General features: G+C 44.7%; 5 protein-coding genes across 5 annotated transcripts; 3 read left to right on the forward strand and 2 right to left on the reverse strand.

Annotated features, from left to right (window-relative positions):
- Window positions 1-9409: 9409 nt before the first annotated feature.
- On the reverse strand, window positions 9410-27323 carry SUPT7L (SPT7 like, STAGA complex subunit gamma). Its single transcript, XM_066595377.1, has 5 exons — window positions 27241-27323; window positions 22841-23379; window positions 19947-20271; window positions 15037-15274; window positions 9410-9845 (listed from the first exon to the last, which is right to left on the reverse strand). The coding sequence occupies exons 2-5, from the start codon at window positions 23257-23259 to the stop codon at window positions 9583-9585; spliced, it is 1245 nt and encodes a 414-aa protein (XP_066451474.1). The 5' UTR covers window positions 23260-23379; window positions 27241-27323; the 3' UTR covers window positions 9410-9582.
- Window positions 27324-31637: 4314 nt separating this feature from the next.
- Window positions 31638-35928, forward strand: LOC136620106 (gastrula zinc finger protein XlCGF66.1-like). The gene is made up of 6 exons (XM_066594830.1): window positions 31638-31745; window positions 31857-32024; window positions 32108-32231; window positions 32342-32439; window positions 33066-33114; window positions 35442-35928. Exons 1-6 carry the CDS (start codon window positions 31638-31640, stop codon window positions 35849-35851), a joined length of 957 nt encoding a protein of 318 aa, XP_066450927.1. The 3' UTR covers window positions 35852-35928.
- A 290-nt stretch (window positions 35929-36218) lies between these two features.
- On the forward strand, window positions 36219-39384 carry LOC136620107 (oocyte zinc finger protein XlCOF7.1-like). Its single transcript, XM_066594831.1, has 5 exons — window positions 36219-36338; window positions 36397-37219; window positions 37313-37439; window positions 38210-38288; window positions 39316-39384. Exons 1-5 carry the CDS (start codon window positions 36219-36221, stop codon window positions 39382-39384), a joined length of 1218 nt encoding a protein of 405 aa, XP_066450928.1.
- Window positions 39385-54262: 14878 nt separating this feature from the next.
- On the reverse strand, window positions 54263-74904 carry LOC136620547 (gastrula zinc finger protein XlCGF57.1-like). The gene is made up of 7 exons (XM_066595395.1): window positions 74867-74904; window positions 60828-60970; window positions 60549-60716; window positions 60343-60466; window positions 60132-60229; window positions 58268-58319; window positions 54263-56218 (listed from the first exon to the last, which is right to left on the reverse strand). Exons 2-7 carry the CDS (start codon window positions 60903-60905, stop codon window positions 55158-55160), a joined length of 1581 nt encoding a protein of 526 aa, XP_066451492.1. The 5' UTR covers window positions 60906-60970; window positions 74867-74904; the 3' UTR covers window positions 54263-55157.
- Window positions 74905-89103: 14199 nt separating this feature from the next.
- On the forward strand, window positions 89104-119364 carry LOC136620532 (zinc finger protein 84-like). The gene is made up of 14 exons (XM_066595380.1): window positions 89104-89256; window positions 90822-90913; window positions 91291-91433; window positions 91545-91712; window positions 92065-92188; window positions 92302-92457; window positions 92571-92668; window positions 97975-98032; window positions 101747-101920; window positions 108362-108504; window positions 108616-108783; window positions 108868-109200; window positions 112433-112490; window positions 115521-119364. The coding sequence occupies exons 2-14, from the start codon at window positions 90826-90828 to the stop codon at window positions 117575-117577; spliced, it is 3768 nt and encodes a 1255-aa protein (XP_066451477.1). The 5' UTR covers window positions 89104-89256; window positions 90822-90825; the 3' UTR covers window positions 117578-119364.
- The last annotated feature ends 24815 nt before the right edge of the window (window positions 119365-144179 follow it).

Here is a 144179-nt window from a genome sequence, read left to right on the forward strand (position 1 = left end):
GGGAAAACTTTTGGAAGAAAACCGGAAACAGTCAGTAATGTCCGTTTACTGAAACTTGGCAACGTTCAAAGTACATCAACAGTGCTGGTGTTAGGGCCCAGAGTTAACGGGGCCCCTCCATAATGTTAAGTCTTTGTCTTGTGCATTTGTATTGTCAGTGTTTTCTATGTATGTGCATTTGTGATGTGTATTGCACATCTGCAGCACTGAAGGTCTGGGTTATGTCTGGGAAATGTATCTTATTGTGTGTAATGTGATCATGTTTTATATATATGTATGCAAGTTGTAGTGCAACGTTCCTCTTGCAAAAGTCAGTCTGTGAATCAGTCTATGCAAGAGAGTCGTGGACAGAACTTCTGCTGAGTAGGAAAAAACTGCCTTGTTTTGTGAGGAGCCCCAGAATGGAGAGGCTGAACGGTGGCCTGATGTGTGCCCTGGGCCCAATCCACCCAGGCCTCCTTGCTGTTAATTTGGAGGACTGAGAGAGAGTGAAAGGAATCGCCGGGCAGCGCTGAGTGCTACTTCCAAATAGTAGTGCTAACCGGTAGAGAGCTGGAGAGCGAGAGAGTGGCCGGGAGCAGAACCCACAGATAACTGGCACTGTGGACTCGTCTGTCACCCTGTGAATCCTCCCTCTCACACCACTATCCTGTGTACACAACTGTCCTGCTGGCTAATGTAAAGTTTGGACTGTAACAGTTTATCAAAGTAAATGAGGTCTACCAACTAGGGTTGCTACCCGACCAGTAATCCACTGGCCTTGCCGGTATTTTTTCTGCCAGGCCGGTAACGGTATTTTTTTTTTTACTGGCCCTATTACAGGACGGTATTTTCAGAGCCTGCACTGCCCACTAGTGCCGGTTAACCCTCCTCCGGCAGTCCTGAAATCAGGGGAAACACAGACCTGAAAGTTGGCAGCTTTCAGGACCTTCACTGACGTCACGTCATGCGATACCCTGTGTGGGAGGAGTCAAGGATCACATGACCACAGGGAGCGCTCAGTAAATGTAAGACTGCAGGGTGTGTGTGTGTCTGTCTTGGAGCTGTGGGGTTCTGGATGGATGGAGGGAGGGAGGGAGGGAGTGAAGCTGTGTGTGGGGGTCAGGATGATGTAGCAGAGCTGTGTGTGTGATGTCTGTGGGTCAGGATGGATGTAGTAGAGCTATGTGTGTGATGTGTGGGGGTCAAGTTGGATGTAGCTGAGCTGTGTGTGTGTGATGTGTGGGGATCAGGATCGATATAGAGGTGTCATGTGTGTAATGTGTGGGGATCATGATGGATGTAGTAGAGCTGTGTGTGTGATGTCTGGGGATCAGGAAGGATATAGTGGAGCTGTGTGTGTAATGTGTCTGGGGATCAGGATGGTTGTAGTAGAGTTGTGTGTGTGTGGGTCAGGATGGATGTCTGGCCGGCCCTGCAGTGACAGTGTCAGGACCTGAGGAGGAGAGCGGAGGAGCAGTACATGCGGTACGAGGTATGTACCATGTACTTTATGTAATCTTGTATGTTTAGGTGGTATATGTTATACCAGCTGTACATATAATTATGGACAGGATATATCCAGGTTACATCAGCATCACTATATACAGGGGAGGTATATCTCCTGTATATAGTGATATGGACCATGCTGGGGTTACCTGGGTATCTCATGTATATAATTATATATGTGTAGATTGTATGCAATACGAGCGTCTGCAGGGTGTTCTCGCGAGTAGATGGCGTGTGAATCACACTAAACGTCATCTACTAGCGAGAACACGCTGGACGGGATCCAGGAGATAAAGGAGGGGGAAAAATGCAGTGATAAGCCACGCCCCCTTTTTTTAACAATGGCCGGTATTTTTTCGTGACAAAGGTGGCAACCCTACTACCAACTGTTCCGTGTGTGGACTATTTATTTTCCAACTTCTGGATTCACCGCAGAGGATGGAACAGTGGCATCACGAGTCACAAGGACTTAAGGTAAACCGCGAACTAGGTTTTCCCTGTAAAACTCCACCAGTAGTAACTTTGACAGGTCGCATGCTACCCCCATGGTAGGAGATGGTAGAGTCCCGTGACAAGGCCTCAATCTACTCCACTATCTCGGCTGTGGGCCTGCTCCTCGAACGCTGCATTGGCACAGATACAAAGTGGTGCAACAGGGAGAATACTTGGGGTATTCTGGCCTATCCACAGTCTAAGTTATCTGTGTGATCATGCTCCTGGCAACTCTCTCTCTTTCACGCTCTACGGGCCACACTTGTGCCTTTCTGTAGCCATGCAGCAGTCCTTCTCTCTCAGTGCTTAGTGGTAGCACTGGCATATTCTGGGTAGACTGGGCCCAGGCCAAGCAGAAGGGAATCGCTCGGCTTCCTCCATTCTCTCCTCACACAGACTAATCAGTGTCTGTGTGGCTCACTCAGCAGAACATCTCTCTGTCTTGCAGACTCCTTCTACAACTCTAGACTGACTCTTGCAAGAATGCAGAAGACTCACTGCTACCACTACTACTATTGTACTGCAAAAACTTATAACAAGCAACATCACGTGACTCACAAGTACGATACATTTCCAGACATTAACCCATTCAACCCTGCAGAGGTACAATACACATACCCCAAATGCACTTATATACTACACGCAAGACACTGACGAGACAATGATACGGGACCGACATATAACAATATGGAGGGGCCCCACTAACTCTGGGTCACTACACAACTGCTTCACCATTGAAGTCCATTTCATGAAGCTGCCGATGCAGCATTCTTCTGCTGATGTCACTTCCGTTGGCCCAGGAGTGTCAAGATATACCGATGAAAGGCTCTTTTAAAGGGGGTTGCCTAATTAGCGGCAATCTCAATCATGTTGGAGTTGCGTCCATCGACTGATCATCATGGATCCTGCACCTAGCACCCCTGGGAAATAGCTAATCAGTCATTTCCACTGCAGCAGAAAAGTAGTAATTCATGGCGGCTATACAGATGTTCCTAGAGAATGGGCCGGAGCAAGAATGCTTGGATGTATAGTTATGCAACAGGTTAGAGCTCATAGTATAATGACATAAGTATACTGTACTGGGTACAAGTTTTAAGCAGGAGTTTGTTCCAAACATCTTAGAGAATTCAGCACAGATCTTCTGTGGATGTTGGCTCGCTCAAATCCTTCTGTCTCAATACCAGCCTGACTCAATGATGTTGAGATCATGGAAAAAACAGAAGGCGTCTTGTTGCCTCCAGTATATATTCTGCAGCAGGACAACAGCCCACAACATCCAGCCAATATCATTAAGAACTGTCTTCAGCATAAAGAAGAACAAGGAGTCCTGGAAGTCATGATATAGTCCTACAGAGCCCTGATCTCTTCATTATCCAGTCTGTCTGGGATTACACGAAGAGACAGAAGGATTGGAGCGAGCCGACATCCACAGAAGATCTGTACTTAGTTCTCCAAGATAGTTGGAACAACCTCCCTGCAGTGTTCCTTCAAAAACTGTGTGCAAGTGCAACTAGAACTGATGATGTTGTGAAGGTAAAGAGCGTCACAGCAAATATGATTTAGATTTCTCTTTTGTTTAGTCTCTCTGCATTTTGTTAACAGACAAAAATAAACTATAAACCCTTCTAGTTCTTATAACATTCGTACTTTGCAGCATTTTTTTTCTACATCTTCCTAAAACTTTTGCCCAGTACGGTCTGTAGAGATGCCATCTGTTAATTATCTGATCCACATTTCTGGTCCGGTCATCCCCACCGTATGTTAGTCCCTATATATAGAATAGACTGTGGCTGGGATGCAGTATAATATGGGAGGTTGGAGAGTCATCCACAAGTCTGATATGCCAACAGCTCACAAAGAGGTGTGAATGAGATTGGGAGCCACGTTTAGTCCAGGCCGGGGAATACTAATTACTGGAGCTTTGTCAGTGGAGGCGGCTGGACAAAGGGAAGAAGCAAAGCCTCTCCTTGCATGTGAGCCACTATAGTGCTTACACTGAGGGCTAATTTACATCAGCGAGAAGCCCACCGCTTCTAAGATCAGGGGTCCCGAGTCACCCTCCCCCACTGTGGGCTCGGCCGTCAGACCTCCACCAATCACACTTATATCATCTATCCTGTGGGAAGGTGATAATAAGTTTTACTGCAACCTCTTTAACCCCTTAAGGACCAACGTAGTATATATACGGCACTCGGTCCTGGGCTTTAATCCCAACCGATCGCAGAAATACAGCGCGGGATTAAAGCCTCTGCTCCTGCAATCAAGCAGGAGCTTGTCAGGTTTCTACTGTTAGTTACAGCTGATAACCCGCAGGAGAAGGGAGAAGCGTTTTTTAACTATTTCTGCCTCCTCCTTTCCCGGGTAAATAGTGCTCAATGAGTGCTATGTACTAGAAAATGAAAGTTGAAGTGTTTCTTGCACTATGCGAGCCGGCGGTCACATGACCGCCGGGATCCCCCTGGCACAGCAGAGCTGCAGGGTCCTAGCAGACCCTGATCAGCTCTTCCAGTAACTACTGTCACTACATGGGGATGTTTTTTTCTTCTGTAACTGGGACTCCTGTGGATACCCCAGCTAAAGTGGAAAATTGTGTAATTAAAAAAAAAAACATGTGAATGTCCCTAGAGGTCTTACATGACGTCATGGAGGACATAGATGGTATTGGAAATGGTTACATAAATAAGTAAGAAAAAATTAGACTAAAATTTAAAAATATACATAAAAAAAGAAAATGACCCAAAGCAGACGCCAACCAAAACCGTTGCTGTATGCGCCCTGTAATCCGAAACCATATTATAGATCAAAATGTTCGAAACAAAATGAGGAACCCGTTCCTTTACTATATTTTAGCGTACGTATACTTAAAAAAAACAAACTAAACATGTAAAAAAATCATTTTTGTTAGCTTTTTACCCCCCCCCCCCTCCCCCAATAAAATAAGGTCAAAAATGGGGGGAAAAAAGTCAGTGAAAAAGATATTATAAAAATAGCCCCGAATGTCATAGAAAAAGGAAAACACAGCAAAAAAAAATTTGGCAGCTGAAGGAAGACAAAAAAAAGGGGGGGGGGGGCAGTAAAACCCCCACATGGGTAAAATCCCCAAAAAGGGTCTGGTCTAGAGATGAGCGAGCGTACTCGGTTCGGGTGTTTTTGCACTCGAGCACCGCGTTTTCCGAGTAACTGACTACTCGGACGAAAAGATTAGGGAGGTGAGTGGGGGGTTGCAGAGGGGAGTGGGGAGAGAGAGAGCTCCCCCATGTTCCCCACTGCTACCCCCCGCTCCACCATGCCGGCGCCTCCCGAATCTTTTCGTACGAGTAGTCAGTTACTCGGAAAAAGCGGTGCTCGAGTGCAAAAACACCCGAACCGAGTACGCTCGCTCATCTCTAGTCTGGTCCTTTAGGTACAAAACAGCCTGGTCCTTAAGGGGTTAAGGGCACATTCACACGGGGCAGATTTGCTATGGAATGATCCGCAGCTGAAAGCCTGAATCAAAACCCGCACCGTTTACTCTGTAATTCATCGGCTCGTTGATTCCACAAGCGTAAATAGCGCTAAAATTGACACGCTGCAGATTTAGGTTCCGCTCCTCATGGCAGTTTCCGCACGTGTTTTGTGCGGATTTTCTCTGCAGCGTTTCATCCGTTTTGCCGTTACTGTAAATGCCACGGACTTTCCATGCGGGAAGTCAGCACGGGAAAATCCCCGCCACGTTCGCCCTGCGTGAACATGATCTAAGGCTTCCTTCATAGATCGCAGGTTTTCCGCTTTTTTTCTAGCTTTTTAAAGCACAAGAGCGGAGCGCAATTTGCAGACAACGCCATAAACCCGAAAAAATACACCAAAAAGGAGGGGGAAAGAAAAGTACCACAGAAAATTCACAATATATAAAAATACCCCATTCCCACAGGATGATTGCGCAAAATTCGTTCAAATGAAAATGCACGATAATTGGCGTGTCTAAATTGAAAGCCATCACAAACTATTCATTTACTTTCAACCAACATAGAACCCATCGCCGGCTCGCTCACTTCTCGCTCCGCTCAGGGTTTCTCGTAGCATGCTTTCTGGATCTTCATCTGTACTGTGGATGGTCCACACGGCTCACCAGACATGTGTAGTACAGATTTTTTTTATATATATTTTAACCCCTGCTTTTCCCACGGAATCCGCAATGTTAATTACGGACGGGCTGCGGGTCCATTGACTTCAATGGAAGCTGTCCGTGCAGACATCACAGGAAAATGGACCACGTTGCAATTGGTTTCCACTCGTGTGCATGAAGAATCACTTTTGCATTGCGTGCTATGGAGGGTATTTGCTGTTGAAATCTGGAGGTGGTCCCCCACTCCGGATTCCGTAATGCATATCCACCCATGTGCATGCACCTTTAATGGGGCGTAACCTAGCAGTTGTTTCAGCACATTATCCCCACATTTCACTTGACCTCTGGATATTATCCCCCAAGGGTTAATAGAGTTCACTTAAAAAAGAAAGTGAACCAAAAGCAGTGCCGGCTGCTAGAAGAAGTTTGTAGCAGGTATGTGAAATTAAAGGGGTTGTCCCGCGCCGAAACGGGTTTTTTTTTTTATTCAATAGGCCCCCCGTTCGACGCGAGACAAACCCGATGCATGTGTTAAAAAAAAAAAACAAAACGGATAGTACTTACCCGAATCCCCGCGCTGCGGCGACTTCTTCCTTACCTTGCTAAGATGGCCGCCGGGATCTTCACCCACAGTGGACCGCAGGTCTTCTCCCATGGTGCACCGTGGGCTCTGTGCGTTCCATTGCCGATTCCAGCCTCCTGATTGGCTGGAATCGGCACACGTGACGGGGCAGAGCTACGAGGAGCAGCTCTCCAGCACGAGCGGCCCCATTGAGAAAAGCAGAAGACCTGGACTGCGCAAGCGCGTCTAATCGGGCGATTAGACGCTGAAATTAGACGGCACCATGGAGACGAGGACGCCAGCAACGGAGCAGGTAAGTGAATAACTTCTGTATGGCTCATAATTAATGCACAATGTACATTACAAAGTGCATTAATATGGCCATACAGAAGTGTATACCCCCACTTGCTTTCGCGGGACAACCCCTTTAACTAAAATAGGCAAGTGTCATTGAGGAGGTTTGCGATTTGCAACAAGAAAACCGCGGCACTTCTGTTACTTCCGATAGCTGGGCGATATTATCACTGCGTTGTACTACTCTATATAATAAAGATGATCTTGGAAACCTCACCTGAGTGTTTCTCATATTCTTCTCCGATGCATCGACTAATGACACTGCTCAGCAGCATTTTTGCATCTGGTGGGCAATACATCAATTCTTATGGATTTTTGGGTGTAGACTCCAAACTTACCTTTAGAAATGATGCATCACGTAAGGTTTTTATGTATTTAGTTTTTTTTTCAATTTTTATTAAAAGGTTTTTGTGTTCATTTTCTGGTGATTTATATAAAATTAAATCAGTGACTAAGCCAAACTCTTCATTTGAATGTTATACACGGTGGATGAAGTTCTAAAAATGGTCACTAGATGGCAGAACAATGTAGTTGAGCAGGAAGGTTACCAACATGAGCCTATCTGTACTGCTGTGTAGTGTTCTGCATGAAGCACTTCTCTTCATTCTTACCTCAGCATATCAGTATTTTTGGAGTTTCATTCACGAATACATCACCAGAAAAACATTATTGAGTCCTGAGTGTTATTTTTTTGTATTTACAACCAGACAATATTTGGCCATACCGTATTATTGCCTATGGAATAGTGCCGTGTATCTCAGAAATGTGACGTGATAGACAGAATCTGATTCTTCCACTGAATTTACCACCCCAAAATTAGTTGAATCAACCCGTTTCCAAAACAGATACAGAATTTTATTTTTTATTTTTATTCGTCGACCAGGGTAATTAGGCATACCTGTTGGATAAAGCTACTGTACACCTGAGTATCACCTAAACTAAGGGATTACTCCGACACCCATTAATCTACAGCTGGATGTGGCGTTTTATGCTGCAAATCTGCAAATCCCTCGTCTCAAAAGGCATAAAATACAAGCTGTTCTGATATTAAAGGACACCAAAGTGCAACAGTCTAGCCGTATGAACGCACCGATGTGGAATTTCTGCGCAGTGTTACATCCATGTACATGTCGTTATAAATGGGAATTGATCCAGAGCACAGAAAAAAAAAAACCTATTCTGCTCTGGTGGGATCCACACTCCAAGGCGATGCACCAAAATTGCAAGAACTTGCTGGTCTTTCTGCTTGGTCACCGCCAGTCTCAAGAACGGGGTCCCATATCCCTCTCCTCCTCATTGCAGTGTTACTGCACCCCCTCCACAGTCAGATGCAGATTCAATGGAGCGTTGATTGCACCTCCCTTCACTGTCAGTGGGTCTGTGGAGATATCAGAGAGCAGCACCCATACAATCGCCAATCTTTCCATTCACCGTGACTTCACCGCAGGGGAAGAGGCGACTCCCTCATCGACAGAGTGGAACACAGGAGTCCAGTTCTGGAAAAAAATGGGGGGTGGGGGGGGGGGGGAATCTCTGCTGTGAGGCACCCACTGATTAACAAGTTATCTTCTATCCTGTAGATGGGGTATAACTTTTTGATGCAACCCCTTTGAATCAACCTGACCCTTCTGTACTGCAAATCTGTTGAATTACTCAACTTTCCAATATTTCTGTTCCCTTACTGCTGCGGAACTGGAAAGGTTTGTTCTTCATGAGCTCAGAAAGATGGGTGGTAACTGGGGATGTGACAACTAAGTCGAGCAATTGCTCGCTGACTGCACCCAGCAATAGGAGAGATGAAGAGACACCAGGCACACAGAGGAAAATCACCCAGGTAGGTTAGAAGCAGGTGATAACGGCACGCAAGGACCACCCGGGAGGAGGCGGAAGAGGCGGCACGCAGGCACCGCCCGGGAGGAGGCGGAAGAGGCGGCACACAGGCACCGCCCGGGAGGAGGCGGAAGAGGCGGCACACAGGCACCGCCCGGGAGGAGGCGGAAGAGGCGGCACACAGGCACCGCCCGGGAGGAGGGGATGGCACATTGAGGTTGGAAGGAAGGAATTTAAGATTAATGCCCCTCTACGCTGAACAGATTCTCATTTGAACAAGCAAGGGACATCACCGCTAACTCGTTTGCATTCGTTAAGCCCGTTTCGGCAGGCAGATCATCATTGAGAATCGTTCACTTCCCGTTCTGTCTCTCACACTCCTATGTGAGCCGGGTGTTTAAACACGACAAGTGAACGAGCCAAGGATATTTTTTATCCCAGCTGAAAATTGAATGATTCTCGTTCGCCGTTGGCTCGTGTATAAACCGAATGATTATTCACTTTTGCTCAAACAATTTTTATGAATAATCGTTTTGCCTAAACACAGCATTAGCCACAAAAAGGTTTTGAACTTGTAATTAACAGCTGAAGATATTTATTCATGTGCTAACAGGCTCCACAACCAAACAGTCAACATTTATTCTGTTCTTGATACTTTTTCACTACATTCCACGTCTCTTCATCAGAAGACCACACAACATGTTCACAGACCACCAATTCTGGGACTACAGGTTGTCTTAGTCTATTCCAATTACATCTTCCTCATCTTTTTCTTCGGTCTTTGATTAAACACCGGGGAGGACCCCATGAGACTGTCTGGAGACTGGGATCCATAGCTGCCCTCAGACCCGTTCGGGCTCCCTGGCATGGCAGAGTCGCTCATCCCTGACATGGGCTCCTCAAAAACATCATTTCCCAGAACGCTGTGCCCATGAACTGCCCCTTCCTCGTTGTCTTGAGGTTCCATTTTCACCTGCGTCAGGCTCCACAGGGGGGAGGTATTGACGTCTGATCCTGTAAAAGATAACATATGGTGAAGAAGCGGCCATCATAGAAGAGAAACCACAGGGCTTTACTAGCAACACAACAACTTAAAGACTTCGTAACTGGTCATTTTGCGGCGCTGTAATGGGGTTGTGCCAAGAGCGGCACACCACCTGTTAATGTGTCCTATGAGCGCATATGAATGTCATGGAGGAGGGTCCTCTACACAAGACCACCTCTCAGTAAGAGCGGCTCCCATCCAGGCGAACATTGTACCTCCTGGTATTATAGGACGGTCATTCCCTCCAGCAACAACGTGAAGCTTACCGCCAGCCGCACCGGCAAAGTCAACTGTTAGGGGACCCAAAGTGATCAGCTGTTCACCCCAGACCCCCATTATTGGGGGATGGCAGAACCCCTTTAGGCCAGTGACAGCAGAAGCTACAACCGTATCAAATCATATTAGGAGACAGAACTTTAACCGCAATCAGCGGAGCGCCGCAGAGAGCTCTTTATTCTGTTTACTGGCGCTCCTTCATTAGCAGGTTGGAAATATCTCAAAAAACACAAAATAAAATGCAAAAAAAAAAAAAAAAAGATGATTCAAAAAGCAAATTGATTCCAACCACAATCCACTTTAGCAGCAAATAAGTGGGTCTGCATAGTAATTTTGCCGAAGCATCCTTTCAGCTTAATAGAACGCTTCACGCTGATGGCGCTCGTACGGCGGTTCCACTTCATATTTAATAATAGTCTCTGAGAGAAGAGGAAAAAAATACTACTACGAGTACGACGGGCCTCTAGACTTATTAAAGGCGTTAAATTACAGATAAAACCTCTATTGCTGCTGCTAACAGATGGCGAATTATTATTCTATGGCTTCCAATGATTTGTGAAACAAGTATATAGACACCCCAGGCTCCGGGCAGCGCCACTCCGCCAACGCCAAACTTCAGTGCCTCTCAAAATTAAAAATAAAGTAAATTTGCAGTGTTCACTAATGTCCTACCGTTTTGAGCCTACAGCTACTACACAGACTAGTGTTACCATGGTAACAGACAACAAACACACCACATGTAGTCTGGTGAATAGAAGACTTAAGTGGGTTTTTGGGACATGAACAAAAAATAAAAAACAAAGAAAAGACAAAAAGAAAAATTGAGTGCTGGCCTATCCCAGGGGCTCCCTGTCCAGTGCTGGAGGCCTGGTGCCCACTGCACGGAGCCCAAAAGAAGAGACGGGTGATCATGTGCCGTTCACTGTGCACATGACTGCTCTGCCGCTCACAGATTTCAGAATCACCGCTGAAGCCTGCGAGAGGCTGGGCGGTCACATGAACAAGGAAGGACACGCGACTACCAGTTGCATCTTCCAGGTTCCGTGCGGTGGGCACCAGTGCTACGGTGCTCGACAGGGCGCCACCAGGATAGGCAAGTATTTAATTATTCTTTATTTTAACATTTTTTTCTTGCAAAATAAAAGCCCATTTTTAAAAATAGAATTACCGTATATACTCGAGTACAAGCCTAGTCTTTCAGTACATTTTTTTTTGTGCTGAAAAAGCCCCCCTCGGCTTATACTCAAGTCAGGTAAGGGGTAAAAAAACAAAAAAAAACAACATACCTCACCTCCCAGACGGCGTCTGGGTTCCCTGCGGTGGTGCAGCAAGCAGCTTAAATTCCTGTGTTCTTGGCGGCAATGCGGCAAGCTGCTTGAATTCTCTCCGCTGTCATTTCCCAGCATCCTCTCTGCTCTGTCATCTCCTGCCATCAACACTGTGATTGGATCGAGCGCCAGCCAATCACAGCCGACGCTCAATCATTCACAGCCAATCAATGAATGACATTCACCTATTGGCTGTGAATGATCGAGGCCTGGCTGTGACTGGCTGGTGCTCGATCCAATCACAGCGCTTACTTACACAGCGCTGACGGCGGGAAATTTGAAAGTCGAGCAGGAAGATGACAGCGGGGAGAATTCTAAAGCAGTTTGCCGCATGCAAGCTGCTTTAGAATTCTGCCCGCTGTCATCTCCATGCTGGGCTTTCAAATCCCCCGCTGTCCGCGCTGTGTAATTAAGCGCTGTGATTGGATCGAGTGCCGGCTGTGATTGGCTGGTGCTTAATCCAATCACAGCACTTACTTACACAGCACTGACAAAGCCAAGCAGAGAGGACGGAGGGGATGACAGGGGGAGAATTCAAGCAGCTTGTCGCACAGACACAGACGCCGGCTGGGAGGTGAGCATGAAGGTTTGGTTTTTTTACCCAGTATATACTCGAGCATGGCTCGGCTTATACTCGAGTCAATAAGTTTTCCCATTTTTTTGTGGTAAAACTTGTTGACTCGGCTCATACTCAGGTCGACTAATACTCAAGCATATAAGGTACATTTTTATTTGAATTAAACTTGTACTTAATTTAAAAAAAAACTTTAAAAAAAAAAAAAAAACACATTTTATTTCCCTTTTTCCAAATGTAACTTCTAAAATCTTCATACATGTAATTTCCCATTGATTTACCTCGATGCATCATATTCACTTTGTGCTTAATAACTCTATTACTGATTAGTGAGCCGTTTTCTTGAGCACGTGACGTCCCCATTTTTATGATTTTTGCAAATAGAGGAAATATATTGGAGCTCCTGAATGTTTCTCCTCCATCATAGAGCTAGAACGGTCCAGGAACACTATAAAGCACCCCCTCCCCCCCTCAGCGGGGGAAGACACCTGACAGAGCGGCGCGGGCAGCCGACGTCTTTCATGCGGTATTTTTAGAACATTTTCTGCTTTATTTTATATTCCTTTTATCAGAGTATAAGATGGAATTCACCACGATCGCATTGTGTGACAGTAAAGCTTTAAACCAGAGAGCCGCCGCCGAAAATTCTGTTCTCTGTTGTGTAAAATGACTGTAGACCTGCGAGCGCGAGAACCGTGATAAAACTTCAGTTTAACCCCTTGAAGACCTGACAATTTTCACGCCAGAGTTGAACATGTACACAGGGGAGCAGTATTATAGCAGGTCTATTCTTGCATATATGGGGCAGTATTATAGCAGTTCTATTCTTGTACATAGGGGGCAGTATTATAGTAGTTATATTCTTGTACATAGGGGGCAGTATTATAGGAGTTATATTCTTGTACATAGGGGGCAGTATTATAGGAGTTATATTCTTGTACATAGGGGGCAGTATTATAGTAGTTATATTCTTGCATATAGGGGACAGTATTATAGTAGTTATATTCTTGTACATAGGGGACAGTATTATAGTAGTTATATTCTTGTACATAGCGGGCAGTATTATAGTAGTTATATTCTTGTACATAGCGGGCAGTATTATAGTAGTTATATTCTTGTACATAGCGGGCAGTATTATAGTAGTTATATTCTTGTACATAGGGGGCAGTATTATAGTAGTTATATTCTTGTACATAGGGGGCAGTATTATAGTAGTTATATTCTTGTACATAGGGGGCAGTATTATAGTAGTCATATTCTTGTACATAGGGGGCAGTATTATAGTAGTTATATTCTTGTACATAGGGGGCAGTATTATAGTAGTTATATTCTTGTACATAGAGGGCAGTATTATAGTAGTTATATTCTTGTACATGGGGGGCAGTATTATAGTAGTTATATTCTTGTACATGGGGGGCAGTATTATAGTAGTTACATTCTTGTACATAGGGGGCAGTATTATAGTAGTCATATTCTTGTACATAGGGGGCAGTATTATAGTAGTTATATTCTTGTACATAGGGGGCAGTATTATAGTAGTTATATTCTTGTACATAGAGGGCAGTATTATAGTAGTTATATTCTTGTACATGGGGGGCAGTATTATAGTAGTTATATTCTTGTACATAGGGGGCAGTATTATAGTAGTTACATTCTTGTACATAGGGGGCAGTATTATAGTAGTTATATTCTTGTCATAGGAGCAGTATTATAGTAGTTATATTCTTGTACATAGGGGGCAGTATTATAGTAGTTATATTCTTATACATAGGGGGCAGTATTATAGTAGTTATATTCTTGTACATAGGGGACAGTATTATAGTAGGTATATTCTTGTACATAGGGGGCAGTATTATAGTAGTTATATTCTTGTACATAGAGGGCAGTATTATAGTAGTTATATTCTTGTACATGGGGGGCAGTATTATAGTAGTTACATTCTTGTACATGGGGGGCAGTATTATAGTAGTTATATTCTTGTACATAGGGGGCAGTATTATAGTAGTTATATTCTTGTACATAGGGGGCAGTATTATAGTAGTTATATTCTTGTACATAGGGGGCAGTATTATAGTAGTTATATTCTTGTACATAGAGGGCAGTATTATAGTAGTTATATTCTTGTACATGGGGGGCAGTATTATAGTAGTTACATTCTTGTACATAGGGGGCAGTATTATAGTAGTTATATTCTTGTACATAGGGGGCAGTATTATAGTAGTTATATTCTTGTACATAGGGGGCAGTATTATAGTAGTTATATTCTTGTACATAGGGGGCAGTATTATAGTAGTTATATTCTTGTACATAGGGGGCAGTATTATAGTAGTTATATTCTTGTACATAGGGAGCAGTATTATAGTAGTTATATTCTTGTACATAGGGGCAGTATTATAGTAGTTATATTCTTGTACATAGGGTGCAGTATTACAGTAGTTATATTCTTGTACACAGGGGGCAGTATTATAGTAGTTATATTCTTGTACATAGGAGGCAGTATTATAGTAGTTATATTCTTGTAGATAGGAGGCAGTATTATAGTAGTTATATTCTTGTACATAGGGAGCAGTATTATAGTAGTTATATTCTTGTAGATAGGAGGCAGTATTATAGTAGTTATATTCTTGTACATAGGAGGCAGTATTATAGTAGTTATATTCTTGTACATAGGGGGCAGTATTATAGTAGTTATATTCTTGTACATAGGAGCAGTATTATAGTAGTTATATTCTTGTACATAGGAGCAGTATTATAGTAGTTATATTCTTGTACATAGGGGGCAGTATTATAGTAGTTATATTCTTGTACATAGGAGCAGTATTATAGTAGTTATATTCTTGTACATAGGAGCAGTATTATAGTAGTTGTATTCTTGTACATAGGGGGCAGTATTATAGTAGTTATATTCTTGTACATAGGGGGCAATAAAGGAATGTCTGCACCCTGGCATCGTTAGCTGCTATAGGGATTTCTTTATCTTACCTGAGGGTTGGGGTGAAGAATCGACCTCCATGTGAGAAGAAAACCTTTCACTTTGGGCGCCTAGAACCCCTACTGGCAGCGACTGGTCCCCAGGAGCCAAGTCTCCTTCCAACTCCTCATTGATGGGGAAAGTAATATCTGTGACTGGCTCTTCCTTAATCTTCACTGGCTTTGCGTCTTCAGATACCCGCTCAGGATGAACAATCTTTTCATACTCCTCAGACAGCTGCTTACTGACCTGTAAAAAGACAGAAGCTTAATCTGCGGTGTCAATCACTGCAGAGCTGCGCTCCTCAATCCCTGACTCTAGTATTACAGTTCATCAGATAATCTCCAAAGTAATCACTGTAGAACAAGATAGAGACAGTGAATGGAGACCGTTACACCCACATCTGCATTTGCATCATATTAATACATCACTCACGTAAAGGGGTTCTCTTCGCACGTGAGAAGTGATGATTGATCGCTGGGGTTTGACCCCCTGGGATCAGGAGAACAGCGTAACCAGAGGTCATCTAGTGAAGGAAGCAGCAGCTCCATGGATTGGTGGTCTTGCATGCAGACCGCTGCTCCAATCACCCGGTGGGCTCAGGGAACACCTGAGGGCTCTAGTGCTCAGACCCCCAACAGTCAATCTTATCACAATCCTGTGAAAATATGCTAAATGGTTACCGGCCCCACTGCTTATGTGCAGTTTGCATTTTAATTGTTAGTTTTTTTTCTTCCATTTTCACGCTAATTGGTAGTTTAGTAAAGGTGCTTTTCCAAATGAGCTCCACAGGAAAAGATCCGATTGTGATTTTGACGGAACTCGCACATGAAGAAAAAAAAACTAAATTTTTTTTTTAATGGGTTAATACAGGCGAGCAATTTTTTTGAGATTAAATGTCCTATTTTTAGTCAATTCTTGCTTAAGAATTATCCAATATTTCCAATGGGAGTCAGAAGAAAAAAAAAAAAAATCACATTGCATTCCCCTATAAATGCGAGTTTCAGGATTTTTAGGTGCCATGCACACGGCCGTTACAGCTGCACCCAAGGATCCTCGGCTCAATTTGGATTGGACAGAACACCTTGTTTTTTGCGTAGCGAGCCATCGTTTTTATTGGTAGTTTACATCATTAATCATGCAGCAGAAATGACGGAAGGATTACAAAACCAAAATCATGTATATTTTCTTCTACGTTTTCCCCTTTTTGCACCCCCCCCCCCCCTTTATTTTTTTGGAATCGCTGCACTCAAAGTCCCATAACTTTTTTAAATTTTTCCATTGAGCAGCGCTCTGTGAGGGCTTGTTTTCTGAGTGACGAGCTGTATATATATTTTTAATCACTTTGGGGGGGTACATATGTCGCTTTTTGTCACCTTTAGGCTGGGGTCACACCAGACGGAAATCTCGCGGAATGACCACACGGAAATACCGCAAGATTCCCACAGGAGAAATACAGCTTCAAAACCCGCAGCCCTTCATCGCGGATTTTGCAGCAGCTTCGCCGCTTGCATTCCGCTGCAGCCATCTCTCCCCCGTGAAAATAGGGAAAGAATGGACAAGCTGCGTCTTTGAATTCCGCACGGCATGTCGATTGCAGCGCGGCGTGGCAGCAACGGATCCTCCGCAGTGTGTGAATGAGATTTTTGCAAATCTCGTCCACTTTGCTGGTTAATCCCTGGGATAAAAAGCCATGGGCGGAATTTCCTTGCAGAAAGTCTGCACGGCATGTCCGCGCCAATTATGCACATTGTGAACCCAGCCGTATTGCTTTTTTTGAAAGGTGAAATGAATAAAAACAGCATTTTGGCTTTTACAAAAAAAAACAAAAAAAAAACCTAAAAACCATTGCCGTGCAGGATAGAAAGTGTGTTCAGTTCATTCTACATATCATTACAAGTGTTGATATTTAAAAAAATAAATAAATTTTAAAAAGTTTAAGATTTAAAAAAAAACACTCAAGAGGGGAATGCATGAAAAAAATGTTTTTTGGGTTTACTTTTTCTTACCATTTTTAATATTTTTTTCTTTTGTCCCTGTAGGGGACTTGAACCTACGTTCCTATGATCGCACTGATAATACACTACATTACTTTTGTACTGCAATGCATTATCACTAATCCTAGTAATCACAGGCCATAGCAAACCCAGATGCCATGGCAACCCAACAGCCCTCCTTCTGTGATTGTGACAAGTAAGGAGTTAAGCACAGGAGGCCGGCTGTCAGTCACAGCTGATTCCCCGAGGATGGTAAAGGCTACCATTCCCAGGGCATAAATGTACGTTTATTGGCAGGAGCTGCTTCCCCATTGAGGGCTTATATATATGCCTTAAGGCGGGAAGGGGTTAAAAAAAAACTTTTGACATGTAAGAGCAACAAAGTTTTGATCAGTGGGGAGGTCTGGATGCAAAGTGCACCCCACTTTAAAAAAAGACAGACAAACTGGAGCAAGTTCAGAGAAGAATTACCAGGATGGTGAGCGGTCTGCAGATCATGTCCTATGAGGAACGGTTAACCCCCTAGTGACGGAGCTTTTTTGCTTTTTTCCATTTTTGTTTTTTCCTACTCCCTTTTAAAAAAATCGTAGCTCCTTTATTTATCCATCGGCGTCGCTGTGTGAGGGCTTGTTGTTTTTTGTGGGATGAGTTGTATTTTTCAATGGCACTATTTATTGTACCATATAATTTACTGAAAAACCTTTAAAAAATTCTTAGCGGAGAGAAATGGAAAAAAAAAATGACATTCCACCATCTTTCGGTGCGTCCTGTTTCTACGGCGCACAAACTGCAACAAAAAAAAACTAATATTTTTATTCTATGGGTCGGTACGATTACTACGATACCAAACTAATATAGTATTGTTTTTGCTGTTCTTGAAAAAAATTAAATATCTTTAAAAAAAATACAATTATTTTCTGCGGTCATTTTGTGCGCGATAACTTTTTTATTTTTCCGTCGACGTAGTTGAGCAAGGGCTCATTTTTTGCGGGATGTCCTGTAGTTTCCGATAGTATCAATTTGAAATACATACGACTTTTTGATCGCTTTTTATTGCATTTTTTCTGGAAGACAGGGTAACTAAAAAAGTGTATTTCTGGCATTCTTTTTTTTTTTTTTCAGATGACGTTCACCGTGCAAAAAAAATAATGCACTACTTTGATAGATCGGACTTTTACGGACGCGGCGATACAAAATACTTATTTTTATTTTATGATTTAGATTTTTTAGTAATTGATATGATTTTTTTTTTTTTTACAATTTAAAAAACTTTATTGATCTTTTTTCTTACTTTACTTTGAAGTCCCCCCTGGGGGACTTTAACATGCGATGCTTTGATCGCTCCTGCAGTATGACGTAATGCTATAGCATTACATCATACTGCTTTTTTACAGGCAGTCTTTCAAGCCACCCTGTGTGGATGGCTTGATAGGCAGTCTGCTAAGGCAGCCCTGGGGTCATTCATGGGGCCCTGGCTGCCATGACACCTGCACGGCTTCCCCGATCTCACCACGAGGGGGGGGGGGGGCGGCGTGCGGGACCCCCAAACAGCGTTCAGGGGATTTAAATGCCGCTGTCGGAATTGACAGCGGCATTTAAAGGGTTAATAGCCGCAAACGGCCGAGCGCGTAATAAACAGCTGACACCCGCGCTGTATGGAGGGAGATAGTGGCGCTACCTCCCTCCATACACGTCCTGCAACAGCAGGACATAGTTTTACGATAGCGCCGTCACTAAGGGGTTAAAGGATCCGGGAATGTTTAGCTTGCAGAAGAGAAGGCTGAGAGGAGACTTAATAGCGGTATACAAATATCTGAAGGGCTGTCACAGTGCAGAGGGATCAGCCCTATTCTCATTTGTACAAGGAAAGACTAGAAGCAGTGGGATGAAACTGAAAGGGAGGAAACACAGATCAGATATTAGACAGTGAGGGGGATTAATGAGTGGAACAGGTTGCCACGGGAGGTGGTGAGTTCTTCAATAGAAGTGTTCAAACAAAGGCTGGACAGACATCTGTCTGGGATGATTTAGTGAATCCTGTGTTGAGCAGGGGGTTGGACCCGATGACCCTGGAGGTCCCTTCCAACTCTATCATTCAATGATTCTATGAAAGGGCAAACACGCCCACCCAAGCGCCGTAACACTTTAGCGTTCCTTGTTGGTTCTTCTCAGCAGCCGAAGGCAAATGCATAGACTTCTGTGAGTCAGGAATGTTATTGGCTAGGTTAGAAAATTACATCTTGTCGTCTGAAACAAGATCGATCGCACCGATGATTGATTGGCCGCACTTGGCCAGTCGTAAAAGGGTTAATCAGGTTTAGAAAAACATGGCTGCTCTATTCAAAAAAACAGCACCACATCTGTCCACAGGTTATGCCTAGTATTCCAGCTTTGTCAAATTCAATACAAAAAAAAAGTGGAACTGCAATACCAGATAAAACCCAAAGACAGATGCGGCGCTGTTTCGGGAAGGAAGTAGTCATGTCTTTCTAATCCTGAGCAGCCCCTTTAATAGTATGGCTGGCTTTAGTGCCTCCTAATAGCAGGCTTTACAGACAGTCCTCGGGTACTTTGCAAGTCCTTAAGGCTGACTGCTCAGGGGACCCCCGATCCCTGATCGTACAACTTGATTGAAAGGGGCGGTGATCATGCTGCAGTCTCACTGCTGGGACCAGAGTGTCTTCCCTCAAGGAGTGAAGCCATTCACACATGACCGTTGTCGATTTTGCTGTAGACTTTCACTGCAAATTTCACTCATTACAATGAATGAAATCCGCTGTGAAATCCACCAATGTCTGCAATAGGGGGACGGGCAGCTTCGTAAAGCCGCCGCCTGCACGGGCCTGGGGACGGGCAGCTTCGTAAAGCCGCCGCCTGCACGCGCCTGGGGACGGGCAGTTTCGTAAATTCTCCATCCTGCTCACCTGCAGCATGTACGTGTGATAATCCTTTATCCGATGCTGCCAGAACCTCTGAAGAGACAGGACACTGCCGATGCCCATCTCGTAGAAAGCTTGCTCCATGACGTCTGAGAAGGGCGTCTGACCCAGCCTGGCCTCCCGATCCACATTGCACCGCAGCATCTTGGTGAATTTCGTGCAGTACTCGTGGGCAACATCCGTCAGGGTCTCCAAGACACTTTCGTTGGCAGAATCGAATCCGGCATGGGCGAGGATGGTGGCCACAGACTGGTGCATGAGCTGGCGGCAGGAGTGGTAGCTGAGCTCTATCACCGGCTCTCCTTTCCCTCTGGCATCAAGAATAAAGAGAGTTCATTATAAGGAAGAGAAAGACAATAAATGAATCCAGTCTGTATAATCAGCCCGCCGCCAGGGCAGAACATATATCTGGTGCTCCAGGGCTTCATGTTCAAGATCTCTGCTTGCAATCAGAGAAGGGGATTTAAAAACGTGACAAAAACATGACCCTAACCTTTTACTTCTGACGGGTTAGGATATCCAGTCTAGGCAATGCTCTGTGAGCTAAACGGTAGAAAGTCTCTACCGATACACTGTAACAAACCACCAGACAGGAGAGAAATGAGTGCTGACGATGTCAATTGCTTCGCTCACGGAGGGTTGTCTACATTGGAAACAACCGTCAGCTGTGAGAAGTATTAGGCCCCTACAGGAGCTCTGTCGGGATGTAAGCAAGAAGGTTCCCATTTACTGACAGCAAGCAGAGATCTTGAAAAGTGTTGCTTAACCCCTTCCCGCCGCAGCCCTTTTTGTTGTTTTTTGTTTTTTCTCCATTTTCATTTTTCCTCCTACGTTTCAAAAATTGGCAGCTTTATTACCACTTAATGTACTATTCACTGTATTGGACAACTTGGAAAATTTCCAAGTGTCACGAGAGGGAAAAAAATACACAATTGCACCATTTTTGTCAGGTTTTGTTTTTACGGCATTCAAGATGCCATAAAAATGACATCTTATCCTTATTCTGCGGTCGGTACGGTTACTGCAATACCAAGGTTTGCAGAAATACTTCAAAAAAATATATAAAAATACCATTAAAAAGTACTTTTTTTGCCCTATTTTGGCCGCCATCATTTCCTTACATTTTCCCCCGATGCAGCTGCGCCAGTTCTGCGAGGTGATCTGTAGTTTCTCGATACCATTTTGGGCTGCGTACAACTTTATACCTTTATATGCCATGTTTTCTTGGACACGGACTCACCAACGTGGTGGATTAATAATGTGATGTTTTAATAAATTGGACTGGCATTACCATTTTTTTGATGCGACAAATAGAAAAAGGATTTTTTTACATTTTTTACAATAATGAAAAATCTTTTATTTTACTTATTTTTACCATTTATTATTTTTTTAGGCCCATTAGAGATTGAGCTTGCCTTTATTTAATGTCAAAGGGTAGCTTCACACGAGTGTGTTTTTGTGCATACATAGGTTTGTACATAGGTGCGCACCCATGTACATGCAAAAACGCGTGAATGCAGGTCCGTGCATTGCCTTCAATGGAGCCGCGGTTGCTGCCGGCACCCCATAATTGTTTTTCAGGCAAGGGCTTTAAATTTAAGCCCTTTCCTGAAAAACAACAATTTTAAGGGGGGGGGGGAAACACAACTTATTTTTTTTTAATTCATGAATCGGTGAGTGCTGCCTCTCATTGGCTGAGCGCAGAGACCAATCAGAGGCAGCTCTCAGCTGTCATTCAATAGCTGAGAGCTGTCTCTGATTGGTGACAGTGCTTAGCGAATCAGAAGCAGCCCATTCAGTAGGTGGGGATTTTAAATCCCCGCTTGCTGAATACTCCTTAGAGCAGTGCAGGAGAAGAGCCAGCTGGATGCGGCTGAGCCCCGGCAGCTGAAGAAAGGAGAGTATAGATTTCACCATTTTTTCTTGTTTTTCAGGGAAGGGCTTATATTTAAAGCCCTTCCCTGAAAAACAATTACTGGGTGCCGGCAGCTTAATCCGCTACCACAGCTGTCATCTGTGACAGCTGTGGTAGGGAATTCTTTATTCCCAGCAGGGATGAAGAATTCCTTTGCTGCATCAGTCACAGATGTGGCAGGTGCAGTAGGGAATTCTTTCTCCACACAGGAATGAAGGAAACATCTGCAGCATGCGGCAGATGTGTTCCTTATCCCCACGGGGGACACAGCAGCGGCGGACAGGTAAGTCCCCCCCCCCCCCCCCCTCCACTAAAATTCTTGTTTTTCAGGGAAGGGCTCATATTTAAAGCTCCTACCCGAAAAACAATTACAGGATGCCGGAAGACCATTGTCTTCAATGGAGCCGCCAGCAGCGGCCGTGACTCCATTGAAGACAATGCGTGCATTCCCTATGGTGCAGGCTTGTCCTATCTTTACAGGCACGTACCTGTACAGCACGGACATGTGAACACACCATAAGGAATGCTTTGCTTGTAATAGACGCGTGTTTTTGTGTGCACGTATGCACGCACAAAAACACGCTCGTCTGAAGCCACCCTTACATAGTATACTGCAATACTATCATATTTCATTATACTATAGTTTGACAGTCAAATTCTATTAAGACGTGGCTGTGAGGAGTCTTAATAGACAAACAATCGTGGCATATCTAGGGCTTTCAGAAAGCCCTTGGGCTGCCATGTCACCTTAGCGGCAACCGGTAACCTCATCACAGGGGGGGCTGTTTGGGACATTTCAATCCCAATTAGGACATTTAAATGATGCTGTCATAATCTATAGCAGCATTTAAATGGTTGACAGCTGTGATTGGAGTTCCCTCTGCTGCTCCATAAAACGACCCCCGACGTGCGCTGTACCTATATGGTGCACATCAGGAAGGGGTTAACGGAACCATCGCCATACCGGTAGAAGTCGCTCTCTGGATCACTGTGCCGCAGCTGGAACGGTAGTCGGGGCATCTTGCAATCCTGCGGCAACAAGTCATCTGGGAGGGCCGGGGAAGGTGGCCGCTGGGGGAGGGGCTCACTTTCCTCCACCTTGATCCCTTCCACCGGTTGCTGACTGGGATTCTGAGTCTGAGCGGCCGCAATGAGACTGCGCAGCTTCCGGTTATGCTGGATCAGCTGGATGGTATGGATGGTGAGGCTGCAGGGCTCCGAGGGGATGTCCAAAATGGTGGTTGCCCGGGGCTTGATGGCAGAGGGCTGGTGCAGTGGAGGTTCCTGCATCTCCACGGTGCGAAACTCCCTCTGCAGGAGATCAAAGGAGTTGCGGCTTGCCTGCCCCGCGGGCACCGGGATCTCACCCCAATATCGCATCATTTCTAGAAGAGGTCTGGCGTACGTTCGGAAATCAGATATTATGTCCACAAATGGCGCAAACCGTCAGCGAGACTGCAGGGATCCATGACCGGATGATCGACCGCTGAGAGCGGCTTCAGTCTACGAGACAAAAGTGTAAGAACACGTCATAACGTACGAAGGAACCCCCGAGTGCACATTGTACCAAACCCGCATTCATGGCCTTCCGTCGGGGGGACAAATCGCCATCATCAGGGGAATATATCTAACAGGGCGCTACGTGATACTCGCTGGGCATCGGAACGGTCACGTCCGTGATGGTACCACTCAGTGTGCGCTTGTGTCTCTCCACGCCTGGGCTACAAAGTAACGGTAAAACATTGGAAAGCCTCCTGGGGCTGTACAACGGGTCGTCCAGGGATACACCGGGGTCGGAGTGGAAGCACTGCTCCGACCCTGCACCGAGCGGGGGGCCGGACCAGATGACCCTGCACCGAGCGGGGGGCCGGACCAGATGACCCTGCACCGAGCGGGGGGCCGGACCAGATGACCCTGCACCGAGCGGGGGGCCGGACCAGATGACCCTGCACCGAGCGGGGGGCCGGACCAGATGACCCTGCACCGAGCGGGGGGCCGGACCAGACGACCCTGCACCGAGCGGGGGGGCCGGACCAGACGACCCTGCACCGAGCGGGGGGGCCGGACCAGACGACCCTGCACCGAGCGGGGGGGCCGGACCAGACGACCCTGCACCGAGCGGGGGGGCCGGACCAGACGACCCTGCACCGAGCGGGGGGCCGGACCAGACGACCCTGCACCGAGCGGGGGGGCCGGACCAGACGACCCTGCACCGAGCGGGGGGGCCGGACCAGACGACCCTGCACCGAGCGGGGGGGCCGGACCAGACGACCCTGCACCGAGCGGGGGGGCCGGACCAGACGACCCTGCACCGAGCGGGGGGTCGGACCAGACGACCCTGCACCGAGCGGGGGGGCCGGACCAGACGACCCTGCATCGAGCGGGGGGGCCGGACCAGACGACCCTGCACCGAGCGGGGGGGCCGGACCAGACGACCCTGCACCGAGCGGGGGGGCCGGACCAGACGACCCTGCACCGAGCGAGGGGGCCGGACCAGACGACCCTGCACCGAGCGGGGGGGCCGGACCAGACGACCCTGCACCGAGCGGGGGGGCCGGACCAGACGACCCTGCACCGAGCGGGGGGGCCGGACCAGACGACCCTGCACCGAGCGGGGGGGCCGGACCAGACGACCCTGCACCGAGCGGGGGGGCCGGACCAGACGACCCTGCACCGAGCGGGGGGGCCGGACCAGACGACCCTGCACCGAGCGGGGGGGCCGGACCAGACGACCCTGCACCGAGCGGGGGGGCCGGACCAGACGACCCTGCACCGAGCGGGGGGGCCGGACCAGACGACCCTGCACCGAGCGGGGGGGGCCGGACCAGACGACCCTGCACCGAGCGGGGGGGGCCGGACCAGACGACCCTGCACCGAGCGGGGGGGGCCGGACCAGACGACCCTGCACTGAGCGGGGGGGGCCGGACCAGACGACCCTGCACTGAGCGGGGGGGGCCGGACCAGACGACCCTGCACTGAGCGGGGGGGGCCGGACCAGACGACCCTGCACTGAGCGGGGGGGTCGGACCAGACGACCCTGCACTGAGCGGGGGGGGGGCCGGACCAGACGACCCTGCACTGAGCGGGGGGGGGGGGCCGGACCAGACGACCCTGCACTGAGCGGGGGGGGGGCCGGACCAGATGACCCTGGAGGTCCCTACCGTTCTATGACCCTGTGTAGCGGCTGGCGCAGCTCTCAATTAAATAAATGAGACCCCAGCCTACAATTACAAGTGCCGGCCACTACACAGGGGGTGGAGCAGTGTTTCTGTTCCAACCTCTGTGCATCAGCAGGCATTTCCTGGATAACCCCTTTAAGGGAATATTCACACAAACGATTTTCACGCGCGAGTTTTGTCCAACATGGAGAGAACCTGCGCAGAAGAGCCCGGTCCTGTTAATGGGTTAATTCATACAGAAACGATTTTTCACCATTAGTGCGAGTTTAAAAAAAAAAAAAAATTAATCGCCAAACGTCCTGCTTTTATGCAATTTTTTTATTTATTTTTTTTTTTAAACAAGAATCGGCCATTATTTAAGGCCTCCCGTCCACGGGCCGCGCGGATATCCGCAAAAGACCTGCGAGTCCGTGCAGAAACGAATGTTTAAGTAACTGCTGGCGATTACACGGATGCGCTGCGGATCGTCCGCACTGAAAACAATAAATAGATGACAAGCCTGAAGTGCCGGCCCCCCCGCCCCTCCCTGTTTGGTCTCCAAGCAACCAGAGAGGCGTCCGCCTACAAATCTGCAACGCATCCGCTATTGAATGGCGGATCGCTCACTTCCGTAGAGATCAATAAAACCCATCCGTGCGGAATCTGCGGTGAAACGGAGCGCGCCATTTATTCTCCACGCAAAAAAAAGACGCGAGACATATCTGCACGTGCGCGGAGGTGCGGACGCTCCATGCCTTCCTATTGGGCGGCTTGAACTGCGGATCTTACAATCGCTTGTTCTGCAAAATTACCCTGTTTCCCTGAAAATAAGACCTAGCATGATTTTCCTGAATTTTTGAGGATGCAAAATGATTTTTCAGGCTTTTTGAGGATGCTTGAAATATAAGCCCTACTCCAAAATTAAGCCCTGCTAACAGTTAATTAAAAAAGTCAATTTAAATAGTGCCCAGGCAGCTATACATGTAAAAAAGTTAAACCTTTTTGAACAAAAAATCAATATAAGACATTGTCTTATTTTCGGGAAAACACGGTAGGTTTTTTTTTTTTTAAAGCACATTAAAAAACGGATGTAAAACAGACCAAAACGGTCCGTTTTTCCATTGATGAAAATGGCATGTGTGAACACAGCCGTACGGGATTGTGAGACCCGTAGCTTTTGCGCGCCCCTCTGTTTGGTAACGGGTAATTTTAGCGAGTGTAAAACTGACCTTTTTACGCGCGATTTCAATGCCTTCGCCATGTACGATTTATATGCGCATTTTTTGCACTTCCTGCTTCTGTGGTTGTCATAGTAACTAAACACATTAATAACAGAGCCCGCTCGCAACGCACGCCACTGCGATCCGTTTTAACGCTCCCATAGATTACAGAGGGCGATTCCTGGAGCACAACCCCACAAGCACAGGGCCGGCGGCAATTTTTCGGACCGGCGGTCCGTCCATCTTAGATCCGGACAGAACTTGCGTATGAAAAGTCGCCCGCGTGAATTCCGCCTGGAGGCGCCTGAGGGGCGTATTTTTACAGTGTTACGCGAAATATGCTGCGAATAGAGCCCACTGATTTCAATAGGTTCGTTGGCGGCAGCATATATTGAGCGGGCATTTTATTTGCGCAAAAAAAAAATACGCAGCGTGCTCTGTTGTCACGCACGGAAATATCCCACATTGAACTATTTACACTTAATGGCCCTTTACCATCAACGCGAGCGTGTCTGTCCGTGCGCAAATGCAGTAAACAAGAACACGCAAAACCGCAACGCCCAATACGCAAATACGCATCGCAGTCGCACACGTAAATGCATTGACGTCGGTGTGACGCCGGCCGAAGCCTGGGTTTACATAGTAGGATATCGATCGGTAAAAAATGTCCGTTTTCAGCCGCGTGCGACACGTTTTTGAGATAAATCACGCCGTTTACATCAGTTCTGCGGACAGGAATGGCGCTATTTCTCTCCGATTTCCGGACTGCTATTGCGCTTCAAAAATCGGACGTGAAAACCGCGTGTGCACACGGATACTAAGGGGGGTCCGGGTTTATGAAACACAATGGCCTATATATGAGGATCGCCCAGCAATGTCTGATTACTGGGGGTCCAACCTGAGACCCCCAACCATCAGCACTGCAGCCTCTTCACTGTTTACAACCTGTTCACACCGGCCTCTTCCCGATCACTCCTATAAGTCACCTGCTGCTCCCACCGCGTCCCAGAAGGTAGTCACCAGCACCGCGCTCTAGAATGGAGCTGCTCCCGGTAGGTATGACGTCACCGGAAAAGGAGGAGCCTCCCAGAATTACAGAAGGCATATTTAGGATTTCAGCCGCAGTTCAGCAGCGCTGCTGATTAGAGCCACCTAATTGGCTCTTCGGCGCCACGTGACTAAAGTCTCAATAGGATAAAGGACCTTTGGTGACGTCACGAGCATGTGATCAGTGACGTATGTGTGTCTCCCCCTTCCCAAGCTGCACAGGTGAGTTGCTGCACACACATGTTGGCTCTGGCTGAGAGAGAGGGGGCAGCACTGAGGCTGTTGTCTGCGGGGTTCTCAGTGGGAGGAGAGCAATAAGCCGCCCCCCAGTGAGTGCAGACTCACATTTGTAAGACCGTCTTCCATGAAGTGCGTAGAATTAGTGATGGCGGCGTACAGCACTGCTGTCTTCTGTCTCCGTTCTGCGTACGTAATTTGTGCGTCCCAGCCTGACTGCGGCCCTCCCAACCCGCACGCCGAGGGCTCGCTCACACGCTGTGTATTTAGTCCAAAAAAAAAACCTTTTTGTTGCTTATTTTGGCCCAATCGTGTTTATTTTTTAAATTTTTTTTTTACACGCGTAAAAAAGAAAATTGCAAAATAGCGCAATTTTTCTTACGTAAATAGGCATGTTTCATCTGCATTCACAAGCGACTTCTACGAGGACACGCCACGCTTTTTTTTCCCATCTGATCAAGATACTTGTGAAAAATGTGCCCGCGAATGAACCTGCGTTTCCTGAATATTACGCGCGTGTGAATGAGCCTTAGACCGTGTGATGCTTGGAGTTCGGGTCAGAAGAGCCGCCGCCGGGACATGCAGACGAATTCCATCTGGTAAACGGAGGCAGAATCCAGCAGCGTGGTTAACCCCTCGGGGTCACTTTACGCAGGACAGTCATCAGCCGAAAAATCACTCAAACAGCCTTTTTTTTTCTTCTAGAATTATTATGCGTAAACCCGGGACCGTAAATGGCGCTGAGTGAGAAATCGCTCCTTGATCGCTTCATCTCAGCTCACTGAAAACGAAGCCATCAGGGAGCGCGTTCTCTCTGTGTAAACAGGCAGTCGCTCATCTTCCAATGACTGCCTGTTCACGGTGAACGGTCGGCCGCAAGAGACCTCCGTCGCACTTCGCCCACATTCACTAGACGACTATCGCTCCTGTGTGAAAGCGCTGGACTGAGAAGTCATTGGGGCGACTTCTGGCCACTTATGTGACTAGAGCCGCCCGTTGCTATGGAGATGCCCTATATACCAGCTTACTGACCATAATATAATATACTAGTTAATATTCCAAGTCACTGGTCAGACCACACATGGAATATTGTGGACAGTTTTGGGCATCAGTACTCAGGAAGGACATATGAGATCTTGAGTGGGTATAAAGGGGGCAACTAAAATAATAAATGGAATGGGCGGACTACAATACCCAGAGAGGGGATCAAAACTGGGGTTATTTAGTTTAGAAAAAAGACGGTTGAGGGGTGACCTAATAACAATGTATAGATATATCAGGGGGCAATACAGAGATCTCTCCCATCATCTATTATACTCAGGACTGTAACAAGGGGGTGCTCTAATAACTATGTATAAATATATAAGGGGGCAATACAGAGATCTCTCCCCTTATGTATTATACTCAGGACTGTAACATGGGGGTGCTTTAATAACTATGTATAAATATATAAGGGGGCAATACAGAGATCTCTCCCATCATCTATTATACCCAGGACTGTAACAAGGGGGCGCTCTAATAACTATGTATAAATATATCAGGGGACAATACAGAGATCTCTCCCATCATCTATTATACTCAGGACTGTTACAAGGGGGCGCTCTAATAACTATGTATAGATATATCAGGGGGCAATACAGAGATCTCTCCCATCATCTATTATACTCAGGACTGTTACAAGGGGGCGCTCTAATAACTATGTATAGATATATCAGGGGACAATACAGAGATCTCTCCCATCATCTATTATACTCAGGACTGTAACAAGGGGGCGCTCCAATAACTATGTATAAATATATCAGGGACAATACAGAGATCTCTCCCATCATCTATTATACTCAGGACTGTAACAAGGGGGTGCTCTAATAACTATATATAAATATATCAGGGACAATACAGAGATCGCTCCCACCATCTATTATACTCAGGACTGTAACAAGGGGGTGCTCTAATAACTATGTATAAATATATCAGGGACAATACAGAGATCTCTCCCATCATCTATTATACTCAGGACTGTAACAAGGGGGTGCTCTAATAACTATGTATAGATATATCAGGGGACAATACAGAGATCTCTCCCATCATCTATTATACTCAGGACTGTAACAAGGGGGCGCTCTAATAACTATGTATAAATATATCAGGGGACAATACAGAGATCTCTCCCATCATCTATTATACCCAGGACTGTAACAAGGGGGCGCTCTAATAACTATGTATAAATATATCAGGGACAATACAGAGATCTCTCCCATCATCTATTATACTCAGGACTGTAACAAGGGGGTGCTCTAATAACTATGTATAAATATATCAGGGACAATACAGAGATCTCTCCCATCATCTATTATATTCAGGACTGTAACAAGGGGGTGCTCTAATAACTATGTATAAATATATCGGGACAATACAGAGATCTCTCCCATCATCTATTAGACTCAGGACTGTAACAAGGGGGTGCTCTAATAACTATGTATAAATATATAAGGGGGCAATACAGAGATCTCTCCCATCATCTATTATACTCAGGACTGTAACAAGGGGGTGCTCTAATAACTATGTATAAATATATAAGGGGGCAATACAGAGATCTCTCCCATCATCTATTATACTCAGGACTGTAACAAGGGGGTGCTCTAATAACTATGTATAAATATATAAGGGGGCAATACAGAGATCTCTCCCATCATCTATTATACTCAGGACTGTAACAAGGGGGTGCTCTAATAACTATGTATAGATATATCAGGGGACAATACAGAGATCTCTCCCATCATCTATTATACTCAGGACTGTAACAAGGGGGTGCTCTAATAACTATGTATAAATATATAAGGGGGCAATACAGAGATCTCTCCCATCATCTATTATACTCAGGACTGTAACAAGGGGGTGCTCTAATAACTATGTATAAATATATAAGGGGGCAATACAGAGATCTCTCCCATCATCTATTATACCCAGGACTGTAACAAGAGGGCGCTCTAATAACTATGTATAAATATATAAGGGGGCAATACAGAGATCGCTCCCATCATCTATTATACTCAGGACTGTAACAAGGGGGTGCTCTAATAACTATGTATAAATATATAAGGGGGCAATACAGAGATCTCTCCCATTATGTATTATACCCAGGACTGTAACAAGGAGAAGCTCTAATAACTATGTATAAATATATCAGGAGGCAATACAGAGATCTCTTCCATCATCTATTATACCCAGGACTGTAACAAGGGGGCACTCTAATAACTATTTATAAATATATCAGGACGCAATACAGAGATCTCTTCCATCATCTATTGTACCCAGGACTGTAAAAAGGGCGTGCTTTCTATAGCTAGAGGAAAGAAAGTTTCTACAGCAACATAGAAGGGGGTTCTTTATTGTACGAGCAGTGAGACTGTGGAACTCTGTGCCTGAGGACGTGGTGATGGCAAATTCGATAAAGAGTATAAGAGGGGCCTGGATGCCTTTCTTGATCATTACAATATTACATGTTCACTGATGACTTCAGAAGAGTCAGTTATTCGGGGATTATTCAAATTGCCTGATTGGAGTTGGGAAGGAATTAGCTTCTACCTCATCGTTTTGCTTTTTTTGTTTGCCTTCCTCTGGATCAACACTGGAGGTAAGTAGGTTAATTTGATGGACAGTTTTCATTTTGCAGCCTTAAATACTATGTTACCCCCTATTATCCTGTTATATAGTAAGTACAGGGCCACAGAGGATACACTGCAGGGCACCACATACAGCAGCCAGTTCTCAGCTTCCAGGACACTATAACTCTCCCCTTACCCTAAAGTAATGCCCTGATCCTCCAAGACATCAGCAGGAGCCACAGTTTCCAATACCGATCTGTTCTGCAGGACTTTCCACTATGTGCCATTTATTACCACCTTACATCAGTCCCTATCAGAAGACGGCACTGTGGTAGTTCCTGCTCTTAAGTATTCATTTACGCGCACTGAGGTTTTATCAAGCTCACCTGCTCAGGACAACTCTGGGATGTATCCCCTAGTAGTGAGACCCTTCATAGAAGATGTTCTTGCCTCCCTCAGGTTCCTTAGGTACAGGACTCTCACAGATAAAGACGATGGTCCTTTCCATCAATGACCCACCAAGGATGGAGAAGGACAGAGACCACATGGCTGCCCGGATATTAGACCTCACCCTGGAGATCATCTACTGGATAACTGGGGAGGTGAGAGCTTCACATGATGTCACTCTTCTCGCTAGTAATAAACAGGGGAATGACAGGAAAGGTGAAGGATTCTTAGCCTACATGTAGTGATCAGTGTCTCACCATCCACAGGATTACACAGTTGTGAAGAAGTCGTCTGGTGAGTGTGTGACCCCCTGTGTGTCAGGAGGATGGAGCCGGACCCAGAGCCCCATCACCGAGCCTTCACCTCATTCACTGATACATGAGCAGAAGATCCTAGAACTTACCCACAGGATCACTGAGCTGCTGACGGGAGAGGTGAGCGCTGCTGGGAATGGGGGACATTATATAATACTGCCAAGGGAGGAATCTGGAGGATGACGGTATATTGTGTGTGTCAGGTTCCTATAAGGTGTCAGGATGTCACTGTCTATTTCTCCATGGAGGAGTGGGAGTATTTAGAAGGACACAAGGATCTGTACAAGGATGTCATGATGGAGGATCAGCAGCCTTTCACATCACCGGGTAGGCGGAGACTTCACTGATTGTAGTAGACAGTTTTGAGGGTCGGCTAGTCTCGCCATCATCTGATCATCAGATATATAATGTATTCAGTCTCTGGTTATTTCCTATAGATGGATCCAGTCAGAGAAATCCCCCAGAGAGATGTCCCAGTCCTCTATATTCCCAGGATTGTCCAGAGGAAGAGGAACATGTCCCACTGGATCATCAGGTAGATGAAGCTGAGATTTCTGTAAATCCTCTACAGACTGATGTAATGGAGCTTTCTGCTAATCTTCTCTGGTAGCAGTGTGGTATACTGTGTGCTTTATTTCATCTTTGTTGGCTGTGGTCGGTAGCTGCTGCAAATTGTTGATCATTTCATACAAGTTTGTGTTAAAGGGGTTCTCTGATTTTAAAAAAATTGGAAAAAAGCTTTCACTTGGACCAAAAAGGTCCAACATACTTTGAAGTTTGATTCTGTACAGTACTCCCAAGTCAGAGGGGGCGAATCTGCACCGACCTCTCTGAACCAAGATCACTCTGTTACTGAAGGAAAGGAGGTTCAATCTCCAGTGGTGCTAGAAGGCTTCTTTACTGTAAAGGCAGTGACATTACTAAATACCCTCAGAAGGTGTTAATGAGCAGAGCGTCCGCTACAAGATAGACTCCGAACATTTAATGCAGCAAAGTGATATGTAAAATACTTGGCTGAATCTCGATCTGGTTGTCACTTCAGCAGATCTTTCTTCTTTTAGGACAGATTAGTTCCAAGGTTTTGGACCTTTGCCTAGAAAGAAAATAAACTAGGGGTCTTTTTCTTTTTTTTCCCATGTCTTTCATTTGGGATTGTTACAGGAAAATTCTAGTGAAACAAGCGGAGTCGATAAACCAAAATCGGTGAACGGTAAGAGCCTTTCATAAATCTTGTTTGACAGTAGACTCTTCTGTTAATAGAATAACTGATAGGAAGTTCAAAAAAACATCTTCCTTCCGTTCATTTTTATTGCTTCTAATTCTTTTAGCGCTGTAATATCCCATCATGTTCCTTGGCGTCGGTACAATATGATATAATATAGACAAACACTAATAGAATTATAGAAAAGGTTGGAACGTAGATGCCCATTCAGAGTGAAGGTTACATGATACCATGGAGCGACATTGTCCACTTGTGGTATGTGGACTCTATGGGGTACATGTCATGTCTCTAGGGGACACTTGCACTGGCCTCATAATGCCAATTCATTGGGAAGGTAGTATAAGTCGAATCCAGATTGTAACTAACTAAACAAGAAGGGAAAAAGCTGATGAGTTGAGTGTGTTCAACATGTTTTGGGGGTCGAGCTCCTGTGTAGTTGTTAAAGGGAAATCTCAAACCCTGAAACACATTTTTTTGATGGACACCTAATAAATAAAATAAATAAATATTGTTATTTGTATAGCTCCAACTTATTCCCCAGTGCTTTCAGGTCATTTTATTTATAACCCCCCACCAAGCTGGGTACTCATTTTACCAACATCGGAAGGATGGAAGGCTGAGTCAACCTTGAGCCTGGTACCTGAAGCATCCAGGGATTAAACTCACAACCTTCAGGAACCCTGTCTCTGACTATGAGTTTGCTACCCATGCATTAACAAAAATTGCTCCAAGACATCAAAAGTTCCATATTTTTTTCCCCTCAACATTGAGTAATAGAATGGTAGAGTTGGAAGGGACCTCCAGGGTCATCGGGTCCAACCCCCTGCTCAGTGCAGGATTACTAAATCATCCCAGAAAGATATTTTTCCTGCCTTTGTTTGAAGACTTCCATTGAAGGAGAAATCCCCACCTCCCAAGGCAACCTGTTCCACTCATTGATTCCCCTCACTGTCTTATATCTAATCTGTGTCTCATCCCTTTCAGTTTCATCCCATTGCTTCTAGTCTTTCCTTGTGCAGATGAGAATAGGACTGATCCCTCCGCACAGTGACAGCTCTTTAGATATTTGTAGACCGCTATTAAGTCTCCTCTCAGCCTTCTTTTTTGTAAGCTAATCATTCCCAGATCCTTTAACCATTCCTCATAGGCCATGATTTGCAGACCACTCGCTCATCTTGGTAGCTCCAGTTTGTCTATGTCTTTTTTTAAATTGGGCTGCCCACAACTGGACACAGTATTCCAGATGAGGTCTAACTAAGGAAGAGTAGAGGGGGATAATGACCTCACGTGACCTAAACTCTATGCTTCTCTAATACATCCCAGAATTGTGTTTGACGTTTTTGCTGCTGCATCACATTGTTGACTCATGTTCAGTCTGTGATATATTAGCATACCCAACTCTTTCGCATATGCTGCTGCTTAGCCCAATTCCTCCTATTCTGTATGTGCTTTTTTTCATTTCTCTTGCCCAGATATAGGCCTTTGCATTTCTCCTTGTTAAATACCATTCTGTTAGTCGCCGCCTACCCTTCAAGCTTTTCTAGATGTTTTTGAATCTGCTCTCTCTCACGGGGTTTCGAACGATAATCATCCTGTGTAAAAGCAAGCAGAAACTGAATGACTGGACGAGAACCGTCCAGTTGTTCAGTTTAAACGTGCTTAAAAACTGAACAATACATCATTCAGTGTAAACAGCAGCTGTTCAGAACTCTTCTCCAGCCACCCCGCCTCCCTGCTGGCCGCGCTGTGAGTGATCCAGCGATACCCGCTCCTGTGTAACAGCACAGGAGCGAGTATACTCGGGGACGAGTGTTGAGCATCGTTTGCCCGACACTTGTCCCGTGTAAATGGGCCTTAAGTGTTCCCTCATCATCTCTCTGTTTATAGATGGCCTGCATTCTTTTCTTTCCCCAGTAGCACAGGGAAGATCAGTTGATGTTATATCCACTTTCTGAGAGAAAACACATACAAAATAGGAATTTAAAAGTTCGGCCTTCTCAACATTATTTTTAACAAATTCACCATTTTCATCCTGTAAACATCCTATATCATCTTTGACTTTTCTTTTGACACGTCCGTGTATATTCTGTGACCTCTGCAGACAAAAAAACTCACAAACATTATGAAGTTTTTTCTTTTTTTTTTTTTTTTGGTCTTTCATCATTTGCGCATGCATAGAAGTACATGTGATTTACTTTTTATCATTGTCCATTATCTTGTTGTCTTGCATGCCCATTTTACTTTATATTGCATTGCTTGCTGTTGTCTCAATAAAGCTTGATTGGGTAAATAAAAATAATTGTTTTTTCTTCCAGATGAAGACTGGATGAGAGGCTCCTATGAACATCTCGTATCTACATATGATGAAGTAGAAGATAACAAAACACAAGCTATTTCCATAATTCCTCATGTATCCTTAGTCCTTCACAACAAAGCTCTATCCACTTATACTGCTAGTCACAAGAAATCTTCAATCTATCAGTCGCTGACTAGCAAACAAAGAACTGGTCATAGACCTGAGAAAGCTTTTCTTGTGAAATATCTTAGACGTCACACAGGCAAGAAGCCATTTTCTTGTTCACAATGTGAGAAATGTTTTAGCAGAAAATCAGGTCTTGATAAACATCAGAGAACTCACACAGGAGAGGAGCTGTGCTCATGTACAGAATGTGGGAAATGTTTAAAACAGAAAGCAGCTGTTATTAAACAAAAGAGAATTCACTAGAGATGAGCGAACATGTCCGTTACGGACACATCCGCACCCGGACACCGGCTTTGCCGAACACTGCAGTGTTCGCGCGTAAAGGTCCGGGTGCCGCCGGGGGGCGGGGAGATGCGCGGCGGCGCGGGCGGCAGTAGCGGGGAACAGGGGGGAGCCCTCTCTCTCTCCCACTCCCCGCCGCACCCCCCCGCGCTGCCACGGCGGCCCCCGAACTTTTTCGCCCGAACACTGAAGTGTTCGCAAAGTTCGGTGTTCGGGCGAAAAAGGGGCGGGCCGAACGTGTTCGCTCATCTCTAGAATTCACACAAGAAAGAAGACGTTTTCATGTTCAGAATGTGGAAGACTGTTTACCCAGAAATCACATTTTATGATGCATCAGAGAACTCACACAGTAGAGAAGACCTCTTCATGTCCGGAATGTGGAAAATGTTTTAAACAGAAAACAATTCTTAAGGAACATTTAAGAACTCACACAGGGGAGAAGCCATTTGCATGTCCAGAATGTTGTAAATGCTTTAGCAAGAAATCAAGTGTTTGTTATACATCAGAGAACTCACACAGGGGAGAAGCCGTTTTCATGTTCAGAATGTGGTAAATGCTTTAGCAAGAATTCTACTGTTATTATGCATCAGAGAACTCACACAGGGGAGAAGCCATTTTCATGTTCAGAATGTGGTAAATGCTTTAGCAAGAAATCGAGTCTTCTTATACATCAAGTAACCCATACAGGAGAGAAGCCATACTCGTGTTTGGTATGTGGAAAATGTTTTACCCGGAAATCAAGTGTTGATGAACATGTAAGAATTTACACAGGAAAGAAGCCATTTTCGTGCTCAGAATGCGCAAAATGTTTTACCCATGAATCACAATTTGTTCAGCATCTCCGATCACACACAGGAGAGAAGCCATTTTCATGTCCTGAATGTGGGAAATGTTTTACTCGGAAAACAAGTCTTGTGGAACATCTAAAAACTCACACAGGAGAGGAGACCTTTTCATGTTCAGAATGTGGGAAACATTTTAGCTGGAAATCGGCTCTTGTTAGACATCAGAGAACTCACACAGGAGCAAATTCATTTTCATGTCTTGAATGTGGGAAGTGTTTTAGTTGGAACACAGGTCTTATGGAACATCTAAAACATCACACAATGGAGAAGCCATTTTCATGTCCTGAATGTGGGAAATGTTTTAATCGTAAAGCAAGACTTAAAGAACATCTAAAAACTCACACAAGAAAAAAGTCCTTTTCATGTTCAGAATGTGGGAAAAACTTTAGCTGGAAATCTGCTCTTGTTAGACATAAGATAACTCACACAGGGAAGAAGCCATTTTCATGTCCTGAATGTGGGAATTGTTTTATTGGGAACACAGGTCTTATGGAACATCTAAAACATCACACAATGGAAAAGCCATTTTCATATCCTGAATGTGGAAAATGCTTTAGTTGCAAATAAAATCTTACAGTACATCTAAGAAGTCACACAGGGGAGAAGCCATTTTCATGTTCAGAATGTGGGAAATGTTATAGACACATCAAATCTTACAGTTCATCTAAGAAGTCACACTGCAGAGAAGATATTTTAATCAAATGGTAGAAAATGTGTCTAGTGTGGAGCCTCTTTTATAAAACCTACTTTCCAAGGATGACCGGTACAACTGTGGTATAAGTCAGACAGAAACTATTCTCATGGAATAAACAAGTGTAAAATGATTCCAGTGGTGGTGGTGGTGGTGGTGGTAGTTGTATTTAAATAAAATAAGTTACTTCAGAGGAGACCACTGGCCATTGCGTCTCCTCAGATATCCAAGTTCACTTTATGGAAGTAATCTCCAGTGGAATTTTGGACAATGCATCATTGTCAAAGCTTTTATTCTGAATACATAATCAATAGAAAATGATAAACCTACAACACGTTTCGGAGGTGAAAATCCTTTTTTTAAGTACAAAGTGGTGAAGCGGAGGTGCATGTGTTTTCTAGTATCAGTAATTTATAAAGAAATATAAGGAAGGGGGTGGGGGTAGGTGATATTTAAAGTGTGCTCAATTGGTGCACTTTGCCAGAAAGCAAGATAGCTGTGGCCATTGGGTCACTCGGCGCGATGGAAGAAGATGGCTACCGTCAGTGATCGCATGCGGAAATCGGAGTGTAGGGGAGCAGCCAAAGAACCCAGCAGAAAGCCCTAAATCTTCCAATGTACATGCTCACGAGGCGAGTCAGCAGGAGGAGTTGCACCAAAGCCATCCACTATCTCTGCTAACCGCCAGCGCATTCACTTATCCCCAAATGGGAAAAATGGAAATGCGATAGTGTGAATTTATTTGTCAAAGTTATTTTTGTTTCAGTTCTTACTATATTTTAGTTTCATTATGCACGAAAATCTGTCATACACAATAGGTGGAAAATGGGTAAACAAGGGGAAAGAGGTGACGTTACGACAGGTAAGGGAATTGGTAATATGATAATCAAAATGGTTAGAAATAAAAAGAGGGTTCATCTCATGAACTTTCGTGATTGATCACATGACTGTACGTACTCTCTACTACGAGATCGCACAACCCTTGAGGGTTCTATTGTTACTCTATCAGAGAAAAGGGTTGCCGAATGATTAATGACATCTAAGTTAGACAAGGACCATATCATAAAAGAGGAAATGGTAACTACGAGTAAGGAAGGAGACCTCCAGGTCATTATCATATAGGGTCCTGACTAAGGCATATTAGTCTTCTTAAGAGGTCCATCCTTTGTACCTACTACACGTTTTGACATTCTCCTGGGTTGAAGATATTTCCCTATTTATACATTAACTTAAGTGGAGGAAACATTTTATTTAGTGTGATAAAAAGAGAGCTGGGAAATTTAGCTTGAACATCAATGAACATCAATTTACAACTATTGGAAGATCTTTTTGAGGAGGGACAAAGACAAGTAGGAGATGGTCCGGTCACAGACCTGGAACCCACAAGTGAAGACTCCTCCACCAGGCCAATATCCATATATTGATATCTTTGAAAGGATGGTCCTCAGAAATTACCTGAGTTTGAGTAAACCCTCTAATCTCTCATCAGCTGAACTTGTAACTTTAAGATCCTTGAAAAACTATTCTGAAATAGTTATAAAACCTTCAGACAAAGGTGGAAATGCTGTGGTTATGAACCGTGGTATGTACGTAGAAATGTGTAGGAATATCCTGTATGATGATTCCCATACATATTGGACTTTGGATGGGGACCCCACTGACTTGCTCATAACACTCAAAAATCTTCTCAGAGCCAAAGAGGAGGACTGTTTTAGTCAGAATGAATACTCTCATTTATGTTACCCCCTACATCCCCAAATTTCAGCTTTCTATAGTTTACCAAAAATTCACAAAGGAACAAATCCTTTAAAGGGACACCGTATTGTCTTAGGCATTAATAATAGCCAGAATGTCAGCATCTATATTGACCGTATTCTATCGCCTTTTAGGACGTCCCTCCCCTCATACACGAGGAACACTATCGATATCCTTTGGCATTTGCAGAGGATTTCGGTTGACCCAAGTGTCAAACTGGCCAGCCTCGATATAGAAGCACTTTATAGTTCAATCGCACATGAGGGTGGACTAAGGGCAGTTAAACATTTCATTGGACAGAGGGATACAATTTTATCCACATAATCCGTTTTTGATTGATTTGTTAGAATTCATTCTGACACACAATTTCTTTCTTTTTGACAGTTGCTTCTTGAACCAGCTTGGGGGGGGGGCTGCGATGGGGAGCCCTCGTGCCCCCCCCCCCCTCCCTCATATGCTAAACTCTACTTCGGCTGGTGGGAGGAAAAATGTATTTTCTCTGAGACCTTTAGAGTTTGGACTAATATCCTCCTTTTGGCTCAGATATATTGAGAATGTATTGATTTTATGCACTGATACCATGGCATCTTTCAGTTCATTTGTAGATCACCTTCACAACAATGATCTGGGTTTGAAGGTGACTTTTAAAATACAGGATATATAAATCTCCTGCCGTGATCTGACCATTAAAAAAACTGGAGATGGCTATCTATCCTCTACTATCTTTCGTAAACCAATGGTTTATTATCCTGGTATAGCCATCTCCCTCACCGTTTGAAAAGGGGAATTCTGAAGGGTCAGTTTCTCTGGGTTAAGAGAAATTGTTCCGATGAGATGGATTTTATTTCCAAGGCTGGTAAATTGAGAAATAGATTTATACAACGTGATTACTCACAGGATACGATCAATAAGGCCCTTGTATGTGCATCTGAAAAGGGAAGATCTACTTGTACCCCGATTGCGTGAATCATCTGGATACAAGATCAGATTGAAAGGTACTTTGACACTGGGGCATAGAAAATTTGATCTATCCTGGAACGATATTGGGAGGTATTAAAAGAGGATATGGACATTAAGGAATCTCTTTCTGAGAAACCGTTGATAATGTACCGTTGGGGTAAATAGATTGGTTAAAAGTAGAGATGAGCGAACGTGCTCGGCCACGCCCCTTTTTCGCCCGAATACCGCGATTTCCGAGTACTTCCGTACTCGGGCGAAAAAATTCTGGGGGCGCCGTGGCGGCACGGGGGGTAGCAGTGGGGAGTGGGGGGGAGAGGGAGAGAGAGAGGGCTCCCCCCTGTTCCCCGCTGCTACCCCCCGCACCGCCACGCCTCTCCCCGCCCCCCGAATCTTTTCACCCGAGTACTGAAGTACTCGAAAATGGCGGTACTCGGGTGCGTAAGTACTCGAAACGAGTACGTTCGCTCATCTCTAGTTAAAAGCCATCTTGCACCAAAGATGAATCATAACGTGGTTGGGTAAACAGAAGCTTGTTGGTACATACTCCTGTTCTAACTGCTTGGCTAGCCAATATATTAAGAAAAGTCAAACATTCTCTAGTGCATTAACAGATAAAGTATATCATAATGGAGAATTCATAAATTGTAAGACACCAAATGTGATAAATTTGGCTAAGGCTAGTTCCACACAGGAGATTACGATTTTTGCCATGTGATTTTTGAGGATAGGTCACCAGTAGTTGATCGGCAGAGGTCTGAGCACTGGCCACTACACGGAGGTCGGCACGGAAACAGCATGCGCCTGCTAAGCAGATCAGTCGGGTTCCCGAGCGACGAACCCCAGCTGATCAACTATTGATGACCTATCCAAAGGATAGTCCGTAAAGTAGATAAAGAGAACCAAATCAAATAAGTTCAATATTAGACTTGATTATTTATTTATTGAGGAAGATGATCCAATATCACGTTTCAGGATTAGCCGTTAATTTAAAAATACAGTCAGGTGTTTTTAGTCATAGGATGACAAACAGGTGTGAGTGGGTGGCATGCTTTATATAAAGAACATTATTAATCTGCCAACCATTTCCAGTCCCTGGAGCGCATGAACGTATGACACAGATAGGTGTCAATCTTTTTGGCGCCAGCACAGGCAGACGTTGAAAATCATACACCATAATGTCCGCTTAAGCATGAGAATTTGCCTGCTCCTTCCAACTTCCAGTTAGTGAAACGAAATTTTCATGCATTACGACGATGTAATTGAGTGTCATTATTATCAGCATTTACCCACTCCCAAACGGACGGGCAATTGCACACCCAATCGAGCGTTGTAGCAGGAGATCCTAACCACTCCCCCTACATCCACTAATCAGTAGACATTGTACTTTATAAACAAAGTGTTCTCTTTTTCTCTATGCTTGAAAAAGGAGCGTCCTTCGAAACGCGTTGCCCAACTTTTATTTCTGTGTATATACTAGCAATAAAACGGTGTTTAATTCAGAGTTTAGGATCGTGGACTTAGTCCTTCCAGTGACTGATTTAACACCTTAAGGATCAGACACATTTTAGCCATGTGGTGGTTTAACCCCTTGAGTGGCACGCCCGGAAAATTTCCGAGACGAGCTCCACTGCTCATAGCAACATAGCCCGGAAGATTTCCGGGCTATGTATCACTATGGGAGCTGCAGAGCACAATGCCACAAGCTGTGACAGTGTGCTCTGCCTGCACAGACCCACAGAGAACAAAGCAAGGGCTTTGAAAAACCAGCAGAAGATATTGCCGATATGCCGGCAATCTCCTGCTTTGTTTACAGGTTGCCATAGAGACCATCGGCTTGTCAGAAGCAAGCCGATGGTCTCTATGGCAGGGAGAGCTGGTTGTTAGCTGTCAGAGGACAGCTAGGTACTAGCTCTTACAGCAGAGATCAGAGAAAACCTCCGATCTCTGCTGTTAACCCTTTACATGCTGCAGTCTATGTGACTGCAGCAAGTAAAGGGCTGTCACTGCAGCATGTAAAGGGCTGTCACCGCAGCATGTAAAGGGCTGTCACCATCGGACCCCCGGAATGTGATCAGGGGTCCTGATGGGTCCCTGTGGAAGTCCCCTAAAGGGACAAAAAATTAAAAAAATTAAAAAAAAAATGTTAAAAAATTATAAAAAAAAATAAAAACACTTGTCTCCCTTTACTTTGTAAAAAATCAAAAATACAATCATACATGGTATCCATGCGTCGTAATGACCCAGAGAAGGAAGTTAATACATTATTTAACCCCTTAATGATTTGCCCCTTTTTTTCTTTTTTCCCCATTTTTTTTTCCTCCCCCCCCCCCTGTTTAAAAAATCACAACTTGTCCCGCAAAAAACAAGCCCTCATATGGCTGTGTCAATGGAAAAATGAAAAAGTTATGGCTCTTGAGACGCAACTGCAAAATTAGTTGAAATTCAATGATTAGACCATTTTAAAAAACCTGCCCTGGTGGGCACGACAGGGTGGTAGGAAACCCGCCACTCAAGGGGTTAACTGCCCTATTTTTTTTCCTTCAGCTACCAAAATTATTTTTGCTGTTTTTCCATGACATATATATTTTTATATATTTTTTTCACTGCCTTTTTTTTGTTTTTTAGTTGTATTGGCAGTAAAAAGCTAAAAAAATTATTTTTTTAACATTTATAGTTATTTTTAAATTTGTATATTTATGCTAGAATAAAGTATGGGAACGGGTTCCTTGTTTTGTTTTGGACATTTTGATATGTATGGTTTTGAATTACAGGGCATATACAGCAACGGTTTTGGTTGGCATCAGCTTTTGTTTTTTTTTCTTTTTTATGTACAATTTTATTTTATTTTGTAATTTTGTTTTATTGATTTATGTAATTATTTTTTTTTTTTACTATCAATGTCCCTTATGACGTCATGTAGGACCTCTTGGGGACATTCACATGTTTTGAGGTTTTTTTTATTATACACTTTTACATTGTAGCTGGAGCATCCATTGGAGGTCCAGTTAAAGGGAAAAATATCAACTGTAGTGACATTAGTCACTGGCAGAGCTGATCAGGGTCTTATAGGATCTTGTAGCTCTGCTGTCTCAGAGAATCCCAGCAGTCACGTGACCGCTGGCTCTTATAGTGAAAGAAACACTTCCACTTTTGCTTGTTAGTACATAGCGTTCATTGAGTGCTGTGTACTAAAGAAAGGAAAAGGCAGAAAGGGTTACAAATTCCTCCCGCCTTCTCCTTGAGGGTTCTCAGCTGTGACTAACAATCAGCAATGAACAATTTTACAATCAGCTGGGATTAAAGCCCAGAAGCAAGTGTTGTAAATTTACGGTGCTTGGTCCTAAATGGGTTAAAAGCACATCAGGGATCTGGGGGGAAAAGGGGGATCTTGATCTTGGAACCTCCCCTCTCCTCTTCCCATAATGTAAGGGTCATTGCCTTTCTTTGTGCCGCTTTTTTTGGATATATTTCCTCTACATAACCTCTAGAGTGCTGGAACATTTTACTTGTGTATACTCATCCGGAGGGGAGACCAGCCACAAAGTTCCATAGACAGTCTCCATCGTTGAATGTCCAAAGTAGGATGAGGGATTTCAACCAAAAGATTTATATTGATCAAACGCCATCTTGGATCAAGGTGTGACAACCATCCCTATGGAGGATAAGCTATACACACCAGGTAAGTCACCTTCATAGAATTCGAATTCCTATTGTGGATCTTTGTAGTGCTGCCCCTGTTTTAAAGTCTGATCTTCACAGCATATCTTTGTGGAAGTATATCTTGGCATGAAAAAAGGAGATTTCTGAGAAATCTCAGAAATAAAGTTGTTGACTCTGAAAAAGGTTATAAAACCATCTCTAGAGAGTTTGGACTCCACCACACCACAGTTGGACAGATTGTTTACATTATTATCCTCCCCCAGAGTGATCAACCAACAAAGATCATGCCAAGAGCAAGGTGTATAATAGTCTGCGAGGTCACAAAGGAAGCCAAGGTAAGCTCTAAGCAGTTGCTGCATAGGCTTTTCTCACATTAGCTAATGTTAATATTCATGAGTCCACCATCAGGAGGAAACCACTGAATAACATGATAGGATTGCAAGGAGAAAGCCACTGCTCTCCAAAAAGAACATAACTGCCCAACTACAGCTTGGTAAAGTTTGCCTGGACAAGCCATAAGGCTATTGGAAGAATGTTTTGTGGATGAATGCAACCAAAATAGAATTTTTTGGCTAAAGTGAGAAGCATTATGTTTGGAGAAAGAGACAAACACAAAGGATGGGTTAAAAAAAAAAAAAGTTTAGTACTTACCCGAATCCCCGCTCTGCGGCGACTTCTTACTTACCTTACCAAGATGGCTGCCGGGATCTTCACCCACGATGCACCGCGGGTCTTCTCCCATGGTGCACCGTGGGCTCTGTGCGGTCCATTGCCGATTCCAGCCTCCTGATTGGCTGGAATCGGCACACGTGACGGGGCGGAGCTACGCGATGACACGTAGAAGGGGGCGGAGCCAGAACGCTGCTCGTGCCAAGACCCAAGAGAAGGGAGAAGACCCTTCTGCGCAAGCGCGTCTAATCGGGAGATTAGACGCTGAAATTAGACGGCACCATGGCGACGGGGACGCCAGTAACGGAGCAGGTAAGTGAATAACTTCTGTATGGCTCATAATTAATGCACGATGTATATTACAAAGTGCATTAATATGGCCATACAGAAGTGTATAGACCCACTTGCTTTCTCAGGAAAACCCCTTTAAAGTTTTGGAATGGACAAGTCAAAGTCCTGATCTTAATCCTATAGAAATATTGAAAACTGCCTCCATTGGTAATAAGGAGAGTAAATTCGATCAAGATGATTTGGATGCCACAGCTATTATACTTGCTGTATAATTCACTGCTGTGGATTGTCCAACGATACTTCTATAAAGTGAATAGCTAATTTAGAGATCTTATGTAGCGGAAATGAGTGTACATATTAAATTAGAAACACTTTGCAACTCTAAAGCAGAGGATGGATTGGCTCTGCCTAACCCAATAGGGTACTTCTTAGTCTTCCAGATGCAACATTTTAGAGGGTGGGAGACAGAAGAGACAAAGGATGCTAGCTTTCATTTAATAAAGGGCTACTTTGACTAAATGCATTTGTTTGAGGCATTGGAGATCCAGAGGTTTAAGTGTAATGCCCAACAGTTTCCCACACTGTCCCTCGTGCACAAGACTTGGTGGAAACTAGACGTATTGCAGGGATTGAAGGTTGTATGCAATATACCTCTATTTGGGACACCCCATGGTTGATGGAAGTAAACAAGTTGAAAGATATTGAATATTGGAAGAATAGAGATGTTACACGTATCTCACTGTCAGAAAAATGATAAAGAGATTTGATCAACTACAAAGTGATTATAATTTACCACACACAGTTTTAAAGGTACTTGCAGGTGGGACGCACATACCAGGCGGAGGTGAGCTCTAGGGAAATGAAGGCTACAAATGTTATATTGGCTGACATTATAGGTACGGCATTCACTACAGCAGGGAAGATATCGAAGTTCTAGAATTATATACAAGGACATTTAACCCCTTCCCGCCCCATGACGTAAGGGTATGTCATGGGAGGCGGGTACTTCCCGCAAAATGACGTACCCTTACGTCATGGGGATAGCGCGAGATCATAGCAGATCTCGCGCTATCCCGCAGTGGGAGCCGGCTGTCACTAATAGCCGGCGTCCTGCTGCAACAGCGGGGGGGGATCGGAGATGCGCCCCCCACTGTTAACCTCTTCCCTGCCGCGATCTAAGTAGATCGCGACAGGGAAAGGGTTCACAGAGGAAGCGCGCTCCCTCTGTGACTCCAGCCAGGCTCTTGCGTTAACATCGCGAGAGCGCGGCTGGTTGCTATGGCAACAGGACGCCAGATACCGGCGTCCTGTATTGCCATAGCTTAGATCGCTATAGTAAGCGATAAAGCATGGCAGGAGAGAAGTCCTGCCACGCATTATCGCAGCGATCTGCAGTCCTGCAGTAAAAGTCCCTCAGAGGGACACAAGTGGTGTAAAAAAAAAGAAAAAAATAAAGTACAAAAAAATAAAAATGTAAAAAAAAAAGGTAAAAAACGCTTTTTTTTATGCTTTTTCTCATATTAGCATAAACAAAATGTTAAATTAAAAACCCCACATATATGGTATCAACGTGTACATAACGACGCGTACAATACACTGAACATGCTTTTTATCCTGCACGGCAAAAACCGTAAAAAAAAAAATGATAATAAACTGAGCCTCCCAAAAAACGCAATAGAAGTGATCAAAAAAAACGTATGTACCCCAAAATGGTAACAATAAAAAACTACAGCTAGTCTTGCAAAAAATAAGCCCTCACAGAGCTCCGTCTATGGAAAAATAAAAAAGTTATAGCACTTTGAATGCAGTGAGCTTAGAAAAAAATAATAATTTCCAAAAAAAGGGTTTTTATTGTGGAAAAGTGGAAAAACCTAAAAAAAGATAAGACTTTTGGTATCGTTGTAACCGTACCGGCCCGCAAAAAAAAATGTGTTGTATCATTTATGCTGCATAATTTACACTTTAAAAAAAAATTTTTTTTTAAATCTATGGCAGAATTGATGCATTTTCTTTCCCTATGATCATAAAAATATTAAAAAGTTATGGCTTTTGAAAAATGGAGATGGAAATATACCAAAAATCGCTTGGTCCTCAACGCCAATAGGCCATGTCATTAAGGGGTTAAAGATACAGAATCAATCCTCAATTAAGAATAAACAGGAGGCTGATATTGGTCCCATAAAGGACTCACATTGGAAAGAAAGCTGTGACAGTGTGCTCTGCCTGCACAGACCCACAGAGAACAAAGCAAGGGCTTTGAAAAACCAGCAGAAGATATTGCCGATATGCCGGCAATCTCCTGCTTTGTTTACAGGTTGCCATAGAGACCATCGGCTTGTCAGAAGCAAGCCGATGGTCTCTATGGCAGGGAGAGCTGGTTGTTAGCTGTCAGAGGACAGCTAGGTACTAGCTCTTACAGCAGAGATCAGAGAAAACCTCCGATCTCTGCTGTTAACCCTTTACATGCTGCAGTCTATGTGACTGCAGCAAGTAAAGGGCTGTCACTGCAGCATGTAAAGGGCTGTCACCGCAGCATGTAAAGGGCTGTCACCATCGTACCCCCGGAATGTGATCAGGGGTCCTGATGGGTCCCTGTGGAAGTCCCCTAAAGGGACAAAAAATTAAAAAAATTAAAAAAAAAATGTTAAAAAATTATAAAAAAAAATAAAAACACTTGTCTCCCTTTACTTTGTAAAAAATCAAAAATACAATCATACATGGTATCCATGCGTCGTAATGACCCAGAGAAGGAAGTTAATACATTATTTAACCCCTTAATGATTTGCCCCTTTTTTTCTTTTTTCCCCATTTTTTTTTCCTCCCCCCCCCCCCTGTTTAAAAAATCACAACTTGTCCCGCAAAAAACAAGCCCTCATATGGCTGTGTCAATGGAAAAATGAAAAAGTTATGGCTCTTGAGACGCAACTGCAAAATTAGTTGAAATTCAATGATTAGACCATTTTAAAAAACCTGCCCTGGTGGGCACGACAGGGTGGTAGGAAACCCGCCACTCAAGGGGTTAACTGCCCTATTTTTTTTCCTTCAGCTACCAAAATTATTTTTGCTGTTTTTCCATGACATATATATTTTTATATATTTTTTTCACTGCCTTTTTTTTGTTTTTTAGTTGTATTGGCAGTAAAAAGCTAAAAAAATTATTTTTTTAACATTTATAGTTATTTTTAAATTTGTATATTTATGCTAGAATAAAGTATGGGAACGGGTTCCTTGTTTTGTTTTGGACATTTTGATATGTATGGTTTTGAATTACAGGGCATATACAGCAACGGTTTTGGTTGGCATCAGCTTTTGTTTTTTTTTCTTTTTTATGTACAATTTTATTTTATTTTGTAATTTAGTTTTATTGATTTATGTAATTATTTTTTTTTTTTACTATCAATGTCCCTTATGACGTCATGTAGGACCTCTTGGGGACATTCACATGTTTTGAGGTTTTTTTTATTATACACTTTTACATTGTAGCTGGAGCATCCATTGGAGGTCCAGTTAAAGGGAAAAATATCAACTGTAGTGACATTAGTCACTGGCAGAGCTGATCAGGGTCTTATAGGATCTTGCAGCTCTGCTGTCTCAGAGAATCCCAGCAGTCACGTGACCGCTGGCTCTTATAGTGAAAGAAACACTTCCACTTTTGCTTGTTAGTACATAGCGTTCATTGAGTGCTGTGTACTAAAGAAAGGAAAAGGCAGAAAGGGTTACAAATTCCTCCCGCCTTCTCCTTAAGGGTTCTCAGCTGTGACTAACAATCAGCAATGAACAATTTTACAATCAGCTGGGATTAAAGCCCAGAAGCAAGTGTTGTAAATTTACGGTGCTTGGTCCTAAATGGGTTAAAAGCACATCAGGGATCTGGGGGGAAAAGGGGGATCTTGATCTTGGAACCTCCCCTCTCCTCTTCCCATAATGTAAGGGTCATTGCCTTTCTTTGTGTGCCGCTTTTTTTGGATATATTTTCTCTACATAACCTCTAGAGTGCTGGAACATTTTACTTGTGTATACTCATCCGGAGGGGAGACCAGCCACAAAGTTCCATAGACAGTCTCCATCGTTGAATGTCCAAAGTAGGATGAGGGATTCCAACCAAAAGATTTATATTGATCAAACGCCATCTTGGATCAAGGTGTGACAACCATCCCTATGGAGGATAAGCTATACACACCAGGTAAGTCACCTTCATAGAATTCGAATTCCTATTGTGGATCTTTGTAGCGCTGCCCCTGTTTTAAAGTCTGATCTTCACAGCATATCTTTGTGGAAGTATATCTTGGCATGAAAAAAGGAGATTTCTGAGAAATCTCAGAAATAAAGTTGTTGACTCTGAAAAAGGTTATAAAACCATCTCTAGAGAGTTTGGACTCCACCACACCACAGTTGGACAGATTGTTTACATTATTATCCTCCCCCAGAGTGATCAACCAACAAAGATCATGCCAAGAGCAAGGTGTATAATAGTCTGCGAGGTCACAAAGGAAGCCAAGGTAAGCTCTAAGCAGTTGCTGCATAGGCTTTTCTCACATTAGCTAATGTTAATATTCATGAGTCCACCATCAGGAGGAAACCACTGAATAACATGATAGGATTGCAAGGAGAAAGCCACTGCTCTCCAAAAAGAACATAACTGCCCAACTACAGCTTGATAAAGTTTGCCTGGACAAGCCAGAAGGCTATTGGAAGAATGTTTTGTGGATGAATGCGACCAAAATAGAATTTTTTGGCTAAAGTGAGAAGCATTATGTTTGGAGAAAGGAAAAACACTGCATTACAGCAGAAAAACCTCATGGGTTGGGTCTATTTTACTATATCTAGACCAGAACAGCTTGCCATCATTGATAGAACGATGAATTGTGAATTATACCAGCAAATTGTAAGAGAAAATGTTAGGACATCTCAAGACAACAAGGGTTCTGCAGCGAAACGACGACCCAAGTCATTCTACAAAAGAATGGTTAAGGAAAAGTTAAAGTTTTGAAATGGACAAGTCAAAGTCCTGATCCTAATCCTATAGAAATATTGAAAACTGCCTCCATTGGTAATAAGGAGAGTAAATTTCATCAAGATGATTTGGATGCCACAGCTATTAGGCTGCCTGCACACGGGCGGAAATCCCACGGCGGGATTTCCCGCGGGATTTCCGCCACTGAAAGTTTGCATAGGAGTGCATTACAATACGCACTCCTATGCAGACGGCCGCAGTTTGGCCACGCGAAATCTCGCGCGGCAAACAAACCGCGACATGTCCTATTTTTGTGCGGGGCACGCACTCACCCGGCCGCCGGCTCCGGTCTGCGCATGCGCCGGCTGCGCCGCAGCCGGCACATGAAAGAGCTAGGGCCGCCAGGCGCGGGAGAGTACGCGCTCGTCCCTGCAGGCTCTCGGGTCGGGTCCTGCAGCGAGAATTCTCACTGCCGGATCCGACCCGCTCGTGTGCAGGCGGCCTTATACTTGCTGTATAATTCACTGCAGTGGATTGTCCAACGATACTTCTATAAAGTGAATAGCTAATTTAGAGATCTTATGTAGCGGAAATGAGTGTACATATTAAATTAGAAACACTTTGCAACTCTAAAGCAGAGGATGGATTGGCTCTGCCTAACCCAATAGGGTACTTCTTAGTCTTCCAGATGCAACATTTTAGAGGGTGGGAGACAGAAGAGACAAAGGATGCTAGCTTTCATTTAATAAAGGGCTACTTTGACTAAATGCATTTGTTTGAGGCATTGGAGATACAGAGGTTTTAGGCCTCATGTCCACGGGGAAAATCAGATCCGCTGCAGATTCTCCATGTAGAATCTGCAGCGGGTCCCTCCTGCCCCGCGGACATGAGCGCCGAAAATAAGAATTTAAAAGCATTTACCTATCCGGCGCGGGCGGAGAAGATCAGCTGTTCCTCACGGCCGGATCTTCTTTTTCGGCCGGCGGATGAATTCCTGACGCCGGCGGCACGTCGCCGGCACGTCGTCGACGTGCCGCGCGCATGCGCCGGGCACATCCGCCGAGCCGAAGCAAGGAAGATGCGGCCGTGAGGAAGAGGAGACCTTCCCGGTCCGCTACGGATGGTAAATACTTTAAATTCCTATTTTAGGTCTCCCGCGGATCCGGACGGCTTCCATAGGCTTCAATAGAAGCCCGCGGGAGCCGTCCCCGCGGGAGACCCGCACGAAAATGGAGCATGGTCCGGATTTTTCCATGCTCCATTTTTTTTAAAATCCCTTTTATTGACGATCCGCGGGTATTTATCTACCCGCGGGTGGTCAATGCATCCCTATGGGGTGCGGATCCGCATGCGGGAGATCCGCTGCGGATCTTAAATCATATTTTGCCCGTGGACATGAGCCCTAAGTGTAATGCCCAACAGTTTCCCACACTGTCCCTCATGCACAAGACTTGGTGGAAACTAGACGTATTGCAGGGATTGAAGGTTGTATGCAATATACCTCTATTTGGGACACCCCATGGTTGATGGAACTAAACAAGTTGAAAGATATTGAATATTGGAAGAATAGAGATGTTACACGTATCTCACTGTCAGAAAAAAGATAAAGAGATTTGATCAACTACAAAGTGATTATAATTTACCACACACACAGTTTTAAAGGTACTTGCAAGTGAGACACACATACCAGGCGGAGGTGAGCTCTAGGGAAATGAAGGCTACAAATGTTATATTGGCTGACATTATAGGTACGGCATTCACTACAGCAGGGAAGATATCGAAGTTCTAGAATTATATACAAGGACGTTTAACCCCTTCCCGCCCCATTGCGTAAGGGTATGTCATGGGAGGCGGGTACTTCCCGCAAAATGACGTACCCTTACGTCATGGGGATAGCGCGAGATCATAGCAGATCTCGCGCTATGCCGCAGTGGGAGCCGGCTGTCACTAGTAGCCGGCGTCCTGCTGCAACAGCGGGGGGGATCGGAGATGCGCCCTCCCCCACTGTTAACCCCTTCCCTGCCGCGATCTAAGTAGATCGCGGCAGGGAAAGAGTTCACAGAGGAAGCGCGCTCCCTCTGTGACTCCAGCCAGGCTCCTGCGTTAACATCGCGAGAGCCCGGCTGGTTGCTATGGCAACAGGACGCCAGATACCGGCGTCCTGTATTGCCATAGCTTAGATCGCTATAGTAAGCGATAAAGCATGGCAGGAGAGAAGTCCTGCCACGCATTATCACAGCGATCTGCAGTCCTGCAGTAAAAGTCCCTCAGAGGGACACAAGTGGTGTAAAAAAAGAAAAAAATAAAGTACAAAAAATAAAAATGTAAAAAAAAAAAAGTTAAATGCTTTTTTTTATGCTTTTTCTCATATTAGCATAAACAAAATGTTAAAAAATTTAAAACCCCACATATATGGTATCAACGCGTACATAACGACGCGTACAATACATCGAACATGCTTTTTATCCTGCACGTCAAAAACCGTAAAAAAAAAAAATGATAAAAAACTGAGCCTCCCAAAAAACGCAATAGAAGTGATCAAAAAAAAACGTATGTACCCCAAAATGGTAACGATAAAAAAACTACAGCTAGTCTCGCAAAAAATAAGCCCTCAGAGAGCTCCGTCTATGGAAAAATAAAAAAGTTATAGCACTTTGAATGCAGTGAGTTTAGAAAAAAATAATAATTTCCAAAAAAAGGGTTTTTATTGTGGAAAAGTGGAAAAACCTAAAAAAAGATAAGACTTTTGGTATCGTTGTAACCGTACCGGCCCGCAAAAAAAAGAATGTGTTGTATCATTTATGCTGCATAATTACACTTTAAAAAAAAAAATGGCAGAATTGATGCGTTTTCTCTCCCTATGATCATAAAAAAATTAAAAAGTTATGGCTTTTGAAAAATGGAGATGGAAATATACCAAAAATCGCTTGGTCCTCAATGCCAAAATAGGCCGTGTCATTAAGGGGTTAAAGATACAGAATCAATCCTCAATTAAGAATAAACAGGAGGCTGATATTGGTCCCATAAAGGACTCACATTGGAAAGAAATCTTACAGATGACCCGTAAGTTCCCCCTAAGCGAATCATATAGACTGTCACAAATCGATTTGATACACAGAATATATCGCACTCCAGCCTTTTTGCATAATATAGGTGTAAGGAATAACCCTGCCAGTGGAGGAGCATGAACAACTAGTGGTAGTGAGACTCTTGTATATCGCAAGAAAATTGATAGTGCAGCATTGGCTAGATGAGTTCTCCCCTACAGTGAGGGAATTCACGGATAAAAGCCAATCAACTCTTACCATGGGAAAAGGGCATATACTTTAACCCTTTCCAATCCACTGTCTGATGTCCAAAGACATAATGATTTAAGACTGTACAGCTCCAATGTTGGATGACATCCGTCGGGGTTCTCTTACTGTATATTGCTGGCCTCTCTGCTGTCTGAGCCTATTCAACGTGTCACCTCATGCAGTACTGCTTTTAGCCAGCAGATAGCGCCGTTGTATAACGGCAGAAAAAGAGTAAGACCCCTAGGAAAACCAGGATAGAAATTGGATTGGAAAGGGTTAAACGTATAGCAGGACACATACAGTAAGATATGGTCCAAATGGTTGGATGCATTTTGCTTGGCACAACTGAACTTGTTCATCAGGTAAACCTGAGTGTACAAGGGAAACGATATTTAGGCTATAGCGTAGTCACAAGAGACAGCAAAGTAGGGACCCGTGAAATAATCATAAGGCATATATCTAAATGTATCTGGTTGACTGTTATAGTAAAGTAGTAGCAAGAATGGGCAGTAGAGGCCCTCAGAGTGCAGATTATTGCTTTTGTTTCTTTAACCTGAGCCTGTCTGAAAGGGTTAACACCTATGGGTGTGACAGGAGCTAACATAAAAGGAGTAGATTCTGTCACACACTAGAGAGACGTTGGCTGAGAGAGACAGAGAGGCGGTGAAGGAGCCGCGTCAGGAACTAGGAGCCCGAGGTCTAGCACAGACCAGTGAGAAGTGACAGCTTAGCAGAGCTGGAAGGGCTGCAAGCTGGAGGTCCAGGGTGGACCAGCAGAGGCCTCGAGTTGGACAGGGATGACAACCCTCAACTCTCACACAAATTATATGGACTGTGGTATGCTGTATCCATTTGATGTGCCGTGAAATAAAGCTGGCAGGTGCCAGATCTAAAGAAAATCCACGTCTGCTGAGTGTTATCTATACGTGAGGTGCGCCATTTCTGGTCGGAGAGGTCTGTGATCCGCAGGCAAGGAACCCCAACTTGCCACACTGTTTAGAACCTTTGCTATTGTATTTCTACATTAGATTGTGATATAAAGCTGTTGTACATATATGGGGTATGGGTAAGTATAGTATTCACTACTGAAGTGTGGAGTTAAAAGATAATCTGACAGGATTTAAAGCTCTACAGACTAATTTTCCTGTTGTTTACTAAGGATGCTGAAGGATCTATATACGGTATACACAAGAAAGACTCAAGGGAGAAGTTGGTGGTTGCAACGATTTTTGTTTTATTTTTTATCTAGGTTTTTGTTAAATAAGAAAAGTGCTGAAAATACAAATAAAAAATACTGAACATATTAAAAAAAGCAATATTGTAGAAGAACCTGAAGGGAGCAGTTCCTGGGAAGAAACCCACCAGCATAGAAGTTGAAGCTTTTTTTTCATGGAGCAATGGGCTCAAGTTTCTCCTTGCCGATATGCAGAACGCATCAGAAGTTATCGGAAATGTTTATGCAGTTATTGATGCACAAGGGAGAGTGCCATACCTGATAAAGGTTCATCTTCTTTTGCCTCACACAGACATGTGATATTGGATCACATTTCTTAATAAATAAATGACCAAGTATTATATATTTTTAATTTGGCTCTCTTTATATACTTCAAGACCTGTGTGAAAATCTGATGTAGCTTTAATTCAAATATAAGCAGAGATATGTATAACTCTGAAGGGTTCACAAACGTTCAACACCACATAGGTCCTACAATGAACCTCCAAAGCTATAACACTAATCTGAACATTAACCCTTTGCAATCCAATTTTGGATTCAGGGTTTCCTAGGGGGTTTTTCTCTTTCTGCCATTATACAACGGCACCATCTGCTGGCTAGAGCCAGTATTGCAGTATGTGACATGCTGGAGAGGCCCCTGACAACAGAGCAGCCATTAATATACAGTAAGAATACCCTGCCGAACGTCTTCCGACATCGGAGCTGTACAGCCTTCAATCAGAATGTCTTTAGACATCAGACAGTGGATTGGAAAGGGTTAAAAAAAGATTCTCCCCTGTATGAGTTGTCTTACGTTACACATGAAGCAATTTCTAAGAAACATCTCTCTCATTCTGAATATGAAAACTGTGTCTCCTGTGTGACCTCAAGTGTTTAACAAGAACTGTCTTTTGAGTAAAATATATTCCACATTCAAGACACAAAAACATCTTCTCCTTTGTGTGAATTCTCATGTTCCACAAGAGAGGATTTTTTGGTAAAACATTTCCCACATTCTGGACATGAAAACAGATTCTCTCCTGTGTGAGTTCTTAAGTGTTTCACAACATAGGTTTTTTTACTAAAACATTTTCCACATTCAGGACATGAAAATGGCTTTTCTCCTGTGTGAGTTCTCTGATGCTTAAGAAGAATTGATTTTTGACCAAAACATTTGCTGCATTGAGGACATGAAAACGGCTTCTCTCCTGTGTGAGTTCTTAGATGTTCCACTAGATAAGATTTTTGTCTAAAACATTTCCCACATTCAGGACAGGAGAATGGCTTCTCTCCTGTGTGAATTCTTAGGTGTGCCACAATATAGGACTTTTGTGTAAAACATTTCCTACATTCAGGACATGAAAAGGTCTTCTCTCCCGTGTGAGTTCTCTGATGTCTAACAAGAACCGATTTATGTCTAAAACATTTTCCACATTCTGGACATGAAAATGGCTTCTCCCCTGTGTGAGTTCGTAGATGTATCAGAAGACGTGATTTCTTGTTAAAAGATTTGCCGCATTCTGAACATGAGAATGGCTTCTCTCCTGTGTGAATTCTCAAGTGTTCCACAAGAGAGGATTGTTTACTAAAACATTTCCTACATTCTTGGCATGAAAATGCTTTCTCTCCTGTGTGAGTTCTTAGATGTGCCATAAGATTTGATTTCTGATTAAAACATTTCCCACATTCTGAACATGAAAATGGCCTTTCATCTCTGTGAATTTTCTCATGCAAGGAAAGTTTAGATTTCCTTTTAAAATATTTCTCGCGCTGCAATAGTTCACCTTGTTTACACCCAATGGTGTGTTTTATGATCAGTGATTGATTAGACAAAGGTTTCCTGTGAGATACGATATCAGTGGACCGCTCTCTGCAGTGAAAGCCTAAAGGTACATTAGAAGTTACTGAATTTATTTGTAAGGTTTTGCTATCTTCTGCTTTATGTTGCGGAGATACACTGAGATGTCCATGGGAGATTCCCATCCACTCTACACCTGGAAAAAGAAACAAAAGTTTTTTTCTTTATTTTTCCAAATTTTGGTTATACCAATACATCTGCTGGGGCACAGTTTAATTAGTATTACCTTCTGTATTCACCTAAATAAGCTACAGGCCATAATCATACAGTCAGAAGGAGGAGCTGTGATCTCCTCCATTATAACTGTGTGACAGGGGCTGTGTGATTATCGTCAGCAACTGTGATAGCAGTGTCTGTGTTTTTCTGTAGGCAGTTTCAGTGGTAGATCCAAGCAATAGCATCTCATAGACTGAGAATCTGACTAGAAAATTAATGCATAAGCCCCAGGTAGATCTGAACTGATCAGAATTGAGATTGCATGACTGTCTAGGAAGAAAGAGGCTGGTAGTTGCAGACAGAAAGGAATAGCTTACCCAGGTAACACTAGCTCACTTATATATACAGAGGAATAGGTAATGAATGAAAAAAAAAAAATCACTGGAGTGTCTTTTTCATAATTTTTAATTGCGGAGATATTTTCACTGACTTTGGGTATTGCAGTGCACAATTTAGTTAGCTGTAATGTGTGTGAAAAGCTAATTGTAACATGGCTGGATTTCTTACTGGACCTCTTAATATGTATCAGTGGTTTGTGGATTCAAGAAATGTGTCCTCAGAGTATGAGGATGAGTTGGAGACAGGCTGTATGGTGATTTAAAGGGGTTATCTAGACGGCACCCGCCAGGACGGAGAAGTGGCTTCTGCTTCCGATGTATCTCGAGATTTTGCAACTACAAGCGTAGCTCTCATTGATTTCATTGAGAAATGCTCCTCCAATTACAAGCGCCAGCCACTACACAAGGGTCAGAGCAGCGGTTTCCACTCCGTCCCTAGTGTACTCTGGCAGGCGCTGCCTAGAAAACCCCTTTAAACTGTTCAAGTACCTGTATGTATGTGTTATGTATTGTGTAAAGTATTACACGTGCCAGGTCTTAAGCCTGTATGAGCAGTCATGAAATGTGCAACATCTTCCATAGGTGTAATTTTGACATTATTAAGAAGTGTTCAAATCCTGCATACATTGACTGACATCCCTCGCGTTCATGCGCCCCACAATAGTGTAGTGGCCAGATTGGTACTGCAGCGCAGCTCTCATTTAATTCGGTCATTAAAAGAAAAAATATTAAAAGAAAAGTCTCAGAATCCCCCTTTAAAGAGAGATGTACTCATAACTTTGTAGCAGAAAATAAATAGAAAGTGAGTACGTAAGCCGCCTCCTCTGAGTCGAAAGGAAACCAATAAGAATTCTCAACAGAAGGAAGTGAGAAGATAAATATGGGCTGTAGACACAGATGTCCAAGAATGAGAGATCAGACGAGAAGGGGAGGGGTTAAAGGGGTTCTGTCACTAAAAAAGAAAAATGCTATACTTATCTATTCCTCCCCCATCAGTCAACTTACCAGATGTTCACCTCTCCTATCTTCTCCTGTCTCCTGCAGTCCGGGGTGGGAGGGTCACTTCACCTCCAGCTGCCTGATTTCTCTCCTTCCTGTGAGGTTACGTACATTTGCATTTGGTTGGCAGTCGTCTGCCTGCCAACCAATGAACGTTACGCCACAGGCCAGCAGGGGGACTGCCTATCTTCTTCAGAGATTGTTCAAGAGAGCTATCTCTGAAATAGATTACAATTCCTTCCTAGGCAGTGAAGCTACAGCACAGGGATGTGACCTTCACTGACCCAGCCGGAAGGAATTTGAGATATGCAGCCCTCATGACAAGCTGGTCCCAGCCTACAGTGAGCTGACCTGGGGCACTGGAGAAGCTCAACCAGGAGAAGATGTAATAAGGAGACAGACAGGGAAGGAATAGGTAAGTTTAGATAATTTTTTTTTTTAAATGACAAAACCCCTTTAAAGGGGTTTTCTGACAACAATATTTGATTTTCAGAATGTCATCCTATGCATTTCTGAGCACCTACAAACCCCTAAAACCCCTTAGGAAATTCAGAAAACATCTTCCTCCACTTTCTATCAGATATACCATTAATGGAAACATTGTTCATAGAAGATTAATGAAAGGCTCTTACCATTTACTGATATAGGATTGCCAACTCCACTCATCGTTCCACCAGAAATGTCCTGTGAGAATCCCACAATAAGCAATGGACAAAAAGAGAAAAAAAAAACTAATTTATCTTCTGTCCGGGCAAAGGTCCAATATTTCTAGACGACATGAACCAATCTGCCCTAAAAGAAGGATCTGCTCAAGCGGGGTTCAGACCACATCCAACCACATATTTTACACCTCACTTCACGAAAGGATCAGCGTCTAACTTGTAGTAGATGTTCTGCTAATTAACACCAGTTCTGAAGTTATTCAGCAACATCACAGCTTTTACAGAAAAGAAGCCTTTTATCACCACTGGTGACTGAACCAACCTCCTTTCAGTCAGAATGCAGCCGCTCTTGTTTTTTGTAGTGACTTTACTGTGAAAAGCTGCTCATAATATTCTTACATTAAAGGGGTTCTGACATTAAAAAAAAAATTTTACTCACCTTGCCTGGCTAGGACCGATCGCCAGGCATGTGTCCTCCAGCCGACATCTTTTCTGTGGCTTGTAGAAGCAGAGCAGGAGGGGTCAAAATGACCTCTTCCTGTTCTGCTCTGTCCGTCAGCCACTTCCGAGGTGAACGGACGGGCCACCCACAGCAAGCACGTCACAAGCAGTGCTTGCTGTGGCCGGCCCGTCCGTCCTGGCTGAACTCCGAGATTCTGCGCATGCGCAGTGGAGACGCGGCCCGTCCTGACTCCTGTCAGAGGGCACCTCTCCACTGCGCATGCGCGCGATCCCGGAGCAGCGCGGTTCGTGGAGGAAGAAGAGGAAGAGCAGCGCCTGCTGGGAGATGACCCCCCGATGTCAACAACAACAGGAGACAAGGTAAGTATTATGTTTTTATGTTTTAGCCGCCATTAAACCATGGGTTCCCTGGGTCCATTAGGCAGACCAGGGAACAATGGCTGGTAAAGCATAAAAACATTATTCGTGTCAGAACCCCTTTAAGGCTGGCTTCCCACAGGCAAGAAAATCGGACAAGATTTGTGTGTTGGAGATTCTTTTGAATGGGGTCAATGTGGGAATCAAATCGCGGTATGTCCTATTTTGTGCGTGCTCCCACATTGCACCACCCATTAATTTCAATGGGACTGGTGGCAGCACTGCATCATGTTCAAAGTGTATGTGATCCGAGGTCTCCCATTGAAAACAATGAGAGCCGCAGTGGATGCAAGGCTGTGTTCACATAAAACCCTCTGGCATACTCAGGGATTTCACATCCACATAGATGGCGAGGGCGATATTTGGCCACGATTCACAGCCCGATATCGCCCTTGCCCGTGTGAAGTTAGCCTTAGATATTTGTACAGTTTTACCATGTCCCATTAGAAGTTGCTTCCCAGGGCTAAAGAGGTCTCATTACTTTATAAATCTTTCCTCATCACCGCAGTTCTCCAGACCTCTCATCACTCATCCTCTCTGTACCTCACCCAAATCTGGTACCCACACTGAGCTGCTCATTCTAGATGAGGCTGCACTGATGTTCTGTGAACCATTAAGATCATGTATCTAACTAGTGAGCCAATAACTCAATACATCATAGTATTCTACCTTGAAAGCAGCTGACTGGCATTGTGCTGTCAGTCTATGGTTTACATCTACGCTGCAGAACTTTAAATTTGTCCACACTGAATCTCCAAACAGGTGAAAGTTTATGAACCCTGCAGTATGTGTTTTTAATGAAACCAGAAACCATTTGCAGCCGCTACCAACCACAGCCAACAATAACCCAATGACATAGAGCACACAGTAAACTACACTGCTGCCAGAGAAAATTAGTAGAATGCTTCATTACATCAGTCTGTAGAGGATTTACAGAAATCTCAGCTTCATCTACCTGATGATCCGGTGGGACATGTTCCTCTTCCTCTGGACAATCCTGGGAATATAGAGGACTGGGACATCCCTCGGGGGGATTTCTCTGACTGGATCCATCTATAGGAAATAACCAGAGAGACTGAATACATTATATATCTGATGATCAGATGATGGGGAGTCTAGCCGACCCTCAAAACAGTCCCCTACAATCAATGAAGATCTCCTCTTACCCGGTGATATGAGGGGCTGTGTATCCTCCATCATGACGTCCTTGTACAGATCCTTGTGTCCTTCCAAATACTCCCACTCCTCCATGGAGAAATAGACAGTGACGTCCTGACACCTTATAGGAACCTGACACACACAATATACCGTCATCCTCCAGACTCCTCCCTTGGCTGTATTATATAATGCCCCCATTCCCAGCAGCGCTCACCTCTCCGGTCAGCAGCTCAGTGATCCTGTGGGTAAGTTCTAGGATCTTCTGCTCATGTATCAGTGAATGAAGTGAAGGCTCAGTGATGGGGCTCTGGGTCCGGCTCCGTCCTCCTGACACATGGGGGGTCACACACTCACCAGACCACTTCTTCACTACCGTGTAATCCTGTGGATGGTGAGACACTGATCACTACATGGAGGCTAAGAATCCTTCACCTTTCCCGTCATTCCCCTGTTTATTACTAGAGATAGGAGTGACATCATGTGAACCTCTCACCTCCCCAGTTATCCAGTAGATGATCTCCATGGTGAGGTCTAATATCCGGGCAGCCATGTGGTCTCTGTCCTTCTCCATCCTTGGTGGGTCATTGATGGAAAGGACCGTCGTCTTTATCAGTGAGAGTCCTGTGCCTAAGGAGCCTGAGGGCGACAAGGACATCTTCCATGACGGGTCTCACTACTAGGGGATTATTGGAATTAGTGGCAGCATACAGGTGATTTTAGATTACTGATTATAATATGGCATGCTACATACAGGGGGCAACTGACTAAAAACTACAGGGTCACACAGGATACACTGCAGGGCACCACATACAGCAGCCGGTTCTCATCTTCCAGGACACTATAAATCTCCACCTTACCCTGAAGTAATGCCCTGATCCTCCAAGACATTAGCAGGAGTTTCCAATACAGATCTGCTCAACAGAAAGTCCCTTTCCACCATCTATTGTTTATCACCACCTTACATCAGTCCAGATTAGAAGACATCGCTCCGGTAATTTCTGCTTTTAACAATTTTTCTTTTTATTCACTAAATTACATTTGAAAATGACTTTTTAGGTCCTCAGACTACTGGTGAGAAATACAACCAGCTATTTGCAGGACACCACGGACCTACTGAACAATCTGTCAACCGTAGGTCCCCTCCTCAATGGCACCATCCTGGCCCCCATGGATGTAGAAATCTTATATTCCAAAATCCCACACGAAGATGGACTAACCGCCTGTCAGCCCCACCTTGAGCCCAATAGGGTTGCTTTTGAATCGGTGATACAACTCATAAGATTCATCCTTACACACGATTATTTCTCCTTTGGCAAAGAGCTATTCCTGCAACTCACCGGGACTGCCATGGGCAGAAAAATGGCACCGCAATATGCCAAACTTTTCATGGCAAAACTAGAGAGTGACTTTCTGGCCTCCTGCCCCAGAAAACCATTGGCCTACCTCCACTACACTGATGACATCATAATCATCTGGACCAACACCGAACAAGAACTAATAAAATTCCATGAAAGATTCTTGCATGACTGGGAAGTATAAGAAATCTATACCACAGATAACACTGCTGGCCTGGTGACCCCCCGACACTAATTCAGGCACCATAAAACATTCACATCTTTATCAGTGGACTATTTAAGCATTTATTTCTCTACTCATTCTGTTCTGGTATTGTTTTTAAGTGCAAATTAATCACATCATATCTGTGCCTTGTCATATGTATGCATGTGTGTATATATATATATATAGTGAGGGATTAGCATTTAGGATCGGTAGCAACCTGGACATAAGCAGTCAGAGACAGTGACACATAGGTACGGGTGGTGGGGAGCGAACCAGACGACCTCTGCACACTTTGCGCCAGGAGAGCATTAGTCTCGGCCTGAGCTCTCAATTGCCTCCTCATGGATCTTTTGCTGGATCGCCGCCACTTGTTGCTGCTGGACCAACGCTTGCTGTTGCTGCACGTTCATTTGTACCAGCTGCTTTATCAGTTCCTCCATCTTGGCTGTATCTGCTGGCTGTGCCGTTGCAGCTTTCACCCAGGACATGGGGGGTTACCGCACTCTCCAGTCAATCTCTCTTGGGCGGTTGCCCTTAGCAACGGTTCTCCAGCTGCAGCAAAATGTCCATTAATTGGTGTATGTCTCTTTAAGACCGCTGCCCGCATCCAAACACCATATGTGAGGGATTAGCATTTAGGATCGGTAGCAACCTGGGCATAAGCAGTCAGAGACAGTGACACATAGGATAAAGTCTTTAGTCCAGGCTTTGCCTGGGTTTATTTCCAAGCAAACAAAAGCAAAATACAGGCCTTAACATCAGGCAAACATAACATAAATCCTGCTCGTCTGAGCACTTACTATACATGTAGCGTCCCTGTCTACACACTGTTAACAAATAGCTCCTGCACACAGCCAGCCAGGACTCTCAGACCTGCAAAGGTCTCAGCTCTCCTGCTGGCCCTGTAGGCCCAGGCTTTATATGGCCTGGTACCAGCCCCATCTGGTACGTGGGAGTGACCATCCCACCCTTCACTTTGGTCACTCCAGGAAAAGCCGGCCCGGATTATGCGGCTTGGAGCCACTTACTCACTACAACGTGCTAGTGGCTTAATGCCACTAACACTAAACTGCCGGCTTCCTCCACCGAGCCCAGGCTGCTCGGTGGCATGCATCTGACCAAGTGCTCCCCAAGGCAGCATAGGAGAGCATCCTCGGTGACACATACCTGCCCTCCAGCACCTTGCCGGTCACTGTCTCACATACCCTCCCCCTTTGTTCGAGCCTGTGGGGTCGGACACCTTTCGCTGTCATGCAATGCGTCCTTGATAAGGCATCGGCATTGCCCTGTAGCTTTCCGGCCCTGTGCTCTACCGAAAAACTAAAGTTTTGAAGGGTCAGGAACCATCTAGTGACTCTGGCATTTCTTTCTTTTGCCTGTGACATCCAAGTTAAGGGGGAGTGGTCTGTGATCAGCCTGAAGTGCCGACCTAGCAGGTAGTATTTTAGGGATTCCAGGGCCCACTTGATGGCTAGGCACTCCCGTTCAACAATACTGTAATTTTTTTCCGGCGGCGTGAGCTTCCTGCTCAGATAAATTATGGGATGTTCCTCTCCTTCTACTTCCTGGGACAGAACTGCTCCCAGTCCCACATCGGACGCGTCTGTTTGGACAATAAATTCTCTTTTAAAATTGGGTGTGACTAACACTGGACGTTTACAGAGGGCCCGTTTTAACTCTTGGAACGCCTTTTCTGCTTCAGGGTTCCACTTGACCATGACTGACTTACTGTTCTTGGTCAAGTCTGTTAGGGGCACTGCTATGCTCGCAAAGTTTTGCACGAACCGCCTATAGTACCCTACAATGCCTAAAAAGGCTCTCACCTGCTTTTTAGTTGTGGGTTGTGGCCAGTTCTGAACGGCTTCAACTTTATTGACCTGGGGTTTTATAATACCCCTACCTATTATATACCCCAGGTATCGGGCTTCTTCAAGACCCAGGGCGCACTTCTTTGGGTTTGCTGTGAGCCCTGCTTTTCTAAGGGAGTTCAGTACTGCCTCTACCTTGGGTAGATGGCTGTCCCAGTCTTCGCTAAAGATGATGATATCATCTAAATATGCTGACGCATATTGCCGATGGGGTTTGAGTATGATATCCATCAATCTTTGGAAGGTTGCTGGGGCTCCATGCAAACCGAAGGGTAGGCAGATGTACTGAAACAACCCTTCTGGTGTGGCAAACGCAGTCTTTTCTTTCGTGCTCTCTGTAAGGGGAACCTGCCAGTAGCCTTTAGTAAAGTCGAGAGTGGAAAAGTACCTGGCATGACCCAGTCTCTCAATCAACTCGTCCACTCTCGGCATTGGGTATGCGTCAAATTTTGACACGTTGTTTAGCTTCCGGAAGTTGTTACAGAAGCGCAGAGAGCCATCAGGTTTTGGTATCAGCACGATAGGGCTGGACCATTCGCTTTTCGACTCCTCAATTACTCCGAGGTCTAGCATTTTCTTGACCTCCTCTGAGATGGCTCATCTGCGGGCTTCTGGAACCCTGTACGGTTTCAACTGAACCTTTACCCCTGGTTCAGTTATAATGTTGTGTTTTATGACACCAGTACGCCCTGGTATATCAGAGAACACATCTGAATTACGCTGTATAAATTCCCTCGACTCTTGTTGTTGGGATTTGGACAGGGACCCTGATACGCACACCTCTGGGACCGCACCATGGGGGGTGCTCACTGCAGTCAGGGCTTCTCTGTCCTTCCATGGCTTAATTAGGTTTACATGGTACAATTGTTCTGGTTTCCGCCTACCTGGCTGGTATACCTTATAATTTACCTCTCCGACTTTCTCAATTATGTCATAGGGCCCTTGCCATTTTGCTAGGAATTTACTTTCTAGGGTGGGCACCAACACTAGTACCCGATCCCCAGGGTTGAAGGTTCTCACCTTGGCGGACCGGTTATATACCCGGCTTTGGGCTTCTTGAGCCTGCTGTAAATGTTCTTTAACAATGGGCATGACCGCTGCAATTCGATCTTGCATGAGGGAGATGTGTTCAATAACACTCCTGTAGGGGGTGGACTCGTGCTCCCAGGTCTCCTTAGCTACATCAAGGAGCCCTTGGGGATGTCTACCATACACTAATTCAAAGGGAGAGAACCCAGTGGAGGATTGTGGGACTTCACGGATTGAGAACATCAAATATGGCAGCAGACAGTCCCAGTCCTTCCCATCCTTATTGACTACCTTTTTTAGCATGCTTTTCAGGGTCCTATTAAATCTCTCAACCAGACCATCCGTCTGTGGGTGGTACACCGACGTCCGTAAGTGCTTAATATTCAGCAGCTTACACAATTCCTTCATGACCTTTGACATAAAGGGGGTTCCTTGGTCCGTCAGGATCTCTTTTGGTATGCCCGTGCGGGAGAACATGTGAAGTAGTTCCTTTGCAATACCCTTGGATGACGTATTGCGTAAAGGAACGGCTTCGAGGTAACGGGTGGCATAGTCTACAACCACTAATATATGTTGGTGACCCCGGGCAGACTTTACCAAGGGCCCAACTAGGTCCATAGCGACCCGCTCAAACGGCACCTCTATGATGGGCAAGGGCACTAAGGGGCTCCGGTAATGGGGCATAGGAGCTGTTATCTGACACTCCGGGCACGACTCACAGTAACGTTTTACATCACCATGTACCCCTGGCCAGAAAAAACGCTGAAGGATGCGTTCCTTAGTCTTTTCGCTGCCGAGATGACCTCCCAGCACATGCTTGTGCGCTAGGTCTAAGACCATCCTGCGATAAGACTGAGGTACCACCAGCTGTTCCACCACCTCCCCACGGACCTTGTCAACCTGATACAACAACTCTTGATTGACTGCCAGGTGTGGAAACACAGTATCAGCCCCCGGGAATTGAGTACTTTAACATTTTCCCTGGCCTTTACTAAGGTGCGGTCTCGGAGCTGCTCAGTTCCGAAATTGGCACGTGAGACCTCTAAGTCAGGCATAGCAACCACTTCGTCCTGTACCTCTGTCTCACCCGCTAGTACTGTTAAGGGAAAGTTATCCCCATCCTCTGGGGTCACCCCTACTGCTGGGACCGTACCCTCAGGGTCAAACGGTTCTGGACACACATCATGTACATTTGTATTATCATGAACCTTATTTGCAGACGACCCTCGGTGTCGCCACAAGTCCCAAAATAGGGGAAAGTCTCTCCCGAGGATCACGGTGTGCATTAAAGATTTCACGACGCCCACCTCATGGGTGAGAAGGCCACACGAAGTATCAAGTCTTACAAGGGCAATAGGGTACTCCTTGGTGTCCCCATGCACACAAACAACCCCCATGCGACGGCCGGTGAAGGTTGTGGGGTCGACCAGGCCGGAGTGCACCAGCGTAACCAAGCTCCGAGTCCAGTAGAGCTGTCACCGCAAAGTCATTCACCTTTAGGTGACATAATGATCGATCAGTCTCTGACGCAGTCTCTGCAGAACATACTGGCCGTGCGAACATCGACCTCCGCCGGGCAGAGTCACAGTCCATTGGTTCCACGGTAAGTGGACAGTTGGCAGCAATATGCCCGGGCTCACGACAGCGCCAACATAGTACGGGGCCCCGGTCCCCTTGGGGTTCTACCCGGGACCGGACTGTCCAGTTGGGACTCCTCTTTTGTCCCACATGATCCCCCTCTGAGCCGCCTCCCTTTGGGACATTTTTGACACCCCTTACATACGGAACAGTCTTACCCGGTGCTCCGGCCGACTTGCTGTTCCCGGGGTTGGAACATCGAGGGGGCACGGCTTGCAGTAAGTCCTCCGTGGCTTTATACCTCTCGACGAGGCTCACGAGTTGGTCCACGTCCTGGGGACCTCCTTGTCCCACCCAGCGCTGGATTGCGGGGGGCAGCGAGCGTATAAACTTATCCAGAACCACCTTCTGTACGATCTCTGCCGGGGACGACTCCTCCGGCTGCAGCCACTTTCTCACCAGGTGGAACAGGTCGTACATCTGGGAGCGAGCTGGCAGGTGGTCAGCAAAAGTCCAGGCATGTACGCGTCGGGCCCGCACATGGGTGTCCACGCCCAAGCGTGCCAGGATCTCACCTTTGAGCCTATTATAGTCCTTGGCATCCTGCTCACCGAGGTCAAAGTAGGCCTTTTGGGGTTCTCCCGTCAGGAAAGGCGCTACTGCCTCAGCCCACTGAGGCGCCGGTAACTTCTCCCTCTCGGCCACTCTCTCAAAGACCGCGAGATAGGCCTCGATGTCATCGGTGGCCGTCATCTTTTGTAAGGCCGTCTGTACCGCGGTACGGGTGGTGGGGAGCGAACCAGACGACCTCTGCACACTTTGCGCCAGGAGAGCATTAGTCTCGGCCTGAGCTCTCATGGCCTCCTCATGGATCTTTTGCTGGGTCGCCGCCACTTGTTGCTGCTGGGCCAACGCTTGCTGTTGCTGCACGTTCATTTGTACCAGCTGCTTTATCAGTTCCTCCATCTTGGCTGTATCTGCTGGCTGTGCCGTTGCAGCTTTTACCCAGGACATGGGGGGTTACCGCACTCTCCAGTCAATCTCTCTTGGGCGGTTGCCCTTAGCAACGGTTCTCCAGCTGCTGCAGCAAAATGTCCATTAATTGGTGTATGTCTCTTTAAGACCGCTGCCCGCATCCAAACACCATATGTGAGGGATTAGCGTTTAGGATTGGTAGCAACCTGGGCATAAGCAGTCAGAGACAGTGACACATAGGATAAAGTCTTTAGTCCAGGCTTTGCCTGGGTTTATTTCCAAGCAAACAAAAGCAAAAGACAGGCCTTAAAGGGGTTGTCCCGCGGCAGCAAGTCGGTCTATACACTTCTGTATGGCCATATTAATGCACTTTGTAATGTACATCGTGCATTAATTATGAGCCATACAGAAGTTATCAAAAGTTTTATACTTACCTGCTCCGTTGCTGGCGTCCTCGTCTCCATGGTGCCGACTAATATTCGGCCTCCGATGGCCAAATTAGCCGCGCTTGCGCAGTCCGGGTCTTCTGCTGTATTCAATGGAGCCGCTCGTGCAGAATGCCGGCTCCGTGTAGCTCCGCCCCGTCACGTGCCGATTCCAGCCAATCAGGACACTGGAATCGGCAATGGACCGCACAGAAGAGCTGCGGTCCACGGAGGGAGCAGACCCCGGCGGCCATCTTCAGCAGGTGAGTATGAAGACGCCGGACCGCCGGGATTCAGGTAAGCACTCTCCGGTTTGTTTTTTTAACCCCTGCATCGGGGTTGTCTCGCGCCGAACGGGGGGGGGGGGGGGGGGGTTAAAAAAAAAAAAAAACGTTTCGGCGCGGGACAACCCCTTTAACATCAGGCAAACATAACGTAAATCCTGCTCGTCTGAGCACTTACTATACATGTAGCGTCCCTGTCTACACACTGTTAACAAATAGCTCCTGCACACAGCCAGCCAGGACTCTCAGACCTGCAAAGGTCTCAGCTCTCCTGCTGGCCCTGTAGGCCCAGGCTTTATATGGCCTGGTACCAGCCCCACCTGGTACGTGGGAGTGACCATCCCACCCTTCACTTTGGTCACTCCAGGAAAAGCCGGCCCGGATTATGCGGCTTGGAGTCACTTACTCACTACAACGTGCTAGTGGCTTAATGCCACTAACACTAAACTGCCGGCTTCCTCCACCGAGCCCAGGCTGCTCGGTGGCACGTATCTGCCCAAGCGCTCCCCAAGGCAGCATAGGAGAGCATCCTAGGCGAGATATACCTTCCCTCCAGCACCTTGCCGCTCACCGTCTCACAATATATATATATACACATGCCTCTTCGGATCTATTTCATTATGCCTGAGGAAGAACCCTGAGAGGTTCGAAAGCTCGCTAAAACATCATGTATTTTTGTTTTCCATTAATAAGTATCATATCTACAAGATTACTTGGTTTGTCTTAATGAGAACAATCACACTTTGAGTTACAACACTGATAATTTTCAGCTCATGTGGAAATACACCGTCTTATATATATACACACTGTATACAACAAAATAAATACATTATATATACACACACACATTATATTAACTGTATAATATAACTATTACATACATTATATATACACACACATGTATTATATAACTATATACACCCTCTAGTACATATATACACTGTATACAGAATTATACATACATTATATATATACACCTGTATTATATAACTATATACCCCCTCTAGTACATATATACACTGTATACAGGATAATACATACATTATATATAAACACCTGTATTATATAACTATATACACCCTCTAGTACATATATACACTGTATACAGGATAATACATACATTATATACACACCTGTATTATATAACTATATACACCCTCTAGTACATATATACACTGTATACAGGATAATACATACATTATATACACACACCTGTATTATATAACTATATACCCCCTCTAGTACATATATACACTGTATACAGGATAATACATACATTATATATGCACACACACCTGTATTATATAACTATATACACCTCTAGTACATATATACACTGTATACAGGATAATACACACATTATATATACACACCTGTATTATATTACTATATACCCCCACTAGTACATATATACACTGTATACAGGGTAATACATACATTATATATACACACCTGTATTATATAACTATATACCCCCTCTAGTACATATATACACTGTATACAGGATAATACATACATTATATACACACCCCTGTATTATATAACTATATACACCGTCTAGTACATATATACACTGTATACAGGATAATACATACATTATATATACCCACCTGTATTATATAACTATATACACCCTCTAGTACATATACACACTGTATACAGGATAATACATACATTATATACACACCTGTATTATATAACTATATACACCCTCTAGTACATATATACACTGTATACAAGATAATACATACATTATATACACACCTGTATTATATAACTATATACACCCTCTAGTACATATATACACTGTATACAGGATAATACATACATTATATATACACACCTGTATTATATAACTATATATACCCTCTAGTACATATATACACTGTATACAGGATAATACATACATTATATACACACCTGTATTATATAACTATATACCCCCTCTAGTACATATATACACTGTATACAGGATAACACATACATTATATATACACACCTGTATTATATAACTATATACACCTCTAGTACATATATACACTGTATACAGGAGAATACATACATTATATATACACACACCTGTATTATATAACTATATACACCCTCTAGTACATATATACACTGTATACAGGATAATACATACATTATATATACACACCTGTATTATATAACTATATACACCCTCTAGTACATATATACACTGTATACAGGATAATACATACATTATATATACACACCTGTATTATATAACTATATACACCCTCTAGTACATATATACACTGTATACAGGATAATACATACATTATATATACACACCTGTATTATATAACTATATACACCCTCTAGTACATATATACACTGTATACAGGATAATACATACATTATATACACACACCTGTATTATATACACTATATACCCCCTCTAGTATATATATACACTGTATACAGGATAATACATACATTATATATACACACCTGTATTATATAACTATATACCCCCTCTAGTACATATATACACTGTATACAGGATAATACATACATTATATACACACCTGTATTATATAACTATATACACCCTCTAGTACATATATACACTGTATACAGGATAATACATACATTATATACACACACCTGTATTATATACACTATATACCCCCTCTAGTACATATATACACACTGTATACAGGATAATACATACATTATATATACACACACCTATATTATATAACTATATACACCCTCTAGTACATATATACACTGTATACAAGATAATACATACATTATATACACACCTGTATTATATAACTATATATACCCTCTAGTACATATATACACTGTATACAGGATAATACATACATTATATACACACCTGTATTATATAACTATATACACCCTCTAGTACATATATACACTGTATACAGGATAATACATACATTATATACACACACCTGTATTATATACACTATATACCCCCTCTAGTACATATATACACACTGTATACAGGATAATACATACATTATATATACACACACCTATATTATATAACTATATACACCCTCTAGTACATATATACACTGTATACAAGATAATACATACATTATATATACACACACCTGTATTATATAACTGTATACACCCTCTAGTACATATATACACTGTATACAGGATAATACATACATTATATATACACACACACCTGTATTATATAACTATATACACCCTCTAGTACATATATACACTATATACAGGATAATACATACATTATATATACACGCCTGTATTATATAACTATATACACCTCTAGTACATATATACACTGTATACAGGATAATACATACATTATATACACACACCTGTATTATATAACTATATACACCTCTAGTACATATATACACTGTATACAGGGTAATACATACATTATATATACACACCTGTATTATATAACTATATACACCTCTAGTACATATATACACACTGTATACAGGATAATACATACATTATATACACACACCTGTATTATATAACTATATACCCCCTCTAGTACATATATACACTGTATACAGGATAATACATACATTATATACCCACCTGTATTATATAACTATATACACCTCTAGTACATATATACACTGTATACAGGATAATACATACATTATATATACACACCTGTATTATATAACTATATATACCCTCTAGTACATATATACACTGTATACAGGATAATACATACATTATATATACACACCTGTATTATATAACTATATACCCCCTCTAGTACATATATACACTGTATACAGGATAATACATACATTATATATACACATCTGTATTATATAACTATATACACCTCTAGTACATATATACACTGTATACAGGATAATACATACATTATATATACACACACCTGTATTACATAACTATATACACCCTCTAGTATATATACACACTGTATACAGGATAATACATACATTATATATACACACCTGTATTATATAACTATATACACCCTCTAGTACATGTATACACTGTATACAGGATAATACATACATTATATACACACACCTGTATTATATAACTATATACCCCCTCTAGTACATATATACACTGTATACAGGATAATACATACATTATATATACACACCTGTATTATATTACTATAAACACCCTCTAGTACATATATACACTGTATACAGGATAATACATACATTATATACACACACCTCTATTATATAACTATATACACCTCTAGTACATATATACACTGTATACAGGATAATACATACATTATATACACACACCTGTATTATATAACTATATACACCCTCTAGTACATATATACACTGTATACAGGATAATACATACATTATATATACACACCTGTATTATATTACTATAAACACCCTCTAGTACATATATACACTGTATACAGGATAATACATACATTATATATACACACCTGTATTATATAACTATATACACCTCTAGTACATATATACACTGTATACAGGATAATACATGCATTATATACACCCACCTGTATTATATAACTATATACACCCTATAGTACATATATACACTGTATACAGGATAATACATACATTATATATACACACCCACCTGTATTATATAACTATATACCCCCTCTAGTACATACACACTGTATACAGGATAATACATACATTATATACACACACCTGTATTATATAACTATATACACCCTCTAGTACATATACACACTGTATACAGGATAATACATACATTATATACACACCTGTATTATATAACTATATACACCCTCTAGTACATATACACTGTATACAGGATAATACATACATTATATATACACACCTGTATTATATAACTATATACACCCTCTAGTACATATATACACTGTATACAGGATAATACATACATTATATATACACACCTGTATTATATAACTATATACACCCTCTAGTACATATACACTGTATACAGGATAATACATACATTATATATACACACCTGTATTATATAACTATATACACCCTCTAGTACATATACACTGTATACAGGATAATACATACATTATATATACACACACCTGTATTATATAACTATATACACCCTCTAGTACATATATACACTGTATACAGGATAATACATACATTATATACACACCTGTATTATATAACTATATACACCTCTAGTACATATATACACTGTATACAGGATAATACATACATTATATATACACACACCTGTATTATATAACTATATACACCCTCTAGTACATATATACACTGTATACAGGATAATACATATATTATATATACTCATCTGTACTATATAACTATATACCTCCTCTAGTACATATATACACTGTATACAGGATAATACATATATTATATATACACATCTGTACTATATAACTATATACCCCCTCTAGTACATATATACACTGTATACAGGATCATACATACATTATATACACACACCTGTATTATATAACTATATACACCCTCTAGTACATATATACACTGTATACAGGATCATACATACATTATATACACACCTGTATTATATAACTATATACACCCTCTAGTACATATATACACTGTATACAGGATAATACATACATTATATACACACACCTGTATTATATAACTATATACACCCTCTAGTACATATATACACTGTATACAGGATAATACATACATTATATGTACACACACCTGTATTATATAACTATATACCCCTCTAGTACATATATACACTGTATACAGGATAATACATACATTATATATACACACACCTGTATTATATAACTATATACCCCCTCTAGTACATGTATACACTGTATACAGGATACTAAATACATTATATATACACACCTGTATTATATAACTATATACACCCTCTAGTACATATACACTGTATACAGGATCATACATACATTATATACACACCTGTATTATATAACTATATACACCCTCTAGTACATATATACACTGTATACAGGATAATACATACATTATATATACACACACACCTGTATTATATAACTATATACACCCTCTAGTACATATATACACTGTATACAGGATAATACATACATTATATATACACACCTGTATTATATAACTATATACACCCTCTAGTACATATATACACTATATACAGGATAATACATACATTATATATACACACCTGTATTATATAACTATATACCCCCTCTAGTACATATATACACTGTATACAGGATAATACATACATTATATATACACACCTGTATTATATAACTATATACCCCCTCTAGTACATATATACACTGTATACAGGATAATACATACATTATATATACACACCTGTATTATATAACTATATACCCCCTCTAGTACATATATACACTGTATACAGGATAATACATACATTATATATACACTGTATACAGGATAATACATACATTATATACACACCTGTATTATATAACTATATACACCCTCTAGTACATATATACACTGTATACAGGATAATACATACATTATATACCCACCTGTATTATATAACTATATACACCCTCTAGTACATATATACACTGTATACAGGATAATACATACATTATATATACACACCTGTATTATATAACTATATACACCCTCTAGTACATATATACACTGTATACAGGATAATAAATACATTATATATACACACCTGTATTATATTACTATATACCCCCTCTAGTACATATATACACTGTATACAGAATAATACATACATTATATATACATCCTCTAGTACATATACAGACTGTATACATGATAATATTCACACCTGTATTATATATCAGCAGCCTGATTCCTCCAGGACCTTTGGTGATGTCACAGTCATGTGATCATTACATATATTGGATAGTTGGTGGGATTGATAGCCGCTGCAGGACCTTTCAGAGATCACATTAGTCACGTGACAGGTTGTGGCGTCTTCACTACTTTAGTCCTCGCTCATGCAGATCACATGACCGTGACATCACCAAAGGTCCTGCAGTGACAAGGCTATAACGTGTACAGGTAAATGTGTGCCCGGCCCTCGGACTAGTTCTCTCTATAGACCACCCATCAGCGGAGCCGCAGGTTAACCCTTTCCAATCCAATTTGTATTTGGTTTTGCTAGGGGGCTTACTCTTTTTCTGCTGTTATACAACGGCGCTATCTGCTGGCTAAACCCTGTACTGCATGAGGTGACACGTTGGATGGGCAGCATCCGACAGCAGAGGGGCTGGCATTATACAGTAAGAGAACCCCGACAGACGTCTTCCAACATCGGAGCTGTACAGCCTTAAATCATAATGTCTTCAGAGGTCAGATGGTGGATTGGAAAGGGTTAAACAATTCTTTACTAAACCTTACCCTCCAGCTGAGCCCCTCTTCACATCCGCTGTCTTATCTATATATATGCTGAACCCGGGGGGCGTACACTGTATATACAGCCTGCACAGTAGAATCGCTGTCTTATCTATATATATGCTGAACCCGGGGGGCGTACACTGTATATACAGCCTGCACAGTAGAATCGCTGTCTTATCTATATATATGCTGAACCCGGGGGACGTACACTGTATATACAGCCTGCACAGTAGAATCACTGTCTTATCTATATATATGCTGAACCCGGGGGCATACACCGTATATACAGCCTGCACAGTAGAATCGCTGTCTTATCTATATATATGCTGAACCCGGGGGGCGTACACTGTATATACAGCCTGCACAGTAGAATCGCTGTCTTATCTATATATATGCTGAACCCGGGGGCGTACACTGTATATACAGCCTGCACAGTAGAATCGCTGTCTTATCTATATATATGCTGAACCCGGGGGGCGTACACTGTATATACAGCCTGTGCAGTAGAATCGCTGTCTTATCTATATATATGCTGAACCCGGGGGCGTACACCGTATATACAGCCTGCACAGTAGAATCACTGTCTTATCTATATATATGCTGAACCCGGGGGCATACACCGTATATACAGCCTGCACAGTAGAATCGCTGTCTTATCTATATATATGCTGAACCCGGGGGGCGTATACTGTATATACAGCCTGCACAGTAGAATCGCTGTCTTATCTATATATATGCTGAACCCGGGGGCGTACACTGTATATACAGCCTGCACAGTAGAATCGCTGTCTTATCTATATATATGCTGAACCCGGGGGGCGTACACTGTATATACAGCCTGTGCAGTAGAATCGCTGTCTTATCTATATATATATGCTGATCCCGGGGGCGTACACTGTATATACAGCCTGCACAGTAGAATCGCTGTCTTATCTATATATATATGCTGATCCCGGGGGCGTACACTGTATATACAGCCTGCACAGTAGAATCGCTGTCTTATCTATATATATGCTGAACCCGGGGGCGTACACTGTATATACAGCCTGCACAGTAGAATCGCTGTCTTATCTATATATATATGCTGAACCCGGGGGACGTACACTGTATATACAGCCTGCACAGTAGAATCGCTGTCTTATCAATATATATGCTGAACCCGGGGGCGTACACTGTATATACAGCCTGCACAGTAGAATCACTGTCTTATCTATATATATGCTGAACCCGGGGGCGTACACTGTATATACAGCCTGCACAGTAGAATCACTGTCTTATCTATATATATGCTGAACCCGGGGGCGTACACCGTATATACAGCCTGCACAGTAGAATCGCTGTCTTATCTATATATATGCTGACCCCGGGGGGCGTACACTGTATATACAGCCTGCACAGTAGAATCACTGTCTTATCTATATATATGCTGACCCCGGGGGGCATACACCGTATATACAGCCTGCACAGTAGAATCACTGTCTTATCTATATATATGCTGAACCCCGGGGGCGTACACTGTATATACAGCCTGCACAGTAGAATCGCTGTCTTATCTATATATATGCTGAACCCGGGGGCGTACACCGTATATACAGCCTGCACAGTAGAATCGCTGTCTTATCTATATATATGCTGAACCCGGGGGGCGTATACTGTATATACAGCCTGCACAGTAGAATCGCTGTCTTATCTATATATATGCTGAACCCGGGGGCGTACACCGTATATACAGCCTGCACAGTAGAATCGCTGTCTTATCTATATATATATGCTGAACCCGGGGGACGTACACTGTATATACAGCCTGCACAGTAGAATCGCTGTCTTATCAATATATATGCTGAACCCGGGGGCGTACACTGTATATACAGCCTGCACAGTAGAATCGCTGTCTTATCTATATATATATGCTGATCCCGGGGGCGTACACTGTATATACAGCCTGCACAGTAGAATCGCTGTCTTATCTATATATATGCTGAACCCGGGGGCGTACACTGTATATACAGCCTGCACAGTAGAATCACTGTCTTATCTATATATATGCTGAACCCGGGGGCGTACACCGTATATACAGCCTGCACAGTAGAATCGCTGTCTTATCTATATATATGCTGACCCCGGGGGGCGTACACTGTATATACAGCCTGCACAGTAGAATCGCTGTCTTATCTATATATATACTGACCCCGGGGGGCGTACACCGTATATACAGCCTGCACAGTAGAATCGCTGTCTTATCAATATATATGCTGAACCCGGGGGCGTACACTGTATATACAGCCTGCACAGTAGAATCGCTGTCTTATCTATATATATATGCTGAACCCGGGGGCGTACACTGTATATACAGCCTGCGCAGTAGAATCGCTGTCTTATCTATATATATATGCTGAACCCGGGGGCGTACACTGTATATACAGCCTGCGCAGTAGAATCGCTGTCTTATCTATATATATGCTGAACCCGGGGGGCGTACACTGTATATACAGCCTGCACAGTAGAATCGCTGTCTTATCTATATATATACTGACCCCGGGGGGCGTACACCGTATATACAGCCTGCGCAGTAGAATCGCTGTCTTATCTATATATATATGCTGAACCCGGGGGCGTACACCGTATATACAGCCTGCACAGTAGAATCGCTGTCTTATCAATATATATTCTGAACCCGGGGGCGTACACCGTATATACAGCCTGCACAGTAGAATCGCTGTCTTATCTATATATATGCTGAACCCGGGGGCGTACACTGTATATACAGCCTGCACAGTAGAATCGCTGTCTTATCTATATATATGCTGAACCCGGGGGCGTACACCGTATATACAGCCTGCACAGTAGAATCGCTGTCTTATCTATATATATGCTGAACCCGGGGGGGGCGTACACCGTATATACAGCCTGCACAGTAGAATCTCTGTCTTATCTATATATATGCTGAACCCGGGGGGCGTACACTGTATATACAGCCTGCACAGTAGAATCGCTGTCTTATCTATATATATACTGACCCCGGGGGGCGTACACCGTATATACAGCCTGCACAGTAGAATCGCTGTCTTATCTATATATATGCTGACCCCGGGGGGCGTACACTGTATATACAGCCTGTGCAGTAGAATCGCTGTCTTATCTATATATATATATATGCTGAACCCGGGGCGTACACTGTATATACAGCCTGCACAGTAGAATCGCTGTCTTATCTATATATATATATGCTGAACCCGGGGCGTACACTGTATATACAGCCTGCACAGTAGAATCGCTGTCTTATCTATATATATATATGCTGAACCCGGGGGGCGTACACCGTATATACAGCCTGTGCAGTAGAATCGCTCTTATCTATATATATATATATATATATATATATATATATATATACTGAACCCGGGGGCGTACACCGTATATACAGCCTGCACAGTAGAATCGCTGTCTTATCTATATATATATGCTGAACCCGGGGGGCGTACACTGTATATACAGCCTGCGCAGTAGAATCGCTGTCTTATCTATATATATACTGAACCCGGGGGGCGTACACTGTATATACAGCCTGCACAGTAGAATCACTGTCTTATCTATATATATGCTGAACCCGGGGGTGTACACCGTATATACAGCCTGCACAGTAGAATCGCTGTCTTATCTATATATATGCTGAACCCGGGGGCGTACACTGTATATACAGCCTGCACAGTAGAATCGCTGTCTTATCTATATATATGCTGAACCCGGGGGTGTACACTGTATATACAGCCTGCACAGTAGAATCGCTGTCTTATCTATATATATATATGCTGAACCCGGGGGGCGTACACTGTATATACAGCCTGCACAGTAGAATCGCTGTCTTATCTATATATATGCTGAACCCGGGGGGCGTACACTGTATATACAGCCTGCACAGTAGAATCGCTGTCTTATCTATATATATGCTGAACCCGGGGGGCGTACACTGTATATACAGCCTGCACAGTAGAATCACTGACTTATCTATATATATATGCTGAACCCGGGGGGCGTACACTGTATATACAGCCTGCGCAGTAGAATCGCTGTCTTATCTATATATATATGCTGAACCCGGGGGGCGTACACTGTATATACAGCCTGCGCAGTAGAATCGCTGTCTTATCTATATATATGCTGAACCCGGGGGGCGTACACTGTATATACAGCCTGCGCAGTAGAATCGCTGTCTTATCTATATATATATGCTGAACCCGGGGGGCGTACACCGTATATACAGCCTGCACAGTAGAATCGCTGTCTTATCTATATATATATGCTGAACCCGGGGGGCGTACACTGTATATACAGCCTGCACAGTAGAATCGCTGTCTTATCTATATATATGCTGAACCCGGGGGTGTACACCGTATATACAGCCTGCACAGTAGAATCGCTGTCTTATCTATATATATGCTGAACCCGGGGGCGTACACTGTATATACAGCCTGCACAGTAGAATCGCTGTCTTATCTATATATATGCTGAACCCGGGGGCGTACACCGTATATACAGCCTGCACAGTAGAATCGCTGTCTTATCTATATATATGCTGAACCCGGGGGCGTACACCGTATATACAGCCTGCACAGTAGAATCGCTGTCTTATCTATATATATACTGACCCCGGGGGCGTACACTGTATATACAGCCTGCACAGTAGAATCACCATCTTATCTATATATATATACACACACACACACGGAACCCGGGGGCGTGCACTGTATATACAGCCTGCGCAGTAGAATCGCTGTCTTATCTATATATATGCTGAACCCGGGGGGCGTACACCGTATATACAGCCTGCACAGTAGAATCGCTGTCTTATCCATATATATATATATGCTGAACCCGGGGGGCGTGCACTGTATATACAGCCTGCGCAGTAGAATCGCTGTCTTATCTATATATATGCTGAACCCGGGGGGCGTACACTGTATATACAGCCTGCACAGTAGAATCGCTGTCTTATCTATATATATGCTGAACCCGGGGGCGTACACTGTATATACAGCCTGCACAGTAGAATCGCTGTCTTATCTATATATATGCTGAACCCGGGGGGCGTACACTGTATATACAGCCTGCGCAGTAGAATCGCTGTCTTATCTATATATATATATATATATGCTGAACCCGGGGGGTGTACACTGTATATACAGCCTGCACAGTAGAATCGCTGTTTTATCTATATATGCTGATCCCGGGGGCGTACACCGTATATACAGCCTGCGCAGTAGAATCGCTGTCTTATCTATATATATGCTGAACCCGGGGGCGTACACTGTATATACAGCCTGCACAGTAGAATCGCTGTCTTATCTATATATATATATGTTGAACCCCGGGGGCGTACACGGTATATACAGCCTGCACAGTAGAATCACTGTCTTATCTATATATATATGCTGAACCCGGGGGCGTACACCGTATATACAGCCTGCACAGTAGAATCGCTGTCTTATCTATATATATGCTGAACCCCGGGGGCGTACACTGTATATACAGCCTGCACAGTAGAATCGCTGTCTTATCTATATATATATATGCTGAACCCGGGGGGCGTACACTGTATATACAGCCTGCACAGTAGAATCGCTGTTTTATCTATATATACTGAACCCGGGGCGTACACTGTATATACAGCCTGCACAGTAGAATCGCTGTCTTATCTATATATATGCTGAACCCGGGAGCGTACACGGTATATACAGCCTGCACAGTAGAATCGCTGTCTTATCTATATATATATGCTGAACCCGGGGGGCGTACACTGTATATACAGCCTGCACAGTAGAATCGCTGTCTTATCTATATATATGCTGAACCCGGGGGGCGTACACCGTATATACAGCCTGCACAGTAGAATCGCTGTCTTATCTATATATATATATATATGCTGAACCCGGGGGCGTACACTGTATATACAGCCTGCACAGTAGAATCGCTGTCTTATCTATATATATGCTGAACCCGGGGGGCGTACACCGTATATACAGCCTGCGCAGTAGAATCGCTGTCTTATCTATATATATGCTGAACCCGGGAGCGTACACTGTATATACAGCCTGCGCAGTAGAATCGCTGTCTTATCTATATATATGCTGAACCCGGGAGCGTACACTGTATATACAGCCTGCACAGTAGAATCGCTGTCTTATCTATATATATATATGTTGAACCCCGGGGGCGTACACGGTATATACAGCCTGCACAGTAGAATCACTGTCTTATCTAATATATATATATATATGCTGAACCCGGGGGCGTACACTGTATATACAGCCTGCGCAGTAGAATCGCTGTCTTATCTATATATATGCTGAACCCGGGGGCGTACACCGTATATACCGCCTGCGCAGTAGAATTGCTGTCTTATCTATATGCTGAACCCGGGGACGTACACTGTATATACAGCCTGCACAGTAGAATCACTGTCTTATCTATATATATGCTGAACCCGGGGGCGTACACCGTATATACAGCCTGCGCAGTAGAATCGCTGTCTTATCTATATATATGCTGAAGCCGGGGGGCGTACACCGTATATACAGCCTGCACAGTAGAATCGCTGTCTTATCTATATATATGCTGAACCCGGGGGGCGTACACCGTATATACAGCCTGCACAGTAGAATCGCTGTCTTATCTATATATATGCTGAACCCGGGGGCGTACACTGTATATACAGCCTGCACAGTAGAATCGCTGTCTTATCTATATATATGCTGAACCCGGGGGGCGTACACTGTATATACAGCCTGCGCAGTAGAATCACTGTCTTATCTATATATATATATATATGCTGAACCCGGGGGCGTACACTGTATATACAGCCTGCGCAGTAGAATCACTGTCTTATCTATATATATATATATATATATATATATATATATATATATGCTGAACCCGGGGGGCGTACACCGTATATACAGCCTGCGCAGTAGAATCGCTGTCTTATCTATATGCTGAACCCGGGGGCGTACACTGTATATACAGCCTGCGCAGTAGAATCGCTGTCTTATCTATATATATGCTGAACCCGGGGGGCGTACACTGTATATACAGCCTGCGCAGTAGAATCGCTGTCTTATCTATATATATATATATATATGCTGAACCCGGGGGGTGTACACTGTATATACAGCCTGCACAGTAGAATCGCTGTTTTATCTATATATACTGAACCCGGGGGCGTACACCGTATATGCCGCCTGCGCAGTAGAATTGCTGTCTTATCTATATGCTGAACCCGGGGACGTACACTGTATATACAGCCTGCACAGTAGAATCACTGTCTTATCTATATATATGCTGAACCCGGGGGCGTACACCGTATATACAGCCTGCGCAGTAGAATCGCTGTCTTATCTATATGCTGAACCCGGGGGCGTACACCGTATATACAGCCTGCACAGTAGAATCGCTGTCTTATCTATATGCTGAACCCGGGGGCGTACACTGTATATACAGCCTGCGCAGTAGAATCACTGTCTTATCTATATATATATATATATATATGCTGAACCCGGGGGGCGTACACCGTATATACAGCCTGCGCAGTAGAATCGCTGTCTTATCTATATATATACTGACCCCGGGGGGCGTACTCCGTTTATACAGCCTGCACAGTAGAATCGCTGTCTTATCTATATATATGCTGAACCCGGAGGCGTACACCGTATATACAGCCTGCCTGGTAGAATCACTGTCTTATCTATATATATGCTGAGCCCGGAGGGCGTACACTGTATATACAGCCTGCACAGTAGAATCACTGTCTTATCTATATATATACTGAACCCCGGGGGCGTACACTGTATATACAGCCTGCACAGTAGAATCGCTGTCTTATCTATATATATACTGAACCCGGGGGGCGTACACCGTATATACAGCCTGCACAGTAGAATCGCTGTCTTATCTATATATATATGCTGAACCCGGGGGCGTACACTGTATATACAGCCTGCGCAGTAGAATCGCTGTCTTATCTATATATATGCTGAACCCGGGGGGCGTACACCGTATATACAGCCTGCACAGTAGAATCGCTGTCTTATCCATATATATATATATGCTGAACCCGGGGGGCGTGCACTGTATATACAGCCTGCGCAGTAGAATCGCTGTCTTATCTATATATATGCTGAACCCGGGGGGCGTACACTGTATATACAGCCTGCACAGTAGAATCGCTGTCTTATCTATATATATGCTGAACCCGGGGGCGTACACTGTATATACAGCCTGCACAGTAGAATCGCTGTCTTATCTATATATATGCTGAACCCGGGGGGCGTACACTGTATATACAGCCTGCGCAGTAGAATCGCTGTCTTATCTATATATATATATATATATGCTGAACCCGGGGGGTGTACACTGTATATACAGCCTGCACAGTAGAATCGCTGTTTTATCTATATATGCTGATCCCGGGGGCGTACACCGTATATACAGCCTGCGCAGTAGAATCGCTGTCTTATCTATATATATGCTGAACCCGGGGGCGTACACTGTATATACAGCCTGCACAGTAGAATCGCTGTCTTATCTATATATATATATGTTGAACCCCGGGGGCGTACACGGTATATACAGCCTGCACAGTAGAATCACTGTCTTATCTATATATATATGCTGAACCCGGGGGCGTACACCGTATATACAGCCTGCACAGTAGAATCGCTGTCTTATCTATATATATGCTGAACCCCGGGGGCGTACACTGTATATACAGCCTGCACAGTAGAATCGCTGTCTTATCTATATATATATATGCTGAACCCGGGGGGCGTACACTGTATATACAGCCTGCACAGTAGAATCGCTGTTTTATCTATATATACTGAACCCGGGGCGTACACTGTATATACAGCCTGCACAGTAGAATCGCTGTCTTATCTATATATATGCTGAACCCGGGAGCGTACACGGTATATAAAGCCTGCACAGTAGAATCACTGTCTTATCTATATATATGCTGAACCCGGGGGGCGTACACTGTATATACAGCCTGCACAGTAGAATCGCTGTCTTATCTATATATATATGCTGAACCCGGGGGGCGTACACTGTATATACAGCCTGCACAGTAGAATCGCTGTCTTATCTATATATATGCTGAACCCGGGGGGCGTACACCGTATATACAGCCTGCACAGTAGAATCGCTGTCTTATCTATATATATATATATATGCTGAACCCGGGGGCGTACACTGTATATACAGCCTGCACAGTAGAATCGCTGTCTTATCTATATATATGCTGAACCCGGGGGGCGTACACCGTATATACAGCCTGCGCAGTAGAATCGCTGTCTTATCTATATATATGCTGAACCCGGGAGCGTACACTGTATATACAGCCTGCGCAGTAGAATCGCTGTCTTATCTATATATATGCTGAACCCGGGAGCGTACACTGTATATACAGCCTGCACAGTAGAATCGCTGTCTTATCTATATATATATATGTTGAACCCCGGGGGCGTACACGGTATATACAGCCTGCACAGTAGAATCACTGTCTTATCTAATATATATATATATATGCTGAACCCGGGGGCGTACACTGTATATACAGCCTGCGCAGTAGAATCGCTGTCTTATCTATATATATGCTGAACCCGGGGGCGTACACCGTATATACCGCCTGCGCAGTAGAATTGCTGTCTTATCTATATGCTGAACCCGGGGACGTACACTGTATATACAGCCTGCACAGTAGAATCACTGTCTTATCTATATATATGCTGAACCCGGGGGCGTACACCGTATATACAGCCTGCGCAGTAGAATCGCTGTCTTATCTATATATATGCTGAAGCCGGGGGGCGTACACCGTATATACAGCCTGCACAGTAGAATCGCTGTCTTATCTATATATATGCTGAACCCGGGGGGCGTACACCGTATATACAGCCTGCACAGTAGAATCGCTGTCTTATCTATATATATGCTGAACCCGGGGGCGTACACTGTATATACAGCCTGCACAGTAGAATCGCTGTCTTATCTATATATATGCTGAACCCGGGGGGCGTACACTGTATATACAGCCTGCGCAGTAGAATCACTGTCTTATCTATATATATATATATATGCTGAACCCGGGGGCGTACACTGTATATACAGCCTGCGCAGTAGAATCACTGTCTTATCTATATATATATATATATATATATATATATATATATATATATATGCTGAACCCGGGGGGCGTACACCGTATATACAGCCTGCGCAGTAGAATCGCTGTCTTATCTATATGCTGAACCCGGGGGCGTACACTGTATATACAGCCTGCGCAGTAGAATCGCTGTCTTATCTATATATATGCTGAACCCGGGGGGCGTACACTGTATATACAGCCTGCGCAGTAGAATCGCTGTCTTATCTATATATATATATATATATGCTGAACCCGGGGGGTGTACACTGTATATACAGCCTGCACAGTAGAATCGCTGTTTTATCTATATATACTGAACCCGGGGGCGTACACCGTATATGCCGCCTGCGCAGTAGAATTGCTGTCTTATCTATATGCTGAACCCGGGGACGTACACTGTATATACAGCCTGCACAGTAGAATCACTGTCTTATCTATATATATGCTGAACCCGGGGGCGTACACCGTATATACAGCCTGCGCAGTAGAATCGCTGTCTTATCTATATGCTGAACCCGGGGGCGTACACCGTATATACAGCCTGCACAGTAGAATCGCTGTCTTATCTATATGCTGAACCCGGGGGCGTACACTGTATATACAGCCTGCGCAGTAGAATCACTGTCTTATCTATATATATATATATATATATGCTGAACCCGGGGGGCGTACACCGTATATACAGCCTGCGCAGTAGAATCGCTGTCTTATCTATATATATACTGACCCCGGGGGGCGTACTCCGTTTATACAGCCTGCACAGTAGAATCGCTGTCTTATCTATATATATGCTGAACCCGGAGGCGTACACCGTATATACAGCCTGCCTGGTAGAATCACTGTCTTATCTATATATATGCTGAGCCCGGAGGGCGTACACTGTATATACAGCCTGCACAGTAGAATCACTGTCTTATCTATATATATACTGAACCCCGGGGGCGTACACTGTATATACAGCCTGCACAGTAGAATCGCTGTCTTATCTATATATATACTGAACCCGGGGGGCGTACACCGTATATACAGCCTGCACAGTAGAATCGCTGTCTTATCTATATATATATGCTGAACCCGGGGGCGTACACTGTATATACAGCCTGCGCAGTAGAATCGCTGTCTTATCTATATCTATATATATCTATATATATATATATATATATATATATATATATATATCTATATATATATACTGAACCCGGGGGCGTACACCATATATACCGCTTGCACAGTAGAATCGCTGTCTTATCTATCTACCTATCTCTGTCTGTCACCTCGGCGTACACTGTATAAATGTAATAAACACTCCTTTGACACCATTTGAGAACCAATTTATCTATAATCAGACGAAGAACTGAAAAATCTCAGACCTATATAAATTCTTGGTAGATGAGGAAACACGTGACAAGGGGGAGGACCTGGAGAGGGGATGGGAGCGAGAATTGGGAGTTACACTGACCGAAGAGTCATGGAGGAGAGCCTACATTCTGACATTTAAAATAAACATCTCGAGTAAACTACAAGCGTTCAATTACAAAATCCTAACGAGATGGTACAGGACCCCGGAGAGGCCGGCCAGATTCTGCCCCCAACACCCGGATGTCTGATGGAGATTCATATATGGTGGTCATGTGTGTTGATGGGCCCTCTTTAGCAGGAGGTGGATGCTCTCTATGCATGGGTCAGTGGCAACCAGATACACTTAACCCTGGAACTCACATTATTGTCCATGCTTCCTGGATCCATGGCTCAGGCCAAGAGCTCATTATTGAGAATTTTCATCCTAGCAGCACGGCAGGTGATCCCTAGAAAATGGAAGTCCACATCCCCACCCTCCCGGATAATGTGGTTGGAAGCACTAGACAACATTAGGCACCTAGAGGAGTTGTACGCCAGAGACGAGCTGAGATATAATAAATATCTATCAGTTTGGTTCGTCTGGAACCAGCTTCGAGACTCGCAGGAGGTGACCACATGGGTGGTGAACGGAACCATTCCGCCCCCCTGATCACGTCCACAACTGGTTGCTACGGGCCCCCACGAATAAAGGAGCCACCACTAAACCAACAGAAGACGAATAGGTAGGACCCCTTCCCAACCTCTCCTTCCCACAGCTCACCCTCCACCACCCCCACCGCCTTCTCAACTTTCTCTCACTTTTATTCTCCGCTCTCTTTTGAAACCCCTCTTAAACCATACACCACTGAGCCGGTTCTTACTACTGGTGGCTAGAGGGATACCGTATGATATACAGTTATGGTTTTCACTTGTTCTCCCCTACATTAGTTTGAACGGTTTTAGCAAATAGCTGATGGTGACAGCATTCAACCCGGTAGCCCAGGAGAGGCTCACCGAAGAAATACGGACACTCGAGGAGATTTAAAGGGGTTGTCCCGCGGCAGCAAGTGGGTCTATACACTTCTGTATGGCCATATTAATGCACTTTGTAATGTACATCGTGCATTAAATATGAGCCATACAGAAGTTATTCACTTACCTGCTCCGTTGCTGGCGTCCCCGTCGCCATGGATCCGTCTAAATTCGCTGTCTTCTGGCGTTTTTAGACACGCTTGCGCAGTCCGGTCTTCTGCCTTGTGAATGGGGCCGCTCGTGCCGGAGAGCTGGTCCCGCGTCGTCATCGTAGCTCCGCCCCGTCACGTGCCGATTCCAGCCAATCAGGAGGCTGGAATCGGCAATGGACCGCACAGAGCCCACGGTGCACCATGGGAGAAGACCCGCGGTGCATCGTGGGTGAAGATCCCGGTGGCCATCTTGGAGAAGGAAGAAAGAAGTCATCGCAGAGCTGGGATTCGGGTAAGTAATATATATATATATATATTTTTTTTTTTTTTTTTTTTAACCCATCCTTTGGGTTTGTCTCGCGCCGAACGGGGGGCCTATTGAAAAAAAAACAAAAAACGTTTCGGCGCGAGACAACCCCTTTAAGGACTAGAGCTCAACAACAGTTTCTCTGTAATAACTTTGATTTATTTTGGTAAAAAGGTTATTGTTTACAAGATAAAATCAATAAAACATCTTGAACCATAGATATATGCCTCCAGTATAGAGCTGAGGCTCCTCCCCATGGCTCGCCTTGTTGTCAGTCCCCTTGGAGATGAAGCGCACACACCTCCATTACCGGCTCCTGTAATCAGGAAAGCCCTTCAAGGGAGACAGCACAGCCTGACGCATATATTTATATTCCACAACACTTCTGCTCAATTCAACCCAAACAACCAATCACTGCGAATCAGCCAACACAAAAACAACCAATCACTGAGAATCAGCCAACACAAAAACAACCAATCACTGCGAATCAGCCAACCCAAAAACAACCAATCACTGTGAATCAGCCAACCCAAATGGGGACTGCAGTACTATCTGATGAGGTCACATGACAGGAAGTGACTGTCTCCACTGATTACTCCTCCCCTCACAGATCACATGACCATGACCTCACCAAAGGTCCTGTAGTCACTAGGCTGTACCGTCTGCTGGAGAGTCATGGGAGTCGGGAATGCTACCTGACGGCAGACCTCCTTCTACCAACTCCACTCTAGTGCTGGTCGGGGTGCCTGGGACTTGTAGTCCGCTCGTCTTCCTTCTGTCCGTGTAATTCAGTGAGTCTCGGGTTATTCTTGTTGTCCTGCCGCCCCGCCGTGTGAACAGAGCTGTTATAAACAATGGCTTCTGTGCTGTGCGCCTCGCAATGTACAAATTATTCACATGTTTAATTGCACAATGGGCATTGCGGTTTTGCGTGTTTTCCTGTATTTGCACGCTCTCATTGATTTCAATGGACAAGTTAGGTAAATGAGTTTAATATGTTCTATGTTCGTGCACAATGCATGTGAAAATAAAACATGCTGCGTATTTTTTTGTATGCGCAAGAAAATATGCTTATGTGAACGAACCCATTGAAATCGATGGGTTCCATTCGCTGCGTACCGCCGACACAAGGTTTGTGTGCACCAACACGTTCATGTGATTAAGCCCTGACCTGCAAATATTTGTGTCGTGTTGCAGCCTATATTATAGTAAGACTTATGTATTGTGTTCTTCATATCTGCAAGGCTGGAGCAAAATAATCATCTTTATTTATATAGCGCCGACATATTCCGCAGCGCTTACAAAACGGGAGAACAGATACAAAAACCAAAGATACAAAACCACGGTTACATGTAGTAATCAGTGGATGGAGACAGTAAGGGTGGGGGCCCTGCTCCAACGAGCTTACATACTACAAGTAATGGGGTGATACAGAAGGTGAAGGGGCTGGAGATGTGCACGGTATGGCGAGGTGGAGAGTGGGAGATGCTATACACATACAGTGGTCAGACTTAAGCCGTGTGATAGCTGAAACAGTATGACTGCAGGGGGGCAGTTGATGGCGGCTAGCGGGGTGGCAGTCACTAGGACAGGAAGTATGTCATCCGGCAGAGTACAGAGGGGTTTGGTTTAGGGGATATGGTATGCCTCCCTGAAGAAGTGCGTTTTTAGAGCACCCCTGAAGTTTTGTGAATCCTGGATTTCCCAAATAGTTTGGGGTAGTGCGTTCCAGAGGATCGGTGCTGCTCTGGAGAAGTCTTGGAGGCGGGAATGAGAAGTTCGAAATAAAGGGACACTTAATCCGATTTCATTTGTGAAGCAGAGAACGTGGACTGTGTGGATTGAGATGGGGGAAGCAAAAGGAACACAGAAGCTCCCAAAGGTTGTTCGTCTAAGATTTGAGAACTTTCCTCCATGCAGTAATCCCACCTATGAGTATGGGACCCCATAAACATTGTGTCACAACTCAACACTCTGCTCGACTCCCCAAGATGAGTGGGGCTCATAATAGAACTCTGGTTGGGTACGAGGCATAAGCATCCCTACCCTCAAGGGTAAACCTATGGTAAAGGACCTAGATAGGGAATTACTAGCCCAGGGACAGGCCCGCATGCTGCACACGGCATCAGAGAGGCAGTGATGAAAGGCAATAACGTTGCTCTATAGTAACTGTATATCATATTTTCAGCTTGTATAAAAATATTATCTTACAAAAGCTCAGCTTATTCTGAGATTTTCTACAGACAGCTTCCTCATTTAACAGGAAAACGCTCTTCACGTACTAACAACAGTCATAGAACAGTCACAGACGGTCGCTGTCTGACTATGAGGCATAAAGCTATTTCCTCTTCTACAGGTTCATGAAGACGACCGTGGAGAAGAGGAGTCTACTGGAGACTGACGACACACCAGGTGACCGTCTCCTTAGGAGAAAGGCAAATCATCTGTGTGCGTTATATATGTTGTGATTGCAATATATGTTGTGCAATATATGTTGTGATTGCTTGCTGTGCATGTCAAGGCGCACCCTTGTTTATATGGAGGTGTGCTGCATTGCTATAGTGTAGAATGAAGAGGGGTTATCTATCTTACACTCAGAGCTGTGTGACCTGCCTTGGTTTCCTCAGAGTACTTCACTTATCTTAGTAATATGAACCACTAAGATATACCTGAAGCGCTCTAATACTATTTAATAGGGGGCTGCTGAGTACTATATTATTATTAGTAATCTGGTATATAAGACACCTCCATTATATGCTGTTGCTAATCCTCTATAATCCCCTAGTAGTGAGACTCTTCATGGAAGATGTTCTTGTCTCCCTCAGGTTCCTTAGGTACAGGACTCTCACAGTTAAAGACGATGGTCCTTTCCATCAATGACCCACCAAGGATGGAGAAGGACAGAGACCACATGGCTGCCCGGATATTAGATCTCACCCTGGAGATCATCTACTGGATAACTGGGGAGGTGAGAGCTTCACATGATGTAACTCTTATCTCTAGTAATAAACAGGGGAATGATGGGAAAGGTGAAGGATTCTTAGCCTCCATGTAGTGATCAGTGTCTCACCATCCACAGGATTACACAGTAGTGAAGAAGTGGTCTGGTGAGTGTGTGACCCCCAATGTCTCAGGAGGACAGAGCCGGACCCAGAACCCCATCACCGAGCCTTCACCTCATTCACTGATACATGAGCAGAAGATCCTAGAACTTACCCAGAGGATCACTGAGCTGCTGACCAGAGAGGTGAGCGCTGCTGGGAATGGGGAACATTATATAATAACGCCAAGGGAGGAGTTTGGAGGATGACGGTATATTGTTAGAGATGAGTGAGCATGCTCGTTAAGGAAAAAAAGTAATCAAACGAGTATCGTCCTTTTTGAGTATCTGCCTGCTCGTCTGCAAAGAGTCGGGTGCCGGTGGAGGTGAGCGGTGGGTTGCGGGAGTGAGCAGGGGGCAGAGGGCAGCGGAGGGGGGGAGGTAAGAGAGAGAGAGATCTTTGCGGACGAGCAGGCAGATAGTCGAAAAGGACGATACTCGCTCGAGTATTTGTCCTTAACGAGTATGCTCGCTCATCTCTATATGTTGTGTGTGTCAGGTTCCTATAAGGTGTCAGGACGTCACTGTCCATTTCTCCATGGAGGAGTGGGAGTATTTAGAAGGACACAAGGATTTGTACAAGGACGTCATGATGAAGGATCAGCAGCCCCTCACATCACCAGGTAAGAGGAGACCTTCCATTATTGTAGAGGACAGTTTTGAGGGTCGGCTAGTCTCACCATCATCTGATCATCAGATATATAATGTATTCAGTCTCTCTGGTTATTTCCTATAGATGGATCCAGTCAGAGAAATCCCCCAGAGAGATGTCCCAGTCCTCTATATTCCCAGGATTGTCCAGATGTCAAGACTGAGAAGTGGGAATATTTAGGACACCAAGATCTGTACAAGTTTGTCAAGATTGAGGATCACCAGCTCCTTATATCACCCGGTAAGAGGAGACCTTCCTTTATTGTAGAGGACAGTTTTGAAGAACGGCTAGTCTCGCCATCATCTAATCATCAGATACAAAATGTATTCAGTCTCTCTGGTTATTTCCTATAGATGGATACAGTCAGAGAAATCCCCCAGAGAGATGTCCCAGTCCTCTATATTCCCAGGATTGTCCAGAGGAAAAGAAACATGTCCCACTGGATCATCAGGTAGGTGAAGCTGAGATTTCTGTAAATCCTCTACAGACTGATGTAATGAAGCTTTCTACTAATCTTCTCCGGCAGCAGTGTAGTATACTGTGTGCTCTATGTCATCTGGGTATTGTTGGCTGTTAGCAGGAGCAGCTGCAAATGGTTTCTAGGGTCATAAAATAAGCCAGGATCCACACTACGGGGTTCATAAGCTTTCACCTATTTGGAGATTTACAGATCTGTTCCTCAAAATCCAGTGAAATTGCTGACACCACAACCCTCTCAGAAGGAATAGGTGCAGGTGGTTCATCTGAAACCACTGGGACAGAACTCCTGGAAAGACCATAGAATAGCATTTCTACTACTCGGAAACTAAGTCGAAACGTGAAAAAAACCCACTGCGCCTGTCTCGGATTAAGTCTTTTGGCTAACTCTAGGTAGGTCTGGTTTTTGTGATCTGTAAAAACAGTCATCTTAGGCGGAGCTCTTTTAAGAAGATGTGCCACTCCTCAAAATCCCACTTAATTGCTAACAGCTCTCTGTCACCAATATCATAATTTTGCTCAGTAGAAGAAAATTTACATAAAAAAAAAACGCACAAGGTGAAGATTTTGCAACGTACTAGTTCCCTGAGAAAGCAACACTCCAACGCCAACTTCTGATGCATCAACCTCCACCACAAAAGGTCTGGATGCGTCTGGCTGCACTAGAACCGGAGTCACCGCAAAACATCTCATTAAGGCATGAAAAGATTGTAATGTCCTTGGGGACCATATAGAAGGGAAACAACCCTTCTTTGTCATGACAGTCAATGGTTTCACCACCACCAAAAATCCCCTAATAAATTCTCGATAATAATTGGTGAACCCTAGAAACCTCTGAAGCGCCTTCACATTTTCTGGTAACACCCAGTCCCGCACCGCCTGGACTTTCTCTAGATCCATTATTAAACCCCTCCGGAAAATAATCTGTCCCAGAAATGTGATCTCTTGTAACCAGAAAAAAACCCCACATATTTACTTTTTGGCAAGCAAATTGTTATCGCACAATGCTTGGAGGACTTGGCGAACATGAGAAATATGTGCATCAAAATCTGCCGAAAAGATAAGAATATCATCGAGAAATATAGCAGAACGAAGTGGCCGATAAATTTATAGAGGACCTCATTAATAAAGGACTGGAAAACTTCAGGAGCGTTTGTTAAACCAAAAGGCATCACCAAGTTCTCATAATGCCCTTCGTGGGGTGTTAAAGGCGGTTTTCCATTCATCCCCCTCCTTAATCCTAATCAAATTATATGCCCTCCAATTCAACTTTGAAAACCAGTTGGCACCATTCAACTCCAAAAACAGATCCGGAATGAGAGGAATGTATGTGTGCCTTTCTCAGACTGTCTTGGATATACCTTTTCAGACTGCCTCTCAGGAACAGTTAGGCTGGACATATGGCTTTTATGGAAGTTTACAGCCTGGGATAAGTTCAATAGAACAAGCAGTAACTTGTCTGCCCCCTTCTGAGAAAAAACGTCAGCGAAATCTGCAATATATTCAAGTAATTCAGCAATTTCTACAGAAGATACCTTTACAGAGATACAGGAAGAATAAGGACTCCATTTAGAAAGGTCTCCTTTCTTTCAATCAACTTCCACGATGCCCACCTTCTGCTCCTTGTCACTCGAGGACACAGGGCGCAACCTGAAGTAAAGCCTGCAAGACTCTCTGAATGAGACAAATTGCTGTCTGTCTCCAGAGAATCGATCGGGTAATTCAACTTTAGGCTCCCTACCTAGAGCCATCAAAATCAAATGCTTAACCTCAGCGACTTCACTTGCCAGCTTCCTTATCTGGTCTGCCAAAATCTCAATGGGATCCATATCAAGATGAGAGCAAGGTATCCCACCAAGTAAGTGTAGGCGGTTTATTATGCCATGTCTGCACAGGTAAACACAGGACCCATCTCCAAGCTTCTGGCTTCCTCCACAGCCAGCGGATGACTGAAAATAACCCACACCTAGGCCAGGCTAAATAGCCCTGACAAAATACCCACAGGGGAGATCAAGCATTTCTCTACTAATACCACTCCCACCAGAGCCAGAAGACAGAAACACACCCAAAACCTGCAACAAACTATTTAGCAGGAAAGCGATCCCAGGACCGCCGCAACACCACCTGAATATACACTGATGTGCCAAAAGAGATAGCAGTATGTAAACTATCCTTACACCAGTTGACAACTTGGGAACACCTACATCTAAGTTTTGACATGTTACCTTCTGAGTGAGGTTGAATACTGTGCAGTGTGCTGGTGGTAAGCAAATGTGAATTATCATTCAAATTAAGCAGGATAGAGGGTGCCAGATGGATGGGACATTCCATTTGGAAACAATATGGGAAGGGAAGTGAAAGGCCAGGTAAACATATACAGCTAATTAATACATTTGAGAACCTGGCTATTAGAAGTGGAAAGAAAGAACAAAGACAAAAAAATTCAGAGGGAAAGTAGAGGAGCAAGAGACACCGATCACAAACTAAAATGTTTTTACACAAATGCACAGAGCTTGGGAAACAAACAAGGGGAATTGGAGTTCCTAACACAGGAAGAGAAATATGATGTCATAGGCATCATGGAAAATTGGTGGAATGATGCACATGATTGGAATACAAAGCTTAAAGGATACAACTTATTTATAAGAAACAGACCTAAACAAAGGAGAGGAGGTATTGCGTTGTATGTTAGGAAAACATTGATCTCCACCGAGATTCAAGCTTCAGAGCATGATAGTTCTGTAGAAACTGGGTAAGAATACAAGGAGAGAACAACAGAAAGGACACCATTGTAGGCATTGACTGTAGGCCACCTGGACAAGCAGAAGATATGGATGAACTCTTTCTACAAGCTCTGAAAAAAGCATGACATAGTGAGCATTGGAGATTTTACAGATCCAGACATTTGTTGGGAATCTCTCTCAGGTAAAAGTAATGGATCCAACAAATTCTTATCCGCTCTTGCTGACAACTTTATGTTGCAAAAGGTAGAAGAGAAAACAAGGGGATCTGCTATCTTGGACCAAATTCTTACCAACAGGGAGGGAATGGTTGAGGAAGTAAGAGTGTCTGCGACCGTAGGCGGCAGTGATCATGATATCCTTGAATTCTGGATAAAGAGGGGAGGAAGACCTGAGAAGACTCGGAGCTCAAGGTTGGATTTCTGAAAGGCAGATTTTAATGAATTCAGTAAGATGCTAGAAAGATTCCAATGTTGGATGTTCTTAAGGACAGAAATGTCCAAGAAGGTTGGGGAATATTGCCAAATGAGATTCTCAAAGCACAATCGTTAACAATCCCTAAAAGAAGGAAGAATGGGAAGCATTTAAAGAGACCAGGATGGATGAACAAAGAAATTGCACACATGTTAAAAACTAAGAAATATATTCATCAAATGGAAAGAAGGGGAAATATCTAAAGAAGACTATAATGTGGTCTGCAGAAACTGGATCTTTCCTGTGCTATTGGGGGAATAAAAGAATGCAGGCTATCTGTAAGCAGAGAGATGGTGAGGGAACACTTAGCTAACTAACACTTAGCTATAAATTCAAGTCTCAAAGTCCAGATGAATTACATCCTAGGATATTAAAGGAAGCAGCAGAGGTAATTGCTAACCACTCGCCATAATCTTTGAAAATTCCTAGAGAACAGGAGAAGTCCCAGAAGATTGGAAAAAGGCAAATATCGTCCCTATCTTCAAAACAGGGAAGAAGGCGGATCCAGGAAACTACAGGCCTGTGAGCCTGACTTCTATACTAGGAAAGATCTTTGAATAAATTATTAAACGGCATGTATGCAAGTACTTGGATGAAAATGAAGTAATTAGCCAGAGCCAAACAAGTCATACCATGTTAATCTAATTTACTTCTATGACAGAATCGGTGGATATAGTATATCTTGACTTTAGTAAAGCATTTGACAAAGTATCTCATAGCATACTTATTGAAAAAATGACCAAATATGGGATTGACAAGGCAACAGTTAGGTGGATACACAACTGGCTGAGTGATCATACTAAAAGAGTAGTCATAAATGGCTGCACATCCAAGTGGAAGAATGTATCAAGTGGGGTACCACAAGGCTCTGTCCTAGGCCCAGTGTTCAACATTTGTATGAATGATCTGGAGGAGGGAATTGATGGGAAACTGATCAAATTTGCCGATGAGAAAGATTATTCAAAAAGATCTAGGAAAGCTTGAACACTGGGTGGCGACTAACAGAATGGTATTTGACAAGGAGAATGCAAAGTCATTTGGGCAAGAAAAACGAAAAAAGCATGTACAGAATGGGAGGGATTGGGCTTAGCAGCAGCACATGTGAAAAAGACCTGGGTATAGTAATAGATGATAGACTGAACATGAGTCAACAATGTGATGCAGCAGCCATAAAGGCAAATTCTGTGATGTATTAAGAGAAGCATAGAGTCTAGATCACGTGAGGTCATTATCCCACTCTACTCTTCCTTAGTCAGACCTCATCTGGAATACTGTGTCCAGTTTTGGGCACCCCACTTTAAAAAAGACATAGACAAACTGGAGCAAGTTCAGAGAAGAGTTACCAAGATGGTGAGCGGTCTGCAGATCATGTCCTAAGTACTGTCATAGGATCTGGGAATGTTTAGCTTGCAAAATAGAAGGCTGAGAGGAGACTTAATAGCTGCCTAAAAATATCTGAAGGGTTGTCACCGTGCACAGGGATCAGCCCTATTCCCATCTGCACAAGGAAGGACTAGAAGCAATGGGATGAAACTAAAAGGGAGGAGACACAAATTAGATATTAGAAAAAGCTTTCTGACAGTGAGGGTGATCAATGAGTGGAACAGGTTACCACGGGAGGTTGTGAGTTCTCCTTCAATGGAAGTCTTCAAACAAAGGCTGGACAAATATCTGTCTGGGATGATTTAGTGAATCCCGCACAGAGCAGGGGGTTGGACCCGATGACCCTGGAGGTCCCTTCCAACTTTATGATTCTATGATTTCCACAGTTGTGCGAGCATAACAGGGCTGACCTTAGGTTACATGGAGTTATGTTTTACCACTTTTTAACCCCTTAACGACACAGGACCTAAGGTTACGTCCTGCATGTCCGGGGTGTGTATTGAAGGAGATCGCAGGGTGCTCTTCCTCCATACAACGCGGGCGTCGGCTGTATCTATTGTGATGAAATGTTTTAATTTGATTCTGGCCCGCAGTTTCAATTCAGGCTGGGTGAGCACCAATAGTGCAGAGTATTGATGGACATAAAATAAAATAGAGATGTCCTATTGTGTGATTCTTGCAGGAAAGTTCTGGTGGAACGACGAGTGGACTCTATGAACCCATATCAGTGGCAGTAAATGGTAAGAGCCTTTCATAAATCTTGTTTGACTGTAAATTACTAATGGACTAAAGCTCCATTTACACGGGATGAATGTCAGGCAAACGATACCCGACACCCGTCCCTGTGTTTCCTCGCTCCCGTGATGTTGCACAGGCGCTAGCAGTGCTGCCTCGTACATGGAGCAGCCAGCAGGGGGCGGGGCAATGCAGGAGATTTTTCTCCTCTCGCCCCCCCCCCCCCCCCCCCCCCCGCCTCTCTCCATTGCCATGACACAGCGGCCATTCAGTACTGTACGGCCGCTGTTTAAACTGGATGATGAGCTTCATCGCTTATCGTTTATGCTGCAGAAAAGATCAGCGATGAAGTTCATCGCTCATTGTGCAGTTTAAACAGCAGTTGTTCAGTACTGAGCGGCCACTGTGTTATGGCAATGGAGAAGGCGGGGGAGCAAGAGGAGAGTAATCTCCTGCACTGCCCCACCCCCCTGCTGGCCGCTCCGTGAACCAACCAGCTGTGCTAGCTCCCGTGCAGGAGCATGGGAGCGAGGAAACACAGGGGCGAGTGTTGGGCATCGTTTGCCCAACATTCGTCCCGTGTAAATGGAGCTTAACTGAAAGATAGCTCAGAAAATGATCTTCCTCCAATAATTATTATTACTAATAACTCGTTTACCTCTCTAATATTCCATCATGTTCCTGGGAACCAATACAAAAAAGCCTGGAGCTCAAATGCCGATTGAGTGTGATGGTTATATATTACCCTAGACCTGTATTCTTAGTCATTGTTGTATGGACCCCATATGCTGCATGTCATGTGTCTAGAGGGCACCTACCCTCTAATTTAGTGCCGTAATATCCCATCATGTTCCTTGGCACCACAACAGTGTGATACAATATGGTCAGATACTAATACAATCATAGACTAATTGGAGCACAAATGCCGATTCAGAGTGAAGATAACTTAATAGACCTAGATCCTCAACCTGTGTTATATGGACCCCATGGGGTGCGTCTAGGAGGGACTTGCACTGTCTTCAGGATGTGAATTTAATGGGAATGCAATTTTTGGATAATCCAGACTTCGGGTTTTTAATTAAGACCAGTGCATAGTATAATATATTATACCCACAGGGTATGCCATAAATGTGTGATAGATGTGATCGCAGGATTAAAGGGGTTTCATGGCTCAGATGAGAAACCCAAGACGGGTTTCATGCTGACCTCGCTAAGTGTTACAGTAATAAAGCTGACATCAATGGATACTTCAATCTGCTTCTCCTCCAAACTAGGAAGAGATGATACGTTAGGTGTGAGAGGTGTTGAATGGTTGCGTTGAAGGAAAAACTTCAAATTGCTCATTTTTTTGCCAATTGTGTAATTTTAAAAACTGGGGTTTTTTGTACAGCACACATATGAATGAAGATTTGTAGCCCAAAATGGATACCCCGGTTTGTCCTGTGTTCAGAAACAACTATTGTAGTCCCAGTGTGCAGGACACATGGCAAGGCCTATAATGGAGGGAGCACCCTTTGGCTTTCAGGCCCCATTACTCACTTGTAGAGCCATCAAGCTGCCAAAACGATAGAAAACTCATTACAAGTGACCTCATTTTGAAATCTAAACCCCTTAGCCCATTTATCTAGGTGTGTGCTCTGCATTCTGACACCACCGTTTTTTGTAAAGACTATTATAACGTTAAATAAAATATAATTGTTTTCATAAATATTACTTTCGTGACCGTTTTCTTTGTTTCAAGCAGAAACAAGACGCACCTAAATTTTATAACGCTGGTTCTTCTGTGTTCAGGAAGACCTCCACTGTATCCCCACTGTATCCCCATTCTATGATACTTAAAGGATACATGGCTACACCTATAATAGAGGGAACACCCATTGGCTTTCAGGGCACAACTGAATAAATTCCAGGCCCCATTGCTTACTTGTAGGGCCATCAAGCTGCCAAAACGATAGAAAGCAGAAACAAGTGGATTACTGCTACCGGTGGCCCCATTGAAAGCAATGGGATGCCAGCAACCACTGCAGTAATTTTCAAATCGGTTTTGCATTCACTGAATGGTTGAGCACCGTGACCAATCACAGGAAGCGCTCAGCTGTCATTCAGTAAATGGCTGAGCGCTGCCTGTGATTGGCTCCCCATCTGCTGAAAGAGCTTCAGTGCACTGCTGGGGAGCAAAGTGAGCCCTGTCAGCGGCGGAGAGGTGAGTGTGCTTATATTTCAAGCCCTTCCCGGACAATCACTGTGGTTGGTGCCTGCAGCCCTGGGCTTCGTTCACTCTGTTTTTTGCATATCCATGCAGCTCTGCTTTTTGCACAGCACCGATGCATACAAAACAACGCTCGTGTGAACGAGGCCTTAAGGGGTTTAAATCCAACAGCTGCCTGAGCCCCACCTGGGCTTCTGGCTCAGGTGTAACTCTGGGCTGGAGTCAGAGTGACTCGGACCTACATTACAGAGGCCAGCAACCTCCGTGACACATATCTCCCATCCCTGACTTCTCTTCTCACCCTGCTGCAGCATGTTACATGTATATTCGCTAAGAGACCTGAGAGGGACAGTTCTGACATCCTTTTTGCCTGCTTGTGGTTTTTTTTGTAGATGTAAGATGCTCAGTACTATGTATTAGTAAGTCGGGAAGGGTATAATTTCTCCTTAAGGAGAGCACCTAGAAGGTGTGTGAGGAAGGAGACTTATAAGGCTATGCATGCTCCTCTGGGAAATATCCAAATAAGAGAGAGAACAATACCTCTGCAGCGCCACCTATTGGAAGTCATTCATTCCCAGTCATTGTTATAAAGACTTTTTTATAAAGAGTCTGACATTGACTTGCAGGAATGCTGCCTTCCAATAGGTGGTGCTGTAGAGGTATTGTTCCATCTTCCTTATTTGCATATGTATTAGTGAAATATGCAGGCAATACATGCACAAGAAAAATGCTTACACGTTAATATGTGGCATGTCCACACGCCGTACAAACACTGTGGATTTTGCACACCGTATACGCTTATGTGAGCAGTCCCTGACTCTCATAGAGGTGAATGGTAGATATCGATACAGTGTATAGGAGTTATAGAAAAAGTTTCTGTAACCCCTCACCTAAATCTCATCCATCCTGGGGCAATCTTAGAGAGGAAGGGAAGGACGGCATACTGGTATATAATTTGTGAGCTAGAAAAGATGACCTAGAACTATCCGCATTTGATGATAATGTGGATGTCAATGAATATATATATATATATCTGCTTTATGTTCTGCTTACATTTATTAGATATTGATATAGTATCTTTTGCAATGTGGAAATAACAGATGATGATTTAGGCCTTTTTCACACGGGCTACACAATCTCACTACAAAGCACATGTCTGTGAAGCTCATGGTTTCCAATGGGTTCTTTCAGACTACAATCCATACCTCATGTGAAGGAACCCATTAGAAACCATGAGCTTCACAGACATGGGTCTTGTAGCGAGATTTTGTAACCCGTGTGAAATAGGCCGTAAAGCCGCCTGCATACGTCCGGGTTGGAGCCCGCCGGCGGGATCCCGCAGCGGAGTTTGACCCGATGCCCAAGTACTTATTATGTTATCCTATTTTTCTTGCTTGTTCATTTTACTATGTTTTCTTCCTTCTTGTTGTTGTCTCAACAAAGATTGATAGGTTAAATTAAAAAAAAATAAAAATTTGGGGGGGAGGAATAATATTTTGTTTTCCTCTAGGTGAAGACTGGAGTAGAGGCCACCATGGACATCTCATATCTGCATATGAAGTAGAAGATAATACCACACAGCCTAATTCAATAACCCCTAATGTACCCATAGTCCTTCACAGCAAAGATCTATCTGCTGATGTCGCGAGTGACAGGAAACCTTCATCTAACCAGTCACTAATTGGTAAACAAAGAAGGGGTGGCATATTTTCTTGTGGGACAGATTTTCAAAAGAAATCCAATATATCTTTGCTTGGAGGAACAGTCAGAGATGAATGGCCGTTCCACTGTTCAGAATGTGGGAAATATTTTTATTACAAATCTGGTCTTGTTAGACATCTTAAAATGCACACAGAAGAGAAGCCGTATTCATGTATTGAATGTGGAGAATGTTTTACGCGGAAATCAAGTCTTATTCAACACCTGAGGACTCGCACGGGGGAGAAGCCATTTTCATGTCCTGAATGTGAGAAGTGTTTTTGCCATAAAGTAAATCTTGTGAAACATTCAAAAAGCCACTCGGGGCAGAAGCCATTTTCATGTTCAGAATGTGGGAAATGTTATAGTCGGAAACATCACCTTGCTAAACATCTAAAAACTCACACACGGGAGAAGCCATTTTGAATGCGTTAGTCAGCAATTAAAGTTTATGGAACTTCGAGACTCACACACGGGAGAAGCCATTTTTATGTCCTGAATGTGGAAAATGTAGCAATAAAGTGGATCTTGTTAAGCTCCAGTGAGCTCACACGGGGGAGAAACTGTTTTCATGTTCAGAATGGGGCAAATGTCTTAGGCCGCCTGCAGACGTGTGGAAATTCCGCGGCGGGATTTCCCGCGGAATTCCCACCCTTGGAAGCTGCCATAGGGATTGCGTTAGCAAACGCAATCTTAGACAAATGGCCGCGGTTTGTCCGCGCGAAATGTCGCGCGGCAAACAAACCACAGCATGTTCTATTTCGAGCCCCGCACAGAAACGTTACTCACCCACTACAGGCTCCGCTCTGTGCATGCGCCGGCAGCCGGCACATTAAGCAGCCAAAGCCATGGGGCGCGGGTGAGTACTCGCTGCTCTATGCAGGCGCTCGGATCGGGTCCTGCGGCGAGAATTCTCTACGCCGGATCCGACTCGGCCGTCTGCAGGCGGCCTTAGTCAGAAATCATGTATTGTTAAATATCAAAAGAACTCACGTAAGGGAGGAGAGTGTAGTAATTGTTACAGGTGTGGAACCTCATTGTGGGGTTTGCTGCCTAAGGCCTCATGTCCACGGGCAAAAGAAGAATTAAAATCCGCAGCGGATTTTAACTCTTCTCCCGCGCGCGGATCCGCACCCTATAGGGATGCATTGACCACCCGCGGGTAGATAAATACCCGCGGATGGTCAATAAAAGTGATTTTTAAAAAAATGGAGCATGAAAAAATCTGGACCATGCTCCATTTTCATGCGGGTCTCCCGCGGGCTTCTATTGAAGCCTATGGAAGCCGTCCAGATCCGCGGGAGACCTAAAATAGGAATTTAAAAGAATTTACCCATCCGGAGCGGACCGGGAAGGTCTTCTCTTCCTCACGGCCGCATCTTTCTTGCTTCGGCTCGGCGGATGTGCCCGGCGCATGCGCGCGGCACGTCGGCGACGTGCCGCAGCCGTGACGCGTTCATCCGCCGGCCTAAAAAGAAGATCCGGCTGTGAGGAAGAGAAGACTTTCCCGAACCGCTCCGGATGGGTAAATTCTTTTAAATTCCTATTTTCAGCGCCCATATCCACGGGGCTGGAGGGACCCGCTGCAGATTCTCCATGTAGAATCCGTAGCGGGCCTGATTTTCCCCGTGGACATGAGGCCTAAAGGGCTATTTTACAAAGAACGATTATCATTCAGATTCTCACTGAATTATGTGTCTCTGAATCCATTCAGTGTAAACGCTCTCAGCGATTGGAAGACGGATGATAATTCATTCACCCATTGTTTGTGCAAGCATAAAAATGAGACTATAATCGGCCTCTGTAAACAGTCATTGGTCTATATTCTCCAGCTTGCTCCGCCTCCGTCTGCTGAGCGATCATTGCTCCCATATAAGTGGATTTTAAGGCCACTTTCAGATGAGTAGATCATATCTCTGCATTTGGTGCATCTTTTGCAGAATGCAGACCCAATGTAAATCTGTGTATCTATTTACATCTTTTTCACGACTGTTTTTAAAAATAGCGGCATGATCTTTTTTTGTCCATGTTAGCGTTCATTAGTAATATTTCCTTCCGGTGAATACAAATTTGCCCTGTAAAAAAAACTAAACCAATGACGGTAACGACTGCGGCAAACGGTGATGAAAATACTGATAATATGCAGTGCAATGTAACACATCCGTATTACGGATCTGTATTACGGATGTGTTAGATTACGTTTTTTCTGAAAGATGCGTAAAGATGCGTTCACACACAGCAGATTTGCTGCGGAATTTCAGCTATGCAATGTGGGATGAGATTCCGCAGCAATGTTAGGTACGAACCCCATTCACTTACAGTGGAAGAGAATCAGCAGTTGAAGATAGTCAGGCTGCAAGCTTTCACATCCCCAGCATGCTCTGTTTGTTGTGGAAATGCCTTAGATTGTTAAAGCGGGATTCATTCATAGCAATAACTGAATTCCATTGGGGACTTAGGCCGAATGCACACGTCCGGGTTCGGAATCCGCATGCGGGATCCCGAGCTAGATAACGCACAACACGCAGCTCCCGATCATGTAAACGGGCAATTTCACTGCTAATTACGCCCAAGACTTAATAGCTGAAAAACCACCGTTCACGCTATTTTTAGTGTAGTATAGCCGCGATCTTTTCATGCGCCTACTCTGCACTAAAATCACGCTCGTGTGAACGAGTCCTTAAACTGATTTAAGAATTTTCATACTAAAGTGTGAATGAGCCAAAGAGACCCCTCCTCCTCCTCCTCCTCCTCCTATTTTACTACTTTGCATTTTCACCCTTCTATGTAGTAAATAAAACTGTAATTAGTTAATGATCAGTATTAAAGGGGTTGTCCCGCGGCAGCAAGTGGGGTTAAGCACTTCTGTATGGCCATAATAATGCACTTTGTAATATACATTGTGCATTAATTATGAGCCATACAGAAGTTATAAAAAGTTTTATACTTACCTGCTCCGTTGCTGGCGTCCTCGTCTCCATGGTGCCGACTAATTTTCGCCCTCCGATGGCCAAATTAGCCGCGCTTGCGCAGTCCGGGTCTTCTGCAGTCTTCTATGGAGCCGCTCGTGCAGAATGCAGGCTCCGTGTAGCTCCGCCCCGTCACGTGCCGATTCCAGCCAATCAGGAGGCTGGAATCGGCAATGGACCGCACAGAAGAGCTGCGGTCCACGGAGACAGAGGATCCCGGCGGCCATCTTCAGCGGTAAGTATTGAAGTCACCGGAGCGCGGGGATTAAGGTAAGCGCTCCGGTAAGCTTTCTTTACCTCCCTGCATCGGGGTTGGCTCGCGCCGACCGGGGGGGGGGGTTGAAAAAAAAAAAAACCGTTTCGGCGCGGGACAACCCATTTAAGCCTTTCCAATCCACTGTCTGACGTCTAAAGACATTCTGATTGAAGGCTGTACAGCTCCGATGTCTGAAGACGTCCGGCAGGGTATTCTTACTGTATATTACTGTCCGCTCTGTTGTCGGAGGGGCCTCTCCAGAATTTCCCATACCACAGTACTGGCTCTAGCCAGCAGATGGCGCTATTGTATAATGGCAGAAAGAGAAAAAAACCCTAGGAAACCCTGAATCCAAAATTGGATTGCAAAGGGTTAAGGACATGTTTTTTGTTTAATTTGTGGTCTATTTCACATAAGGGCTCTACAATAAGGAGGAGACCTGAGAAAAACACGCTTAATTAACTTAAAGATTTGGTTCATTACACATGAAAATTAAAGGCCGCTTTTTGAGTTCCCGTACACGCAATGTTTCTCCACATCAAAACACAGGCGGAGTTTTGCTGATTGCTGCCGGGGATTTGATCCTACGTGACCTGATACGTTTTAGCCATTTTGCTCACTGAATGCTCCACCTTTTTTTTTGTTGGACTACCAAAACACATTCTGCCATTTTTTTCCCGTAAAGCTATTTTTCATCTTATAGAAATGTTTATTTTTTTTGTTTTCCTAGAGGTCATCTGTATAGAAACTTGTATTAAAAAGTTGTTTAAATTGACGGGTTTTGATCTTAGTATAAATTTACAAAAGTTAAAAATAAAGTTTAAGAAATGCGTTAACTATTTAGTCGTCATATATTTTGTATTGTCTTACATTACTAGATGTCTATGGTGAAAGTTGGGGTTGGTGTCTGTTTTTGTTGTGTACTTTGTTTATATGTGTTTTTTAACATATGTTCTCCATGGCAATATACAAAACTTCTAGGGAACATTTTATGTGCTGTTGCAACTAATAAACAGAACTGTTTATCTGCCCTGCTCTATGTTCTTGTGCTTTGCTGTCACCTTGTGGCAGTTGTATACTTGTTATTGTAAACGGCCACAATGCTTTTCTCCTCCTGTTTCTTATACGGTCATATCCTGCCCATGAACAGCGCCATTTAGTTTTTGCACAGGATAGACATCACAGGAGACCTGGAGAGAAGATTTTTCTTTGAAACTATCGACTTCATTACTCAAGCCGCAGTCAAATAAATAATCTTCCTAAAGTTCACCATTTCATCTCCTTCCATGATTCTCCACATGCAACTGGTTTCAATAGATAGGCAAACTCGATATATATTGACTATCTACCATTGCTTGTAGAGCGTGTCCTTGCATTCACCAGAAGAACTACAGGGTCTACATGCATGTATATGCCAGTTCGAGTAGATACTTGACAGCTGGGCACTTGCTCTAACAGCGGGGACCGAAGAAATCTTTGATTCCCACTGTTTAACCCTTTACATGCCACGGTCAGTGTAAAACGCTTATGGAGGGAGGGGGCTCCCTCTGTCACCCATCGGACTCCTGCGGGGTGATCGCAGTGTCCCAATGGGTTGCTTTGGCACCCAGAGGCTTGAATATAGCCTCCGAGTCTGCCAGCTACGTTGGCCTCTGGCTGAGCCTCATAGGCTTTCTAATACACTACTAAAAACAGCAAAGATGGAGACTAGGAGACTTATTGCCAAGGAGAGTAAAACTAACCCTAAACTGTTCTTCAACTATATAAATAGTAAAAAGATTGAAACTGAAAGTGTTGGCCCTTTAATAAATAATGTAGGAAAAATTGTAGAGTGATGAGATAAAAACAAATATATAGCCTATTCTCCAGTGTGTTCACAGAGGAAAATGACATGTCAGATGAGATGCGGAGCGATGAAGTAAACTCTCCACTAAATGTCACCTGTCTAACCCAGGAAGAAGTGCAGAGCCATCTTAAAAAGATTAAAATAGACAAATCACTGGGTCCTGGTGGCATACACCCCGGATCTAAGGGAATTAAGTAATGTGATAGACCTTAGAATGGCAAGGTCTGTTCCACTGGATTGGCACATAGCTGTATAGAGGATGATACTTACATTAGATATATACAACTGTACACCATATGTTTCTTCATTTTACACCTAAAAACGAAGAAAAATATGTTTATCAAATGGAAAGAGGGGGAATATCTAAAGAATATAATGTGGTCAGCAGAAACTGTAGGTCAAGTGTCAGAAAAGCTAAAGCTAATAATGAATTGAGGCTTGCAACAGAGGCCAAAAGCAATAAAAAAAGCTTTTGGGGGTATGTCAAAAGCAAAAGAAAAGTCAAAGATGCTATTGGATGCTTACAAGATGAAAATGGTGAATTGGTTAAGGGTGAACACCCACTGGTGATATGATATCATTGCGATACGAGAGTGAGTGAAAACGCATGATAATGAAACCAATGATTTTCAATGGTATCATTCTCATTAGCGAGGTTTTCACTCTAACCTCGCGTCGACCAGCGGCAGCAGCGCTAGCCCCACAGGGAGTACATTGTGCTCCACTGACACAGCTTTGACAGCTATGGCAGGGGATGTCACAGCTGTGGCAGAGGTCCGCAATGCTATGCCATTGCTTTCAATGGGGCCGGCGCAGCTGCAGCCCCATTGAAAGCTATGGAATGAAGGCTACCACCGGGGCAATGATTTTCGGGAAAGGGCTTAAAATAAAAGCCCTTTCCTGAGAATCATGGCTAGCTGTAAAAAAAAAAGTTAAAAAATAAAAAATTAACTCCCCTAGAAGAGTTGTCCAGCTCTTCTTTTGTGTTCTGGAGGCCGGGGATTGAAAAATCCCCCCCTCCAGAAAGTGCTGCCTCTAATTGGCTGAGCGCAGTGGCCAATCAGAGGAAGCGCCCAGCCATCATTGAATAACAGTTGAGTGCTGCCTCTGATTGGCTAAGCCTGCTGTTCTCTGCATACAGGTCCCGAAGTACTTCAGAGTACTCTAATTATCTCTTATTAATTTGAACCACTGAAGCGCTTGAATTGTGCTACTACTATTTAACAGGCTGTGACTGACTAGTATATTATGATCAGTAATCTGGTAAATGAGTTACCTCCATTGTACACTGTCACTAATCCTTTATAATCCCCTAGCAGTGAGACACTTCATGGAAGATGTTCTTGTCTCCCTCAGGTTCCTTAGGTACAGGACTCTCACAGATAAAGATGATGGAGCTTTCCATCAATGACCCACCACGGATAGAGAAGGACAGAGACCACATGGCTGCCCGGATATTAGACCTCACCCTGGAGATCATCTACTGGATAACTGGGGAGGTGAGAGCTTCACATGATGTCACTCCTATCTGTAGTAATAAACAGGGGAATGACGGGAAAGGTGAAGGATTCTTAGCCTCCATGTAGTGATCAGTGTCTCACCATACACAGGATTACACAGTAGTGAAGAAGTGGTCTGGTGAGTGTGTGACACCCTGTGTGTCAGGAAGACGGAGCCGGACCCAGAGCCCCATCACTGAGCCTTCACCTCATTCACTGATACATGAGCAGAAGATCCTAGAACTTACCCACAGGATCACCGAGCTGCTGACCGGAGAGGTGAGCGCTGCAGGGAATGGGGGGACATTATATAATACCGCCAGGGGAGGAGTCTGGAGGATGACAGTATATTGTGTGTGTCAGGTTCCTATAAGGTGTCAGGATGTCACTGTCTATTTCTCCATGGAGGAGTGGGAGTATTTAGAAGGACACAAGGATCTGTACAAGGATGTCATGATGAAAGACCAGCAGCTCCTCACATCACCGGGTAAGAGGAGACCTTCCTTTATTGTAGGGGACAGTTTTGAGGGTCGGCTAGTCTCGCCATCATCTGATCATCAGATATACAATGTATTCAGTTTCTGGTTATTTCCTATAGATGGATCCAGTCAGAGAAATCCCCCAGAGAGATGTCCCAGTTCTCTATATTCCCAGGATTGTCCAGAGGAAGAGGAACATGTCCTACTGGATCATCAGGTAGAAGAAACTAGATCTTTTGCAAACTCTCTCCTACCTCTTTGGTTTTAAATGCATGCGTTTTTGTAAAATCTTTGTACATTTTTGCCATGAGTTATCTAAACTTTATATTTTCTTAAGCTATAATTATTCCTCTGTAGAATGCAAGTTTCGAAATTAAAACAATTTTGTTTACAGAAAAGTTATACAAGTTCTTCAACTTCACACTATGTAATGTACTTGTCCATCTCCCCCCAACTATGGACTGTGGATTGGCTTATTGCAAGGAGTGCTGCTCATGTATGTGCACTGCCACTCCATTAGTTTTCCTTGGGACTGCTGCAGGTAGCAGAGTAAAAGCACTCAGCTATGACTACCAACCCCATTGAAATAAATTCTGAAACTTGCCTTCTACAGAGCAAATGGTAGCTGGACTTTTATGGAAAGGGCTACCGTATATTCCGGCGTATAAGATGACCTTTTAACCCCGAAAAATCTGCTCTGCAGACGAGGGTCATCTTAAACGCCGAGTATACAAAAAAAAAGGTGTAAAAAAAAAAAAAAAAGCAGTACTCACCTCCGCCGGCATTCTGTAGCACTGCTGCAGGCTGTCACTCCCTCGTTGTCCCCGACAGAGCATTGCTTTCTGGATGCTTGAAATCCCCACCTCCAGAAAGTTAATGCTGTGATTGGCTAACTCACGCGGCGTCAGCCAATCACAGCCATTCAATGATGTCACTGAATTACTGTGATTGGCTATCTCACGCGGCGTCAGCCAATCACAGCCATTCAATGATGTCATTGAATGGCTGTAATTGGCTGATGCTGCGTGAGTTAACCAATCACGGTATTAGCATTCTGGAGGCGGGGATTTCAAGCCCCGCGTCCAGAAAGCAATGCTCTGTTGGGGACGACGAAGGAGCGACAGCCTGCAGCAGCGCCGCAGAACGCCGGGGGAGGTGAATACTGTTTTTTTTTTTGACACCGTATTCCCAGAGTATAAGGCGACAGTTGGGGGGGATCGTCTTACATGCCCAGTCGCCTTATACGCCGGAATATACGGTAATATAAACTGAGAAAAAGGAATCTTTCTGTTAACCAGCCTCATTAGCAGTGTAGTATACTGTGTGCTCTTTGTCATCTGGGTTAATGTTGGTTGTGGTTGGTAGCGACTGCTAATGGTTTCTGGTGTCAAAAAAAGAAGCCAGGATCCACACTGCAGGGTTCATAAACTTCCACCTGTTTGGAGCTTCAAAGTTGATAAATGAGTATCTGGATTGCAGGAACAGGACTTGAACAATGGACTAAAAATATATTCACGATATAAATAGGATAGCAATATATACAATAGTGGATCTACTAAGTCATATATAATACAAGCCAGACAAGCAAGGTAATAAATTAAAGGGGTTGTCCCGCGCCGAAACGTTTTTTGTTTTTTTTTCAACCCCTCCCCCCGTTCGGCGCGAGACAACCCCGATGCAGGGGTTAAAAAAGAACACCGCACAGCGCTTACCTGAATCCCCGCGCTCCGGTGACTTCTTACTTACCTGCAGAAGATGGCCGCCGGGATCTTCTCCCTCCGTGGACCGCAGCTCTTCTGTGCGGTCCATTGCCGATTCCAGCCTCCTGATTGGCTGGAATCGGCACTTGACGGGGCGGAGCTACACAGAGCCCCATTGAGAAGATAAGAAGACCCGGACTGCGCAAGCGCGTCTAATTTGGCCATTAGACGGCGAAAATTAGACGGCAACCATGGAGACGAGGACGCTAGCAACGGAACAGGTAAGTGAAAACGTTCTTATAACTTCTGTATGGCTCATAATTAATGCACAATGTACATTACAAAGTGCATTAATATGGCCATACAGAAGTGCTGAACCCCACTTGCTTTCGCGGGACAACCCCTTTAAGACTGTCAGATCACACAAAATATAAATGCAAAGCTGTTCCCACATGCCAGTTAAGACCTGTATCCTGAGCCCCAACACACTTTTCACATCTGCTTTCTCAAGGGGTATAGTAATAATGACTCATCATGTTTAAATAGTCGCCTGGACAACTTAACATGGAGCACCTGATGTATCACATGACTCCAAAGAACACACCCTCTAGCATGTCTCCCAAAGAGGGACGGGGATCAGAAACACTATCTTTTCTCCTTAGGAGACTCAAAAGGCCATTCATGCTCCTCTGGGTTATGCAAATAAGGGAGATGGAATGCTTTGCTTTTAATTCCAAGTCATTGTTACAAGGCTTGTATTTGTGCGATCATGTGACAAATACAAATGATCACTGCCATTAGTCTTCAGCATTTGTAAGCTAAGGGAAGATTCTCAGTGATCTTGTGTCAGATGATCACACAACATGGAAGTTCACATACGACAACGGTACTGACTGTTATCAGCCCCGTGTTTTATTTTATTACATACACTTGAAAACAAAAATCACAGGGGCCCGACCAATATGCAGTCCTAAGCTCTCACTCACGACCTGAAGGTTGTGGGTTCAATCCCTGAATGGTTCTGGTAGCTGGCGCAAGGTTGACTCAGCCTTTCATCCTTCTGAGGTCAGTAAAATAAGCACCCAACTTGCTGGGGGGGGGGTCATAGACCCCCCATCAATAGAAACAAATTACCTGAAAGTGCTGTGGAATAAGTTGGCGCTATACAAAATACAAGTCCCGCCCCCCCTTCCCCTGTGCCGTTTCCCTTGCAACTGACAGCGCCAAACATGTCAAACATAGCTAAGGCTGAATACATCATAAAATGTCCACCCGATATGAGCCCAATGAAGCATTTATGGGATGTGATGGAGAAGTTCCTGTACCTACAAATACCATAGAGCTGTGGGTGGCTATCCAGCCAGCATGGCCCACCATCCCTCCAGACGTCTCCATCCACTTGTGGAATCACGTCACATTGAGTTGCTGCACTTTGCCGGACTAGAGGGGATCTTAAACAATATTAGTTCCTGTTCATTGACTTTTGGCACATCAGTGTAATTAGTTTTGATTTCCTTCAGTGGACACTCTTCCTTGTCCTTATTGAGAATTTATGTATTTTATGGTAGTCCCACATCCCAGGACCACTGGGTGGTTTTCGTTGAAGCTTCTATTGTAGTGAATTGTTTTAATTTGATTGTGGACCACAGTTTCATTTAATTCATGCTGGGGAGCGCTGATAGTGCAGAGTAGTGATGGACATAAAATAGAGTTTTTATTTTCTCATGTCCTATTGTGTGATTATTGCAGGAAAGTTCTGGTGGAACGAAGAGTGAAGTCAATGAACCCATATCAGTGGCAGTAAATGGTAAGAGCCTTTCATAAATCTTGTTTGACTGTAAATTACTCTAATAATGGAATAACTCATAGAAAGTTATTCCATTATTATCTTCCTGCAATCATTATTATTTCTAATAACTCATTTACCTCCTCGGAGGGACTTACACTGCAGCACCGATGATCGCTACAATAAGGCATTGCAGGACGTCTCTCCTGCAATGCCTTTCGCTTATTACAGCGATCAGAGGCTATGGCAATACAGGACACTGGTATCTGGCGTCCTGTTGCCGTAGCAACCAGCCAGTCTCTCTGAAATAACATCGCGAGAGCGCGCTCCCTCTGTGAACCCTTCCCCTGCCGTGATCTACTTGATCTAATAACTCCTTTCCTCCCCATGACGTAAGGGTATGTCATGGGAGCGGGGTACTTCCCGCAAAATGACGTACTCTTACGTCATACGGATAGCGCGAGATCATAGCAGATCTCGCACTATCCCGCAGCGGGATCGGCTGTCACTAGTAGCTGGCCTCCCGCTGCGACAGCGGGGGGCATCGGAGATGCGCCCCCCCCGCTGTTAACCCCTTCCCTGCCGCAATCTAAGTAGATTGCGACAGGGAAAGGGTTCACAGAGGGAGTGCGCTCCCTCTGTGACTCCAGCCGGCTCTCTCGATGAGCCTGGCTGGTTGCTATGGCAACAGGACGCCAGATACCAGGGTCCTGTATTGCCATTGCCTAAGATCACTGTAATAAGTGATAAGGTATGGCAGGAGAGAAGTCCTGCCATGTCTTATTGCAGCAATCATTTGGTGCTGTAGTAAAAGTCCCCCAGAGGGACATAAATACTGTGAAAATAAGAGCAAAATAAAGTCCAAAAAGTATTTATTGTACACGTCCGTAACGACATGTACAATAAATTGAACACTCTTTTTATCCTGCCCGCAAAAACCGTTTAAAAAAATGCTAAAAAACTGAGGCACAACGCTAATTTTTAGCATTTTGCCTCCCAAAAAAACGCAATAAAAGTGATTTTAAAAAACGTGTGTACCCCAAAATGGTTCCAATAAAAACTACAGCTCGTCTCGCAAAAAATAAGCCTTCACAGAGCTCAGTCCATGGAAAAATAAAAAAGTTATTGGACTTTGAATGCATCGATTTAGAAAAAAACAATAATTTCCAAAAAAAGGGTTTTTATTGTGGAAAAGCCTAAAAAAATATAAGAATTTTGGTATCGTTGTAACCGTACCATCCCGCAGAAAAAAATGTAGTGTGTCATTTATGCTGCATAATTAACGCTATAAAAAAAATAAATCTATGGCAGAATTGATGCGTTTTCTCTCCCTGTTATCATAAAAAAAATAATAAAAGTTTTATAATATAGTCTATGTACCCCAAAATGGTACCAATAAAAACTACAGTTCAACATATCTGAGGTTGCGGTTCTCTGTAGGGAACAGCTCTGCATCTGGGATGCGCAAATAATGAGCAGCGCCGGCTATGCGTGCACCCAATAGGCTAAGAATGTGTAGAACAATAGATTGTAACATGTCCTGGTGCATGACACTCCCAGCAAACAAATAGGACTGCTTGGTTCTCCACGATGGACTCTGATCCACCCAGGTTCCTAGTCTTCCAACCTGTGTTGAACTTGGACTCTTTTATTTCTGGGTATTCGCTCCGGAGTTAGCGCAACAGCGAACAAATCCCACACAAGCGGTCATCTCCTCCGAGGAGATGCACCTCTCCACCAGGCCCACTAAGTCATCTTCATTCCGTGGATCGCCCTGGGCAACCCAACGCTGCACAGATCTGGGCAGGGTCTGCACAAATCAGTCTGTCACCATTCTTTCCACTATCTGTGAAGAAGACTGATGAAGACTCCAGCTTCAGCCATTTATGAACCAGGTGTAACAGGTCAAACATTTGCAGGCTTATCCTGGCTGGACCTCCAGTTGTGAACCCGTTGAGCTTGGACTGCCATGTTTATTCCTAGGTAAGCAAGGATTTCCGCTTTCAACTCGCCGTACTCTTTCGAGTCCTGCTGAGTTAAATCATAGTATGCCTTCCGAGGCTCCCCAGTTAAGTACGGGGCTAACACCTCTGCCCACTGCTCTAAGGTCAAGTTCTCCCTTTCCACCATTCTCTCAAAAACCGTCAGGAAGGCTTCCATGTCATCCTCCAGGGCCATTTTCTTGAACGCCCCTCTCACTGTCCTCAATACATCCAGACTGGCATTTTCTGGGGAGAGCTACATTGTCTTTAGCCTTGATCGCCATCTGTTTTATGAGGAGTTAGTTTGTCTGCTGCTGAGTTTGCACAGACTCAACATGGGCTTTTTGTTGCTGAGCAGTCACCTGCTGTTGTATATTTCTCTGTACCAGCTGTTTAACCATTTGCTCCATGTATGCAGAGACTGTTTGCAACTCTACCGACGCTTTGACCCAGGACTTTCATCAGCGGGATGTTTGTCGATTTTTATGCCAGGCACATCCTGCACATTATGTAGTGCTTTGGGGATAGTCCAATCGGGTAGGTTTATTCACACGAACAAAAAAAAAATAAAGGAACAAACTGTTTCTGCGGCAAACAAAAGAAATGCAATGTCCTTCACACCATTAGCAGTATCAGTAGTTGTAGCAGTAGCTATAACAATAGCATGAGTTGTAGATCTCACACAGCTGTCCTCATAGAGTAAGTCTTGAGCTCACACACCTCCACCTTCTGCAGCCTGTCTCCTTTTTAAAATCCAAAAAGTGCCTGAGCCATACCTGGGCTCCAGACTCAGGTGTAACTCTGGACTTGATTCGGAGTGAACCGGACCTACATTACGAGGGCCAGCAACCTCAGTGACACATATCTCCTACTCCTGACTTCTCTTCTAACCCTGCTGCAGCATGTTAATGTATATTCGCTGCTAGGAGACCGGAGAGGGACAGTTCTGCCATCCTTTGTGCCTGCTTCAATTTTTTTTTTGTTAAATACACACCTTGTCCACAAGCAGTAAAATTAAATAAAAAACATCAATTTTTGGGGGTAGCAATAATTTTTTGTTTTTCTCCAGGTGAAGAGTGGAGTAGAAGCGCCCATGGACATCTCGTATCTCCATATGAAGCAGAAGATAATACAACACAGCTTAATTCAATAACCTCTAATGTACCCATATTCCTTCACAGAAGAGATCTATCCATTGATGGGACTAGTCACAGGAAACCTTCATCTAATCAGTCACTGATTGGTAAACAAAGAACTGGTTGTAGAAAGGGTGATATATTTTCTTGTGGGATAGATTTTCAAAAGAAATCCAATATATCTATGAATGGGAAAACTGACAAAGATGAAAGGCCGTTCTTGTGTTCAGAATGTGGGAAATGTTTTTTTTACCAATCGGGTCTTGTTAAGCATCTAAGAACTCACACTGGGGAGAAGCCGTTTTCATGTCTTGAATGTGGGAAATCTTTTCACCAGAAACAAAATCTTATTAGACATCAGAGAACTCACACAGGAGAGAAGCCATTTTCATGCCCTGAATGTGGGAAATGTTTTAGCCAGAAACCAAGTCTTTTTAAACATCAAAGAACTCACACAGGGGAGAAGCCATTTTTGTGCCCCGAATGTGGGAAATGTTTTTATTACAAATCACGTCTTGTTAACCATCTAAGAACTCACACTGGGGAGAAGCCGTTTTCATGTCTTGAATGTGGGAAATGTTTTCACCAGAAACAGAATCTTATTAGACATCAGATAACTCACACAGGGGAGAAGCCATATTCATGCCCTGAATGTGGGAAATGTTTTAGCCAGAAACCAAGTCTCATTAAACATCAGAGAACTCACACAGGGGAGAAGCCATTTTTATGCCTTGAATGTGGGAAATGTTTTCACGACAGACAGAATCTTACTAAACATCAGAAAACTCACACAGAGGATAAGCCATTTTCATGTCCGGAATGTGGGAAGTGTTTTAGAGAGAAAGCAAAGGTAATAGTACATCTGAGAACTCACACAGGAGAGAAGCCATTTTCATGTTCAGAATGTGGTAAATGTTTTAGACAGAAACCTCAGCTGGCTACACATCAGAAAACTCACACAGCGGAGAAGCCATTTTCATGTACTGAATGTGGGAAATATTTTAATTACAAATTACTTCTTGTTAACCATCTAAGAACTCACACAGGGAAGAAGCCATTTTCATGCCCTGAATGTGGGAAATGTTTTAGCCAGAAATCAAGTCTTATTAAACATCAGAGAACTCACACAGGGAAGAAGCCATTTTTATGCCTTGAATGTGGGAAATGTTTTTATCACAAACTGAATCTTACTAAACATCAGAAAACTCACACAGGAGAGAAACCATTTCCATGTCCTGAATGTGGGAAGCATTTTAGAGAGAAAGCAAAGCTTAAAGTACATCTGAGAACTCACACAGGGAAGAAGCCATATTCATGCCCTGAATGTGGGAAATGTTTTAGCCAGAAACCAAGTCTTATTAAACATCAAAGAACTCACACAGGGGAGAAGCCATTTTTGTGCCCCGAATGTGGAAAATGTTTTCACCAGAAACAAAATCTTATTAGACATCAGAGAACTCACACAGGAGAGAAGCCATATTCATGTCCTGAATGTGGGGCATGTTTTAGCCAGAAAATAAGTCTTATTAAACATCAAACAACTCACACAGGGGAGAAGCCATTTTTGTGCCCTGAATGTGGGAAATGTTTTTATTACAAATCACGTCTTGTTAACCATCTTAGAACCCACACAGGGGAGAAGCCGTTTTCATGTCTTGAATGTGGGAAATGTTTTCACCAGAAACAGAATCTTATTAGACATCAGACAACTCACACAGGGGAGAAGCCATATTCATGCCCTGAATGTGAGAAATGTTTTAGACAGAAACCAAGTCTCATTAAACATCAGAGAACTCACACAGGGGAGAAGCCATTTTTATGCCCTGCATGTGGGAAATGTTTTCAGGACAGACAGTATCTTACTAAACATCAGAAAACTCACACAGGGGAGAAGCCATTTTCATGTCCGGAATGTGGGAAGTGTTTTAGAGAGAAAGCAAAGGTTAAAATACATCTGAGAACTCACACAGGAGAGAAGCCATATTCATGACCTGAATGTGGGAAAGGCTTTTGTCATAAAGGAAATCTTGTGATTCATTTAAAAATTCACATGGGGAGAAGCCATTTTTATGTCCTGAATGTGGGAAACGTTTTAGTCAGAAGGGAAATCTTGTGGAACATTTAAAAAGTCACACAGGGGAGAAGACCTTTTCATGTTCAGAATGTGGTAAATGTTTTAAACGGAAACCTCAGCTTGCTAAACATCTGAAAACTCACACAGGTGAGAGAAACCGATTTCATGTCTTGAATGTGGGAAATGTTTTAGTCAGCAATTAAGGCTTATGGAACATCAAAGCTCACACACAGGAGAAGCCATTTTTATGCCTTGAATGTGGAAGATGTAGCAATAAAGTGGATCTTGTTAAGCTTCAGTGAACTCACATAGGAGTTCTCTGAATCTCAATTCAAAATGCTAAAAATACGCTTTAAAGTTCTTTCTTTTGTCAAGATAACTAAAAAACCCTTAGTGTGTTCCGAGGAAAAGGAGTGTGACATTATATTTTGTTTAGTAGGCCTAACTCTGGTTTTAGGGATATACTAACTTCAAATAAAAGGGCTTAATCACGTGAACGGATTCTCTTTGCTAGTCACCTGTACTCCTTTTCTGGGGCGTCTCTTGTCACTGTCCAACAGTAGTCCACAAGCAGAGAAGTGTTCCATTTTCTCTGATACCTTCATTCCATTTTCAATATATCCTGATGAACTCGCTCTCCATGTTCGCCACTCACGGCACAGCAGTGGTCAGGGAAGAAATCCAGGTGTGAATGTAGGAAATGGATTTTGAGTGACGTGTTGCAACCAGATCGATGGTAATTTTCTAGAAGTTTACTCACAATCTCAACATAGTTTTCAACTCATCGATTTCCCAGGAAGCCAGGCACAACATCTTTAAATGCCTCCCATGCCGCTTTCTCATGACCCTGAAGAACTTGCTCAAAGTTTTTATCTTTAAGAAGACAACAATGTTTCTTTCTACCAGAAGATCATGCTAGACATTTTCTGAAATGTGATTGTTCCCAGCAAGAGAAACCAGGTAATCTTGTAGATGTGATACCTTTATGGACATATCAGAGTTCCATTTTAGTTGTTCAACTATTTTTACTACCGCGTTTCCCGAAAATAAGACAGTGTCTTATATTAATTTTTGTTCAAAAAGGTTTAACTTTTTTACATGTATAGCTGCCTGGACACTATTTAAATTGACTTTTTTAATTAACTGTTAGCAGGGCTTAATTTTGGAGTAGGGTTTATATTTCTAGCATCCTCAAAAAGCCTGAAAAATAATTTTGCATCCTCAAAAATTCTGGAAAATCATACTATGTCTTATTTTCAGGGTATGTCTTATTTTCAGGGAAACAGGGTATATATACTTTTGTTTATTTAATGATTTCCCTCCTCTAACCTTGTAGATCTGAATATGAAGGTACATATATTTAACTTAAATGGGCTACATCCCAGAACCAAGAGCTAACTTAAAGTTTTCAATGTCATTTTCGTTTCCTCCTTGATTAAATAATTAAGAAATACCTATATTAAAGTTGGTTTATAATTCATTGCCCATTGTTTGTTGTTCAGTTTGTGGAAGCATAAAAATGAAACGATAATCGGCCTCTGGAAACAGACAGTGATTCATCTACATTCTCCTGCCCGCTCTGCCTCCGTTTACTGAACGATCATTGTTTCCATGTAAAAACAAAGGGACGATAATGGCTGGGACGACTGTCCGATATAAAAGAATCCTAAATTCACTTTCAGATGAGGAGATTAAAAACAAAATAGCGGCATGAACTTCTTTTGTCTCTGTTTGCGATTGTTGGTTAATTAATAGAGATGAGCGAACGTACTCGTCCGAGCTTGATACTCGTTCGAGTATTAGCGTGTTCGAGATGCTCGTTACTAGAGGCGAGTACCACGCGATGTTCGAGTTACTTTCACTTTCATCTCTGAGACGCTAGCGCGCTTTTCTGGCCAATAGAAAGACAGGGAAGGCATTACAACTTCCCCCTGTGACGTTCAAGCCCCAAACCACCCCCCTGCAGTGAGTGGCTGGCGAGATCAGGTGTCACCCGAGTATATAAATCGGCCCCTCCCGCGGCTCGCCACAGATGCATTCTGACAGAGATCAGGGATAGTGCTGCTGGTGCCGGAGCTGCTATAGGGAGAGCGTTAGGAGTTATTTTAGGCTTGAAGAACCCCAACGGTCCTTCTTAGGGCCACATCTGACCGTGTGCAGTACTGTTGAGGCTGCTTTTAGCAGTGTTGCACAATTTTATTTTTTTTTGTATATCGGCCGTGCAGAGCATTGCGTCCGCAGTCTGCAGTCATTGTACAGAGTATAGGGCCAGTACTGGTGAGGCAGGGAAAGAGATATTCAGGCTATATAGGCAGTGGGCTTTTTCCAAAAAATTGGGGAAAAATACTATATTTGGGCTGCCTGTGACCGTCTTCAGTTTACTGCGTGTCTGCTGGGGGTAGTAGTCCTAATTAATACGCAGCTAAGCGTTACAGCAGGCTTGCGCAAAATTGTTTCCTGGATCTGCTGTCTGTTACATCAGCGCTGTCATCCCGCCAGAGGGAAACCGTATACATAATATTATACGCTGCCTACAGTATCTATCGGCTGGGGGTAGTAGTCCTAATTAATACGCAGCTAAGCGTTACAGCAGGCTTGCGCAAAATTGTTTCCTGGATCTGCTGTCTCTGTTACATGATCGCCGTCATCCCGCCAGAGGGAAACAGTATACATAATATTATACGCTGCCTACAGTATCTATCGGCTGGGGGTAATAGTCCTAATTAATACGCAGCTAAGCGTTACAGCAGGCTTGCGCAAAATTGTTTCCTGGATCTGCTGTCTCTGTTACATCAGCGCTGTCATCCCGCCAGAGGGAAACCGTATACATAATATTATACGCTGCCTACAGTATCTATCGGCTGGGGGTAGTAGTCCTAATTAATACGCAGCTAAGCGTTACAGCAGGCTTGCGCAAAATTGTTTCCTGGATCTGCTGTCTCTGTTACATGATCGCCGTCATCCCGCCAGAGGGAAACAGTATACATAATATTATACGCTGCCTACAGTATCTATCGGCTGGGGGTAATAGTCCTAATTAATACGCAGCTAAGCGTTACAGCAGGCTTGCGCAAAATTGTTTCCTGGATCTGCTGTCTCTGTTACATCAGCGCTGTCATCCCGCCAGAGGGAAACAGTATACATAATATTATACGCTGCCTACAGTATCTGTCTGCTGTATCAGCTCAGCATTTAAAAAAAATACAAGCAAAATACTTAAGGCCTACTACTGGCCTTTGGCCACTTGACTGCTTCTGCGCTGTGAATTCCACTAGCTCAGTCATACGCAGCTACGTCTCACTACAGGCGTGTGCAAAATTGTTTCCTGGCTCTGCTGTGCATTCCGTAAGGGAAGTCAGCCTCCAACCACAGGCCAATAAGCGGCACATTTAATTACAGCGTTCTGTTTCTGCACTACTGGTAATACAGCATGCTGAGGGGTAGGGGTAGGCCTAGAGGACGTGGACGCGGGCGAGGACGCGGAGGCCCAAGTCAGGGTGTGGGCACAGGCCGAGCTCCTGATCCAGGTGTATCGCAGCCGACTGCTGCGGGATTAGGAGAGAGGCACGTTTCTGGCATCCCCACATTCTTCTCACAATTAATGGGTCCACGCGGTAGACCTTTATTAGAAAATGAGCAGTGTGAGCAGGTCCTGTCGTGGATGGCAGAAAGTGCATCCAGCAATCTATTGACCACCCAGAATTCTGCGCCGTCCACTGCTGCAACTCTGAATCCTCTGGCTGCTGCTCCTCCTTCCTCCCAGCCTCCTCACTCCATTACAATGACACATTCTGAGGAGCAGGCAGACTCCCAGGAACTGTTCCCGGGCCCCTGCCCAGAATGGCCAGCAATGGTTCCTCTCCCACCGGAGGAGTTTGTCGTGACCGATGCCCAACCTTTGGAAAGTTCCCGGGGTCCGGGGGATGAGGCTGGGGACTTCCGGCAACTGTCTCAAGAGCTTTCAGTGGGTGAGGAGGACGATGACGATGAGACACAGTTGTCTATCAGTGAGGTAGTAGTAATTGGAGTAAGTCCGAGGGAGGAGCGCACAGAGGATTCGGAGGAAGAGCAGCAGGACGATGAGGTGACTGACCCCACCTGGTTTGCTACGCCTACTGAGGACAGGTCTTCAGAGGGGGAGGCAAGTGCAGCAGCAGGGCAGGTTGGAAGAGGCAGTGCAGTGGCCAGGGGTAGAGGCAGGGCCAGACCGAATAATCCACCAACTGTTTCCCAAAGCGACCCCTCGCGCCATGCCACCCTGCAGAGGCCGAGGTGCTCAAAGGTCTGGCAGTTTTTCACTGAGAGTGCAGACGACCGACAAACAGTGGTGTGCAACCTTTGTCGCGCCAAGATCAGCCGGGGAGCCACCACCACCAGCCTCACCACCACCAGCATGCGCAGACAAATGATGGCCAAGCACCCCACAAGGTGGGACGAAGGCCGTTCACCGCCTCCGGTTTGCACCGCTGCCTCTCCCCCTGTGCCCCAACCTGCCACTGAGATCCAACCCCCCTCTCAGGACACAGGCACTACTGTCTCCTGGCCTGCACCCACACCCTCACCTCCGCTGTGCTCGGCCCCATCCACCAATGTCTCTCAGCGCACCGTCCAGCCGTTGCTAGCGCAAGTGTTGGAGCGCAAGCGCAAGTACGCCGCCATGCACCCGCACACTCAAGCGTTAAACGTGCACATAGCCAAATTTATCAGCCTGGAGATGCTGCTGTATAGGGTTGTGGAAACGGAGGCTTTCAAAGGCTTTCTGAAAAGCTACCCACGCTTGTCAGACCTGCTCGGAAAGGTGCGCCGACTCTGCGCACATTTCGGCAAGTCCCACACGGACGCTGCCACCCTGCAACATCGGTTTCATCTGCCAGTGCACCGACTGCTGTGCGACGTGCCCACACGGTGGAACTCTACGCTCCACGTGTTGGCCAGGCTCTATGAGCAGCGTAGAGCTATAGTGGAATACCAACTCCAACATGGGCGGCGCAGTGGGAGTCGGCCTCCTCAATTCTTTTCAGAAGAGTGGGCCTGGTTGGCAGACATCTGCCAGGTCCTTGGAAACTTTGAGGAGTCTACCCAGATGGTGAGCGGCGATGCTGCAATCATTAGCGTCACCATTCCTCTGCTATGCCTCTTGAGAAGTTCCCTGCAAAGCATAAAGGCAGACGCTTTGCGGTCGGAAACAGAGGCGGGGGAAGACAGTATGTCGCTGGATAGTCAGAGCACCCTCCTGTCTATATCTCAGCGCGTTGAGGAGGAGGGGAAAGTGTTAAGAAAATTGTAGATCAATGTATCAGTTAATTATTCTATATTGCCTTGTAGAGCATGATACTGGTATGAGTAGTGAAAGGGTTAAAATATAACCCTTCTTTAGGCCTCCATGTCTTCTCAGGAAAGATGATAGTCTACTAGACCCCCCATGTATGCATATCTATAGACAGGAAGCTACACACTACAGGGGGTAAGTCTGTAAAGTATTACATGCATTCCTTTCTCCTGAATTCATAGTGGTCTCATTGTATGTAATAGATACACCCTAGAAGGTGTAACTTATGTTAATCATTTTTTATCTTAAGCCTATCATATATTCTATCCATCTTGAAGGTATATACGTTTTGCTATGATGTCATTTAGGCTATATATGCTTTGTCCACCTCAGAATAAAGCAGAAATTATTTGATACCACATAAGTGGTTTGATTTGAATTTCTCCTGAGCTCAGATTACTACACGGAATCTGATAGTCTTCTTCTTGAAAACAAATTCTCTCTACATTTTTGGTCCTTCGAGCCGGAATCACTCACTGCAGAGGGACAGGACACTGACTGAACAGGTGGGTCTGAAGTACTCTCCGATCATTAAAAGACCTCCGTCTTGCTTAGACGTAATTAGAGGCCAGTCGGGCATCCTGTCTGAAACAGTGACGTTTTTCCGAACTAGCCGGAGAATTTGGAAGCCTCCCAGATAACGTGTAGTAAGTATAACAATGGTTAAACTTTTCTTCTCTCTTCTTCTTCTTCTGTATACTTTAGTGTTAGTAGAATTTACAATGTGTATTGTAAATGAGAGGCAAGTATAGACGAATAGGTTGTCAAGGGACAATAGCAGTAGTCTATGTGAAATGTGTAAGGTAAATGAGAAGTATAGACGAATGGGTTGCCAAAGGGGCAATAGCAGTAGTCTATGTGAGACCATAGCCATTGTGAGAAGGCTACAGGAAAGAATTAACTCCGTGCGACACGTAAAAAGTGGTTAGATGACGTCATGGGACACAGGGGTGTCCAGGAACTTTACTTCTTATCTTTCTATTACTTTCTCTTTGATATTGTGTTATAGAGTAACTAAGAATATGAAGAGGGCGGCCGCCTACTAACATAATGTACTATTTGTATTGCTGTCTTATATTGCATGAAGCGAATGTGTGAGTGATTGAGATGAGTGGAATAAATAAATAAATAAATTAAAAGTCCTAGTTGTAAAGAATTATGTGATAAAATACGGACAAAATCAGCTAAAAGATCAGCAGAAATACGGATTATCCGCTGCTGAAGTCTGGTTAAAAGAAGCCCCAAACTGTCACGCCCGTATAAAAATAGACGCCCGACAGTTTGATGAACAATTCAAAGGGTTAATGGGGAGTTCCAATTGAATGAAAAATAGAGAGAGCAGATAGAATAATTCTATGGCCAGATTGGAGTTCTGTAGAAGGAAATTAGAATGGGAGGGGAGGAGATGGTAGACCCCTTCCATAGTATAATCAGGGGGCATGAGAGATGATCCTAATGCTGCATATAATCAGCCATTAAGGAACACGTTAGTAAGTGCAGTAAAGAAGGAAATAGGAGGTTATATAATGAGATACATAGTTACCCTGAGGATGGGATCGTTGCAGGATGTTTTGCAATATGCAAAACATGCAGAAAAGTGTTACAAAGAAAAGGGTGAGAAAGTGAGGTTTTTTTTATATACAGGGAGAGGAATGTGATATGATGGTTCAAGTAAGTCAGAGAGGTCATTGGACAGCGAGAGGATGTGAAAGTAGAGACAGAGGAAGAAGCAGAGGAAGGATGCAGCTCGGGGATTTAAATGTGTGTTTGAATAATGGAAGTCTAGTGATTTTGCCTGAGAGTGCCCTGAGAAATAATGTTCTCAGCGACCTTGGGGAAAAATGACTAGGAGGGGTGGATGTACAACACTTGGAGGCTCTCATGGCAATCTCCACTGCCTGAGATAGATCTCCAGGTGAATGGGCGGATGATTACTTTCCTGGTGGGCTCAGGAGCGACCAGGGCATTAATACATCCCAATATGTAGCCAATGTAAAATGTATTAATAGTCATATCCTGGTAAGAGGGGTTAATGGCCGGACCCACAGGGAATCCCTCTCTGAACCAGTTATAACAGACCTAGAGACAAATAAGCCTGTGAAATGTCAGATTATATAGTCCCGAATATGTCCAGTAAATGTGTTGTAATGAGATATTATGATAAAATTAGGTATACCTTCACCAGAGTACCTCAGGGCTGCTGTGAATCTCCAACAATTGTCTCCCAGGCTATGTCAGTACACTTAGCCCAGTTCCAGCCTCTTAGAGGTAGTCAGCGACTACTGCATGTTGGTAGTCAGCAGCAGACAGTGGAGAGAATTGTGGGGGGGACACAGTCGCACTCTTGAGGTTTATTTATGAGCAAGGCCATAAAAGTAAACAGGTAGAAACTCCAATACGGTCAGCAAACGGTTAAATATTTGGGGTATAACCTGTCAGATGAAGGTAGGCAAGCAATTCTGGAGGTCCCAAAACTATGAGCAAATGATGTCCTCTTTGGGAATGACAATGTTACATGTGCTGCTGGGATATGTTGTTCTATTGTGTTTCCAGCAGCACAGCACTCTCAGGGTTAATGATTGAGCTGGCTGGGTGTGGTACTGTCTGCTAGCCAATCCCCTGGTCAGTCTATATGGCCCCTCAGGTGGGCCGTCATGAATGCTTGTCTGGTGAGGTTTGCAGTGTGACTTGGTTCATGTCCATTTGTACGTTTATATTCTGTCAGTTTTGTGTTAGCTTGCTGTGTGTCCTGCTATCGGTGTCCTGTCCTGTTGCAGCGTTCTGTGTGAATGCTGTCTGGTTCTGCTAGACTCCTGGTTAGTGTAGGGACTAGCAGTATAACCAGGAGCCGTGAAGTGGCCTGCTAGCTTTCAACATCTTGTACAACATGTCAACTAATACCTGGTATTTATATTCAGCTTCCAATCTGTTACTAGTGATTGCATGTTGTATGCAGTGTATTCTGGGTCTGTCATGTGGCATGTGAATGCATCCTGTTCTGGTGTGTGGCTCCTAGGATCAGCTAGGGCCCAGATCCGAAGACCGCTGGGCTGCCCTTATTAGGGCAATGTCCCCGCTTAGGTAGGGCCACTATCATCCTCCCTTGTAGCACAGGGTCAGTTGCCTGAAACCGGTGTGAGTCCCGTGTGACCCTGGTGATACCCGTGTGCGTCCCCTTTGGTCATGATCATGTGGGTTCCGTGCTTTGCTTGCCCACACGATCGTAACAGACAAACTTCTATAGCTCCTGGATCTCAAATTCTGCATCTCTGACAGCACTTCTTACCAGAATCATCTATGATGACCCTCTGGCTGCAGCGGGCAGGATCCAGTGAGATGGGCTGTACATCTCCGTTAAAAAAAAAAAAAAAAAAAAAAGGCTATCTTACCTAAATCGTTCTTCAGATGTGCAGCAGTTTTGAGCCATGGCCTGTGTCATGTCTCAACAGGGGGGATGGTGGCACTCATATGGGAAGTATTCACAGCCTAGGGGTTTACAAACTACTCTAAAAAAAATTTTTTTGTCTTGTATTATTTGTGCTAAACAATGCAGAAGGGAGTATAAGACAGGAGGGGGCGCCGTCCGACACATGGGGGATGCTGGGAGAGCTCTGAGTGTAACTTCTATAGAAGGAGTGACGAGCGCCATACTGGTAGATCTGCTCCCTGACCTACTGACTGCAATCCCTGCTAGCCATCATAAACCGCTCCTGCAGTCACACCGTTTCTGCCGTCACACGGCTAAATGTCTGACCATTGTCTATGTGTATAGCATCCCTCACTCTTCACTTCGCCATACCGTGCACATCTTCACCCCGCCATACTGTGCACATCTCCAGCCCTTTACCTTCTGTATCACCCCATTACCTGTAGTATGTAAGCTGGTTGGAGCAGGACCCGCACCCCTATTGTTTCCACCAACTGATTACTATGTAACCGTGGTTCTGTAATGTTTGTCCTTTTGTCTTTCTGTATCCCCCGTCTATGCAAGCGCTGCGGGATATGTTGGCGCTATACACAAAGATTATTATAGATGTGTGTCAGATGAGGGACTTGTTGGCATTGCACACAAAGGGGTAAGGCGTGGCTAGATGCTTGCCTGGCTTGATAGTACTCCTAGTCAGGCCACGTCCCTGACGGCCATCTTGGTGCTAGTCATGGCCTGCGGCCATTTTAGTACTTGCTGTAAGACCTTCAGCCACCGCCCAGACGCCATCTTGGCTCCTTACATCCCATAGCTGTACCTTCTACCTGGCATCCCAATGCTTGCACTTGTAGTACACTACACCAGTGATTAGTGCCTCCTCTGAACTGCATAGGAATAGTCAGCAGCCTCCATCACTGTCCTCTGTGTGTTGATGATATGTTGTCTACCTTATTAAGTGTGTGCTATAAGGTGGGGTCAGCTCACAAATGGTTAAATCATCTGTTACATGGGAATGCTTGTTTCACCCCCACCTTTCAGCTTTAGAGTTCAGTGAGAAAAAGGGAGGGGGGGAGTGTGACTGACTCTAGCCATGCTCTGCTTGCTTGATATGAATAGACCTGTAATGAAGATGATCATGGATGAAGTTTAGTATAAACCTGTGTGAACAGGGAACGTCCATTCTTGCTGTTATTTGTGTACATGTCAGTTCTGTGATTGGTTTGCAGTGATTTTGATTGTTAAATGGTGTTTTCAATGTGATAATGTCATGTAAGATATAATAATAATGAAGTTGTTGATAATGTGAGAGCTGAGTGTCCCTATTACGGGAAGGATAGCACAAGGATGCTGCAGTTATCTGTAGGAGTCCAGCCACAGCTAAAGCTCTGTTTATCTTACTCCATCACCTCTCCTTGATAAGAGAAATTCCTGAGGGGGGTTGTTAACGTTGGAGGACCAAGCGACTGCAGATGATTGGAGTAGTAGTAGTTGTGTGAATCTTAATGTTATGCAGTAAATATTGTGTATAGAGAATGTTATTAATAATTATATGAGGTAGAAAGACTTGACCCCACGATAGATAAAAGTTAATGACAAGTCCTCACGCTGTGATGAACGTAAAATGTGTGATTAAGCTTCTTAACTGTACCTACCCCCCACAGATAAGTGATCCATGTTATACATAGAGTTTGCTGCTTCCACCTGTGAGCTGGGACCAAATACCTGCTGTTGCCTCTGATCCTGGGGTCATGCTTGCTTCGCGCTACCTGGTAATGGGACTGAGGCAGACTACGGGAGACTGCCTGAGGGATGCTGTGCGGAGAGGAGAACCGTAAGGGCACGCTGTCTCTGGGATATGGCCTGAGCTACAGAGAGCACGCACAGACGTGTGATGGTTGTGTGGTGACCGGGCCTAGAACAGGTGCCAGGTACAGCCCCTAACGGGATTGTGCTTGGTACAACTGATAATGCCTATATACCTCATGACCTCCGAGGGCAACAGCAAGGGCCGTGTCCGGAGAACTAGGGACACCTCTCCCAAAGGTTCCTCTGACCCATCGGGGTCCCAAGGGGGTACCGGACGAGTATGGGACGAGAAATCGGATGGCTGCAGGGGGTTTGAGTCTCTTCTTGCATGGTGGGTAACAGTGAATAAAAATGTAGACTGGATTATATATATATTATAACCAACAGAGATTTGTTAATTATACAAGAGATGCAATCAAGGGCCTAGAGGAACAACTAGGACACACCTTACACTCATTGCATGGCAAAATAGAATGGCTCTTGATATGTTACTAGCAGAAAAAGGAGGAGTTTGTAAAATGATTGGAGGATATTGTTGTACTTTCATTCCTAATAACACAGCACCTGATGGTAGTGTTACTCGAGCACTGGAAGGGTTAAATGCATAATAAAATGAACTAGCTGATAACTCTGGCATAGACAATCCATTCACAGACTGGTTGACAGCTTGTTCGGACACTGGTCACAAGTCATATACTCCACATTAGTCTCTATGTCAGTATTTGCCTCCATTCTAGTACTTTGCGGTTGCTGCTGTATCCGAGGACTGTTACAAAACCTTATTATTATTAACACTTCCATCACCAAAACTATGTTCCAAAATATACAAGATGACGAAGAACAGGATGATTTACTGGGTCAGGTGACCACCTCTGTCTGACAAGTGATGGTTAAAAGTTCTATGAAGAAAGCACCATTTTTCTTTGATGATTTTGAAGTGTGACATTTTGATTCCAGTGCGTTCTGATTGTACGGGAGGATTGCTCTAATAACTGATGGACATTTCGATAAATAAGATTTTATATCATGATGGACAATCATTTATATATGAAGAAAGAAACATCAATCTCATAATAAATCAAGGCCAAGCTTCTCTTGGAGGCGGGCCTAATTGTGGGTACAATTGGTGGAATGACTTTATATATATATATATATATATATATATATATATATATATATATATATATATAAATGTAATGCTTTTATATGAAATAATTATATACTTAGTCTTGAAGTGTGAACCCAGGCGTCCTGGTAATAAAGCTTCGGGCCGTAGCCAGGGGGTCTGTGGTAGAGTCATTATATATGTGTATTTACTATTATACTGTGTTGATGTATTGATCTAAAGTGGGGAATGTTAAGAAAATTGTAGATCAATGTATCAGTTAATTATTCTATATTGCCTTGTAGAGCATGATACTGGTATGAGTAGTGAAAGGGTTAAAATATAACCCTTCTTTAGGCCTCCATGTCTTCTCAGGAAAGATGATAGTCTACTAGACCCCCCATGTATGCATATCTATAGACAGGAAGCTACACACTACAGGGGGTAAGTCTGTAAAGTATTACATGCATTCCTTTCTCCTGAATTCATAGTGGTCTCATTGTATGTAATAGATACACCCTAGAAGGTGTAACTTATGTTAATCATTTTTTATCTTAAGCCTATCATATATTCTATCCATCTTGAAGGTATATACGTTTTGCTATGATGTCATTTAGGCTATATATGCTTTGTCCACCTCAGAATAAAGCAGAAATTATTTGATACCACATAAGTGGTTTGATTTGAATTTCTCCTGAGCTCAGATTACTACACGGAATCTGATAGTCTTCTTCTTGAAAACAAATTCTCTCTACAGAAAGAGACAGCTTGGCCCACTGCTGAGGGTACCCATGCTGCTTGCCTGTCATCCTTTCAGTGTGTATGGCCTGAGGAGGAGGAGGAGGATCCTGAAAGTGATCTTCCTAGTGAGGACAGCCATGTGTTGCATACAGGTACCCTGGCACACATGGCTGACTTCATGTTAGGATGCCTTTCTCGTGACCCTCGCGTTACACGCATTCTGGCCACTACGGATTACTGGGTGTACACACTGCTCGACCCACGGTATAAGGAGAACCTTTCCTCTCTCATACCCGAAGAGGAAAGGGGTTCGAGAGTGATGCTATACCACAGGACCCTGGCGGACAAACTGATGGTAAAATTCCCATCCGACAGCGCTAGTGACTGAAGGCGCAGTTCCGAGGGCCAGGTAGCAGGGGAGGCGCAGAGATCAGGCAGCATGTACAGCACAGGCAGTGGAACACTCTCTAAGGCCTTTGACAGCTTTCTGGCTCCCCAGCAAGACTGTGTCACCGCTCCCCAGTCAAGGCTGAGTCGGCGGGAGCTCTGTAAAAGGATGGTGAGGGAGTACGTAGCCGATCGCACGACCGTCCTCCGTGACGCCTCTGCCCCCTACAACTACTGGGTGTCGAAGCTGGACACGTGGCCTGAACTCGCGCTGTATGCCCTGGAGGTGCTTGCTTGTCCTGCGGCTAGCGTCTTGTCAGAGTGGGTGTTTAGTGCGGCTGGGGGAATCATCACAGATAAGCGTACCCGCCTGTCAACCAACAGTGCCGACAGGCTTACACTCATCAAGATGAACAAAGCCTGGATTTCCCCAGACTTCTCTTCTTCACCAGCGGACAGCAGCGATACGTAAGCAATACATAGGCTGCACCCGCGGATGGAAGCATTGTTCTCTATCACCATCAAAAACGTGGACCTTTTAGCTTCATCAATCTGTGTATAATATTCATCCTCCTCCTCCTGCTCCTCCTCCTGAAACCTCACGTAATCACGCCGAACGGGCAATTTTTCTTAGGCCCACAAGGCTCGGTCATATAATTATTGTAAACAATTTTTATACGTTTCAATGCTCATTAAAGCGTTGAAACTTTCACCTGAACCAATTTTTATTTTAACTGGGCTGCCTCCAGGCCTAGTTACCAATTAAGCCACATTAACCAAAGCGATTAATGGGTTTCACCTGCCCTCTTGGTTGGGCATGGGCAATTTTTCTGAAGTACATTAGTACTGTTGGTACACCAATTTTTTGGGGCCCTCGCCTACAGTGTAATCCAATTAATTTTTTGCCCACCTGCATTAAAGCTGACGTTACATCAGCTGTGCTGGGCACTGCAATGGGATATATTTATGTACCGCCGGTGGGTTCCAGGGAGCCACCCATGCTGTGGGTCCACAGGGAGTTGTAACTGCATGTGTCCACTTCTAAAGAACCCCAGTCTGACTGGGGCATGCAGTGTGGGCCGAAGCCCACCTGCATTTAATCGAACGTTACCTCAGCTGTGATGGGCACTGCAATGGGATACATTTATGAACAGCCGGTGGGTTCCAGGGAGCCACCCATGCTGTGGGTCCACAGGGAGTTGTAACTGCATGTGTCCACTTCTAAAGAACCTCAGTCTAACTGGGGCATGCAGTGTGGGCTGAAGCCCATCTGCATTAAACATGACATTACCTCAGCTGTGATGGGCAATGCAATGGGATATATTTATGTACCGCCGGTGGCTTCCTGACACCCACCCATGCTGTGGGTCCACACGGACTTCACAATAGGGAGTTGTACCTGCCTGTGTCTATGAATTAAAAACCCCGGTCAGGTTGGGGCATGCAGTGTGGGCCGAAGCCCACCTGCATTTAATCGGACGTTACCTCAGCTGTGATGGGCACTGCAATGGGATACATTAATGTACAGCCGGTGGGTTCCAGGGAGCCACCCATGCTGTGGGTGCACACGGAATTCCCATTGCGGAGTTGTACCTGCCTGTGACTATTTATAAAAAAACGCGGTCTGACTGGGGCATGCAGACACCTTGACAGAATGAATAGTGTGTGGCACATAGGTTCCCCATTGCTATGCCCACGTGTGCAGCTCCTGATGGCAGTGGCACAGGATTATATTTCTCATTGCTTCTGTACAGCATTGTGGGCTATCGCCCCGCCCCTTTTAAAGAGGGTCGCTGCCTAGCCGTGCCAACCCTCTGCAGTGTGTGCCTGCGGTTCCTCCTCATGGCAGACGCACTTATAAATAGACATGAGGGTGGTGTGGCATGAGTGCAGCTGAAGGCTGCGCAGGGAAACACTGTGGTGTGCGCTGTGGACACTACGTCGTGCGGGGGGGGGGGGGGGGATGGGTTTGGCAGCATGTAACCCAGGAGAAGTGTCAGCGGAGTGTCATGCAGGCAGTGATTGTGCTTTGTTGGAGGTAGTGTGGTGCTTAGCTAAGGTATGCATTGCTAATGAGGGCTTTTCAGAAGTAAAAGTTGTTGGGAAGGGGGGGCCCACTCTTGCCGCTATTGTGGCTTAATAGTGGGACCTGGTAACTTGAGATGCAGCCCAACATGTAGCCCCTCGCCTGCCCTATCCGTTGCTGTGTCGTTCCCATCACTTTCTTGAATTGCCCAGATTTTCACAAATGTAAACCTTAGCGAGCATCTGCGATATACAAAAATGCTCGAGTCGCCCATTGACTTCAATGGAGTTCGTTACTCGAAACGAACCCTCGAGCATCGCGATAATTTCGTCCCGAGTAACGAGCACCCGAGCATTTTGGTGCTCGCTCATCTCTATTAAAGGGGTTGTCTCGAGGAAGCAGTGAATTTTTTTTTTTGCCCAGTCCCCCTAATTAAGCATACATTACTAAGCCCCCCTGTAAATGACTTTTCTAGCTGGTTTGTACTTACAGTTCCAGCGTTTCAGCAACTTATAAAAACTTTCCCAAGATGGCCGCCGGCTTTTTTCCCGTCGCTTACTGTAGCCCGACGTGCGCGCTCCCGAGACGCTACCAGCTGTGTCTCCCTGACAACCAGACGCCCCGCAGCCGCCAACCGGACCCACCGCAGCTGCCGACCACGGCACACAGTCACCCACCGCCAGGCAGCAGGTAACCGGCGCTAGACCCCTGACAACAGATGAAAACCCCCCCGGCAGAGCGGCAGACCCCCCGGCAGAGCGGCAGCCCCCCCGGCCCAGCGGCAGCCCCCCCCCCGGCACAGCGGCAGACCCCCCGGCAGAGCGGCAGCCCCCCCCGGCACAGCGGCAGACCCCCCGACAGAGCGGCAGCCCCCCCCCCCCCCGGCAGAGCGGCAGACCCCCCCGGCACAGCGGCAGACCCCCCCGGCACAGCGGCACCCCCCCCCCCCCGGCCCATCACTTACCTGGGCGGCAGGACGGCGGGACAGCTGGGCGGCTTCTCAGGACAGCTGGGCGGCTCAAGTTTCTGCACCTTCCTCTAAGAGAGGATGGTACAGAATGGCCGCTCCAGCACGCTCCCGAGAAGATACAGCTCGTCTCCGCATGCGCAGAAGAGCTGTAGCGGCGAGCACACTGAAGCGGCTCGTGCTCAGAGCAGAAGACCGGACTGCGCAAGCGCGTCTAAAAAAAGCAAGCCGCCAGCGAATTTAGACGGAACCATGGAGACGGGGACGCTAGCAACGGAGCAGGTAAGTGAATAACTTCTGTATGGCTCATATTTAATGCACGATGTATATTACAAAGTGCATTAATATGGCCATACAGAAGTGTATAACCCCACTTGATTTCGCGAGACAACCCCTTTAATTAACTTAAAGATTTGGTTCATTACACATGAAAATTAAAAGCCGCTCTTTCAGTTCCCGTACACTCAGTGTTTCTCCACAGAAAAACACAGGCGGAGTTCTGCCGATTGCTGACGGGGATTTGATCCTGACACTTTTTAGCCATTTTGCTCACTGGATGGGTCACCTTATTTTCATTGGACTACTAAAATTAATTTTGCAATTTTTTCCCGTAGGGCTGTTTTTCATCTTATAGAAATGTTTTTGTTTTTGTTTTCCTAGAGCTAATCTGCATAAAAACTTGTATAAAAAAGTTGTTTAAATTGACAGGTTTTTATCTTAGTATAAATTTACAAATGTTAAAAATAAAGTTTAAGAAATGCGTTAACTATTTAGTTGTCATATATTTTGTATTGTCTTACATTACTAGATGTCTATGGTGAAAGTCTGGTTGGTGTCTGTTTTTTGTTTTGTAATTTGTTTATATGTGTTGTTTTTTTTTAACATATGTTCTCTATGACAATAAATGTTCCCCAGAGGTTTTTTATAATGTGCTGTTGCAGCTAATAAACAGAACTGCTAATATACATTGTTCTATATCATTGTGCTTTGCTGTCACCTTGTGGCAATTGTATACAATAGAACCTCAACTAACGACATTTATCCATCCGGAAGCAATGGACTTTAGTAGAAATCAGTGTTGGTTCAGGACATTATATCCATAGGAATTAATGTAAATCCAATTAATTGGTTCTAGACGTTCCAAAAAACACACCAAACCCCATTTAATAGAGAATAACTCTGCTCCATAATACCAAAAACAATAACAATACTGAATGAATATAAAACACAACTGTAAAGAATAAATTACCTTGCAGGGACATCATTATAGCAGTACGTATCACTGTGTTATCTGTCGTTTGACATAGGACTGCAGAGACATCATTATAGCAGTATGGATCACTGTGTTATCTGTGGTTTGACATAGCACTGCAGGGACATCATTAGCAGTATGTATCACTGTGTTTTCTGTGATTTGACATAGCACTGCAGGGACACACCCCTTCACTTCCAGTTGCAGGGTGTGGTTCACTTGTGAGCAGGTGCTTGCAGCTCCAGGTCTCTCTTTCTCCTCCAGGGCCTGGGACTTTTTGCTCTCTCCTACCCAGGAGGGAGTGAGGTCCTGGGCTATGGCTAGAGGGAGGACTACTACCCCCACTCTCCGGAGCCAGCCGGCGGAGGATGGGGATGCTTCACAACCGGCTACCCAGGAGGGGCTGAGGAGATCTACCAGGAGACGCAGCGATGTGTCTCCTGCACCCCTCCTGGAGACCACCCGAGGTGGCCGTCGGGCTAGCCAGGGTGAGGGACGGCGGCCCTCCGGGACCTCGGCTGCTGGGACTTCCAGCAAAGGCCCTCCTGGAGCCAGGCCAGGTACTCCTGGGGGAAACCCCAGTCCTACCATCGAGCACTGGGGGACACTGCGGCCTAGGGAGGATGTAACCGTCTTTGCTGCCAGGCTCGCTTCAAGGACCCAGGAGTACCGTGAGGCCGGTGGCACCATCAGAAGGCTTTAGGAGGAGTTAAAGGCAGCCAGGTCCCTGGCCAACAATTCAGGTGGGTCAAGGAGGGCCCAATACAACCAGGCCGTCCAGGAATTGAAAAGCGAGATCCTCACCCTGGTTGAGAGGAGGGCGGACATCTTAAGGGGTGCAGGTCCGTTCGCAGAGAAGTTGGTGAATGGTGACCGGTTTGAAGGGTCTCAGCCGGCTCTGGCTGGGGTCTGTGAGGATATGAAGGGCCTAGTGTCCAAGATGGAGCAGGCCCCTGCTGGAGAACTGCAGACAGCGGATAGTCAGCAGTCCCTGTGCAGTGACCTTCCAGCTGGGCAAGCTACTATTATTTCAAGCTCAGACTCCTCTGGGGAAGAGGGTGAGGACAGCGGCCCAGGGGGGCAACTAATGGCGTACATAAGTCACCTGGAATCCCCTGGAGGCCTGGAGGGTCTCTATTTTGGCAATGACCTTCCTGAGCGAGACCCCCAGGCTAAAAAGAAGAAAAGTGGCAAAAAGATCACCCAGGTGGAGTACAGGTACGTCAGCCTCCCTGGGCAAGCCTCTGAACCAGGGGAGGGGGGTAGCTGCATGGGTAGCCCCCAGGTCCGACCCAGCCTGGACTCTGCTAATGTGGGTTCAGTGCAAAGGAAGGGGGAGAGTACTAGGCATCCTGATCCAAACACCCCCTCGGTTCGTAATAAAAGGAGGGGTGACGGGCAGAAGCTGGTGTCTGACAGTGAGATTCCTAAGAGTGGGGGTCATCCGGCGTCGGATGATCTAGGTAAAATATCAAAAAAGGCTGCGAAGGTGGGGGGTCATCCGGCGTCGGATGATCCAGATACAATGACAAAAAAGGTTGCGGAGGTGGGGGGTGCACCGGCATCAGGTGGCCCCCAGAAAGGCCCTGCGGCGGGCCTAAGTAAGGGGGGTCTCCCGGCGTCGGGTGATCCCAAGAGTTCAGGGAAGGTGGAGGAAAAGATGGGGGGTCATCCGGCGTCGGCTGGCCCCCCGAAGGGCCCTGCGGTGGGCCTGGATAAAGGGGGTTGCCCGGCGTTGGGTGGCCACCAGAAAGGCCCTGCGGCGGGCCTAAGTAAGGGGGGTCTCCCGGCGCCGGGTGATCCCAAGAGTTCAGGGAAGGTGGAGGAAAAGATGGGGGGTCATCCGGCGTCGGCTGGCCCCCAGAAAGGCCCTGCGGCGGGCCTAAGTAAGGGGGGTCTCCCGGCGCCGGGTGATCCCAAGAGTTCAGGGAAGGTGGAGGAAAAGATGGGGGGTCATCCGGCGTCGGCTGGCCCCCAGAAAGGCCCTGCGGCGGGCCTAAGTAAGGGGGGTCACCCACCAGCAGGTGATCCCATAGGTTCACGGAAGGTGGGGGGGTCATCCGGCGTCGGGTGGCCCCCAGAAAGGCCCTGCGGTGGGCCTGGAAAAAGGGGATTGCCCGGCGTCGGGTGATCCCAAACATCCTGGGAGTTTGGGGGGCCATCCGGCGTCGGGTGGCCCCAATAAGGGCCCTGCGGTGGACCCTAAAAAAAGTGGAGACCCAAAACGCCGGAATTCCTTTGCCGGGGTTACACGAAATATGATGGCAGGAGGCGGAGCCAAAGGTCGTGAATGCGTGGCTGGAAGTCCCTTTCCCCCCAGTGCTAAGGGGGGTGGGTCTGGAGGCTCGGAGGGGACTATATTTAAGAAACCCACCCTGGGTTGCTCCCCTGCAGGCAAGGGGGGAGCGGCTGGGAAACCTCCGAGCCACCAGGTGCCCCTTACTCTTCCGGCCAAGAGAGAAGCCATTACCGGTCTGGTCGCAAAGAATAGGGAGAATGATGAGCGTGAGAGTATGGAAGGCATGGAGGTGTGTGAAAGGGATGAAGGGAGCAACATCATGGTGAGAGGTGTGCGTGAGGGAGAGTCCAGGGGTGTGGGGAATTTAAATAATACAAGATTAAATGTTGGGGTGTCTGCTGGTGGAGGAGTATCGGAGGGAGGTACAGGTAAATTTACAAAAGTCACAAGTGAGGGTGGAGTGTCTGGTGGTTTGGGGAGGAGTGGGGGCCCTGGTCCAGCTGCCGCCCCGGCGGTGACTGCTCCTAGAAGCTACGCTAGTGTTGCCGCCGGGGTAAGTGGGGGACCTTCACCTCCCGGCTTCAGGGACCCCAGGTCACACGAGCTATTCCTATCCGCCTTAAAGAGGGGAGAGAGGTCGGTCACTATAGAGGGTGAAAAGCACGACCTATCCTTTTGGATAGATAGGTTTGGCACAGAGCAAAGGCAGGGAGAAGAGGCATGGTCGCTTCCTACAGCCGGGCAGGGGGGGTCCAGAAGGAATGTGGTTCGTCTCCGATGGGGAGGCAGTGAAGCCTGCCCTAACCGTGCTAGGGTGGTGGAGCTTCTCCTCGGGATGGAATTCAGGGTGAGTGACATCTTTGCCCTGATCCACCCCTTTGGGACCTCCCTGTTTGATGTTAGCTTCGTGAGACCAGAGGGGCTCGAGCTCTTCTGGTCAAAATACGAGCTGGCTCAGACGGAGCCCGAGTGGCGGGATTTTGCAGTTCAAGCAATTACCCGCCAGAATGACACTAAGAGAGTGACCTTCTGACTAGTAACGAGTCTCTCTCTTATGTTGACATCATGACCTGGATGGGCAGGTATGGGGAGATTCTCCATCCTCCCCAGAAAAACAGGGACGCACACGGTATCTGGTCAGGGGCCTGGACTTTCATGGTAAAGTTGAAACGTGCAGGTAATTCCGTTACCCACATCCCTTCTTCTGCGTTCCTGGGAAGGGACAGGATTCTGGTTTTCTACCAGGGGCAGCCGAAGGTCTGCCACAGGTGCGGGGACCCCACACATTTCAGCGCACAGTGTAAGGTGCTGGTGTGTGCGCTGTGTGGGGGCAGAGACCACCCATCCTCCTCCTGTGGCAGCATTCGGTGTAACCTGTGTGGTGCTTTAGGGCACCCATTCAGTCGTTGTCCCTTATCCTGTGCCAACATCGGCCGAGCCCAGTCAGAGGGCCAGCGGGGCCGTCGCTCCGGGGGCGAAGCTGGTGGCAGCAGGGAGGAGGAAGAGCTACGGGGTCTCGGCGGGGTGCCTGGCCAGCCAGGGCAGGAGGGGAGTCGAGCTGCTGAGGCCCCAAGGAAAAGCGATGTGGATGAGGAAACCAGAAGGATGGAGAGAGAGGAGGTGGCTGCCAGTTCTGCCGGATCCTCCCGTGAAGAAAGTGCGGACGAGGAAAGCGAGAAATGGCAAAAGCAGAAAAAAAAGGGTAAGGGAAGAACAAGAAAGAAAAATAGGGGTTCTTCCTCTCTAGAGTGGGATGACTCGGTCCCACTCACTCTGGTGCAGATACCAAAGGAAGGCCCCATCAGTTCCCTTACGGTCGACCTCTCTAACCGGTACCAAGCTCTCAATAACACCTCCTCTTCCCTGCCAGGGGGAGAGGCTGGGGGTGAGGTACCGGAGGTGGTGGCGGAGATAATTGAGGAAGGAACCCCGGGGGACGCTGGGTCTCTTTCTGTGGGGGACCCGGTTTCTTCTGGGAAGGGGGCCACCCTGAAGCCGGAAGGTGAAGGTAAGGATGAGTGTGGTGATATGGATGTTTCAATTTCATTAAAAAGAAATAAAGGAGAGACCTCTTCTTCCGACAGGGAGGAGGGGGAGAGTAAGAGGAAAGCCATCCAGCTCAATCACCAATGATGGCGGCACTCACCCTGTTGACGCTGGCATCCATTAATGTTGCCAGCATTAAGTCAGATGCGGCTAGGTTTGCGGCCTTTGATTTTCTCAGCCGAGTTGAAGCTGACATTTTATTTTTGCAAGAGACCAGGCTGACAGATTTGTCGGTCATGAACAAAGCCAAGCGTGAGTGGAGGTGCGGAGCCTCCTATTGGTCTCTTGCGCCCGAGCCGTATAGCGGGGTGGCGGTCCTTTTTAAGACCGCACAGGTAGAATGCAGACGGGTTATCGAGCTGGAAATGGGGAGGTGCCTGATCTTGGATATTCTCATGGGAGGTCAAGAGTTGCGTCTTATTAACATCTATGGACCCCAGTCAAAGGAGGGGCGCAAAGACCTCTTTATGAGAATTAAGCCTTTCCTTTTTACAAGCCGGCAAGTGGTCTTTGGAGGAGACTTTAATAATGTCACGAGGCTCGGTGATAGAGGAGGTTCCAATAACCAGCCAGGCTATGATAGCGTCGCGTTAAATAGAGTAGTTAGTGAGGCACTCCTTGTGGATGTCCACGTTCGGCACACCCCAGGGCGCACGGGATTCACTTGGTTTAGAGGTAGTTATTGCAGGTCTAGGATAGATAGGTTTTATTTAAAGGAGGAAGCCGTCTCCTCACCGTTATCGGTGGTGGAGGTGGAGTTCTCCAACCACTGTATGATTCTTTTTTCTCTGAATGTCACAGAGACCCCTCGGATGGGCAAAGGTTTATGGAAGTTGAATTCGTCACTCCTGGAAGAAGCGGAAATAAGACGGTCCTTTGAGGATTTTCTTCAGAGCCAGGAACCACTACTGGGCCTATGCAGCAGTAAGTTAGAGTGGTGGGAGATGTTCAAACATCGGGTAAGAAGGTTCTTCCGACAGATCTCCAACCTCAGAAGCCTGAACAGAAAGCGTATGTATCAGAGCCTGAGGAGGAAACTCGAGCATTTGGTCTCGACTGGAGGTAGCCGCGAGGAGATCTCCAGAGTGAAATCCTTGCTCAAGAGATGTCAGTATGATAGACACGCATCTTTGGTTCTTGAGAGGGACTTTGGGAAGTACCGCTCGCCTGACCCCTACAAGAACTGTAAGATGTCAGTGAGTTGTAAATTGGTTACGGGTCTGCTAGACAGTACAGGCTCCCTGAAAAGGTCCAGATCAGGGATCCTGGAGGTCGTCAGATCCTTCTACTGACATCTCTTGGGCGGGAAAGAACTTAATCGGCACGGAATCTCGACTTTCCTGGCAGAAACCGTTCCCGAACCAGGAGTAGACCCCTCTCTTGGCGTTTTGACAGAAGCAATTACGGAAGATGAAGTCGGACTGGCGATTGATGGGCTCCGGTCCAAAAAGTCGCCAGGCCCAGATGGCTTAACAGCTGAGTTTTATAAAGCCTTTAAGGAAATTTTAGTTCCCCTCTTGACCGAGGTTTTTAATGAATGTCTATCCTTGGGCGTTCTGCCGGAGTCAATGAGGAAGTCGGCCCTAATTATTCTGTCAAAGGTTAAAGATTCGCTTTGGCGTCCCATAGCGCTCCTCAATATGGACAGAAAGATTCTAGCAAAAGTGCTGTTCAGTAGGTTGGTGAAATTTGCACCCCAGCTCCTTTCTGGGGCTCAGCACTGCTCTGTTCCCGGTCGAAGCACGTTTAGCGCCGTGCTGAGTGTCCGGGAGGCTGTGGAGCGGGGCAGGGCGGGTCTCTGGAAGGGGTTTTTACTTTCCCTGGATCAGGCTAAAGCTTTTGATCGAGTAAACCACGAGTACCTTTGGTCTATCCTTTTGAGGTACGGTCTGCCGGTGGGGTTCGTAAAATGGTTAAAAGCATTGTATTCAGGGGCTGAGAGTTTCCCGCTCGTGAACGGTTGGCCGTCCTTTTGTAGTCGGGTCTGGAGTCCGTCAGGGATGCCTTCTGAGCCCCTTTCTTTACGCGTTCGCTGTCGATCCCTTCCTCAGAAGGGTAGATGGGGGACCGTTGGCGGGGGTGAGGATGGAACTGGGGGTCCCGGACCCGGCCTTGGGGACAGTGGCGTACGCTGATGACGTTACTATCTTTGTCTCCTCTCAGGAGGAGGCGGGGTGGGTCAGGAGGTCTCCGGGTCAAAGATCAATTGGGAAAAGTGTGAGAGTCTCTGGCTGGGAGGGGGAGATCCTGCTTTTGATCTTCCGGACGCTCTCCCAGAACCCCAAGATTCCGCTAAAATTTTAGGCATCGATTTCGACCCAGGGAATTATCCCGAGAAAAACTGGGAAGGCAGATTGAGGAATGCCACTCAAAAGGTGGATCAATGGAAAGGGTGGTCTTTGACCCTGAGAGAAAGGGTTTGCTTGATCAAGACTTACCTGCTCCCTTTGTTAATGTGCCTGGGAAGTGTCTGCATTTTGCCAGAACCTCTTTGGTCATGGGTCTACAGCCTGTTCTTCTAGCTGTTATGGGGGAATAGGTTGAACCCAGTCAAGAGGGAGGTTACTTACCGTACGAGGAGACTAGGCGGGTTGGGTATAGTCAACCCAGTGGTATTCCTCATGAATACCTTTTTGAAAGCTAATATCGCAAACCTCTGGAAAGAGAGGGCTCCTCCGTGGGTATCCTCCTGTAAGGGATGGTTTCGGCCGTTCTTCCAGGAGTGGGAGACAGGAGGGTGTGTGAAGGACTTTCGTATACCGCACGGACATCTTCCGGCTTACGTTGCACCAGTTCTGAAGGTTTTATGCCAATGGGGGCTGACTGTGGGGGAAGTCAGGACGCTGGCCAGGCGTGTGCTGGACGAGAGGGTTTTGGCAACCCACTTTCAGAATCCATTGGCTCTCAGAGCCTGCCCAGGTGGGGATTTGAGGGTGGGTTTGTTTCTTTTAAATTCGGTAAGAATCCCCTCAAAGTATTGGGACTTGACCTGGCGCTGCTTCCATGGTAAGCTGTATGTGGGGGACAACTTGAAGCACAAGAACACCGAGGACAGAGGTTGTCCCCGGGAGGTGTGTGGCAACACTCTGGAGAGCATGGACCACTTCCTACTTCATTGTCCCTTTAATATAGAGGTATACAAGAGGGTAGGGGCTTCGATCGGTTGGCCTCGGCTGGCTGACCTTACCTACGCCGAGTGGTGTTATGGAGCATTCAGAGATCTGGGTGGCAGGGACCGCTGCACTTTATTTTTAGTAAGTCTAGTGGTTAGGTATTACACGTGGAGTGTACGGTGTATAGTATCGATGCAGCATAAAATCCTCGAGGACGAGGTAAGTGGGAATATTCTCGGTGACCTGGTGAAGGTGCGTTCTCTGGAGTTTGAAAGGTTGGGTAGGCCTGGAGCAGCCTTCCTTTGTAGGGGTTTTTGCTTTGGAGTTCCCTAGCCTGGAGAACTGTTTCCCGGTGGGGGGCTGGATTCTTTCACCCTAGATTTTTGTTTTGTTTTAAGTTATAAGTTGAATAAAAGGCTTACGGGACCCGAACCAGGGCTGAAGGTAACGGTTATTTTTGTTATTTTTCTGTATATTTAGGCTGTGGATTATTATGCATTATATGGTTTTGTGGGTGGTATTATGTGTTTATGGTTTTCTCGTGGGTGGTATCATGTTTCATGGGTGGTGTGTTTTCGTGGGTGGTATCATGTTTCATGGGTGGTATTATGTGTTTTCGTGGGGGGTATTATGTTGAGTTTTTGTGGGGGGTTAGTATTACGTTCTGTGTATTTAAAAAAACAAACAACTAAACTATGTTCATAAGCATGATTGGCAGGTATTGGCAGTGGACCAGGGGATGGGTAGAGGGTAATGCATGTGTAGTTTAGAGGGGAGGGGGAATAAAAATTTTTTTTTAAAAAATTTATATATATATTCTTGTTTTACTAATGTGTGTTTTTTCTCTGTTTAGTAGGTTGGAATATGCAGCACTCCGGGATTATGGAATAGGTTGTCTTGTTTTTGTTGTGATATGTTTTGTTATGTTATGTAAATTTTGTTGTGTAAATGGGATGTGTGAGATTGGGGATGCGGCCAGACCGGTTTTTTACTCCTGTACGGTTTCTATAAAATTTTGTAAATATGAATGTTTGGCTATTATTTCTTGCAAATATTTATTATTTTCTGTTATTTTTCCAAATATTTCAGTTTTGTAAATGTGTGTATATATGCTTATTGCGATTGTATTTGGCAATTTTTTCTGTTATTTTGCTATTTTTGTTATTACGCCCTGTAATGTTTTTTACTTTTATAATAAAAAGATTATCACTGGGTTATCTGTGCTTTGACATAGGACTGCAGTTTTTATTTGCAAACGTTTCTTTACTGTACTGTACTCATCTGTACAGTACTTACATTTTGCAGTACAGTGGGGATTCAGGAGGCAGGCAGCGTTCAGCCGGCACTTTGGGAATTCAGCTGCTGTACTGTGTCAGGAGGCAGGCAGACACAGCAATGTTCAGCCGACACTGTGCACTGTGGAGAGGGGAGGGGGAGGAGTAGGCGTGCGCTGCTGCAGGAGAAGCAGGAAGTGACTGGCATCAGCTGCGTGCCGGCTCACTGAACGGCACCCGGGGTCATGGAACAGTCAGCGCCCTTATCTGAGGAATGCAACTTTATTTGAGGGACTGCCGCTGCTATGACACATTGACGTAAGTTGAAAACAGCTTTACTTAAGAGCAATGCTACTCAAGAGTTTACTGTAGTTGTTATTGTAAACTACCACAATGCTTTTCTCCATGTAACCGCTCCTGTTTCTTGTGAAATCATATCCTGCCCCTAGGTAGCGCCATTTACTTTTTGCACAGGATAGACATCACAGACCTGCAGAGAAGATTTTTCTTTGACACTATCGACTTCATTACTCAAGCCGCAATCAAATAAATAATCTTCCTAAAGTTCACCATTTGATCTCCTTCCATGATTCTCCACATGCAAATGATTTCATTAGGAAAAGTGAATTATATATCGAGTTTGCCTATCTACCATTGCTTGTAGAGTGTCCTCACACTCACCAGAAGAACTACAGTGTCTACATGCATGTACATGCCAGGTAGAGTAGATACTCGACAGCTGGGCACTTGCTCTAACAGCAGGGACCGAAGAAACCCTTGGTCCCCGCTGTTTAACCCTTCACATG

Source organism: Eleutherodactylus coqui, chromosome 3 (assembly GCF_035609145.1).
Source record: "Eleutherodactylus coqui strain aEleCoq1 chromosome 3, aEleCoq1.hap1, whole genome shotgun sequence".
Classification (NCBI taxonomy): Eukaryota; Metazoa; Chordata; class Amphibia; order Anura; family Eleutherodactylidae; genus Eleutherodactylus; species Eleutherodactylus coqui.

Excerpts from the sequence above, each read along its gene's own strand:
- SUPT7L (XM_066595377.1), bottom strand. The coding sequence starts at position 23,259 with ATGATGCGATATTGGGGTGAGATCCCGGTGCCCGCGGGGCAGGCAAGC. Across the intron at positions 20,272-22,840 it reads CCAGAGAGCGACTTCTACCG|AGGGAAAGGAGAGCCGGTGA; the intron begins GTATGGCGATGG and ends TCTTGATGCCAG. Across the intron at positions 9,846-15,036 it reads TTCTTCACCCCAACCCTCAG|GATCAGACGTCAATACCTCC; the intron begins GTAAGATAAAGA and ends TATCTTTTACAG.
- LOC136620106 (XM_066594830.1), top strand. The coding sequence starts at position 31,638 with ATGGTCCTTTCCATCAATGACCCACCAAGGATGGAGAAGGACAGAGAC. Across the intron at positions 32,025-32,107 it reads CTGAGCTGCTGACGGGAGAG|GTTCCTATAAGGTGTCAGGA; the intron begins GTGAGCGCTGCT and ends TGTGTGTGTCAG. Across the intron at positions 32,232-32,341 it reads GCAGCCTTTCACATCACCGG|ATGGATCCAGTCAGAGAAAT; the intron begins GTAGGCGGAGAC and ends TATTTCCTATAG.
- LOC136620107 (XM_066594831.1), top strand. The coding sequence starts at position 36,219 with ATGCATCAGAGAACTCACACAGTAGAGAAGACCTCTTCATGTCCGGAA. Across the intron at positions 36,339-36,396 it reads ACACAGGGGAGAAGCCATTT|AGAACTCACACAGGGGAGAA; the intron begins GCATGTCCAGAA and ends GTTATACATCAG. Across the intron at positions 37,220-37,312 it reads TTGTTTTATTGGGAACACAG|TACATCTAAGAAGTCACACA; the intron begins GTCTTATGGAAC and ends AAAATCTTACAG.
- LOC136620547 (XM_066595395.1), bottom strand. The coding sequence starts at position 60,905 with ATGGAGAAGGACAGAGACCACATGGCTGCCCGGATATTAGACCTCACC. Across the intron at positions 60,717-60,827 it reads TCTACTGGATAACTGGGGAG|GATTACACGGTAGTGAAGAA; the intron begins GTGAGAGGTTCA and ends CACCATCCACAG. Across the intron at positions 56,219-58,267 it reads CAATCCTATATCAGTAAATG|GTGTAGAGTGGATGGGAATC; the intron begins GTAAGAGCCTTT and ends TTCTTTTTCCAG.
- LOC136620532 (XM_066595380.1), top strand. The coding sequence starts at position 90,826 with ATGAAGACGACCGTGGAGAAGAGGAGTCTACTGGAGACTGACGACACA. Across the intron at positions 90,914-91,290 it reads GAGAAAGGCAAATCATCTGT|GTTCCTTAGGTACAGGACTC; the intron begins GTGCGTTATATA and ends TGTCTCCCTCAG. Across the intron at positions 98,033-101,746 it reads CATATCAGTGGCAGTAAATG|GTGAAGACTGGAGTAGAGGC; the intron begins GTAAGAGCCTTT and ends GTTTTCCTCTAG.